Genomic DNA, 144,179 nt, shown 5'->3' with positions numbered 1-144,179 from the left:
CGTCGACAACTCATCAGATCTCCTTCCTACCCAGGGAAAATTTTCCAGGAAGAATAGGCCCTTCAATGCTGTGTCTCTGCTGGAAAAGTCCTAAAATTACAGTTTCACTGTTTAAGTTCCTGAGGGGAAAGTGCTTTATTGTATATTAGAAAGACCATGGACTTTGGATTTAAAAAGACCTGGATTCAAATCCTGGCTTCACCTGCTATTTGTCTCAGATACTTAGCCTGGTTAATTAACTTTTCTGACGCTCGGTAATCTTAGCTATAAAATGAAAAGGATAATACCAACCTTGTGGTGGTGGTGTGGAAAATTAAATGAAACGAAATGACAAAAGTGCATGGTATCTACCTGATACAAAATCAGTACCTTGTGAGTGATAGCTATTGTGGTGTTGTCATTACCTATTGTTATCTAAAATGGTACAATCACACATGTGGTCAGATAGTAAATTATACAGATAATAGTCACCTTCACATGTTGGTGGATACCTGTGTATGGCTTATACTCCAAAATGCTCAGAGTTCCACTTTTACTCTGCTTCTACCACCTCATATCCAAGAAAGAGAAGAGGTACCTACGCCTCAGATACACAGCATCCACACAATACTGCAAGCTCCTTGAAGACATGCATGTCAACTTCCCTCTCTTCTGTATCTTCACTTCTTCCCACCCCATTTCTATGCCATTCCTGGTATGAGGCTCTGCCCACAAGGTGAAACACAACATGAAGCTGAAGAACTGGAGAAGAGTGATCAAAATGATTGAAGGAACTATGGGGTGGGTGATTGGATGAGTTGTTAAGACTTTTGAGCAAGACTGAAAGGAAATATGCTATAAAGTCTACTGAATCATAAGCCTGTCCATCCGATGAACACACTTTTTCATTAGGAAACAGCTGCCTCAGGCGGGAAAGAGGTAAAGCTAGAGGGAATAAATAAATATGTCATTCTCCAGGCTAGATTTTATGATTATGGATTCGTTACTCCCAAGAAATGATGCAAGCTGAAACAATAAATAGCTAGAAAAATAAATGAGAGAGACTCATGGAAGATGGACCTATCTTAGAGTACATTAAAGGAAATTAGACCATTTGAGATGTAGTGGCAACAGTCAACAAGCATTTACTAAAGGCCCTCTGTGCCAGAATTGTGCTAAATGTGGATGGAGAAGGAAAGAAGTAAGCACAAGGGCCTACACCTGAAGGATCTTACAAAACAGGAGAGGTGAGGTGTACCCACAAATGGCTACAGGACAAATTAGAATCTGATCAGCAACAATGAAGTGCTACCAAAAATAAAAGGAGAGAGGGCTGTGGATCCCATTTGGAGGCTTCGAGGAAGAGGTAGCATTTGAGATGCACATTGAGGAAGGGGTGGATTTTGAGGCGTGGAAGTTAGTTAGAGGCAGGGCCAGTGAAAGAGGATGTAGGCCCCAGGGGAAGAGATTGAACTGAGGTTGATAATCAGTCTAATGGGGTCCAGCCTCTTTTCTACTGCTAGGCCCAACAATTCCTCCTCACCCACCCTACTTAGCAGGAGCAAGGGAGGGAAAGTAGTCGAAAAGTTAAGGCAAAGATTAAAAATGGTAAATGACAAGAAGGTTATGTATCTATCAAGTAATAGGGGAAGGGAGATTAAAGAAGATGACGTCTAAAATCTCCACCAGCTCCAAAAGTGCCTTAATTTATTTTTTATCTAACTTTTGCCTGAAAGGAGTTAACACCCTGCCCAACCCACCCCCCACCAACATGCTCACACAGTAAACTCGCATTTCTGAGGGGCTTAGTATGTGGTCCCACAAATAGGAAGAAAATAAGTAACTAGCAAACTAGAGAAGGATAACCAACATTGTCAAGAGTATGGGACAGGATCAGGGGCTAAATGAGGACTGAACATTAAACAGATAAGTAGGCAAGTAAATATATACTTACAATCTATGACACATACTCCACAGAACAAGATGATGGTGCGGTGAGAGAGAGTGACTGACAGGTGACATGAGAAAGGCTGATAAGGGTTTCCAACCCTCTTCATGGGAAAGATCTAAATTTACCTCAAATGCCACATTTAGCTTCTCAAACAATTTCCCAGCACTGTCTCCGAACTCATTTTCTGTCTCTTACCATCTGAACACCACCTTCATATATATCACCTCTTTAAAGAATGTATAGAAGAATATATAGAATAATATATAGAAACACAGAAGAATAGTTTTAAAAACTATTGTTGTAAAACCTGAAACCAAGTTTTAAGCACAGGTGGTCATGCATCATCTAAGTATCCTCCCTTTAAATCCCCGAGGTGAAATCTGCACATGGATCAAAACATTTTCCCCCAAAGTACCCAAGGAGATGAACTTTCCCAAGAACTCTCCCAAGGTGCACCATGTTTTTCATTCCAGGGAGAAGGCTGCTTATGAAAGAGTCCATGTTTGGCCTGTTGGTAAAAGATGAATTTGTTTAGCAGTTATGTATGACACTCTGTCAATTCTTTTGGCATTGAGTAAGAAGGGCATAAAATCTTCTTGTATTTCCTTATGAAGCAACTGAGTTATTACCCATCAAATTCTTTCTCTGAAAATATGGGCAGCAAGTACTGAGTATCAGGATGAAGCAGCAGAGTTCAGGTCTAGTACAAAGAATTACCCATCTGCCGTGAAAGAATCAGCAATTCAAATGTAGAAGGAACTATGGGAAAGCCTGCAGTTAAAACAGGAAAGGTTTGACCACACCTTTCATATAGGTACACACCAAGAAACTGTATTTTATTCCTTGGTGGAAGGAGAAAAGAGGGTCCTTAAAGAGTAATTTCTTCAGATCTGCAATTTTCCTTTGCCCAGGCAGGCTCACCAACACAGTGGGTTGCCTAAGCATAGTATTAACCACTGGTGTCTTTCAGAATTAGAATTTAAACCTGTTCTTATTCTAAGGTAATTTCTGCTAGCATCTCAGGAACACAGAAGAGAATAGTAATCCTTCCTTCTGCTGGACCTCTTGCTATAATACAGGTAGAGTGACTAACTGTCCTGGTCCTGGGACTGAGCCAGTTTTAGCACTTCAAATCCACATCCCACGAAACCCCTCAGTCCCAGACGCGAGGTTGATCACCCTGTCAGAGCACACCAAGTCAAGTCTGAGCCACCACTGAGCAGGGTTACCAGGATGGGGAGTGGTGTGGAATGGTAACTGGAACAACACACTAGACTGACTTCACCTCATTCATCATTTTGTAGGGGCCCAGGTCTTGACTGAAGAAAAGCTTTACCCATTTTTTATTTGGGACTTAAAGAGTATGAAAGTTATAAAATGTGAACAATATCCAAAATTTTCCTTTATCCTGGATTAATTAGGATACTCCTGGCTAGAAAATCTAAAATGAAGGCCTCATTCTTCGTTTTAGTTGTTTCAAATGGAAAACAATTAGCCTATGTCGTAAAATACTGGGGCTATTGAAAATGTCTTAGAGAAATCTTGTCTTTATGTTTCATGAGTAGCAGCAAGTAAAAATGCAATTCTTCAACTCTAAGGTGTACTTTGAATAAATGGAGAAATGTCAAAAGATAATCCAAACTGAATGCAGAAAGAAAAATTACCAATTCCTATTGAACTTCTATCTTACATTCAAGCAGAATGGCCTGAAAACTGGGAAGAATAGAGCAAGTGCCACTAAGAAGAAATTTATTCTCAGAAGGAGAGAAGACAATAAAAGATAACTCACATCACTCATTCCCAAATGTTGCTCCGTAGATTGGTGGGCTACATCAGAATCACTTGGAAAACTCGTTAAAGATACAAATATTTCCAGTCCCAATTAAAATAGACGCTGATTTAGTTCTGGATGGACCAGGCAATCTTACTTTAACAAGCTCTCTAGGTGACTCTGATGAGCAGCTAGTTTTGGAAACATTGACTTAGAAATTAAACTGGTTTAAATTGGCAAGTTCACAGGATTATTCCACAAACCTCTCATCAAGAGACAATAGAACTTGATGGTTAAGAGATAGGGTTCTCCCAAAACCACAGTGAGATACCACTTCATGCCTGTTAGAATGGCCATTATGAAAAAGACAAGAGATAGCAAATGCTGGCAAGGATGTGGAGAAAAGGGAACCCGGTGCACTGTTGGTGGGATTGTAAACTGTACAGCCACCATGGAAAACAGTATGGAGAATCCTCAAAAAATTAAAAGTAGACCTACCATATGATCTAGAAATTACACTTCTGGGAATATATCCTAAAGGAACAAAACACTAACTCGAAAAGATATCTGCACCCCTATGTTCCAAGATACGGAAACAACCTAAGCATCCATCGACAGATGAATGGTTAGAGAAGTTGTGGTATATATACATATATGTGTGTGTGTGTGTGTGTGTGTGTGTGTGTGTGTGTAATATTATTCAGCCATAAACAATGAGGAAATCCTACCATTCACAATATTATGGATGAACCTTGAGGGCATTATGTTAAGGAAAATAAGTCAGACAGAGAAAGACAAATACTATGTGATCTCACTTATATGTGGAATCTTAAAAAAAAAAAAAAAAAAGCACTTATAGAAAAAAGAGATCAGATTTGTGGTTACCAGAGGCAGGGGCTGAGGGGAAGGGGATTTGGAGGAAGGTGATCAAAAGGTGCCAACTTCCAGCAATAAGATAAATAAGAACTAGGGATGGAATGTGCATGATGCCTATAGCTAACGCTGCTGTATGGCATATATGAAAGTTGTTAAGAGAGTAGATCCTTCGTGTTCTCATCACAAGAAAAAAACTATTTTCTTTTTTGCTTTTTTTAAAATTGTATCTATATGAGTTGATAGATGCTAACTAAATTTATTGTGGTAATCATTCCACAATATTTGCAGGTCAAACCATCATGCTGTACACCTTAAACTTAAACAGTGATGGGTGTCAATTATATCTCAATAAAACTCGGGGCAAAGAAGAGATTGGATTCTCTCAAGATATAACAGCTTTTAACATCCAGGATGTAATCCTGCCTCTGTAACTTGTTGGCTACATGAACTTGGAAAAGTAAATAAATTTTTCTGTTCTTCAGTTTCTCCATGTAAAATGGGGTTAATAATAGTAACCTGTTCTGAGGTTTAAATAAATAAATGCATGTCACTGTCTTAGAAAAGTGAATGCTACATAGTAAGTGCTCGGTACACGTGAGTAGTTCTTAATGCTGAAAGAACAGGTAGATGAGAGCCCAGGATTGCCATCAGTGATTTTATATGCACTCACAGTTTAAGAAAGATAGCAGAAGACTAAAGATGACTATACTAACCTTCAAAAAGAGCAAAACAATGCTTTCCAGAAACTTAAATGATTTCTAACAAAGCTCTAGGGCAGATGTGTGCACTAGATTGTTATGAGTACTCAAGGAAAAAAAATCACTAGAAGCCAGCTAGTATGTTCACTCACAACACGTAATGCATAAACTTCAATTCAAACATTTCAGTTGTCATGAACAGCTCTTCTTTTATTTCTATTTCAGGAAGGCTTTTCTAATGTCTGTATGGACATAATGAGTTGGAGCTCAGGAAAGAGGTATCTCAAGACAAACATGTTCAGAAGAGAATTCTTAATTCTCCCCTCTACCATCTAACTTAACTCTACCTCACTTCTCCCTCTCAGAAATGGTACCACCATCTGTGCAGAAACCTGGGAATCATCTTCATCTTTAATCCCCACACAGACACACATGCAGTTTATCAAATAAGTCCCATAAATTCGACCTCCAAAATGTATCTTGAACCTGTCCACCTGTCTTTATGCCCACTGCTACCACCATGGTGCATCTCACCATCCTCTCTCACCTAGCAGCTCACAACAGCCCCTAACTGGCCTGGTCCCAACAAGGCATTCTACATGCAGCCAGAATGGGCTTTTAAAAATGTATTCCATGTCACTCCCCTGCTTAACACTTTTCAGTGCCTTCCCATTGTACTTAGAATACTAAGTCTAAACTCCTTACCACGGTCTACGAGGCCCTGATATTCTGTCCCATCCCACCCTTGTCCCCAGTTATTTCTCTCACAGAGTTTCCTTTCACTCCCCCTTCCTCATACACACTGACCTTCTTTCAGCTCCTCAGCACGTAAAACTCATTCCAGAGCCTTTGGGCTTGCTCTTCCCTCAGTCTTCATGCTCTTCCTCATCTTTTCACCTGGCTGATCTCTTCTCATTCTTTGGGTCTCAGTTTAAGTGTCTCTTCACAGAGAAGCCTTCTCTGACCATCCTGAACACATCTAAAATGTGACCCTCCCATTATTCTACATAACTGCACCCTAGTGATTAGCTGCACATTGCCTATTGCAACTTGTAGTTACCTTTACCTTATTTGCTTGATTATCTTCTCAAGAAGACTGCAGGCAGCATGAGAGCAGAGACCATGTCTGTTTTACTAAGCCATACTTCCCCAGCACTGTATCTGGCTTATAGTAGATACTCAGATATATTTGATGAATAAGTACTTTAATGAAAGAGGTAAATTTATAGCCAAGTAAATAGCCATACCCAAAGACTTGACTAGTGGATATGCTTTTATTTTATAATGATGTAATAAATGTGGCAAGGGTTGCTATATAATAAAAATATTTTATCCTCATAGTACAATTTCAGGAAGCATTAGGGGCAGCAGATAATGAGATGTCCCTGAAATCTTGCCATAGTTGCCTTTTACTTATCCTGAAGCCAACCCTGTGAGTATTACTTAATTTGAATCTTCTTCCCACTCTGACCTTGCACAGTGCTTGGCCAGATCCACAAATGGGGTTAACAAAATTGGCTACTAGTGAAATGGATTGAAGTGAATAAAACAGCCACAGAGCAGAATGCCAATTAATGCAACCAACACTTAACAATCTGTGGCATCAGTGTAGGGAGTGTTGGGAGTGGGTGAGATTGAGGTGGGTCGCTCACCTGAATAAAATCCACGTATGCTAGGGATCCAGTACCTTGCCTCTAAGTTACTCCTCCCAACAAAACCTACAGAAGAGTTGTTGACTAGGAGCCAGATGGGTTGATGGGAGTTCCACACCCACTCACTCCTTCTCAAGCCCAGGTCTCTGGCTGAGGTGCTAATGAGCAGTAAAAAGGCCAGAAGGTGATGAGGAGGAGGGGGAAGAGAGCCTGGATTATCCATGACCTGTATAATCAGTTCCTGAAGATTTGGCTTAACTAGATTTGCAGAATCCCCTCTCCACTCAAGAGCATGTGAGAAATTCAGAGGAGATAGTAAAGTACCAGGAGCTGAGACATTGCCTCATTAAGAGCATGCAAACATTGACACAACTTCCATAAAAACTGCTTTGTAGGAGACCAAAGATGGATATTGACCGTCAATGGGAGCTCTCTAGCCATGGAATTTTTTATAGCTCATTCAGTCACAAAAGTTATTATGACATATTTGGGCAAAGGTTTCTGCAAGCGATTTCCCTTGACCACTTCCATGGCTTACGATTTTATTGTCTTCCTCTTCGGAGAAGTATTTTGGCAAAGTACAACACACAAAGTGGTAAAATCAGGTCTCCAAAGGGGACAAAAGCATTAGTTTGTAGAATTTTGCAGGTTTTCATGGTATATATACAGGATTTCAAACTACCAGTATAATGTCACTGAAGGCAGAGCTGGGAAGAGGTGTGCAGAATCAATTGTCATGAACTGGCACCATCATACCACTGATACACACATGGGATTTAGGAGTCAAACAGAGTAAGCCTGAATGCCAGGTCTGCCCCTTACTAGCTGTGTGACCTTGGACAAGTTACTTAACCTCTCTGAGCCTCATATTCTTAATATTTTAAACAAGGAAAATGCAAATAAAACACTTATTAGTTAAAAATGTAGGTTTAAAGAAAATGGTGTTAAGCATATAATACACACATTAAATGGTAGAAGATGGTAGTATTACTGATGACGATTTGCTTCAGCTTAAAGATCCATATTATTGTAGAGAACCAATGAGTAGCCAAGAGTTCCTGTATTGGAAATACTCACATAAACTCCAACAAACTTAGCTGTTTAGGCACAAGTGTCACTAGACTGCAAGCATCTCTCTTGAGAAGGAATTGAAGAAAGAAGGAAAACTGTAACTCTTTACTGGAGATATAGCTTCAGTTTTTATGGAAAGAGTTTATTCATGTTTTAAATATATAGTTATTTTCATTTTTTAACTAAAGCTATGGAGAGAAAATTTCAAAAGCAGCACTTTCATAGTAATAGAAATAAGAATTGAACTTAAAGATTGCCTGAAAGTTGAAAATTATATACAACTCATTTACTATGATCCTCTAATATGGGCCCAGATAAAATTCCTAGGGAAATCTTACTGGAGACGGTGGACTTGGACAGTGGGATACAGCAAAGATGTACGTTCAATAGAATACCTGGAGTAAATTTTTACTGATGAAGGGCATACATTCTAATGGAAATTATTTTTAAAAAATTAAAATAAAAGAGTAATGATCACAAAACAAAATGAAAACAAAATTCAGATTGAAAACTATGCATGGTAGAAAAAGTGTCAAAGTAGTGTTGAGTGAAATACGTTAACCTTCATAAAATCGCTGTTGACAGATATCCAGGTTTATGCAACAATAACTCACCAAGTTTGGAAAATGACTGTAGTGTTTAGGAATCAGGATGGTGAATTTTGGTGACTGAACAATGTGATTAGAACAGGTTTACATTTCCCTATTTCATTGGTCCAGGGATCTATGACAGACATTTCACAGTGGGGCAATCGGATCACCTACTCTCTTGTTTGTGAATCACTAACCTGGAGCCAGAAGTCGACTTCGTGTGTGATGAGTACCATGTGCACCCTCCATGGTGTCCTGGGATGGATCTGAATGCCACCACCACCTACCCCTTTCATAAAGTCCTGAGTTGCAGCTCCTCCGTTTGGATCAGGGCTGGAGGCAGTACCACCACTATGGCATTGGAACATTTTTTGGCTCACTTGCATTTTGGGAATAGTGACATCATTGTCCAAGACTCAGGTGGCTGTGCAGTCCCCAACACCTTGACCAGAAACTTGGACAGGAGGCTACAGCAGTAGAAACTCTTCGGACTTGGTCTGGTAAAGTACTTCAAAGCAGGGGTTCAATCACAAGGGAGGCTACAGGGAGGGATGGAAACGGACTCAGCCTGATCCAGGGTGCTGAAATGTGTCTACAGGTGTATGCTGGTGGGGCCACTTTAAGAAAAGCAAAGATATGGAAATCTAAATTGATTTAAAAGATAAATTATTATTATCCAATTAATCTTGTCACAAATGGAATCTTTCTCTATAAAACTATTCAGAATAGGATTTTTTATATATCCTATTCTCCATTACTGTTAAAATATGCTTGATTCACAAAGCTGCATCTTTCCACCTTTCATTTAACATACCTTTCGCATAAAATACAGAGTAGCTATATTTAAATGATTTTAAATAAATGAAATATGAGTTTGGTTAACATTCCATTTGGATAATATTTTGATTGAGGGGCTCAACAGTTTTTATAAATATGAAGGTCAGTTCTAGTTCAAATTCATTCATTGAGAGTGTTTTTTTATGTTACATTATTATAGAACATACACATATTTAAATTTTGAATGATAAGATTCACTAATACTTGAGATGTATACTTTAAATCTTCCCTCTCTCTAGTTAGAAGTCCATCAATGGCCACCTTATTCACTATTAAATAAGATGATTTCAAGACAGAGGACCCTGAAATATATCTGAAATGCTCATGATCTTTGGGAGGTGTTTAGGTCTGTGTTACTTTTATATCAAGTGTAAGGCTTGCCTTCAAGAGTTATTGTGTGTTAAAATCTGTTAAAAGACCCTGTGTGAACAGATAGCATAGCATATATGGGGAGAAACGTGATTTTTACTTTATTATAAATCTATTCTTCCTCATTCCATTATTCAAAAAATATTTATTGAGTCATTACTCTGAGCCAGGCACTTGTGTCTCAGGCTTTATTACAAATGTTTTCATATTCATTACCTGAAATGGTCCAGAGAATTATCCTGTGGTGTAGACAAAACAATTATTGTTGTTGTTGTTATATTATTATTATTATTATTATTTCTGTCATAATCCTAAGAACTGAGGGTCAGAGGGTTCAAAATGCCGTTCTCAATCTTGCATAGCTGAGAAGCAGTGCAGGCAACTAGGCAGAGGCTAAAAACACAGTCTGGAGTTCTACTGATTGGGATCAAATACTACCTCTCTGTAACCTTAGGCAAGTGATAATGTCTCTGTGCCTTGGTTTCCTCATTGCTAAATGGAGAAAATAATATTTCCTACTTCAGAAGGTGGTTAGTGAAAATTAAATCAAATATTGCAAATTAGACACTTAGAACAGTTCCTGGCAGCTGGTAAGGGCTTAATGAGCGTTTGCCATTATCATCAAACTCAGCCTTATGATGCCGACACCTCTATCTGCTGCCTCTGTCCTAACTACTGCCTGATTCTACTTGCTCAGGATTTTTACTCTCTCAGATCAGAAGCATTTATATTTCAAACTCTCAGATTCCCCTGGAAATTCTAACTACGCTAATTAAAATCATTATGACAAAAGCCTTAGACTGATGACCATGAACCCATAGAGTCTAACAAGTTTTTCACTTTCCAAAGGAAAAAAAAGTTATATTTCCCAGGTCCATCTATCTTCCCTCATGGAATTTAAACTACCTGGGATTCTGGCAAGAGTGACATTCTTTTCACTGAAGCACTAATTCTTTTCTTTATATAGTAGAGGTAATTTGCCTCCAAGAACTGATGCATGCTTTAATACCCATAAAGACAAGGATCCCTTGAGAACTGAAAAATAATAGTAAAATTTAGTTTAGTTTGGTTGAAGAGAACTTCTGTGATTTCTTTTCACCTGTTAGCCAGCAGTCAGTGAGTCAGTACACATTTCCTGAGCGCTTATCTTATGCTGAGCCCTGCGACAAATACTGGAGATTCAAAGATAAGTAAGATGTGGTTCCTGACATCATGGCCACAGGGAAATTGGAGAGGCAGCTGCCCTTTAAATGGGTATCCACATATTCCTATGAGTTACTTTGTTTGAAGAAATCCGATTTGGAAGGAGCATTTGAAAATTGCATGCTGAGCTCACTTCCTCTGGTGCTTTAAGCAGGTTGAAGGTGCCAAGAAACTGATCAGTCTCATAGGTGCAATGACCTCTGTGGCAAACACAGAAAGTATTGGATCCATTCTGCCTATAAAGTCACAGAACTGGGGGGAAACCCTGCAGCCTTGTGTCCAAAGTGGGGAGATGCTTTAGTCAGGTGGGGAACCCCTTGAGGTTGGCAGAATGTCCTGCAGTAGGGTTCTCAGGCCCAAGATTCATGTGCTCTTGGCAAAATAGCAACTTCCTGCTTCAAAGTAAATAGGCTTAAAAGGCTTATGGATATGGTTCTGAAAGATGCTTGGCTATCCAAAAGTTCTTACAAAATGACATTTCGATAAGTTAAGTGTGAAAGAATCAGAAACAGATGGATTAAGTTTCCCACAGACTGTCCATGGCTTAACAATTAACCACAAAAAAAAAGATGGAAAAAAAGTTTTAAAAAGAGAAGAAGGGAAACCATGTCTGACGATTGTCCAAGTCAGAACACTTGAAGAAAGATTTGGGGTGTTCTGCCAAACACCTAGTTCTGTCAGATCCTTTATTTTCGACCACACCACAACTATGGAGCCTTACATGAAGTTAAGCTTGTATGCTGCTGCTACAGCCTCTCCCAAATATGAACAATGAAAAATGCAGTCAGATGCCCCTGAGTTGTGTAGATTCATTTCCCAGTGTGCTGTTTCCACGAGATTCAAGCCCCCATGCCTTTGCTCATGCTAGCCTCTGTGCCCAGGAGGCCCTTCACTGCTGAATTAAATCCCTCATGTCTCTCAAGGCCCACCTCCAATGCCAACTTCTTGGAGACATTTTCTTTGACCCTCTTTCAACCAAGTCTCCCACATAGCTTGATAACTGCATTTCCTGTTGAGTGACTCCAGACAGCTGACACCAAAGAGAAATCCAAGTCATCCACAAACCAAAGAAAGAGCAAAGGCCAGTGAGCACCTCTGAGAACTAAGTCTGCACTCCAGTACTACCCCACTGCACAACTCCAGGGAGCACTGTTAACATTGTCTTTCATGAAAATGGCACCCGCTATAGCAAAATACAATGGGCATGATGCCTCCTGGGCAAAAAACGTTATCTCCACTATACTCATTCTTGTCCCTACCTCCTCACACTTAGCCATGTGTATTGATGGCCATGTTACTCAGGACACAGCAGGGACAGGAGCACACACTGCAGTTTGAAATAGAGAGAAAAGCAAGGCCTAGTAGTTTCCATGGGAAAAACCAAGATGTAGAATGGTCTCCACATTGGTCCAGTTTTAATGTAGGAGAATATTTCCCAAAATATGTTATGTGAGATGTTTAAGGTGTTATACAAACTAACATTCTCTGGTCAAATTAATTTGAGATTTTCTCGATGTCTTGGAGCATGTAACATGCTGTTTTGCATTGTGAATTTCCAAAATAGGAGGAGAGAGAGAATTGGGTATAGTGTTTCCCAAACTCATTTCATCAAGGAACCCATTTTTGTAAAGCATCATTGTGGTTTTCTGAGAAACACATAAAACAAGAAGATACGATTTCCTGCCTTTTCACAGTATCTCACCTCACTGACTCACTTCATCCCTATAATATTTACTCTGTACCAATTGTCTTTAATGTGAGGCCCATGAATGGATTACAGGAGATTTGTGAATGCACTGAAATTGCACGCAAAATTGTATTCATTTATGCATTCTTAGGAGAGGGATCCTTAGATTTGGGGCAGAGTTTAAGATTCCAAAGTAAGGCAAATTCTCTACCAAGCTCCTCTTCAATACCTTGGAACAATGCAATAGGGGTAGGTGTTCCTTTTACGCCCAGGTAAAGGAGGGTGCAGAAACAAATTCAAGAACATAAATGTGTATCTTAATATTATCATCCCTTGATCTGTAACAAGGTGAGTGATGTTCCTAATTTAGCCCAGAGTCCTTTTCTAGGAAGGATGTGGAGTTTCCACTTTGAAAGGCCTGGTTTGGCATTTAACCTCATGATAAGAATTCTGGTTTCCAAGGCCCTCATCTCACCCTCTTCTATTACACCGACAGGCTGGCTGGCAAGGGCATGGATGGCAAATCCATTGGAGGGGCCCCAGATGCCTTCAGGCATCACAGAAATGGGCCTCATTGTACAGGAAAAAGATCCAAGAAAAAACGAGGGAGTTCAAAAGATCAAGATGCATTTTCATTGATCTTGGACTTGTAAGAGCCACACCATCAATCACAGTCGTTTAAAAATTCCTATTAATGGCTCAGAGTGCTGGGGCTCCCATATGGTTTGTCTTTGTAACATTTGGTTTGGGCATCTCTTTGGAATCAATGTGAGAATCTGTCAGTGTCAGATTCAGACCTGTGCCTGCTGCCTTGCTCCCGGGCAGCAGTGTGAGGGAGGGAAGGAAGAACACGTGCTTAAATACGTGCTTCAGGACGATGGGTATTCGGGGCTCTGGGAAGGAGCCAGAAGATTGAGAATCCCTTGAACCTGGGAGAAAGCAGGAAGCTGAAGCGAGATTCAGCCAGGCCAAGGAGAAGGTCCTAGGACATGTCCTGGAACAATAGTGAGGAAGCAGCATGTCTGGAAAGGAATTCTGCCTTGTCCCATCTATCCCAGATGTGCTAGTAGTATGAGGAGCAGGGCTGGACCTGATGCTCCCTGGTAGAGAAGCAGTGGGTATTTGAGGGGCTTTGTGTTTAGGACAAATCAATAGGAACTGAGAAGGGACCAGAAGGCACAGAGCAAAGGGTGAAGGCCTTCCTTCTTGCTCCCTCCCTGCATTCACTGAAGCAGTACAGTGAACACCAACCTGACCCGGGGAGAGAAAAGCCAAGCACTGTGCTATCCAAAATGGAAGCCACTCATTATGCGTGACAGTTGGACTTGAAATGGCTGGTCTGAATTTGAGATGTGATGAACATGTAAAATAAACATCAAATTCAAAGACTTGATAGGAAACAAGATTGTAAAATATACCATTATGTGATTTTATTATTTTATTCTTATTCTTTATTATTTATATTTAAAATATAACTATATGTTAAATTTTTTCATTTTTTTACCTTATTTTTTAACAGCTTTATTGAGGTATCGTTGATAGAATAAAAATGCACATATTTAATGTATACAATTTGATGAGTTTGGACATATGCATATACTCATGAACCCATCACCATAATCAAGGTAATAAACATTTATGACCTCCAAAAGTTTCTTCATGCCTTGTTGTTTTGCTGTTCGTTTTCTTTGTGGTAAGAACACTTAACATGAGATCTACCCTCTTATCAGAAGTTTTAAGTGCACAATACAGTATTGTTAACTATAAGCACAGTGTTGCACAGCAGATCTCTACAACATAATCTTTTTGCATAACTGAAACTTTAGTTAAATAAAATAGATTATTGAAACTAATTTTTCCTTTTAATTTTTGTATGCAGCTACTAAAATATTCAAAATTACATATATGAGTCACTTTATATTTCTATTGGACAATGCTGTTCCAGAGCGTAACTATATTAGTTTCCTAGGGCTGCTGTTTGTGGTAACAAAGTACCACAAACTTTTTTAAGGTGGCTTAAAACAACAGAAACTTATTTTCTCACAGTGCTGGAGGCCAGAGGTGTAAGGTCAAGGTGTCAGCAAGGGTCGTTCCTTCTGGAGGACTCTGAGGGAGAGTCTGTTCCATGCCTCTCTCCTAGCTTTCAGTGGTTGTCGGTAATCTTGGCATTTCTTGATTTGTAGATGCGTTGCTCCAATCTCTGCCTCCACTGTCAAATGGCTTCTTTCTGGTGTGTCTTTTCTCTTCTTCTTATAAGGACACCAGTCATATTGGATTTAGGACCCACCATAGTCCAGTATAACCTCATCTTAACTAATTACATCGGCAAAGACTATTTCCAAACAAGTTCACATTCTAAGGTTCCAAGAAGGACATGAATTTGGGGGGACACTATTCAATCCAGTATATTGGCAAACTTGTCCTTTTAAGGAAACAGGAGTTCGCGCCTCCCCTCCATGGAGAACACACATTTCCTCATCATCAAGTGGTGAGTTATGCCTGCCATGTCCCCTTGCAAACTGACCACACATACCCTGAACCCTGAAAGAACTGCTGTCTGGTGAGGTGTTTGCTAAGATAAAACACACTCAGGACTGGAAATTAGGAGACTTGGGTGCCAACCATGGCTCTATCATCAACCACCACAGTGGCCATCAGCAGAAGAGCTAAACCACTCTGAGCCTCAGTTTCCCTATTTCTGCAATGGAAATACAAGCCCCTACACTTCCAAATTCACAAGATAGCTGTGAAGATCACATTAGATAGTTGTGAAAGTGCTTTTAAAAGTACTATTCTATATGCTAATGTAAACCTTTGTTACATGCCGCCCACACTGATCTTTCCTCTATAGCTTTGTGAGAAACAGGAGAATCACCCTGAATGCTGGAGGATCTGAGCTCTCTCAGCCTCCATCCAGCACAGTTGGAGATGGACTCCTACAAAATCCTCCCTGCTGAGCTCCCTGCTCCCAGAATTGTCTGTTTTAATCCAGTCTTCCCACTGCAGCCAGAAGGTTATTCATAAAGTTTTTAATCTAATCATGTCACTTACTCCCTGCTTAAAAGCTTTTACAAAAAAAAATATGTATTTAAATAATAAGTTAATGAATGACACAGAGCTTGCCTACTTCCGATCCAGGGAGAAAGGGAGGTTGGGATGGTATTCTGCTAGTCTTCCTCTGTTTGAGGACCTAGGATTGGAGTCAGGCAAAATAAACAGATCTTGGTTAACGAAAGATTTGAAAAATTGTCTGATGTAGGGAGGAAGAAATGGGCACTATGGCTACATGGAATACATGCAGCCATTCGAAGGAAACCCAAGACATCTAAGCCAACTGTCAACCAGGCCCAATCAGCTGGGCAAAGAGCAGCAACTTCGGCAAGAACAGGTTCCAATGACCCATCAGAGAAAGGAGGCCCAGAGGAAGCCTGAATTAGAAACACTTGCCGTTTCTCATTAGACCTAAGAAAGTTATTTATTTTGTTTTTCCCAGACTGTTTTATTTGGCAGATCCTGGGTGAAATGGCATCCTCTTTTCCCTGGGTCCTTGAAGCTGCTTGTTTGTTTTTGCAATTGGCTGTTTTACAAGCAGGGGTCACGGGCACTCACGTGGAGACCTGATGCCACTGGCGAGCACATTAATCCACTGAAATACTGGGCTTGGGTAGGGTCAGCTGAGTGGGAGGAAGGCCTGGCCCAAGGATGGAAATGCATTTCCCACCTACTTTACTGATGGCTACTGTTTGCAGCTCTGCCAAGGAGCCTTCCAAAGTCCTCTTCCCTCACTGTGCACTGGGAATCTCTAAGTCAACTGTGAATTTGTTATTGATGCCTCTTGCCTCCTCAGCAAAAGTCTGTGTCACTACCCCCTCCTCCCTAAAAATCTCAGTGCTGCAAAGCCATCCCATCAGCCTGTTTGGGGAGAAGCTAAGCCTATGCCTTCTATGGAGGGTGACCACATGTCTCCAGTTTACCTGGGACAGTCCTAGTTCATACTCGTGCAGATATAATAGTGCCCCCTTTTCTCTTGAAATTATCCTGGCTTGGATAATAAGGTATAAGGACACTCTATTACCAAACTATGTTTTCTAAAGAGGATTCTTTTGGATGATTGTACCAGAAGATGCTCAGGGCAATAAGTTTCCTCAGGCAATAAGTCTGGAAAACACCACCCATCTTGTTTTAGAGACTCACAGTTTATGTTAGAAATTAAGGGCTCCGGGAAGTCCCTGAGCAAGGATGTCTGTTTAACTTTGTTTAACCCAATGTTCCCAATATTGGTTAAACCACAGCCCTAACTTTTAATAAACACCTATTAATAGTTTATTGGAAAATGTGTCTCTGAAATGTTAGAGACTCAGTGTGCTGCCCTTCTCAGGTACCAAAGAGATATCTCAGATTTCAAACGAGATATCAAAGAGATCCCTCAGGGAGAGGCACATGATCAACTGAAGGATAGATGGTGCCCTTTGCAAATTATCCACGTTGGTCATAACCATATTTTTTGAACTACAAATCAGAAAATGTGGTCTGACATATAGTCTAAAAAATGACACAGGAGACTTGAAATCAAGACAGATCTAAACAAATTTTGAGTCTTCTATACACAGTCCTGCCTCCATGCTCCCTCATGGTCAGCCACGGGACAGATTTTCAGCCCCTCACCAGAAGTGTGTGTGACTGATGCCACCAATAGTGTTCCAGCTTATCTCGGAAATTCTCCCAGGAAAATATTGAGGTACCGTTGCTCCCTCCCATGTCTTACCTGCTATACTGGACAGAAATCAGCCTCGAAAAGGCCAAGTACTCAGCCACAAAGGGAGCTCACACATCCTTGCAGAGGCCTCCCTCCATAGGGTCACAGAAATCTCCTTTCTGGTTCATGGGGTAAAGAAATAAATGATAATGGCTAGATCTCTCCCACCCACCCTCTAATTGTTGCCGTGGAAACAAAACACTGACTGTTGTACTTTTGACAAGTCTGGGTGTCTGAAGGAGCTAAAACTTTATCCCCTTGTGTAGTGCCCAGCACATAGGAGACGTCTGCAAACATTACAGGCTGAAGACACTTACAGCATGGAGAACTGGCCACCCATGTTTTCTTAGTGATAAGTTTAGGACTTTTTTCTTCTTTTTTTCAGTCATATCTTTTATTTCTCCACTCAAACAATTTATGCTAATAAAATGTTTCTATCTTTGAATTTTTTTTCCCATTTGTGAAAGCCTTGGTCACAGTCTTAGAGATTATCTTTAATGTTCCTCTGAAATCTTAAACGATACTTAGGTGATGTGCCAGCATTGGCCTTTTATAAAATGACTTCCCATGACCCTCAGCAGAGAGTTAGATAGACTGGACTCTGAACATTTCCGGGTATAAGTGGTGGAGAATATAAGAACTGTAAACCAAAGGTGGGCCTCTGGCGATCCATAATCTATTATAACCTGTGGAATTATTGATCACGATTCATCTTATCCTGCATTTCAAGACATAGATCCCCTTTGATCTTTTGGGGAGATTTTTCCTCTCACCCAAACTGGACACTAAGTCACATACTACCCAGGAGAACTTTATAGAGCTGGACACTCTTTGCCCTATCTAGCTGTGTGAATGCATCCTGGCTGCCTGAATATCGAAGACTGAACTGGAAAAATGAACCCTGTTATCGGTACAACTCATTCCTATAGCAATTTCTAGAAAGAACATTATATGTAGCTGAATGGTTGAAAAATAAGGCCTGAACGACTTTTTTTAAAGAGACAAAGATGTTTCTCTGTGAAAGGAAAAGGCTAAGGATGATCTACAGTTTATGTGGAAATGATGTCTACATTTCCACTGAAGCCAGAATAAGAGTAAGTGGGACTAGAAAATGATTTGGTTCTGTGGAAGGATACTGAGGGAGACACTCTGGATACTGGATCATTCATTCATTCACTTCTTGTTCATCATGCACTTAATGAAAATTGACTGTGCTTTGGACACTGCAGTCCTCAAGCTTATGGAGACCAGAAAGAACAGTTCATTAGCTATTCACGGACTAGTTGGGACGAAAACACACAAATGAATAATGACAATATGTGAGCTAGTACTAAGAGAGGGGAATGAGAGCCCAGAGGATAGAACAAGCAATTGACATTTCTGAGCAACATCTTAAAAAAATAAGAATTCTTCACATGGACAAAGTAGACAGGGGCATTCCAGAATAATTAAGTGATCTCCACAGAGTAAACATGTGTAAAACAGAATGGCATTAGTTAGCACAAAGAACAAATATGGAAGAGGTGAGAGAGAAGCCTAGTGCTAGATTGCCCAAAGGCACAGGGGTGGATACCTGAGGTCCCCACTGTTCAGTGACTCTAAGATTCATGGCTATTTTCCTCCAGGCTGTCACCAGCTTTTATGCCATGAAATGATAGAGTAGCTCTTATTAACCATGTCAAAAGCTCAAAGTGGAAGGTTAAACCCAAGCAGGAATGAGGACAATGCTGATGGATTTCCCTGCCCAGTTTAAGAGGATCCGTATGCTCACTGGAAACTAACTGCACCACGGGCCAGAATAATGTGCATGTGTGCCTCGTACTGCCTTACAAAGAGACTCATGCAGGTTTTCCCAGACAAATGGATATTTGACCCAACCAAAGATGCCCCCAGTCACAGGAGAAATCATACTGGTGTTTTACCTGCCTTAAAATGTCATAAACATACTATATCCAGGGACCCTTCATGCTTGAATCTAAAGCCTCCACAGAACCATGGTGCCACCCATCTGAAATGTGGGTGTGAGTTTCTACTAGGTCAAAATTAGGATTTGCCCCATACTTGAAGGAAGCAGCACTGCTCTCCAGAGAGCAGGCTTCCCCCAAAACTGAGCCCAGAACTAATTTAGCAGGCATGGCTTTATGAACATAACTCAATGGGGAAGGCAGCAGGGTCTGTGCTTTTCCATGAGTGAAGGCTTGGAGCAGAGGCCCCAGAATGTCTTCAGAAGAAGCCTAGGCATCCAACACCAGAAACACTGGAGATGGTAAGGAATCTCTATAGGCACATCCTACCCTCTGACCCATGCTTTCTCATAAACATTCAATCCCTTTGGTTCAGAAGTCTCTGCTTTTGTTTGAAATGTATGGTGACTACTAAAGATAGCCAGAGATTACTTCTGTGGTATTGAGAGTCCCAAGAAGCTAGGACTTTCTTTTCTACATTACCTCTCTGAACAATTAACTTTTTGATTTATTGTTCTATAAAATTTCCTACAAGCTCAATTTGATTGCCCCTATATTGACAGTTCTGCTGTTACCAGGGCTGGCTTCATGGATCCCACACTCAGATGGGCTCACATTTGGTTCAATGCTCTGCTATGCCATCTTGAAATTCTCAATAGATTTCGAACAAGGAGACACACATTTTCATTTTGCCCTGGGCCCTGCATATTATGTAGTGGTCCTGGCTGCAACCAACAGAAATAATTATCTCTGGCTTTGGAGTAACATCTTTTTACATTTTCAAGGTGCTTTCACATCTGTTTTCTCATTTGAGCCTCACAATTAAGCAGCTAGAAAAGGAAAGAAAGTAGTAGAAAAGATATAACCTTAAAGTCAGAGAGAACTGGGTTCAAAGCTATGCTCTGCAGTAATCTTGGGTTAGTGATTTAATTTCTCTGATCCTCAGCTTTCTCTTCCGTACAATAGCAGTACTACCTGCCACATTAAAGTTGATGTGATAATTATGTAAAGTAATGTGTGTGACAGTGCCTGGCACATGGTAGACATTGAATAAGTCTTTCCCTTTTTCTCTTCTAGCTCTTCTCTCTGTTCTCCAACTCTCCCAATTTGCAAAATATAAAAATTGAAACTGAGAAGTTCAAATGTTCTGCCAAGTATGTTATTCTGGGTCCTCTGAAAAGCAGAAGTCAGGCTGGGATTAAATGTGCAACGATTTTATTAGGGGAAATGCCTGTGTGAGTGAAATGGGAAGGGATCCAGAAAAAAGATGCAAGAGCCGTCAGACCAGGAAGTCCTCAGACCAGGAAGCAAGTCTGACTCTGAATGAAAGGGAGAGCGAGAAAAAGTTGGGTGGAAGTATCCTAGACTCTTGTGCCATCTGAGGAAGATTCAGTAAGGCAATTGTGGCACCCTTCAGGCAACCAGAATCAGCTGCCAGCCACATCCCACATCTTTCAGGAATGATCTGCCTTTGTACCCTAGCCGTGCTCAGTCATTAGCTGGAGCAGCTAACGGGAGGCATGGCCTCAGTGCAAATGAAGCTGTGGATTTCAGGGCACAGCATTTAGGCCCTTGGCCCATTATTCTTTCTGTATTTGGAAGGCTGTGAGGTACATTTTCATGGCGACCACATCAACTTTAAATTGAGTTCATGCCGAAGTCATAGCCACCCTTGATTCTTACCTGCAAGGATTCAGTTAGCCCAGTATCTTCCTGGAATGGGAAGGAAGTTGTTCCTGAGGCACTGTTTTCTCAAACAGCAGGACAGCTTTTTGTTGGAATTGACAGTTCTGCCTGGCCCCGGACACAGAGGGTCTATCTGCTGAAGATGCCTTTGTTCTGTCTCCCTGAGAAAGTGAAACCTCTCTACAGAATGCTTCTCTCACTGCTCAACTCAACTCTGGGTTTTTAGAGCCCAGGAGAGGAAAACCATTCAGTCGTGGAGACATAACTCCTTTCATACATTAAGGATCATTCAGGGAAATTGTTAAAAAGTTAAGTATCTTTTGGCTGTAATGGCCCATGAAATAATTTTTAAAGAACAGAAAGAAAGTAGGAGATGGGAGTGAGGGAGGAGGAAAACAACATCAGGAAAGCAACTTCTTATTTACAGAGAATGTTCACGTGTATTACAAGTTGACCCATTACTCTGAGAAGTGGGTGAACATAGGTTGTATGATTTTATTACTCCCATTTTAAAGATGTGGAAATTGAGGTTCAGCAAGGTTAAAACACTTGCCCAGATTTCCATAGCTCATCAAAGGCAGATGTGGAACCCCAGCCCGTGCCTTCTGCCCTCCTCCAGTAAGACTGGGTCTACACAAAGCCAATAAAGTCCTTCAAATGAATCATAGAAAATGTTAGTCATTTCAGCAAATCATTATTCTGGCAGTTCAATGCCCTTCCCCAGCTCCAGACACTTCCTTTTAAGCTTTCTTAGGGCTCTAGGGTCCAGAATATATAATCACTGCCACTCATTCATGGGAGGGAGAAAGGAAGAGCACAAAAAAAGCACAAACAATTAATTGAGAGTAAGCAGCTGGTGGGCACAGGAGAAGAGGGAGGAAAGAGAGAATAAAAGATCTAGTCCTAGTTAGGCATGAATCCAAGTAAAGGAATGTCTTCAAAGTAAATTCAGTTTTACTTTGTTGTTTTCACCTAAGTGAGGTTTTAGCAGAAATTCTTCAAAGATTTGCCTTAAGGAACAAAAATTATTTATAATATATGTTTCTCATTCACGCAAATGTCCCTAATTCAGAGTTTTTAATGCATAGAACGGGGCCTGAAACTTAGTTTGCATTTCTAGTACATATTAAGAAAGATAGTCTAAACCAATTATTGGGGGAAAAAACAAGAATATGGGGGAATTTGCTATTAACCCATGTGAATGAAAAATAAAACCTATTTGCCCACTTAGAAGTATTGATTTATTTGCCAAAAAAGGAATACACCAATAATGTAGGCTTATTCACTAAAAACAGATATTTAAATGAGGTAAGATTTAATCAGGTTGGAAATAATAGAATAAAACCAAATTTCTTTTTTAAAATATTATTTTATTCATTCTTAATACCTAATTTAGACCAGCTTTCTTATACCCTACTTCCTCTTTACCACCACCCCCACTGTTTCACACATACACACCATGCTCAGTTAGTCTGAATTAAAGAAATTTTACTGTGTTTGCATGGTAAATTTGTAGAAGCCTGTTTCTGTCCGTGATACCAAGTGAGAAAGTGGAAGCCCATGACAAAAATTTAAAATAGGCATAGTGCCTTTTTTCCCCCCACAATATCGTAGAACCAAAGCTTCTCCCTAATGTGGGAGTCCCTTTAACAATGTCTTTCAAAGACACTCCTTCTGCCTCCATAGGAGCTTCCCAGGGACAAGGAGCTCTTAGTGATGCCAGGAATCACGGCTTTGTAGAATGACTCCAACTTCTAGAAAATCATTTCTTTTACTTCAAGTTCAAATCAACTCTTCGAGTATTTGAAGCTGTTTATCCTGGCACCTTGTCTTCTCCTTTCCAAGTCGTGTACATAAACAATTCTGTCAAACTCACATGACGTCTATAAAGAGGTTTGAAACATGTAACTTGTAATTATTCTTCTTTAAGTATAATACACAGGTGTGAGCTGTGCCACCACTGAATCTGTCTTTCCCTTCTTTAAAATGGGGTTAATAGTCATATCTATCTCATAGGTGTGTGTTGACTATTAAAAGAAATAATCCCAACTGTTACTGCTTACCAGAAGCTGTGTTCTGTTCACCCTCTTGGGCACGCAACTGGAGTACATGTTCCAGTCTCCCTTGCAGTTAGGGGAGGCCAGGCAATGGAAGGTGGGCAGAAGTGATACATACCACTTTCACATCTATTCTCTTCCCTCCCCAAATTTTCCTGTGTGTGTCTTCCTTCTCTTTTTCTGTCTGCCTGCTGAATGGAGATAATTCCAAGGACCTAGAGGAGGGCGGAGCCACATGATAGAAAGAGCTTGAGTCTCTGCAGGACTGTATCCCCTCACCCCCATCTCTCTCCTGACCCTCACTGGTGTGTAATGTAGGCAAGAATGAAATTTTATTATATTAAGTCGCTGATATTTTGGAGTTTTTTTCAGCCATTAACCTATACGGCTTTGTATGTTAGGCCAATTCATTCGTGTAAAAACACAGTGTCAGGTATAGAGAAAGGGCTCTATAAACATTAGCTCCCACTCCTACTACTGCAGTCACTCCTACAGCAGACACATACATTGACTGGAGTCAATGTATTACCTACTCAATCTAGTCACTTCAGCCTGAAATTGAACCTACTGTTTTAGGAGTCACAACATACTTTGGCTTATATTGAAATCCCAGTCAACAACTCCGAAAAGAAAAACAGGTCTTTTTCACACGTGCTTCTTTCAACATAGTTCTCTCCCTTTCAAGAACTAAAAATTTTGGAGAAAGACTAAAAAAATTAACAGTAAGAGTAAATATGCACCGCTGATACGTTTGCTGATTTTCATTATTGGCTCATTTTGAAGACTGGCAATGCATTTTTGAATCTTGATTCTCTCATTCAGTGTATTTTCTTCCCTCAGTTTTTCTGTGAGCTACAAATTTTTCTGACTGTAATCTATTTGTATCCAAATATCTCCTGAGGATGTTGATGAGGATAAGGTCAAGTAGAGAACCCTGTGCCATAGTCCTGGGGCCTTCCTCCAGGACTGAGTGTGGTCTACTCATTAACAGCATTTGAGTTCTACAGGCTTGGACTGTGTGGTCATCCAATCCAAGTCTTACCATCTTGTCCTCAAAATATCTTGATAGCTGTCAGATGTCACATTGATAGCGGGATGAGCTGGAGTGTTCTGCTAACCAGTTCATTTAGTAGTTTTGACAAAAAGTTAAAGTGGAATTTGCTTAGAATAACTTTTTTCTTAACAATCCTTGGCTGACTTCCACTAATCATTGCTTTCTTCTCTAAATGTTCTCAAACCATCTGCTTATTAATATATTCCAGAACTTTGCCAAGGTTTGACACCAAGGCTATAGTATTTAAATCTCTTCCTTCCAACTCCTCTCTCAAAATAATGACATCTGCCCGTCTCCAATTTTTCTAGGAACTCTCTCAATATCCTTGACTTCTTAACCATTACCAATGATAGTTTCCGCATCTCATCTATAAATTCTTCTGGTATCCAGGGTGTGATTCATCAGATCTACAGAATGAACTTAACTGACGTCTGAAGCCCCACTCTCTTAGTCACAGAAAGCACTTACAGCTACAAAATACTGTAACCATGACAACAAATAATCCCAGAGACAGGTCAGGAAACTTTATCTTATTTATGGAGCACCTCCAGGCTGGGAAACCTGCGTGTCCACTCGGCTATGTGCTGAGGGTCTGCTACATGCCAGGCATTTAACACACATACCTCATTTAATCCTAGCCACAAAAACTGAGGTTCAAAGAAGAAAGTTGACCAAGGTTACATAACTAGAGCCAGGCTGAGTAGGAGTCAAACCCAAGTCTTTCCAACTCCAAAACCTAGGTTCTGCCCACTGAACCATATCTACCTTGTTACTAGGACTCTCATTTTGTCTTCTCACTTATCGTGGCCTTCGATTCCCTTTTAATTATATCTGTTCTACACTTTACAATATTAAGAGACTTCTCCTTGGTGAAGAAAATGGGAACTTGTCAGAAACTGAGCTGCTTTGCTCCCTCTCATGTCTGTCATACCTTTTAAGCATTCACCAAATGACAGAGCATGTTCTAGCAAAAAGAGCGTTATCAGTTTTTCGCAAGCTTCAACTTATCTTATACGTTTATGTCAAGATACGTGAGTATGTGAGTATATGATATATGAGTAGATATATGAGTATGTGAGCTGAATAGTTTTAGGAAAATAATCTGGAAAGATACATACCAAATAATTAACAATATTATGCCACGAGAAATATCTTATTTTTATTGAATATTCTTTGGCATTTTGTTTTGTGGCAACAAGCAAAAAATGATATTCAACTTCACCCCCAATCTCTCACCTAAAATCCCCTTGATCGTGTTGGTGAGCCTTGGTTCCTCTGGGTCCTCAAGATGTGCATTCTGCTCTTTATCAGAATTCCATATGTCTTGTATCAACACTGTTATTTGAATCCCATCTTCCTAAACATCAGAGCTTTTCTCATGCCTTTCTTTCTGTGCAGTCCTCATTTTCAACTGGAAGATTCTTCTCAGTGCCCTTCCCACCCTCTCAGACCCATTCTGTACCTTTGTGGACTTATAAGCTAAAGACAGCAGTCAACTATCATTTGATATCAGCTCATGAACACTCCAAGTATCCCTTTACCTAGAGGCATTTTCATCTTTGGAAGGGATTGATGAAGTGAGGTATTATGATTCCAGGCACAACTTCTGGAGAGAGACTGCCTGGGTCCAAGTATTGACTTTACCACCTACAACCTCTGTGATCTTGAACAATTTACTTAACCTCTCTGGGCTTCAGTTTATTTACCTGTAGGATGGGGATCATAATTCTGCTAGGATAAATGTTGACTATTGCTTATCATCAAATGAATCTTACTGTTGGCATTTTTGCCCTCTGGGTAAATGAAAGAGGAAATATTTGAGTTGGGAGCCCTGAAGGTTGCCATTTAAGTTCATACTGTGTGAGTGGTTACCTCTTCTGCTTAGCAATAAGCAGCAACAGAATTTCTGAGTTGTAAATGTCATCACGTGCAACTCAGAGGCCAGAAGTTCCAGACTCAAATGCCAGAGAAGCAGACCAGATGAAGAAACTGGAGGGCTTGTGACCCTTCTGAAGAGGCTCATGACCTTACCCAGCACCCACCTGAAAGTGTGGCCTCAATGTGATCAAATCTTCCTTTGCTTTTTCCCCAAGAGATACCAGACTTTTATGTAAAATCATTCAGGTTTTAAATGTTGGCAAATTATTTTTTAAATATTTAGCATTTTACATGTTTACCAACAACATACCAGCAGTTTGCAACCTCTGGCCTAAAGCCTGAAGTTTGAAGCCCCACTCTCCTATTCGCAGAAAGGACTTGAAGCTGCCACATGCTGTAACCATGGCTACAAATAATCCCAGGGATAGGTCAGGAAATGTTATCTTATTTATGGAGCACCTCCAGGATGGGAAACCTGCGTGTCCACTCAGCTATGTGCTAGAGTCACCCTTGTTTTGCCACAGATATTACTTTACCACTAAACTGCTCTTCTTGGATCCCCCAGAATCTCCAGGTCAAATTCCTGGCCCATCCCAAAATTCCAGGCACTCACCGGTGATCTTATTTATGGTCTCAATTACTAATGGTGCTGAGATTAAGAACCTGGTGAAACAGATGCCAAGCAAGCTGTTGCTAAAATTGTCTATGTATGGTTAGTGGCAGGGAGAACCCTGCGCCTGCCCTGCGCATCTGTGGAAGTGAGGGGAGGTTAACGGAGCCAGCAGCCAATGTGTTCACAGTCAGGTCTACTGAAGCCCACAGGATGACCCATTTCGGGAAACTGGGGCTGGCAGCAGCTGTTGAGTAAGCCTTGATCATTTGAGGATTATGAGAGAGCTGAAGGAGCCTTGATAAGTTGCTAAGAGCCAAGTCTATCTTTGGAATACTACATGATTTTCCAGCACACACAACCCTTAAAGGCTAGAGCTAGGGTTAGATAACATTTAATGCCTGCAAGTGGCCAAACTATATATTTTAAAGCTCTATTTTGGCATTGTTTGTATTGGCAAAATAAATATATAAATAAATAAAATAGAAACAACCTAGATGTTTATCTGTAGAGAACTGGATAAAAGTCATAGTGCATCTGTACTAGGAAACAGTTACAACCAACTATGGGATAAATGAAATTAATTTTTAAAGCTATTTATAGAATTATACGTATGGTATTATCACTTTTTGGTTAAAAAAATAAAGAAAAGGAAATAAAGAAGAAAATAAAAACCTATGTGAATGTATATGTAAGTGTGAGCAGATATATATTTGTGAGCTGACTAGTTTTAGGAAAATAATCTGGAAAGATACATACCAAATAATTAACAGTATTATGCCAGGAGAAATATCTTATTTTTATTGAATATTCTTTGGCATTTTGTTTTGTGGCAACAAGCAAAAATAATATTATAAATTTAAAAAGTGAATAAAGAAAATATTTAATCCTTATCATATCAAGACAACTCATAATTAATTAGCACCTAGTGTGGCTTCAATATATACCATCAAGTATACATATACCAATATAGCATCAAGAATATAAAAGAAAAACTTCTTTTATCTTTGAGTATTATAATCAACTAGAGGAACCTATATATATGTATGGTTTATAAATACTACTCAAACTCAAGTAATTGAGTCCTTCCTCTTTCATAAGTGAAAGAGAGCTATCACTATTCCTATTCCACAGATGGTGGAAACTGAGGTTCAGAGTAGGTGAATGCCAGCATGTGAAGGAACTGGGTTCTGTCCTAAATCCGGGATCCTCACTACCGAATGCTTAAAGGTAAGTGTTTTCTTTGGGGTTTCATATTTCTTAAGTGTCATGGCAGTGAAGAAGAAAGGATATTTTAACAAAACCTAATTAAGAAGCACTTAGGAGTGCTTGGGCAGAGATGAGATACCCAAGTTTTCAAGTCTGACTTTTGACACAAGTGAGATTTGTAAGCTTATTGCTGATCTTTCTTTTCATTTATTTCTTTAAATAGAATCTATCATAAAGATTGACCAAAAATCATGGACAAGACCCAGCTATCTTTCATAGAGCTTCAGAGATGGCAGAGACCTTAGAAATCACCCCTTTTGACATCTCTATTTTAAAGACAGGAAGCTGAGGCCCAGAAAGGTCTGAAGACTGTCATATAGCTGACCAGTGGCAGGGCTGGGACTTGAATATGCTACCCTTTCAGCCCATCCATGCCATGATCATCCTCATGAATGACCCAGTGAGACACCAAACTAGCATTCCTAGGTGCTCCCATTTACCAGGCAGGTACTCCTAGCAATTGCAATCTGACCTAGGCCAAATTTTCACTGGTTCGAGGTTCCCCAGATCAGCTTTAATGGAGCAGGCAGTCATGCTATTCTAATCATGTCTTTTTGAAACAGCTTTTGCTAACATGTTCTTTTCTGTCAAGAAGACAGATAGGCAAACACCAGCACAACTAGCATTTATCAAGGGCTTATTATACAGCCCTCACTGAGAGTAGGGCTTTTGATTACACTATCTTTCAACAATCTAGGAGGTAGATTATGATCTCTATTTTACAGCTAATACATGATAAAATCAAAGGCTCAAATCCAGGCCTTTTTAGATATGTCTAGAGCATGTTTCCAGCACACTGCCTTCCATAGTGTAGCAGAAAAAGCACTGGATATGGCCCAAAGACTGTAGCTTCTTAAGAAGCAAAACATGCTAGTAAAATCTCTGCTTCCAGGGGGTAGTCAATGGAAATAAAATGAGTGCATTTCATTCTGTCATCTCTTGACCTATAAAAGTGAGTTGGAAGACTGGACTCCTAGAAAGTTGCTGCCTCCGGGCTCTATGAGAGTCTCTGCTCATTTCTCATTGTTCCAGATTTCCGGATCTTGTCTTCAGGCCAGCTTTCTGTTCTCTAATCACAGCAGCACTCCATTCTGTTCTTGGACAGTCTGTGAAATCTGCGCTCCCTTGGAACAGATGATAGGTGTCAGGCTTAAAAATCCTATAAACCTCACCCTCTGAGTTTCTTGAGATGAGCCTTCAGCAATGCTGAAGCCAAAATTAGATGCTTTTCATTTAAGTTTAAGGGTTGCTGTACCATCCTCCCACCTCCTTCTTAATGTCTAATAGTTCTGATCAGGTCTACAGCTTAATGCAGTGGGAGAAAAAGAATGGTTTTGTGTGCAGCAGCAGGTCCCGTTGGAGCTTGTGTTCCGCAGTACAACTCTTTGCAAAGCAGCATTTTCCCTGAGATAATGAGCTGGAATGAATATATCTCCTACTACTGGTTCTTCTTTAACTATTTTTCTAAACAGAAAGGACTATGTCATTGGAAGTCTAAAATGCACCTAAAAAAATATTCTTCAGTAAAGCCCAATAGAATCAAGGTGTGACATCTCCAAGACCGGCCAAGTCACAAAAGAGCTAGTCAAGCAGGAGGCCAAGTTAAATAACTCATAACTTTGGATCTCTGGGTCTTGCTAGAACTCTTGAGTGTGGGCTTGTGCAATGCCTGAACAGGCAAGACAGCCCGTGTTGAATCTTGCTTGACTTGGCCCTTGTATGGGTAACTCTTCTGTGATTTGGCTTTCCCTACACATCTCACACCTTCCCACAAGTGACCTTTTCACTCTGTGCTTGGCTTTTCTGTGGTGGGTTAACTGTCTGCACACATTTGCGTCATCAGGTTCCCGGTGTGAAGATGATGGGGCTGTACATAGTATTGCTCTCCAGATATGCAAGAGGGGTTAAAGTTCTGCTTGGGTTCCTGAAATCCTTTCTGGGGTGAAAAGGATATAGCAAGATGATGTATGCCCTACATATCTCCATGAAGCTGCTTCTTGTAGCTCCTTGAGCTGGCCAGTACTTTTTTATCAAGCTGAGCTACCTCGTATCTAATGGTGCCTAGTCCCTTGGACTCTAAATCTTATATCAAGTGTTGTTAATTTATAACATTCCAGAGTCATTTCCACTGATAGGAAATTTCCCAGAATTCCACAGCCATACTGTATCGTGTGTCAGTAGGCTTCTTCATTTCCTTGGAGCATTACTATAGACCACCCTGATTCTAATCACTGGTCCTCAGCTTATCCTATGTCTGTGTTAGGCAGTCTTGCTTTGAACCACCCACCATCACCTCCAGGAAGTCTTCTTTGAACTCTGGATTGACCCAACTGCTTCTCTTCTATGTTCCCATGGCATCCACGTTTTTCTCTTTCATAGTACTTCCTCACTACAATAACTGTTTTTGTTTATGGTCTGTCTCTACACTAGATTGTGAGCTCCTAAATTGTATGGACTAGCTCTTATTTACCTATATATTACCAACACTTAGCAAGCACTATGTCCTGCACAAAATAGATTTTCAGTATATGTTGATGAACTATTGTTGAAGGTTTAGTTGTGTGAGTTTGGGTGAATATTATTTCCAGGCCTGTGAATTAATTCTATTCCAGAAACTCTTTTTGTTGCCAGTATTACTTTGCCATGAAATATTCAGTATGGGTTCTGTTGACACTCAAATAGAAGGACACACATCCAGCTGAAGTTGTCACCACAGAAAGACTAATTAATTAACACTCAAAGGGCAACTTTATTTACCAGGTCTTGTGGAGGGCCATGTTGAGGGGGATGACTAACTTCCCCCATGCTTTCACCTTGTAAGAGACTTTAGTAGAGAATTTAGCAGCCACTTTGGATTGGCCTTTAGCTTGGTCTGTGGCTCAATATCCTCTGGTGGTATCTTGCTTAAATCCTCCCAAAAGGCTCTGTGGGACTTCACAGACATCACAAACCAAACTGTCTGATAGGACATATGGACCCTTCTCCCTCTGTGTCAACTTTCCATCTGTACCCCCACCACACAAGCATCCTCCTGCCTTAGATAGAGTGGGGGCCCATAGATATTCCTTGCCAACCTTCAGTTTGCTTGAGCATAGCTCTGTTCAGCTACATAATAGAGGATGTCCCTGAGTGATTAACTCTCGAGGAGTTGCATCCTGGTGGCTGAGTGAAAAAACGAATCTTTCCAATTCTGAGTCCTCTGGCTTTTGCCCTGATTGTTTTACTAGGGCCTCAATCTTCTCTAATTCTGAACAGTTAGGGAAGCCCTTCCCTGGCTGCGTTTCAGGAGAATGAGCCCATATTAGGGTGAGACTTGGAGAGCTTTAATAAGAAGATGTTTGTAAGCCCATATTGCAAAGAACTGAAACAGCATTTAGGAAAAAGGCTCTATTGATGAAGCATGAAACCCTCCTCAGATCATCAGACTCTGGAAATGGAAAATGGAACCTGTGGCAGTTTGCCTACATGTTTCTGGGAACCATTTCTGGATGAAGGGATTGCTAAACTAATTCTCCTCTGAAAAGAGAATTAATTGCTGAAGGGACCCAAGATGGTTGTTGGCTTACTGTACTGAGTGCCTCACTCTGTGAGCTTCCTCCTCTGAGGAACATCACCAGCAACAATCTGAGGTCAAAAGTCCGGCCTCTGTCACAGAATTAGACAAAGCCTAGTTCCAGAAACCCAGTTTGGAAGCCATGTAGAAAGATTTTACTGGGTCTTCGGGGCTTGCACCGAACGTTACATGACAAGGCTTTCCCTGCTTCTACTTCGGGGTAGGAAGTGTCATCCGAAGACATGCAAAAACTACAGGCTGAATAGAATATGATCCTGACTCTAGAGATGGCTTCCATATCCATGTCTCTGTTGTGTGAGTCTCAGCCTATCGATAGAGAGCTATCTGCTAGGAATGGCTGGGGCAGTCACCTGGGTCCCTACTACTTGTGGCAGCCCCTACAGACATCTCCCTTCCCAGAGCCAATGTTGTGGCTGTACTGGACCTTGTGGTTCTCACTATGATTGCAAGATGCACCACAGTGCCAGCCATCAGGGAACTTTGAAAAAACAATGGTTTATCACAAGTCCTAGAGGGTACGTGGCATGCCCAGGGCCACACAACGAGATCATGGGTAGAGAGAGAGCATGGACCTGAAGTTCTGCCTAGGGGTTCACAGATTCAGTCTTTCAGGCAAATTGTAAAAAGTAAGAGCGGGAATTAAAGTGCGAGAAGAGAAAATCAAGTCACTCAAGTCGCAGTTATCTAGGCTACCCAGGCTTTCTAAAGGGGAACTTCCTGCATGGGGTGCCTTTCTCTAGTTGTGTACCTGGCAATGTGTTTATTCTACATGAATGTCTTTGAAATGGATGCTTTGGCAAGCAAATGCTTAATGTCAGGCACTTATAATCACAAAGCTAACTATCAGGCACTTATACTACAGTGTCATACTTGGGATCTTTCTGGCTGAAACACAAGAAGAGGCATTCCTTCTCTGCTATAAGCTTTCTTAGGGCAAGGAACATGACTGACTTACAGCATTCTCAGTGTTTTGTCCACGTAAGTAAATATAAAAACAAGCAAAAGACTGCTCCAATTAGCTGACTTATAATATATTAAATAATAGTGCAAGCTCTGAATGGGACTTCCTGGGTGTGGCCTTGGGCAAGATTCTTAACCACTATGTATTTTTTCTCTTACCTATTATATGGATATAATAATATCTGTCTCATAAGATTGTTGAGAATTATAAGATGACATATGTAAAGCACTCAGCTGGCATGTAATAAGCACTTGATAAATGTTTCTTCTTTTATAGTTATTACCACTTGAGAAAAGCTCATTCTTCATTTTATAAATCCTCAAGTTGTTTTAGAAGAATGAGAAGGAACTCCTACTGAAAGATATCTCACTGATGGACTGAACTCTAATAGGGTAAAGCCAACTCCTCCAGGTTATTTTACAGAACATTTAAGAAGCCGAGACTAGAAGCTAGCCTTATCCTTACCTGCTGGGTTTATAGGAAAAGCAGATCTTAGAAAGTAATAAGTCCAGATCAGCTTAGGGACTTGCAGAGACTCCCTAATGCCTAAGAAATCTGTTTCCTTTTCTTCTTAGGCACTCAACTAGACTATATTTCCCGGCTTCTCCTACAGTTATATGTGGCCATTGGAGTTCCAACCATAAACTGGGAGGAAGTCATGTAACCAATTCTAGGCCTGGCTTATAAATATTTCCCATGTTCGAGTTTCCATTCTTCCTCCATCGACTATCTGAATGGAGAGGTACCAAGCTATGTGTTGAATATAGTGGAGCCTGAAAAGAGCCTGGTTCTCCAAATCACTGCTTGGAGAAGAGCCACCTAACCAGGAAGCCCATGTTGAATTGTGAGATGGGTGAGAAATAAACATTAATAGGTTAATATTTGGGGGTTCATCTGTTACATCATCTAGAGACAGCTTAGGAGGGACTTTACTTGCCCATGGGTGGAGGAAGGATGTGCAGTATGGCAAGATGGAGAGAATTCCGAGAATCCTCTTCATGGAGTCCAGGAACTTCTAGTAAGAGAACAGCTGGAGGGTTGACTTCATGGTCCTTGGGTAGCCCCTTTGTCCACTTTGGCTTCACTGGATGAAAACACTAAAAAGGACTCAAACCTCTTCAGTTTTCTGTGCCTCTGCAGCGCCTGCAATAAAGTCTAATAAAAGCAGAAAGTGTGAGTAGGAAGCATCTGAAGTGGGAAATGCCATTAGGCTGGCCCATAAAGATGAGTGCTATGAGCAATAAAATGAGCTCAGAAGGAAAACATGATGAATGTTTTCTCGGCCTTAAGAAGCAAGGTCCCCTTTCACCATCCCACGTGGCACTGCATGCCTGGCTGGAGAAAGCAAGGAGCTCTGCGCAGAGCTTGACTCAGGGAGTGTGGCAGCTGAGCCTATCCCTAGGGGCCCTGGCCAAGGGTGAGCAGGGAGGTGGGAGTGTTGGGAGGATGTAGCTTGACTCCACCATCACCTCCCAACACTGGCTGGTCCTTTCCAGAGTGAAGGTTCCCACTGAGACACTGGAAGGAATCCTGAATTGCCCGAGTTACAGAGCTAAGACATCTCACATTGAAAAAGGAAATCCAGAGTCATGGTACCAGGAACAGCAGGGAGAACATCTGATTTAAGAGGTTTGAGATTTGACTTGAGTGTGAGCATACTCTTCCTCAACCCCATCGCCATAACTCACTGTCCTATATAGAGAATACTTGTCTTTACTGTGCTGCTTCCAACCCTTACACTGAGACACCCTTCTTCCTCCTCAGTTTATGCAGGTTCCATGAGTTCTTCAAAGGACAATTCAAGCTCAACCTTCTTCATGAGCACTTCTCTCTTTATTATAGTGCCTATAAATCTCATTTTGGAGGAAAAACATGGTAGTGGAAAGGCCTGGGTTGAAGCCCTGTCTTGGTTACTTACAAGCTCTCTAATTTTATGCACATTACTAACCTCTGTGAGTTTCAGTTTTCCTATCTATAAAATAGGGATTGAAATACAAATCCTATAGGGTAGTTGCAAGGATTATAGGATAACCTTGCATAATGTGTAACATGTAATAAACACTCAATAAAAATTTGTTTCCTTCTAAAATTCTGCAGTATATATGGTCTTTACCACCAATTTAATACTTTTATTGTTCACGGTCTCATATGCATATATCTTGACTCCTCGACTAGGCTGAGATCTTCTTGAGGGTAGAAATTTTCTATATCTCCATATTACATAAAATAGTTCTGAGAAAATTTTAGAATACCAAGCCATATTTAGTATTTTTCTTATTAGTTATTGTTCATTATTAATCTGATTGCTAATAATTACTTGGCTGTTGGTCATTAGTTTTAACCTTTTAACAAAGGTGGATAGAAGGGATGGCTCTCATCCTCTTCCAAGGAAGTCATGAAAATAGGACTTTGTTGGGGCCATGTACAGGGTAGATTCAGATTTGAGGAATCCCTAAAAGCCCTCAGTCCCAGAAAGCCAGCAGCAAGGCTTCAGCAAGTAAGTATCAATGGTACAAAGCCCTGAGAAGGACAAAAGTACCTGGCCTTAGCAGATGCAACACTAGCAGAGGGCATCTTCCAGTGAGGATATTGCTGCCCTCAGCATAAGTTGGAGTGAGCAAATTCTAAGACAATACCTGCATTTGTACTAGCTCAAATGTCACCTCCTTAGAGCAGCCATCTTAGAAAACCCTATCTAAATGAGCCTTCATCCTCAGTCCCAAATCACTGTCTATTATTCTATTATTTTTAATTTCCTCAAAATTATTTTTGCCATCTGAAATTACATTGTTCATTTATTTGCTAGTGTATTCCATATGAGTCTCTCAGCAGACCATGAGCTCTTCGAAGGAATGTGTTTAATTGTTCATTTCTGTGTCCTCATGCCAAGGGCAGTGCTTCACACACAGTAGGCATTAAATAAATATTTATTGAATTGAACCAGATGAATGAATGAGGCTGGTCACACGCATGGCCCTCTCTGGAAATCGGATCTCCAATTGACAATCATAAGCAGAAAAGCTTTGTGAAAACTTATCTTTGTGGCTGAGCTTCCTTAGAAGGACAACTGTCCTTTAGCTTATTGAGTTGATACAGCAAATTGATACAACAGAGCTTCTCTGAAATCCTCAGAGTACTAAGCAATGAATCAAGCATGTTTGGCATCAGCCCAACAACTCTGCCCTTCCATCTCAGCCCTCAACACTCTCATTAATGATAAAGTATTTCAGAGAAGAGGATATTTGTGTGGAGGCTGCAAGAAGTTTCTGAAGGTCTCCAGTTTTATTAAATTACTAGGTTTGAAATGAGATACTATCCAGATTTTCCCTCCAAACCTTATTTATTTTATTGACTTTTAAAATGTTGTTTCATTCTTAAGCTGTCATTCTTTACTTCTATAAAAATTCCAAGCATCCTTCAAAGCTCAGGCAAGTTCTATCTCCCCAATGAAAACAATCCCAAACCTCACCTTCTTACACTGAGCATCTTCTCTGAAGTTTCAGAGCCTTTTATATCATTTGCCTCACATGTGCATGACTGTCTCAGAAGTGAACCCTTTCAAGAAAGAAACTATGACATGTATTTTTTAAACTCTCAATTATGTGTAATGGATGCTGGTAAGTTAGTATCTAAATTTACATTTAACTGTCACAGAATACTATATGAAGAAAAATAAATCTTTTTAAATTTGGGTCCCATTAATTTGGAGTGAATAATAATTCAGCCATGCAGCCATTTGCACTATCCTTGAAAGATGGGTTTGGTCAACAAGTTCAACAATACGAAAGATTGTGTATTGAGATTCTATAATAAGTAAGAACTTTCCTAGGCATTGAGGATGCGAATGTCACCCATACATATCCCTGGCACACTGACATGTATTCTTTTTTTTTTTTTTTTGAGGAAGATTAGCCCTAACATCTACTGCCATTCCTCCTCTTTTTGCTGGGGAAGATTGGCCCTGAGCTAACATCTGTGCCCATCTTCCTCTATTTTACATGTGGGATGCCTGCCACAGCATGGCTTGATAAGCAGTGCTTAGGTCCATGCCCGGGATCTGAACCCCAGGCCACTGAAGCAGAGCAAGTGGACTTAACCACTACACCACCAGCCTGGCCCCACGGACATGTATTCTTAATAAAGAAATTTAGCTTTGGGCCACAACCGACATGTTCATTTGAGATGTTTTTCAGCTATCCTTCAAAGAACCCATAACTGTAAACTGCCCTAAACCAGTTCTAGCCCGACCACAGGAGCAGGGCCTGTGCAGAAGGACCTGGAGTCACCCTAGAGTCACCCTTGCCTCGTGAGCATCTTAAGGTCCCTACAGTGGGGTGTGTGTTGGGGGATGTACCTTGTTAGGTACATTTGGTGCCATGCACAAAGGAGTCTGGAAGACTGAACATGCACCAAGTGTTCCTGGAAGTCTCCATCCCTTTCCCCGGAGCCCTGAGGATGCCACTACCCCCTCGCCCTTTAAAAGTTCCCCTTTTCCCAGTCTTTGGGGAGAAGGTGTCTTTAGAGCACGAGCTCTCCATTCTCCATTTCTTGATCAATGAATAAAATTTCTGCTCTGCTGTTCTGAACCCAGTCTCGTTCTATTGGCACAAGCGACTCTGGGCTAAAGGACCCACCTGCAGGTCACCGGTCCCTTAGGGCTCAGTAACACAAAGAGGAACAAGACAGCCTTTCCTCAAGAAACATGAGCAAAGGTGGAGCATCTTTCTAACAGCCCTTTGCGTGTAATCAATGTGCCAATTACAGTGAATTTTCACCATTTCATTAAAGAGAATTGGGTAGAACATATTCTTGACAACTCTTTATCCAGTTCATGTTAAAGTAAATATTATTACTTTCTCAGTTACAGATAGAAACATATGCTATAATTCAGATGTAACTGATTTGGATTGTTCTAATTAACCCAAATTACAGAAATTTTCTGTACTTGGTAGTCAAATGATTGAAATTATTCTTCCTGTTAAATGAAAATATGGATATTTCTATGTCAAGTTTGCTACTACTAATATCATAATTATCTATTACCTAAAACCTCAAACACTGTTAGACCAGTGAACAATATTTTGTATGTGGCTAAATCAGAAAGAAATAACCATAAGCTTCACATGTAGTTATTTTCAATCTACCATTATGAAGCCAAGGGTTGAATGCAAGATTTCCAAATAGGTGTCTTTTTAAAGGCTTGAGCCATGCCACACCCAGAGAGCCCACAATTCATGGAGGTACTCATCAGCTATTGTCCCAGCTATTTTGGCAATGGTTTGATGGTTAATGGAACTAACTGGCATGCCACTATTTGAAGTTATTCATAAAACCAAAGCAATAATTAATTAAGGTTTTGTCTCCCCCATACCACACTCCATTTCCAGTAAGTTTGGTGATCAGCAACCTGAGCCCCCCAAATCCAGCCCTGCTGAAATGGGTCAGTGGGCTCCCAGTGTGCTGGTCCACTGGGAAACAGTCCGGGGTAGGGGTAAGAGCAGGAGATTTCAAGTCTTAGCCCTGCTGCTTTCCAGCCACCTTCAAGTACAGGTAGGTCACAACCTTTCTAATACTAGTCTCCCCTTTACAAAACAATGCTTCCTGCCCTGTCCACCTCTCATGATTATCATGAGGCTCAAATGAGAGAATACATGAAAGTGTTTATAAATAGAATAGCCCTGGAAACTTTATTAGACTCTTAGAAGTCACCGTTTGGTGCATGACAACTGAAAATTACTCCTCCCATGCTGTGGTGGTGCATTCCAGATGGAAGGTATATTATTTACAATTAAACATACCAAGTAAGTCCAGCCTCAGAGGCACTCCAGCCTCAACCCTTTAGGATTTATCTTCTTTCCTGATTGTCCAAGGGCCTCATGGGACTGCTGGGACTCCAGCAGAACAACATAGTGCTAAGTGCACAGACCCTAAGGTCAAATTGCCAGCTCAGTCACTTGCTACCTGAGGGCCTTTGTCAAGTACTTAACCTTTTAAAGTGCGTTTCTAGATCTATGAATTGATGGTAAAAATAATATCTATCTCACTGAATTATGGAAGGACCAGATGAGATGTTCACATAAAATACATGGTCTAGTGTCTGGCAAACGTCAACAGGAGGATTGCTATTAGACTCACACAGGTTTCTGCAGCCGATACGAAAGTGAACATCCCACTAGAGTCAGATCTGGTTGCAAGTCCTAGTTTCCTCTCTGATGGGCTGTATGATCCTGGACAATTCACTTAATCTCTGGAGCTCAGTTACTAATCATAAAATGAGGATGGTAATATTTTCTGCATGGGTTTTATATAAAGATGTGAAGTAGTGTAGATGAGAGTGCTATGCTCATTGTAAAGCATAATGCATATGCGTAGGCTGCTATTTACTTTTTCCATTTGAACAAACACGCAGAAAACAATTGCAAAGATTTTATTTAGCGGCTTTCTGTGCTTGGCACTTAGAAACAGAGTTCCGTGCATAAGGGCAAATTTTTATACACCTTTTCTTCATACATATTTTACATACCCTTTTTATTGCCCCCTTTTTTAATATTCATAATATTGGATTCCCCACTAGGCACATAAATACATTTATCTACAACACCTCAAAACCAAAAATCTTAATAATATCTGTATTATTTTACTTGGTATTATTTGCATTTCCACACCACTTAAAAAGTTTAGCTTGCACCAAACTTCACTTGTTTTCTTATCGTTAAAGGATTTCAAGGGGAAGATGAAGGAAAAAACCCAAAACTTCAAAATGCAATGAACTATTTGATAAAAATGGAGCTCTAAGGGCAGGTGGAAGGCTGTAGAAGGCCCATCTGCAATTCCCTGGGACATGATGGGATTTCCCTGCCACAGGGGCTAGGGGACAGGCAATCCAAATGGGTGTCTGGATCTGGCATGCGGAAGGCCAGGCCTCTATTTGTCACCTCTGCTCTTGCTATCTTCTGTTGGGATTATAAAACTCTTCCTTTCTCACACTCCTTCTATTTCCCTTCCCCTGCCAGGCTGCATGCGTGGGAATTGGCACTTCCTATGTGGTGCACCCCTCTTCTGGATCACAATGGTCAGAGCTGTGGGATCAAGATCCATTCCACGCTCCAGTCACTCTAACCAGTGCCCTGACCATGTGCAGTGTCCCAGAGAGGTTTACTCCTCAATAACGCCATGATTCTTTCTATAACCTGTAGGGTGAAGGAGGAGAAACAAACCAAAAACAAATTTCCGTGGTGAATTAAAACTCTCATCATTGCTCACACTTCCTCTCTCAGTCTTGCTCTCCATCTCTCTCTTGCTCTCTATTCTTTCTGCTTCTCTCTTGTTCAGCTGCTCTTTCTCTTTTCACAGGCACCACTGGGAACATCAATGATAGCACACCGAGTGAAGAGAGCCAAAGTTCAAAAGCGATCTTTTTCAGGAAGCCAAGTCCTGTTGTAGTGCTGATGTCTTTCCACCTTCATTGATGGGAAAGGGTTTCAGGATACACAGTTCATTCCAGAAACAGGGTAAGCTGCAGGGGATGAAGGTTGGCAGCCACTGCTGGCCCAGTCCGTCTAGTGTTGTACATAGACAAATTCTTGGTGAAAGCACCCATTCTGGGCCTCCCTCCACAGAGTTCACCCAGTTCCAAGTCAGTGTGCATGTATGTTTGTGTATGTATGAGTTTGTGTATGAATATATATGTGTGTGTATCATGCATGCACATGTGTATGTATAGGTAGGTCTGTATTTGTGTGTGGGCAAATTTCATGGCTGCTACACACTAGCATCTCCCTTAACTTTATTATAAAATGGTTATTCAGTTTCTTCAAAGTCCACTCTGGAGTAGACAATGCTTTGTAAAACTAAGTTTTGGGAAGGCAGGAGAATGGCCACTGAGTCAGAGACGATCCCACCGCAAGTATCCTTCAGTGTCTTAAATGTCTCTTGTTGATCTTGGGTATGTGCTTTCCTCCTCCAGAAAAGAAAATAAAAATAATACACAGTTCCTGTTTTTCAAAGGTGTTGGGCTCCCAAAAGGAGGATCTGCCCATGGAGATTCTGGGGCCTTGGCTGCTGTCCACTCCGTGGCATCTGGACTGGCCATTAAACCATGTGTACTGACATCTGAGAGGAGGAGCCTGGGACCGCCCCATACTGCCGGCCATCACAAGTGTTAGTCGCCTGCTGATTATTGGGTGAAGGGCTAATCATGTGCATGCTGTGCTCCATCCCCGTAGGCAGGTACTGCCTCTCTCCAAAGGCCCCATTGGAAGGAGAAGAACAGAGTAAAGTGCTTTGAGAGGTGCTCAGTTTTTCTGGGCTTGCAGCTAGCCTAGGGGAAGTGGGGAAATTGTATCCATACAGATTGTAAGGGTTGTGGAGAGAGAAGGCATTGTAGGAGCTCTGTTGCATGTGGCTGCCCCCGAACATGTGTGGTGATGAGGAGCTGGAGGCTGCATTGCCTGCCTGCATGACATACTGAAACTGGGAGGTGGGGAAGGACCCCAGCTGGCCACCGTAGGCTTCCATCTTGCTATTGCTAGGCAATGAGGGAGGAGTTGGGATTCCTGAGATCAGGGATGGAGTCCTCTGAGGCATGAAGGTTTCAGAGGGCTGAGTGGCTGAAGTAGCGCCACTCTGGAGCCTGTTGTAGCCACTGTCACTCAGCCCTGGGTAGCTCTGCAAGGCAGCCATGTTGCTTCGGGCACAGGGTGGATAATCAGAGAGGTTTAGATTACACAGCTGGCTCTCTCGACAGCCCACGTTGAAAGTGTTGGGGGCCAGATGAAATGTTGGAGGAGAACAGGATGGAGATAAAAGATGAGACGAAGCTGAAGGGGATGGTGTCCCAGTGCTGGAGGTGGTTGGGGAAGTGCCTGTGCTGCCCCCTGAAAAATAAAACATGAACACCATTGAGACAGAAGCCTTTTAAGATGAGTCCATCTAGGCCAGATGCAAGCCATGCAGGAGGTACCCTGGAACGTCCAAGATGGGCTGATGTTTACAGAACCATTGCTTTCTCTTAACTCAGCAGACTTACACTAAGTGATTCTATCTGTGCACATGCACAGAGGCGCACACACACACACACACACACACATATACACTCCAAAGGAGAGGACAGAGAGGGTGGCAAAAAAGAACACTAAACTCTTTTGTTTCTCTCTGTAAAAGCCTTAATAAGTCTTTTTAAAAATAAATAAATAAACCTTCTAATATTCACTTTCTCGCCCTCAAATTCACTTTCTAGTAAGACCTCTGGTAATCAGCATTAAAATCCACTTGTGGGGCTGGCCCGGTGGCGCAATGGTTAAGTGTGCACGTTCCACTGTGGTGACCTGGATTTGCCAGTTCGGATCCTGGATGCAGACATGGCACCGCTTGGCAAGCCATGCTGTGGTAGGCATCCGACATATAAAGTAGAGGAAGATGGGCACGGATGTTGGCTCAGGGCCAGTCTTCCTCAGCAAAAAGTGGAGGATTGGCAGCAGATGTTAGCTCAGGGCTAATCTTCCTCAAAAAAAAAAAAAATCCACTTGCTCAATTTTTCTTCTCAGTGGAAATACATTAAAGATGTATTTTAACCTGGACTGTTGCTTACTTCGCCATATTTAGTCTTCCAGCCAAAAATATAGGATAAGAATCTCAGGGCCTTAATCTCAGAGGAAACGGGGTACGGGGGCAGGGTGCCAAGTCAAAGCTGAGGTCTGAGAGGGCTGAGCAGTGGGAACTGGGGTGTGGGACTGAAGTTCTTTTATATGAAAGACATTATAAGCATAATTATAAGAGCTAGTTTAACATAAAACAATGCTAACCCAAACCTAAATCATTGTGATCCAGAGAGAGGTTCTGCTAATCTCCATTTATGAGAACCTGACCAGTCTCAGGCTGGAACAAAGCCTGTAAAGTCGTCTGGATTTTGGATATTTATGAGGACAAGAGGCCAAACAGGTCATAAAGTCAGGAAATCTGCATTCTACTCACAACTCTGCCTCACTAACCCCCCATCTGACCTTGAGCACATCACTTACCCTCTCTGGGTTTCAGTTTCCTTATCTGGAAGATGAGAAATTGAGTTAAATCAGTGGTTCTCAAGCTAGGAGAAGCTGTGAGCTAAAAACTGTTAAAGTTCCAGGATCCCACGTCAGACCAGCTAAATGAGAATTTCTGAGCCTGGTACCTCCGTATCCATACTGTTTCCAAAGCTCCCCAAACGATTCTCAACACAGCCAGGGTTGAGAACCAAGGATACAACCTAAATTCCTTATTTGAAAGTACCCAGCACAGTGATTCTTAAACTTGAGTGTGCATGAGAATCAGCCGGAGGGCTCATTAACACAGTGTGCTGACTCCACTCCCAGTTTCTGATTCTATAAGGTCTGGGACAGGGCCTGGGAATTTGCATTTCCAATAAGTTCTCAGGTGACACTGATACAGCTGGTCCAGGGCCCACACTTTGGGTTAGAGGACCTGCAGGTCCCTTTCATCTCCTAAAGTCCCTGAAGCTGGATTTGAAACAGTTGCTCTTATGACATATGGATATTGCAAGTGGATTGGTGGTTGATGCACCAACAGATGAAGGGCCAGTTCAACCCAACCTACTGCAAATGTATTCTCCGTTTAAGAAGGCCAAAAATGACCTTTCCCAGCCTCCCCTTTGCCAGGGCGAGGAAGCAGCAGTGCAGCATCCGCTTCCTGTCTACACCACTGGAAGGTAAAGACAGTGGTGAGTGCTGGGGCTGCTGAACCTTTCATTTGAATTCCAGAATGAATGGCTAATTTGTTGTCTTCCATAGGGAATCTCCCGTGACAGGATGGAATTCTTCCTTCAGGGCAAGGTGGGACTTTCCCAGAATTGTAAGATATGATCCCCCAAGAGGTATGGTACCCTTTAGGTCATCCACAACTCATGTAGGGACTCTTAGAACCATGAGATGCTATAAAAGGAGAAAGGACTTTCAAGTGGAAAGGAGCAGCGATAAGGTTTTTACCAGTGAGGAAAATGTCAAGAAAGCCAGCAAGATTCCAGAGATACTGGGATACAAAGAAACCAACCACAGTGTGCCAGGGATGAAGGTCCAGCTGTGAGAGTTGAGAGGCAGATGTCTCAAAGAGGAACCCAAAGTTAATTTTTAGCAGGAAAAAAACCCCTCAGCCTGCATCCACAGATACGATATTGGCTGCTAAGTAGAAAAGTTTCCTCTGTTAAGAGTTTTTTCAGAGTTAAATTTTACAAAGCCCAACTAATATCATCTCTTCCTCATTCAAAAAGATTTCATCAGTGAACTTCCAAAGCTGATTTGGATTTAGTTATAAATAGCTTCAGATTTTAGAGTCATTTCAGGAAATTCCCCTTCCTTGTTTTTTGATCATGCCTTGAACTCCTTTAAGAGAGGTAAAAGATTTTTACTCCACAAATTGAGATAAGGCTAATATTGTAAATACCGCTGGGAGAAGTAAGCCAGTAGCTTACCATGGTAGGAAGAGCACCAAGCCCGATTCTAGATCCATTGGCCTCAGCTCAGCACATGACCACAGGCAAGGCAGGCTGCCTATTAATTCTCATCATCTGTGAAGTGAGGGGCTCAAACTGATGGGCTTCAGTTTCTGTCCTTCTCAGAATTATATCTGTGTCTGAGGATTAAATTTATACTAAAATGTGAATGGCCCATAACAAGTACTTTCCTTGAAAATGGAAATGGAAATTTCCTTGGAAAATGATTCCAAGGAATCACTTTAATATAACGAAGGGGAAGCCTGAGAAGGATGAGGAAGAACATCTCATGCTCCTTGCTTTTGTATCTCTGAATGGTCTAGCCTGCAGGGCCTTACAGGAAGCTCAGAAATTATTTTCTGCAAATGTGTGGTTCCTCTTTGAGGCATCCTCCACATTTTCCTCCTCTTCCACCCTAAATGCCACGAACTTCAGTGAAATAAGTGCTGTGACACAAATGGAGAAACTTGACTCCAGCTGTAAAGAGATCTGTGTTTTACAGGATCTGTATCTGGTCTCCTCTTTTGGAAAGTCAGTCCTTGCTCTCCCAGATCTGGTGTTTATGTTGTCTCCAAGGACACCCCTCGTTTAGCACACTGAAGTGTTCTGTTATAAGTACACTCCTTCAGGCACCAGCCCTAGCCCTGCAGCAGGAAGTGCAAGATGGAGCAGATGATGTTTTACAACACTAAATGGTTTTCTCGGATGGCCCAAGATGGAACGAATGGTACTGATTTAAGGCCTCAATTGGTTTCACTGCAAAAAAATAAGAAGGGAACTATTAACAAGTTACAGGGATTTCTGCTGAGCAGATGAGAGGCACATGTCAAAAAGTTTGTAGTCAGCTTGCTTCGGCTTTTAAATGACACTCACTGGCAGTGAGACTTGGTGGCCTGCTGAGTTTCAGGGGTGGGAGCCCTCTATGAACTAGCGTTTGAAGGGAGAAAGCAAGCCTGTCTAAGAGAAGGTCACACAAAAGTATCCACAAAGTCCAGAATGCTCTGAGAGTCTCGATTTAAACTTTATTTAATGGATGAGCAGAGACTATAGAGTCAAACAAACCCGGTTCCAGTCCCAGATGTCTTACTGATTCTGAGACCTTAGCAAGTTAGCCTCTCCATATAAATGGAATTTTTAATATCTACCTTGTAGGGATGTTTTGAAAAGTAGATAAAATACTATATATTACAAAGTACACACAGGCATTACATATTTGTTCTCTTCCTCTTCTATGCATGAAGGAGTGAAGGAAGGAGAAAGGAGTCTTGGGAATTTGGATTCTAATGGGGATGGCTCTCGGGTGTTGGCCTCTGTCCGTGGAGCTGAGCATTTCTGGCCTCTCCACACATGGGTGAGCATTCATATCACAGCTAGATGCCCAGACATAACAGCTAGAGGAGTCTCCATGGCTGTGAAATGGAGCACTGGGCACATGGCAGCTATGGGCCACCAGGCCCACATTCCCAAAGGCTAAACCACCTCTCTTTCCTCTCTGAATTGTCTTTCCCTCTCCCCTCACTCTCTGCCTGGGATGGAAACAAGACACCCCATGTCTCCATCTCTTCAGAATGGAACACAAGTAGGTAGACCACTATCCTCAGAGGTCTTGATTCATTTCTGAGAGGTGACTAAAATACAATGCCCTAAGTAACTGAAAACTGTCTGGCGTTCCAGGACCAATCCCCCATCCACCCCAGCTCCCTGCATCCTACGTTACCCATGGGCCAAAGTAAGGAGGTGCTCATTAAAATTCATATTCAACATTAAGATGCTCCAATATTCAATGCTAACAGCCAAAATAAGCAAAAAGAATACATGTTTAGCAGTGATTTCATACAGGGACAATAATCTAGGGTACAGTTTTGTACCAAGAAGACAAGTTAAATGTGACCATGAAAATCCAGAATACCAAACCTGCTGACTTTTGCATCTTTAAATTGATCACTTCTCAATTGTAAGATAGAGGCTTTCACATACAGTTTCCTTTTGGGTTTATTTTGTTGTGCCGTTTTTGCCCCAAAATTGAAAAACAGTAAAACAAAACCGCATCTGGGCTAATAAAGAATAAATTTCCATGTAATTACTTGGTTCCACGAGCCAGACTCTTCTGTCATATAACTTGATGGCATCTGTCCCTGAAGAGTGCTGATTCACTGTGTGTCCTTGAGTAGCCTTCTTTGAGGCTTTCAAACAGGTAAGAGGTAAAATGTCAGCACCCTAAGGACTGATTTCAGGGAATAAACCCAGAGGCCATAAAGTTAAATGATCACAGCCCTGTTCATCTCAACTAAGGAATTACCCTTAGTTGAAATGAGCATCCTTCTCAGAATGCAAATGTGAAACAGTATAGTGCTAATGGGAATTGTATGGTTTCAATCTTAAAAAGATTCCTAGTGCATCCTTCTCCATGAAGTTTAAAGATATGCATAGATCCAAACCTCTTCCCTTTAAAATAGCTTTTAATATATTCACCCAATTCTCATTTTTCACATTACTCCTCTGTGTTCTGAGATTCGCTGCTTCTTAGATGGCTCTGTTTTATACCCACCATATTCCCTAGGTGGACTGCCCCATTTTTTCACTTTCCATTAACTTGTTTGTTTTCTCTGCTACTTGTTTTACTGCCTCCCTTGCTGCAGTGTACATCTGTTATTATTGTCATTTAGAACTAATCTGCCTCTCTCCTGGCAACAGTACCCAGTTTTCCCACTCAGAAATACCCCCTCTCCCACTCTTACCCCTTCACCCCTATCCAGGGATGGAATGTGACTCATGCCTGGACAATTGAGACATCATATTTCCCACCCCTCCGCCACAGTACTTGCTCCAGAGGTGACCTAATTAGAGTCATTGAGACTCAGTGAGATTTTGCTAGAAACCTTAGGAGAGAGGCACATGACCATTTCCATCAGATTTAAACCTAAAAAGGTATGGGTCCAGTGCTGCTGGCAGCTACATTACCACCCTGGGGAGCCTGAGAATGAAGTCAGGTAGGAGATGATGACAGCTTGGTGTGGGGTATTGGCAAGGGAGATTAGAGATGTGAACGGATTCAAGAACTTGGTAACGGTTTGTTACGGTGGGTGGGGAAGGAGGCAAACATCCAGGATGACACGGGGTCGGTGGTGTCCTTCCCCCAGGAGAGGGCGCCAAGTCTGTGAAGCAAATGATGGACTCGGTATTAAATAGGTTGAGCATAAGGGACTCTGGGGACAAAATAGAATATGTAATCAAAAACTGTTTTAGTGGATTGAATTGAGATGTTTTCCAATCCCTGTCATGAGCTCTTCATGAGCATTATTCCTTATCTCAATGCTAACTGAAATCTGCATAAATTAGCTATCTTGGAAGCATTACAATGATCACACAGTAGTTCAAAGACTGCCGTCCATGGAACTGTTCTTTACCAATCTTTTACTCGTATGAATTTGCTCAGTATCTGATCCCTCTCACTGACCAAACTCTAATTAATACAAACCAAACTGATAGAAATCCCAACACCAACAGAGACCCTCGTAATCCTAATTTTTAACTGCCTGACAAACATTAAAAGTCTCAGTGGTGTTGAAGTCTGTCTAGCGATGTCTGCTACCAGTTGAGAAGGGAGGGCTTCTGTAAATGGCAGGTCTCCTCATTTCCACAGGAGACGTATTGCCAGCTTTGGTGTCACTTGTCCAGGATGGTTCCTTTTAACGCAACAGTTGTCAGATCTCTTGGAGATGCTGTTCACAAAAGCTCTCTCAGTTTTAGCCATCCGAATAGCTCCACTGTGTATATCATCAGAACAACATCATCAGAACAGCAGGACTGAACTTGGCTATAACTGACCTAGGCTCTTATTTATTTCTTCTTCTGTGTCTGTGTCGCCTCAGTCAACTTCCCCAAGCATAACTTACTTGGTTAGTTCATTTTGTCTCTGCCATTTGCAGTATTCAGGGAGATGCCATTCCTGAAATATAATTCCTATCTCCAGACTCTCCAAAGTATCAACTCTCTTGCTCATTCTAAATGAAGATGTCTGAAGATAAGATAATATGCTTGAATGAAATGTGGGCCTATTTAGAGTTAATGCTCAAGTTGTTGACAATAAACCATCAATTGGAGAAATAAACTAAATTTTTTGTGGAAAATTAAAGCTCTAGTAAACAAGAATGCAGAAAGATAATGTGGTCTTGGTAGAAAGGAAACTGCCCTGTCAAGTAGAAGATCCACTTTGGAATTCTCAACTCAGTTCTGCCACCACTTAACTGCAGATATGTTACTAGACTGCTCTATGCCTCAGTTTCTTTTCATGTAAAAGGAAGAGGATAATGAATCCTGTGCATTCTTCTCCATAAGAGAAAACAACCATATAGAACACCTGTTCAATACGTTTTTTAAAACAGAAAGATTTGTGTTTTTGCAAAACTGTGGCTAATTCACCTATGTACTTTCCCTGAAATTTTATCAACAGATGTGTCTTAATGAAAGAGAAATAAAAATGACAACAAGGACAGGATGAAAAAGGCATCCTTAACCTCCTCCAAGCAGAATGGTTGATCCAGCCTCCAGAAGCAGCAGCACAAAACTATCCTAGGGCTGTGTATTTGACATGGCAGATCTTCATGTGTTTGAAGCAATGAGGTACTATGGACAGCTGGTGAGTCAGTCGTTATTTGGACCTTAAGTTTGGTGCCAACACTGCCAATACTCTCTTCACCAAAAGGGAATTACTATAAAATCAGTCTGCCACTGAAGTTTCCACCAGAAGTTCACCATTCTCTACTTCTCCTAAGATACAAGATAGTTCAACACAAATGGCTATGTCTCTTGTCTAAATTTTATGAATGATTCTGTCCAGAGTTACTGGAACTCTTAGTTCTTAGGGGAAGAGGGAATGGGTGTTGTTACTTTTACGTCCTTTGTTAACATCAAGAAACCAAGCTACATATTTTTTAATAATGAGAATCTGGATCAAGTTCAGTGCATATTTCAAAAAAAAAATGTATTCCAATTAAACTATTTAATAGAGTCTTGGCTTTTCTTCTAGTCCCATCCCACTACCATATGTATTCAATAATTTCAAGCTCATTCCCTCCCCCACCAAGAAAAAAGGAAGTCACTGAATAAGCGTGACATTGTGCTTTGAAAGTTTAGTTTCTCTTAAACCATTGTTTTCCAAGTGTCAACAATGTCTCCATATCAATAAATTTTCAAGAGAAGCACCATGAAACCTGCTATGCTGCACACCTAAGCAACTCACTCAGGTTCCTCGTGCCTGCACCTGCCCAGTGGTCCCACATGCTGGTGAAATGCAGGTTGCCTTCCTCAGTCATCACTCCACATCCATATCCATACACATGTTAGGTGGTTGTGCTCCCAGATATAATCTGACTGTGACATTGCCTGCCTGAGCCACAGTGCCACCATGTGACCTCATTCACTGCTCATTAGGCCCTGCGGTAGATCTTGAGGACACAGCAGTGAACACAATATCACCACCAATGCCTGCTCTGAGGACTGGCAATATCCCTGCCAACCTTCTCATACCAACCTCCATGATACAAATTTCTGCTTAGCTAGAACTTGGAAAGTCAACAAATAAAGCAAGGGCAGATAAGTAAGAAGCCATCTCAGAAATAAACAGAATCAAGTAAGCGTCTTTGCATGACATATTTTCATTATAAAGCATGTTTATATAAATGGCCTCACAAAAAGATTATCCCTCTTTGGTAGGTGAGGAAATGGACTCGGAGCGGAAGTAACTTGCCCAAGAGAGTTACTGGCAATCAAAGATAAAGGCCCAGATTTCTCAACTCCCATAAAATCTCTGGCTCTTAGGGACCACAAGGGACTCAAAGCACTAGTAAAACCCTGAATATGTATTGACCCCACTTCTATCACAGCATTATGAGGAGCAAGTCACTTCATATAAAGGGCTTCCATGTCTACTCCACTTATTAAAAAGAGATGGAAATTCTGGATGACCTGCCTCAGCAGATCCCTATAAAGATGAATGGTCTCACCATGTTTTGAATAATTAATCATCAGAAAGGCAGTATGTCTTAAATCTGATGCATCTTCCTCTTAGGTATCCATATACAGGGACATAAGGGGATGAAGATGATAATGACGATGATGGCAATGATAGCTAGTACCGTACTGAGTGCCTACTATGTTTTTAAATGTGTTATCTCATTTAATCCTCACAAGAATTCTATTATATTCTCCCATTTTGCAGATCAGAAAACCAAGTGTCAGAAAGGACAAAGGACTTTACCAAAGTCGCAAAGCCAGCAAGGAACAGTGTGAGAGCCTAAACCAAGTTGTCTGACTCCAGAACCTATGTTTTTAATCACTATCTTCATCTTAAAACTTCAGAGAGTAAGTAATTTAAGTTACAAAACCCAATTTAGTGTTCAAACTGCTAGACATTTCCTGAGAAAGGAATGTAATAGAATGTATTATCAAGTCCTAGAATGGCCTCCCATATCACAGAGCCACAAATTCAAAAATTAGGGCTCTGTTAATGGCAGCCATTTGATAGAACAGAATAAGCTCTCTCTACAATTTGATCAGCAGGAGGAGGTGGGAGAGGCAGACTCATAAAGCATCTGACACTTTGGGAAGCTTTCATCTAGGTATCCAGGTGAATGGGTGCTGCTCCTGAGAGAGCCACTGATTGGACTGAGAAAAGGAGTTGAAATCAGCCCACAAGACCTCTGTACACATGGCCACAGCTAGAAGAGAAGAGAGATTAGAAACTGGATGAAAGGCACAAAGCAGTGGGAGGAAAGAGTCCACGTAAACCATCAACGTGAGAGGGCTGTTGTTCCACAGACGCAAAAAAGGAGAGAGCAAGAGTAGGAATCAGATGGGCTTGCAGCAGCCCCCTCCTCACTGTCAGACCTGAGCAATTTATTCCCACTGTCCAGAGCTAAGTTTTTACTCATCTACAAAACTAGAATAAGAAAACTGATAAGGCTGGTATGAGGAATAAATGAAGTTATGAAGATCTCTTCAAATACCAAAGACTATATGAATGCTTAGTGATAGAAATAATAATTTCACCACCATCATAATCATGAACATAACCTTGATTTTAGGAAGGGAGACAGGATTTTGGGTGCCAGGTGAAATGCTGCCTCTGGAACCAGCTTGTTTACACAAGTGGTGATGCTTTGGTTACTTACAGAGCTACCTAGTATGTACTTTTCATAACCCATGGCTTGGCTTGGGGCCATATGTGCTATGTTCAGTTGAGCTCTCGCTCCTCCCTCAGTGCTATCACGAAGCAGAGACCTTGCCCAGGGCTTTACCTTGCTGCTTTTGCATGGTGGTAAAATCCTCAAAGGTGAGTGTGCGCACAGGGGGTCTCCAAAACGCATAAGTCTCCATGATGGCTTCCAGTCCAGTTCTGCAGAAAGAAAAGCCAGCAAAGGAAGCTGTAAATAATCCCAAGATATGCACTGACTTTTTAAAGGTACTGCGGTGGTTTGTCTGACAAGTGGTATATATATAGGCACCAAGAGATATCACCACCGAGGTAAATTAGTCTGGAAGAGCACAAGGTATAGATGACACTGGATTGCAGGAAGAAGAAATTAATCCAATTCAGATTATTTGCAAGCAAGTCATAACCATGATGGAATTTCACTCTGAGTTTTCTTCAGAGGAGATTTGGTCTGCATAAAAAAAAATGTCAAAGGTCTAGGTCACTAATATGAATAGAGTTGAGACGAGAGTAGCATTTACTGTTTCTCTAGCACAGGAAGACATCATCATCATTACCAGAGTGCATTGACACAGCCTGTCCCAGAGTTAACTCCACCACTGGGTATGTGGAGTCAGTGAAACTGTCAAGTTGCTATGGCTTTAAAGGCTTCTTAAATCAACAGAGACAAGCAGGGCAACAGAAATAAAAGTAGAGGTAAGCAATCAAATACACTTGAGTTTCTGTTGCAACAAGAAATACTTACCTGAAGTCAAAGAAAGGGTTTGATTCCAGAAATTATACGTTGAGCAAAAAGACCAATACATTTCTGCAAATATTTACCTGTATTTTGTAATCTAATAATCAAGCTACTCTTAGAGGGTCATTTACTTGGGACTGTCAGACTTCAGGAAACATGCAATATTTTACAAATATATTACTTTAAGCCTTCTGTTTCACTGGTATTAAAAATTCCATTAATTGAACTATGTGCACACTGTCTACTTTACCCTTCAATAAATTCTCTATCATATATATGAGGTGCCAATGGACATTGTTTTAACATAATTTTCCAGGTTATCTCAGACAGATTCTTGCTGATATTCCATATCCTCAAAACAGAGTATTGGTTGGGGCTTCATTTAAAGCTTGAACACAGCTTCTGATTATTGACTTTTCTTTAAAACTAACAGCTTCACTTCTACCTAAGTGGAAGGAGGCAAAGTTCAGGGACTATGGGGCAGGTAGGGGAAGGAGCATAGAGAAGAGTAGTGGCATAAGTTGTTTCATTGCAAAGTCACTGGAAAGTAACATGGTGCCCCTTCCTGGAGAAGACAAGCTTTCCCTCTTGAGATGAAACTTACGCTGCCTGTCCTTCTCCCTAGGTAATACATTTCCAGAGTTCTCTTCAGAAGAGTCTTACAGACCAAGAATAAAGTGAGAAGTTTTATTTTGAGTGAGAACAAATATCCTTCCCTTACAAATTACTCTAAGATCCCCTGAGGTTCTTCTCAGATGAGCTGCTGATACGCTGATTGGCTTTTTGTGTTGGAAGAGTTCCTCTCTGAACAGGCCTTACTTGCACAGTTAACTTTCCAAAGTCTTCCCTGGAATCTTGGAGGCTTTAAATACACCAACGTTGGCAAATCAAACTCTGTATTTTTAGAAGAGGTTGAGAAGAGAGGGTGTTGCATGGTGTTTATTAGCTGTTAATCTGTTAAAAGTAGGAATAGAAGACATCTCCACATAGTCACCCTACATTAATGCTGAATACAGTACATGAAACTATTTGTGGAGAGAGAGCCCAGGCAATTAGGGAGTTCAGAATAATAAGGGGATAGGCAGATAAAGCCATGCTGAGCCTTGATGAATATAAGAAATAGACAGGCCAGGCTTAGACCTTACTGCCTTGTTTTGGAATGTTGGCAGCCCACCAGAACATCTCAGGATTCCCTTCAATGGCACGGGAGGCTCACTGCAAATGGCAAGGTCTTTATTGTTCCACCTCCTATTCCATTCTTCCCAGGAACATGTACCAATGATGGGGACGAAATATTAACTCAAGGACAAAGAGCAGTCCCTTCTCATTTCATAATAAAGTGATAGAAGACTAAGAAGTAGCAATAGCACACTGATAACCTGAAAATATTATATTTATTAAAAAAATAGAAAATGAAAGCCCAGAGTCAGTAGAAGGAGGGAAATAATAAAAATAAGAGCAGAAATAAACGATATTGAAACAAAAAAGACAATAGAAAGGATCAATGAAACAAAGAGTTGGTTCTTCGAAAAAATTAACAAAATCGACAAACCTTTAGCCAGACTCACCAAGAAAAGAAGAGAGAAATCGCAAATAAATAAAATTAGGAATGAGAGAGGAGAAATCACAACAGATACCAATGAAATACAAGAGATCATAAGAGAATACTATGAAAAACTATATGCCAACAAATTGAACAACCTGGAAGAAATGGACAACTTCCTAGACTCCTACAATCTCCCCAAACTGAATCAGGAAGAAATGGAGAATCTGAATAGGCCAATCACAAGTAAGGAAATAGAAACGGTAATCAAAAACCTCCCCAAAAATAAGAGTCCAGGACCAGACGGCTTCTCTGGAGAATTCTACCAAACATTCAAAGAAGACTTAATACCTATTCTTCTCAAACTGTTCCAGAAAATTGAGAAAGATGGAGTACTCCCTAACACATTCTATGAAGCCAACATCACTCTGATCCCCAAACCTGACAAGGACAACACAAAGAAGGAGAACTACAGGCCGATATCACTGATGAACATAGATGCAAAATCCTCAACAAAATTTTGGCAAACCGAATACAGCAATACATCAAAAAGATTATACACCATGATCAAGTGGGATTTATACCAGGGACACAGGGATGGTTCAACATCCGCAAGTCAATCAACGTGGTACACTACATCAACAAAATGAAAAACAAAAACCACATGATCATCTCAATAGATGCAGAGAAAGCATTCGACAAGATCCAACACCCATTTATGATAAAAACCTTCAAAAAAATGGGTATAGAAGGAAAGTACCTCAACATAATAAAGGCCATATATGACAGACCCACAGCCAACATCATACTCAATGGACAAAAACTGAAAGCCATCCCTCTGAGGACAGGAACAAGACAAGGGTGCCCACTTTCACCACTCCTATTCAACATAGTACTGGAGGAGTTGGCCAGAGCAATTCAGCAGGAAAAAGAAATAAAAGGAATCCAAATAGGTAACAAAGAAGTAAAACTCTCGCTGTTTGCAGACGACATGATCTTATATATAGAAAACCCCAAAGAATCCATAGAAAAACTATTAGAAATAATCAACAACTACAGCAAAGTAGCAGGGTATAAAATTAATGTACATAAATCAGTAGCATTTCTATACACTAACAATGAACTAACAGAAAAAGAGCTCAAGAACTCAATCCCCTTCACAATCGCAACGAAAAGAATAAAATACCTTGGGATAAACTTAACCAAGGAAGTGAAGGATCTATACAATGAAAACTACAAGACTTTCTTGAAAGAAATTGACGACGACATAAAGAGATGGAAAGACATTCCATGCACATGGATTGGAAGAATAAACATAGTTAAAATGTCCATACTACCTAAAGCAATCTACAGATTCAATGCTATCCCAATCAGAATCCCAAGAACATTCTTCACAGAAATTGAACAAACAATCCTAAAATTCATATGGGGCAACAAAAGACCGCGAATTGCTAAAGCAATCCTGAGCAAGAAAAACAAAGCCGGCGGAATCACAATCCCCGATTTCAAAACATACTACAAAGCTACAGTGATCAAAACAGCATGGTACTGGTCCCAAAACAGGTCCACAGATCAATGGAACAGAATTGAAAGCCCAGAGATAAAACCACACATCTATGCACAGCTAATCTTCGACAAAGGAGCAGAGGGCCTACAATGGAGAAAAGAAAGTCTCTTCAACAAATGGTGCTGGGAAAACTGGACAGCCACATGCAAAAGATTGAAAATTGACCATTCTTTTTCACCACACACCAAAATAAATTCAAAATGGATCAAAGACCTAAAGATTAGGCCTGAAACAATAAGTCTTCTGGAAGAGAATATAGGCAGTACACTCTTTGACATCAGTTTCAAAAGAATCTTTTCGGACACTATAACTCCTCAGTTGAGGGAAACAATAGAAAGAATAAACAAATGGGACTTCATCAGACTAAAGAGCTTCTTCAAGGCAAGGGAAAACAGGATTGAAACAAAAAAACAGCTCACTAATTGGGAAAAAATATTTACAAGCCACTTATCCGACAAAGGGTTAATCTCCATAATATACAAAGAACTCACACTGCTTAACAACAAAAAAACAAACAACCTGATCAAAAAATGGGCAGAGGACATGAACAGACATTTCTCAAAAGAAGATATGAATATGGCCAATAGACACATGAAAAGATGTTCATCATCGCTAATCATCAGGGAAATGCAAATCAAAACTACACTAAGATATCACCTTACACCCGTTAGATTGGCAAAAACATCCAAAACCAAGAGCGACAAATGTTGGAGAGGTTGTGGAGAAAAAGGAACCCTCATACACTGTTGGTGGGAATGCAAACTGGTACAGCCACTATGGAAAACAGTATGGAGATTTCTCAAAAAGTTAAAAATAGAAATACCCTATGACCCAGCCATCCCGTTACTGGGTATCTATCCTAAGAACCTGAAATCAGAAATCCCAAGACTCCCTTGCACCCCTATGTTCATCGCAGCATTATTTACAATAGCCAAGACGTGGAACCAACCTACATGCCCAGAAACTGATGATTGGATAAAGAAGATGTGGTATATATACACAATGGAATACTACTCAGCCATAAAAAAAGACAAAATTGGCCCATTCACAGCAACGTGGATGGACCTCGAGGGTATTATGTTAAGCGAAATAAGCCAGTCAGAGAAAGACGAACTCTATATGACTCCACTCATAGGTGGAAGTTAGTATATTGATAAGGAGATCTGATCAGTGGTTACCAGGGAAAAGAGGGGGTGGGGGGAGGGCACAAAGGGGGAAGTGGTGTACCCACAACATGACTAACAAAAATGTACAACTGAAATCTCACAAGGTTGTAATCTATCATAACATTAATAAAAAAAAAATAGAAAATGAACTTTGATTTCATTTCCATAACAGCAAATTCATTTCATAATGGCAAATGTATTAATAATTTTATTTAAATAGTCAGCTCTTTATAGGATAGTGACCATTTATCCAAACATAAAATCCAACTGAAAGAGTGAGTTATAGAAGCAGATTGAAAAACTGGGAAGGGTCTTGGGTGTCATCTACTTCTTCTTCCTATGATGTCATCTTGGATGGTTATCCAGCCTCTGTTGGAGTACTTCACAACGAAAATATTTAGTTTTTTGGCAGATCTGTTAGTAAGTTCTTTCGGACCTTGAGCTGAAATCTCTGATGTAACTTTTACCCTCTGGTTCCATTACCAATGGGTAAATGGTGAGAGCGGCAGACATTTTCCACATCCTCGTTAGGAAGACCTTCCTTGGCTGTTTAGAATGTAATGTATGACATGCCATATATGGGCACACCCACGGTCCATCCAGTCCAGGATTCTGTCACAACAAGGGTCCTTTTGGTAGTGGAGTTGTGGGGGAGGGGTTACGACTACCAAAAAGTAATAGCTAAGCCCACACATTCCCAATCATGCTTTATTAATCCACTGTGGCTCCATCTCTTATAGATTTACCCTAGACCCTTACTGAATATGTTTATATATTCAGAGTTTATCTCTTTTTAGAAAAATTAATCCTATTTGTTTACTATATGCCACATCTTATTCGTCCTCAAACTCCATTAAGTTTCATTGGATAGATCTAATTCTTAGAAAGTACTAGTTCTATAGATCAGGATTTGGTGAAGTGTCATGGCAAGATAAGTATTAGATAATTCACCTCTCCCCACCGCTGGAATGTCTACTTTGAATCCCATGTTTTTCTTTGTCCCATCGCTTAGCGCAATGCCTGTTACATGGCAAGATCCCAATTTATATGCTTTGAATTAGAAAGTAAAGAAATGAATTTTCACCCTGTGTTTTATTACTGAGTCATTATTTTATGAACTCTAACCAGAACTCATTTTTCTAATCCTAAAACTTCGGAAAAAAACTTGATGTAAAATCAAGTCTCTGAAGACAAGAGGAATCCTCAAGTATAGACATGGGAATTATTTCCGTAGCTGTTTGTGCCTTCTTGACTCAGATCTCAGAGAGGTTTCAGTTTTCCTTTGGTTTTTTCCATTCTGGTGATAGAATTTCTGACCTTCAACAGAATCTGAGTCCCCAGCAGAGGCCAGTCATTTCTGCCCTCATTTCTCTTACAAGAGTCCTTGCCAACTCCCCATTGACATTTTCAGCCACTTGGATGTCTATTCAAAATGTATCCTGAGCAACACATTGTTTACTTATTCATCATCATTCTAGTTTAGTTTTGTAAAATTTTATCTCAAGGTTCTTAAAAGTGAATTCATCATCTAACATATTTAAAAAGCGCTCTTAGGTAACCACATGTCATTAACATCTTCCACATGGTGGGCCTCTAGGGTCTGTTGCACACCAGAGACCTGATGTCATCTTTGAGGTTTCCAGTTAGAGACGATCAAATTGGCAAGTGTCCCTCTCTTGCTTACTTTTCTCTGTTTGCTCCAGTGACAACAGAGGCCATATCCAAACCCCCTTTGTTCAATCCTTTGGCTGTAATCACTTCCCTGATTTCCAGGCCTCTTCTCTTTAGACTTTCCAGTCTGCTCACTGGCCAAACTAACAGAATGTGCTGAAGAGGAGGGAGAAAAGGAAGGAGAGAAAGCAAGCCAAAGAGCGCATTTGCAAATTGAAGATGCCTTGAGATCAACTGATTTGGAAAAGTAGCCAGACTGTAAAGAAAGTCTTCTCATTCAAAAAAAAAAAAAAATGATGGGACCACCCTTTTGAGGTTCAGCAAATATTTGAAAATTATAACAACAATTACAACTATATTTGGGAACCTATTAGGCAGCACACCAATGCATAGTTTCTGCTTTTTATTTGTCTAGAGATAGAGAATTGCTTTTTTTATCTTTCTTCCATTTATTTTTTTCTGTAGTTCTGACTTTTGACTCTTCCTCATACTATTTGTTGGTGATCAAGGTAACAAAGGGAGCATATGTCAGGGATCGATAAGGCCATTGGTCATGTCTCAATAGAAGATAGTCAAGGGCTAAAGGAAGTCTACTGAAATGGGGAGCTTGAAGTCATAAAGGAGTTACTCAACCAGGAAAACAATTATGTGCTAGGTTCAGGAGACAGAAAGGCAAAAAACCCCACACAGTCTTTACCCTTTAGGAGTATCCTGTTTAACAAAAAGAGAACATGTAAATGAGTAATTTCTGATCTGTGTGATAAATGCTACACTGGAGATATGTTGAAGATGCCATGGAGCACTGAGAAAGAAGTATTTAATGCACCTGGAAAACTCAAGGAAGATTCCATAAGGCCAATTATTTAAGTTCAATATTAAAGGGTACCCAGCAGTTTTCCACACAAACCAAGAGGCAGGAAGAGCTTTCCTAGCAGAGTTAACAGTATATGCAAGACTTGGAGGTGTGGAAGAGAAGGCATGTTTTGGGAACTGAAAGCAGTTCAGGATGACTGGAGCTCTGGGTGCAAAATGAGGACACCATGGACAGCATGGATATTTATCTCACGTTAGGTTCTTGGATTTTATCCCATGGGTAGTACTGTGCCTCTGATCTCCTTTCTTTTCTCTTCCTTCCAGTATTTGAGAAAACACAAAAGCAGAATATACTGTTCTTTCAGATCTAACTTCCATATCTCAACTTTCTAATTCTTTTTCTTAGACTGTCCTTGGTCCACTAAGGTGAGATCACACCTTCCACACATCCTTCTCCTTCACTGGCTCTGAAATTAGCCGCTCCACCTAGATTCCTCAGCGTATTTGTTGTCTGTGGATATTCTAAAAGACCTCCCAACAGAGGTCTGCAAATTGGCAAAAAAAAAAGCCATCACTCAAAACTGGGTTTAGATGGTACAATAAGTATATCTAGATGATGAATTGGCTGTCATTGAGGTTTGGAAGAACTGGTGTCTATTGGACAGAAGCTGGGAGTTGAGTTGCAATTGTTCCTTACCCAGTGATTCCCAACTTGGGAACTCTGTCCCCACTTGGAGTCTGAACAGGTAGCAATAGCAGCCCATAAGGAATTTTCACTGCCGCAAAAAGTACAATAAAAGTCAAAAATAACACAAAGCAGGCTAACTAAAATATTATGTTTCTTTGCATCTGACTAAAATGGTCCAACTTTAATTTGGTAATACTAAATCACCTCATGGGCAGGTCAGCACAGTCGTTAAAAGCACAAAGTCTGGAGTCAGACTGCCTGGGTTCACATGGAACCCTGCTGCTCATGAGCGCACCTTGGCCAAGTTAGATACCTCTTCATGCCTAAGTCTCTCTATCTGTAAAATGGAGATAATGACACTAATCCATCCTGAGTGTTACTTAATAAATGCAGACTGATTAAAGACAAAATATATCAAAATGAGAGAAAATACAGTGAAAACTTGAGGACCACTGGTCTAACTCAAGCAAAAGAAATCCTGTCGTCTGCTCAGGTTGTGACCTGTAACAGGAGAAAACATTCTTGCTTCACTGGAATTCAAAGCTTTATCAGCCCTCTGGCTCTGGATTGAATGTGGAGGGACCTGTATGTTACCTAATTCCATTTCTCTTCCTCTCCTCGAAGAAGCAAAAACATATCCCGCAAACCTCTGTAGGCCTCATTATCTTGCAGATATTTCTGACTCCAATATGTTAGCCATTAAAAAGACGTCACTCTGTTAGATGACACCATCCCTGGGCAAGGGCCATAGATAATAAAACAACTGCCAACTCTCCCTGGCAAACCCACATGGACAAAAGGACAATGGTGGAAAAGGTTCATGACAGAGGATGGAGAACAAATAACAAGGCAGAGAAAAATGTTAAATACTGGCTGAAAGACCATAAACCAATGGACACGATAAACAGCTATGGCCTGGATGAATAGGAGGAGGCTGGCAGGATGCTGCTGCCAGAGTCCGGTAGAGGGCCAGCTACCGTGAACTATAGATGCAGCAGCGCCTGAGAGGGAGTGCAGCACTGATTACTTCCATAGGTCTGCTCAATGGCACCCATGCTAGGGATAAAAGAGTATGCAAAATCTACAGGGGCTAGTAAGATTGCCAGGAAAGAGCAAGATGAGATTGGCTGGAAAAATACAGCCAGCAGCTCTAGGGAGAACAAATGAAAATATAGAAAATGAAAGTAAGGGAGACACTTGGAAAGTCATGCTGGTTGAAAGAAGGCAAGTAAGTGGTCAGCTCATTAGTTCTAAGCTTCCTATGGGAGCCGTCAAGCGTGACAGGGAACTGGAGGTGGAGGAGGGCAAGATTGTCTGCTGACTGGCAAGCTGCGCCTAACAGAGGAGAGCGACATCATTCTCTGGATGCTGTCACTCGCTGGATTTGCAAATTCTGAATGCTAGTACCTCACTGTACTCAGTTTTACCATCAGTGAAATGGGAAACATGGCACCAATACCAATCAACTCAGAGGTAAAATATACCACTTGGACCACAGATACTATATGAAATGATTATTACTATCATTTACAGACTTACAATTTGAATGCCTAGAAACAAATATATAAAGTTGAACTGTATGAAATTGCTATTTTACCATCGTGACTTACAAATATAGTAATTTCATCTTTTTAGCTTAATAGATAGATAAGAGTGTAGAGAAGATTTGAGACACTTGGTTATAATAGAGAACTCTGACTTTCGCTGAGATCCACTTGCACCCTCCCTCCCCCGACTCCCAAATAAAAGTTGTTTCTTTCAGATCTAAGCAAAGAGGATCTGTCCTGGAGCTAAGTTCTGGCTGAGACTTTTCCTTTTCCCTCTGTTAACTTCAACTTCTCTAATTCCTTATGTCACAGTCCTCTTTCTGGCTGCACACTCATCCTTATTGGGAGGATGAGGCTGGGCCCTGACAGGGGTTCCTGTCTATGCCCAAGGAGATGGTTCTTCACTCTGTGAACATGACCTTGGGACAATAGCTGCTGAAGAGGTGTTTACAGGAAAATTCTTTACTTCCAAATATTTCCCCCGACACCAGTAGAGATGCCTTCCTTTGGGTTAAGTATTAGCATCATTAAGCATCCTCTTCCAGCAAGCAAATACATCCATTCCCATAATGCAGCTAATGGCTCCATTTTTAGATCACCATACCCTGAAATATTATGTAAAGGGACTCTAGGCACCAAGGACAGCCACCAGCCACATTCCCAGCAAGAGCAGTGTGAGCTGAAAACACTCTGAAAATTAGCTCAGACGCAGATTGCCTCCTATCCTTCATCCTGCAGGCCCTATTGTTTTTTCAACGAGGGGAAACCTATTAAAACTACTTACCCATGTGAGGCAACCTCCCCATGATACAGAGCCTGCCACGGGCTCCTTTCCCACAGTTCCTAAGTCATGGAATTTGAGTGTCCTGGTTCAAGCCACCAAGGGTAGACTCCAATAGAGAAAAAGATGCCCTCCTAAAAAGCTGCACCAACTCCCTGGACTACAGAAGGGCCACTCCACCTGGGGCCTTCATGAGACCAACAGCAGTGGTTTCTGGGATGCCCTGTCAGTTAGGAGTATCTGGAACAAACCATGTCACATAGGACAGTGCCCGTTGCAGTTGTCTTAGATGCACTAGAGGGTGGGAGGAAGGGTAAAGCCCAAGGTCAGACATAAGATGAAGGCTGCTGACATAGGAGAACCCAGAGTCATACACTCCATGGCACTTTTAAAAGAAGTTCATAGGATCTCTCACTCCCAAGACAGATCATAATTTTAACCCTCTCCTTTTTATGTACATGTTTGCTTTGGAAGAAGTCCCTGGGAATTATATAAAATTTCCCAAGCTGACGGGCTTTCTGTAAAATCTTGGCAGCCACTCTTAACAGGGACAAGGCTTTCACATTAGATGTGGGTTGAGAGACCCACAGAGTCCTCTTTCCTTCTGCTCCTCTGACTATCCCCTTTAAAGTGCAAGGTCTTTGCGGTGGTAATTCTCCCTCTAGCTGAGCACAGTGGGCTCTCCAGGCTTGTGGACAGATGTAACTCCCAAGGCTGTTTCCTGACCAGGAGACTTAGTGCAAAGACTCTTGCTTCTCTTCAACTTCATGACCATGTCTTCTCTTTGGAACTGGCTGCGCGCTGGGGTGGCCACAACCAAAGATATAATTTTGCTTCTCAGTTCGCTACTGAGCGATCTTTGTCAACCGAACCTCACTTCGCTTGGCCTCAGCCTCTGGGATGCCTTCTTTCCTGAGGCCCACAAACTCTGCAACTTGCTGGATGTCCTCCTTCTCCAGGGAGCCAGGCAGCACAGACATGCCCCACTGTCCAGAGCCAGCTCAGATGACCTGAAGGGTGTGTGTGTCTAATCTTTAACTAGGCTAAATCAGTGTCTTACAGTAGCAGGTCATCTCAGATTTGAATCAAAATTGCCCTCAGTCTCTCAGACTAAGCCTATTTATAAGATTCACTCTTTCTTCCCTTCTTAGTTGGTATCCAAAACTAGGTCCCCACTGTTGCTCTGCCTGACTCACTCTTGGATGGGGTAAGACTTCTTACTCCAGATTTCCTGGTTTTTAATTTCTTTACCACTTATCAACTCTATTTATGGTTTTGTAACTAAACAAACAATTATTATTTTACTCAGTATGGCACTAGAGGAAAAAAATCTAAGAATAGAAACCTGGAATAGGTCCAGCCGCAGTCTTCAAGGAGCTTACATTCTAGCAGGGGCAGAGCCCAGGAACACAGAGCGCAATACAAAAGGGCCTCTCAGCTGAGGGAAGCTATTTTCCCCCAGGACCAGGAAGGTGTTTCCTTTTTCCTCCTAGAAGGAGAAATCTTCCAGAAGTAACACTGCATATTGTGCCCTGGGGCTAGGCCTGATTAAAGGTAAACATATAGTGACCACCCCCACCTCCACCGACAAAGCCAGATTTCGGCCACATAATTTCTGAGAAATCTAGAAGGAGGAAAAATTTAGAAGTAAACATAATTTCCCTCCCTCAGGCATTGCAGAGAAAATGCCTGAAAGCAAAACTGTCAGTGTCTCCCCTCTGATAGGACCAGCTGTCTACTGCTCTTCCCTACAACACTCACACACACACTCTCACACCAACACAACACACACACACAACACACACACACACACACACACACACACCTATACTTCAGTGTGGACTTCTAATCAGGGACAGAATACATGGGAATGAAAATTAGCAGCTCCATAAGCAAAGTCTGCAGGGTGGTGAGTGTGGAATGCCGCTTCCTAAAGAAGCAGGGAGAACTATGATGGGCTCTGATGATGGCGACACCACAGGGCTGACGCTGTGGGCTCACTGGGGCTCCTGTTGCGGTTTTGGAAGGCCCAGTGAATATCATCTCTTGTCCTCATTTGAACTCAGAATAAATTCTGAGAAAGACCCAGGAGCCTGATGCAACAGAGACCAAAATACCAGTTTTATTATTGCTAAAGCTGTCTGGAGACTACGTCATAGGTGTGAAGGCTGAATGAGTGGACCAGAACACCCCTGAAAAAGCTGAATCCCCAGAACTGCAGGCTTCCTCTGCTGGGCTTATCACACAATGGAAAGAACCCAGAACGCACACCCCCTGGAGGCAAGGAGGTCCTGAAGAGCTCCTTCACCCAGACCTAACGATCAGATCAGTCACTCTGGTTCCCACTGAGGGGAAGGAGACAGTGATGGGGCTGGAAGCCAGGAGGACTTCTCCATGGATATCTCCTTACATTAAAATATGAAGACTGGGAAATAAGTATCCTCACTATAGCTCCCTCAAGTTCTTCTCTACACTCAGAGGATACTGCTGTCAGCACAGGCTGCACTCCCATGCACTGCAATGAGAGGCCTACAGGTGAGAGAGATGCACGAGAGGCATTTAAAGAGAGTGTAGTGGGTGGCTGTGTCCTCCTCATCGTTCCTCTCATACTCCTCCCTTCCTGAGCCTCTGGATCACACTGGGATGGATTGAGATCGACAAACCTGAACGTGTTTTGGTTTGAGGTTGGGCAAATTCTGCAACTCCAAAGTATCCCACAAATGTTTTGTGTTCTGCAAAGCCAAAAGACACTGGTCAAGCACTTTCCCCCTTAATTTTTAAGCCCATGTGTTTTTAAAGGAAATGTAATCCGTATGTTTTGGGTACATTTATATGCAACTCATCAAACCATGCTCATCATCAGTATGAGTCATCTGATGTCTAAAATGCATAGGGAAGATCATAGATTTATAAGAACTCAGCACAAGAAGGGAAATATGTGAAGCACTGGCTGGAAGGTGATGAACTGGATTCTGGTATTAGCTCAGAACCACCGGTTCCCAGAAGCTTTATAAATAGTCCTTTATATCCTCATCCATCAATCCTTCCCATCTGCAAAGTGGCATTAATAATTCTTGCCCTCATCAGATCCTGCAGGCAGCTACTAAGAATTAGTGTGATTATCAGGTAATTTTGAACTTTTTAAAGAGAAAATATAAGGGCCTCTGTAGTTGCCCCAACAAGTTTGTGTTAATTTAGCTTCCCAGAGCACTGGAGGATGAAAATGGCTTCTACCTTTAGTAATTCATCCTTGCCCCACTGTGAGGCAGGTGACTTCAGTGTCATTATATCACAATTTCACCTCTAGGGAAGTTCATCCCGACTTCCTGTACTCTTCTAGGGTACCCCTTGTTTACAGGGGTATATAAAGTAGATGAAAAGGTCATGGGGAAGAGTCTACAAAGACAGGCAGAGAATAAACAGGTTGTTTTATTTGAAAAAAGAAGGTTCTGGGTACATGAGTAGTATCTTTAAGTAGATGAAGGATTTTTAGAGGAAGACTTTTATTCTCCATATCCACTGAAGATAAAATCAGTCAAGTTTAAACTGTTAGTATGATAGAGCGCAACGTGCACAGGCTTTGAAGTCAGGCTGACTTGGGTTTTAACCCCTGCTCCAGCTCTACTGTGTGACACTAGGAAAGCTGTGTAAGTTCTCTGAACCTCAGTTTCCTCATTTGTAAAATACAGGTTGTTTTGAAGCTTAAAAAGAATGTACGTAAAAGGTCTGGAACACAGATAACATCTTTAATTATTAATATTTACTTAAAATAGCTGCAGGTTTTAATGGGACATAATGAAGAATTTCCATGCTATCAGAAAAATAAATAAATAAAGAACTGAAATGGGCTAATGAGGATTCGCAGTTCTTCCTTCCTGCAGTCCTTACAAAGAAGAGCAGCCTACCAAGCAGGACAGACAAATAACTGTCTGTCCTGAGCAGTAAGACATTCATCAGCCTTAAAGCAGGCACATGCCAGGGCCAAAGGAGGTGTCAAGGTTTCATCACAACTTCCTAACCAGAGGCAAATGCTTCAAGATACATGGTCTTATTCTTAAGATTATAGTGTGGCTCCAATTCCCAGAGCATAGCTCTTGTGCTGGTCAACACAGCCTAGCTATCCCAATTTTCTGTTCTAGGTCATGCCTCTGAAAAACAAGGACGCCAATGGGAGAAAAAGGCAAAGAAAAAAAGAAAACAGTCTTTGGAGTGCCAAGAAGAAAATAAACATTACTAAATGACACTAGAGATAGAGAAAGAAAGAAAAAGAAAGTAATTGAATAATTAAATTTAGTAGGGTTGGCCCCTGGAGACAGATAGTTGGGTCTAGAGCAGAAATTCTTAACTTTTGGTACAGATCTTTTTGAAAATCTGAAGAAAGCTATTGACCTCTCCCCAGAAAAATGCACACCTGCTCACCCACACACGATTTTCCTTACAATATTTAGAAACTCACAGAACCCCTGAAATCCATCCATGGACTCCAAGCTAAAGATCTTAAGTACCCTAGAGGCTTCTTTATGAAAGGTCATCTTCTATTTTGAGCTCCTTATCACTAACCAGGTCTTCAGTAAGCCCAGAATGCAGAGCCCTGAAAAGGAGGCAACAGGAAACAGGTCACAGGCACTTTCTGTGACCCGGACACGGAATATAAACCGATTGGGAAGAAGAGGACAGTCTGTCTGAAATGGCAGGAATAGGTATTCATTCTTCACTGGCCAAATTTTGAACACTAAGGCCTTTGTCTTATATTGAACTAAGAATCATTGAACAGGAAAGCATTTGGCCTGGAATACCTATGCCTGCCTTTTAGTTGCTTGACTTCCATCATATTACTCAATTTCATCATCTTCAAACTAGAAGTTGCAGTGAATTTTACTTACTTTTAGATGTAACCTTAAAAATTCTAAGATAAAGCTTTATAGAAATCTAAATGTATTTTAAATATATAAGAGTTTCATAAAGAAGTGCTTTCATAAAATGTTTTGTAAAGTAAATAATCACTACAACTGATTTGTATCTTAAATTTGGGTTCCAGTATAATGTGCCACATAGTTCATGAAGTGATTCTAAATACAACACTAGATAGTTTATCAAAAAATTCTTACAGAGAAAATAGCAAAGATAACTCCTGACAATCTGTGTTATTCAGATTTAGAGAAATGCCCCCAAGTTAGGAAAATATCTGAATGCTAAAATAAATAGTTATTGCAAAGCCTACACACTTTATAAGGCACACATGTCACATTTACTGTTTCAGTATGGTTTATATAAAATGAAATTTTCTGATTGAATAACCTTAGCTATATCTGCTTTCCCCGGCAATTTCAGCTCTCTCCTAACTCTCCATAGATATTAATTTTATATAGGAAAGGTGAACTAGGAAGGATTAGGGAGAAGCAGAGAAAGTCCACAGTCTCTAAGGCTGTTTACAACAAGAGCAAATAGTCTTACACACTTCAGCGATTCCTAACAGTTTCACCATATAACAACCTAATCATTATGATGAAGTTGGGTCATCAAGAAACGTGTACACTCTCTTTACTAAAGCAGGAAACATCTAATATATTTTGGAAATATTTCCTAGGAGAAAAATGGTTAATTTTTTAACAAAGTTTTAGCTCCTAAAGGTAATAATTTCCTGAAAAACTTTATTTTTCCACAATTGCTTGTTTCTTGATAATGAAAAATATAGAGCTATCACTGCAGGTCCTGTAGCCAGCTACAGATACTTACCAGAAACAGTAGCAATCTTTTGATAATAATAAATTACCATAAATTTTGTTTTAAGTGACTGAATTACCAAGTGTGATGTAGAGAAAAAATACCATGAGGGATTTGATCTGGTGATTTACAGTGTGCTAACAAAAAATCTAGATAATTCAACCTTTTGGGGGTAGCTTTTTGATTCTTGGATCAGCTATCCATTTCTCCTTGCCTGTCAGCACAATGGCATAAAATGCCAATGTTCTCAAAAAGCAGGAGCCAAAGGCACCAATGAGGCATGGGGGGAATAATGTCACATAGAAAAGAAATGTCAGTGAGTCTCTTCCCCAATTATTCTCACCTGTTTCTTCCAGAATCTCTAAATCCTTTAGCAAAAGGGTTTCGGTCAATTTTTAATCTGGTGATCTGTAAAAAAAAAAAAAACAAAAAAGCATGAATTGTATTTACAATAACTGACTTCTTTTTTGGTTGCTCCTAGAAAATTAACAAAAATTGCTCTGTTAGTAACAGCTGTTGTTTTTATTTAGTTTCCTTTTAATCTGAGATTTAAATTGAAGTTGATATAAGACTTGGCCTGGCACACAGATGTCTGACCCACTTGACCCACTTCTCCCTAAAAACCAAGGTTTTCCCAGTATGTGACTCTGTAAACTCTCTTCTGCTCACCTTTCTTGCCCCCAAATGGTGATAAATCACTTGCGTAGACAAAGGCATTGAAATGGAAAACTGGGCAATGGTCAGATCCATGGTACCTGACATACATCAGGCACTTGAAAAGTGCTTGTTGAATGAATGAGTAAATAAATGAGTGAGCAAGTGAGTGAGTGAATAATGAATGAATGGATTCAGTCAATCCAATCAGGTGGAATCAGACCACCAGACAGCCTGAAAGAACCAAATAGCTGACTGCGTTTCCCATTTCACTTAAGTTGTGCTTTTCCTGCCACTGGAGATTGTTCATTTAATGACCTAAGGTAGTCTTATAAAAGACAAAAAAAGTAGCTAGACTTTTGTCACGGTTGCACACAAAGGAAAATCTACAAACATGGGACTGGATGGGGCAGGATACAGTGCATCTCATCCAGTCTCCAAGACTTACAAGCAAATCAGGAGAAACAAAGAGGCAGCTTCAGCTTCAGAAGGCTAAGGAAATCCAGCACAAACAATTGTGGGACCCATGCTGGATGGGTCCTGAGGAGCCATAGCATTCAACCTCTATTCAGTGCACATGTGTCTCTCTAGTGCATCCTATCGTAGTGGCCTCAAACTCTGCAATGGCTGTATATATTACCCTCATGCCTCCAGACTAGAACAAGCCTGACGAACAAATTCCATATGTGCTCTTGTGTTTCTGCTTTCAGCCTTGGTCATGGGAGGCATTTTGATACCTTCGTGACTGAACCAGATGTTAATAACTCACTACGTTCAGCAATAGAGACTTCGGAGTGGTGGCTAGGGAGCTCAGGAAAGGAGGGAAACCACTTTCAATGGAAGGTAATTCTAGAAATAAGGGAATCTCATTATTTAAGACCATCTTCTCATTTCTGAACATTGCAGAACTTATCACTAGGACAGCTAAAGTTGTATCCTATGTTGCAAATCTTTGGGTCTCGCTTCGTCAGAATGGAATTTCCCAAAGCCACCGTCTTTCAAGGTCTTTAAAATGCAACATGAGACTCAGACAAACAGACCCTGACTTGAAAGTACCAAAGTCATATTTTTTCCCTAAGTATTGCTTGCCTCTAGAATGACACACTAATAACGTAGCCCTAATAATGTAGCAAAGGCAATTTAACATCTATTTTATAGACCAGAGCAGGAATCTGAAGCTTTGGCTTTCTAAAGTCTAGTGTCTGCCCTGTGAATATTGTATTGAGTTTAAAGACTGTCACTGCTTTTCTGTTTTTGACTTAAAATCAGTTCTTTCTTCCTCCATAATCCATAGCAATAAACCACACACCATATTTTCTTTTCAAGTTGGGGTTATAATATTTTATTTTCTCTTTCAAGTTGGCTTATCCTATCTGACTCATTTATGATAGGGGTTTCTGATACATGATTGTGCTGCCATATTTGGGGGCCTCCACAGACCCCTGTAACTATAACGACATTCTGTTTCAGGAGCCTGTGAGAAAATGGTTGAAAACCTGTTTCCCACAGCTCACTGGAGCTCAGGCCACGGGGTCTGCATGGAGATTTAATAGACAAATGCCACCAAATGTTAGGAAAAACAACACCTCTATACTTGTTTCAAAGCTTTTAATGTGAGATTTGGAAAGCTTTATGAAGAGTGTGGTTGTGCTACTTATTAGTTATTTATTATCAAGTGCCTTTTGTATGCAAAGCAATGTGACAGGTAGCACAGGTGATGGAGTGGTGTACAGTGAGTGTATGGCTGTTATTGTCCATCTCCCACCCCCAAGAAGCTGATAATCTAGAATAAAAAAGCATACATATACACGAATAATTACAATATAAAACACAGAGTGATACAGTTTGCAAAAAGGCAAAGCGCCATGAGAGCTTAGAGGAAGTAGCGATTATTCCAAGTTGAAGGGCTCCAAGGTTTTGCCTTTGAGGTAGCATGTGAGCCACGCCTTGAAGGATGTGAAGGATTTTAATGAAAGAATGCAAGAAAGGAACAAGGGAAGCATTTCACAAGAAAGGTCCTTTGTAAGCCAGAGCATCAAAGTGGGAAAGAATGGAGCATATGCAAGAAACACGGAGGAGTCCAATTTGACCAGAGCACAGGGTATGAAGAAGAGAAGCAGTGAGTGAGCAGGCTAGAGCGAATGGCTTGAAAGTCTTTATGACCCTGCTTAGGCATTTAGATACCATATAGGTGGAAGAGAGCAATTTTAGCCTTATAAACAAAATTATGACCCCAGTTAGTGCTTGTGCAGACAACTTTGGCTATGTCTACAAATACCAAGGGTAACAAGGATGATATTTTGGTGGAGTAAACCAATATCTTCTCAACTTCAATAATCCTTAGTTTCTAATAGTTCCATGGTACCAAAGCCAGCCTGGTAGATTCAGATCCTATGAGAATCACCCAGAGCAACCATGATGAGGGCTCATAAACCCTACCACTTCCACCCCTGCACACACACCAGACATCTAGGGGCTATCAGGAGTAACAGGGGAGGGAAAGGAAATCTGGGGGCAAAACCCAAAAACTAAGCATTTACCCAAAATAAATAAATCAAATTACATGAAGGGATATTTAACCCAAAACAGAATTGGAAAGTTTACATTTCCCCCTAACCTGCCCCAATAGAGAGGTCAAAGCTGTTTAGGAAAATAAGCTACAGAAAATTATACACATAATATATATGTTATCTATAATATGTATATATATGTTATATATAATGCTATATATATAATATATATTAGGCATATATGACACGCATATATATGAGATATATAAATATATATCTCTCACACTTGAGTAGTTAATTTTCAATTCTACTCCACAATTATGTTTATCAATTAGACCAAAATATGGCTGTCCATCTCCACCCTCCCACCGTAGACCAGGTCACCAGCATCTTTTGACTAAACTACTCTAAATTACCTTCAGGCTGACCTCCATTCTTCCACTCTTGTCCCTGTCCAATCTCCTCCACACAGTAACCAAAGTGAAGTTTGTTAACACATACTGGATCATGTTGTTCTCTTCAGTGGCTAACCACTGTATTAAAAATTCAATTCTAGCTCCTTGCCTGGTCTTGCAAGGCCAGTGTGCCCTGGCTGCTGCCTACCTCTCCATCCTCCTGCACTCCTCTGCCCCTGGTCCACAGGCTCCAGCCACACTGAGCTGCTCTCAGTGCTGGAATATGCCAAGCTGCACCCTGCTCAGGCCCCTCTCACTCACTCTACCCACAAACAAAAATATTCTTTTCTCTACTCTTCCCATAGCTGATTCCTCGAGACCTAAGTCTCAGTCTAAATGTTATCTCCTGAGAGATTTTCTTTGATCATCCCTCCAAAATAGGATACTCTGCTACTCTCCTAAATTGCACCCTCTTTAATTCCATCTTTGCTCTTAACCCAGTTTGTAATTATACATTTATTTTGTTGTTTATATATTTACTATCTGTCTCTCCCCTTGGAATACAGGTAGGAACCATGTCTATTTTATATACCATTTTATTAAGTAGAACCTAATACACTATGCACGTTAAAGGAATATTTGTTCAATGAATGAATAAGTGAATGAATGAATAAATGAATGATCATGTGAGAAACAGGGATCACCAATCCCAAAGCCATAACAAGCCTCAGAGAATACAGACCAAACAAATCCCTCAATCCTATTTGCTTTCACTGCAGACATTACAGACAAAAGTCTTAAATGTCCTTCCGGTCAGAACAAGGTCTGTTAGTAACCCTTCCCGTGTAGCCAAAACTATTCCACAGCAGTCATGTTCAAACTTGGTTCAATGATAATGAGGAGAAATGGAAAATTCAGAGGTTGTGGGAGCATTTTTCTTCACTGATTTTATTTCCATAACCTTTTACTGGTTTGTGTAGTCTGAGGTATTGAAGACTGTGGCACATGAAGGGGTGCTTGTTGGCTTGCCACCGCTCACTTTAATCATTTTCACTGACTCTTTTGCTTAGTAATATAGAGGCAGTTAATAAATGAGGTATACCTCACAATGCACAGTGCAGACATAAATAGCACAACTTACAAAGAAAATGAAATTTGAATGTCATGAGTATGATTTTACATTACCAAGGCTGAACGGGCCTTCCCTTATTAACACTCTCTTAGTTATTCTTATTTTTTTACCATATTGCTTGAAAGGTGTTCCATTGGGATTTAAAAAAAAACCTAGCCCCTATGAAAAAGCAAATTCTGCACTGATTTGATTGGAAAGTTAGAGCAAAACTGGCTCAATACTTTAGGATATAATGAGCGGCTCAGAAAGCCTATTGGATTTGCTTACACAAATCTGGCTGTGGTTTCAGACTTCCTATCTGGTGCATGTAGCCAAATCTCATCAAGAAATAAGACTGTGTTACCTGAGGAGAACAGGGCTGTGTCTTTTGAAATTTAGTTTCCTGTTCAGAAAAAAATTTAGGTTCAGCAGTCTTTTTCCCTTAGAGAAGACAAAGACTCTGCAATGGAAATTTCCTGCTAATTCCATGAGGACACGTTGGCCTCAGCCTCTTCCAAGAAAAAGCATAAAGTGTAGAGTCACCTTTATTCCCACCTCTACCACCTTATTCTTGAGATGAGATTCTGGGCATAGTGTACCTTCCTCTCTGCCACAGGCCTGCCAAGTTGGCACTCTGAGAGCAAATAATAGTAATAATAACTTCAGTATGCTAGCAGCCCTGGGAGTCTATGGGTCAGTCAGCAACGGTGGGAGGAAGGAATGGGAAAAGGGAAAGAAAAGCATAGACTATTTCTTGAAAATAGAAACTCTTTCTTCACACTTGTCTACTACTTATATCCAAAGAAGCAGAACCACAGACATATAGGGAAACAGAAAGTAGAGATGTGTTGGCTAATCATGCAGTCAATTTCCCAGCATATATTCAGTGCTGCACCCTATGGGACAGACACAAACATCTTAGAATTGTGGAGGTGGAAGAGTCCTTCTTCTTAATTAGTGGTCTCTGGGCTTTAAAATTTCATTTTGTTGTTAGTCCCATCCAGCACATTCTGAATCCTGGTACCTAGTGTACAGTGTGCAGCAGGACTAGGTACGGTCTACTAGGACCTAGTCCTAGAGTACAGCAGAGCAGAACTCTGCCTGGTCTTTTTGCGCCATCCTCTCACCTTCCAGCACTATATCAGATAATGCTCTGCTACCATTCGTAAGGTTTTTATGGACAATTTTTCGGCAGTGAGTGGCCAGGTCCTTCTTCCTCGTCTGTCTTAGTCTGGAAGCTCCACTGAAACCTATCCACCATGGGTGACCCAAATACTGGTAGCATAGCTTTCAGTATCACAGCAATATGTAGCCACCACAGTACGACAACCAACAGATGGGTGGTGTGGTTCCCTGACCAGGAAATGAACCCAGGCCGTTGCGGAACTAAATCTTAACCACTAGCTCGCAAGGGCTGGCTTCGAAATTTCATAGGCCAATTCTAATTCCCCCCTTCCAACATTTGAGGGATCAATGTTGATATTCTGATTTCTTATTCTACCAAATGAAGAGAGTTAACATCTATCTACTATCTCATGCCATCATTTCATAAAATAAATCACATTTTATTATCAAAAAAGTAAAAGGATCAAAATAAAAATGTACACTAATAAAATGAATGTTTACATGTATAAAAAGTCCCTATACTGTCTTTATTTTTCTCATCTTTCAGTGGACCATAAAAACCTTCTCTGTAGACTGTTGACTGAGAAGCACCAATTCAGATCAAACTATCAATTTGCAAATGAGAATACTGAGGTGGAGTGATTTGTCAAAGGCGGTACAGTCTGTCAGCTGCAGATCTGGGTCTCAAACTCAAGTCTCTTAACTCTCAACCTGGTGTTTTCTACCATATCGCGCTGGTTTTTGTAGAGGTGCAACTTTTGTTCTCAAAAAGCTCAAAATATTGAGAGAAAGATTGGATACATACACAGGTTAGAATGTGATAAGGGTCAGAGAGAGGCACAATGCACTAACAGGTCAATGAGGGGAGGCTCATTTGCAGCTGAAAAATGTAAGGAAAGCTGCTGGGGGATGGTATTTGCACTGCCCTTGAAGAATAGAAGGAATCTAGATGATGAAGATGAAGGGAAAAGGCATTCATGGAAAGACAACAGCATGGACAAAAGCAAGGCAGATACAAGGCACCAACAACAGTGAAACTCTAATTAGATTGCTGAACTCCTGTGGGTGCATGAGGATTCACTGGGAATGAGCCTAGAAATGCAGTTGATAATCAGCCACAGAAGACCTTAACTGAAAGACCTGGGATCCTGGACTTTACTCCCTAGGCACTGAGGAGTCATTGACAACTTTTGACAAGAAATGATGCAGAGCCATGCTTAAGAAAGATCCTTCTAGAAATGAATATATGTGATGGCTCATGAGACATTAAGCTTGCAGTCCAGGTGATTCAGCTGGTAGCTATCACAACAGCCCAAGGCGGGGGTAAGGCAGGTCCAGGATAAGGGCAAAAGCAATGAGATTATAAAGAAGAAAATATTCCATCAGTAGAAACAACAGAGTTTAGTGGCAGATTGGATGTGGGACGAGTCAGGTGTCCAGCCTGGGTGATAAGATAGAAGTCAAAGGAAACATAGGCTTTAACAGCGGAGAGAAGTGGGAGGAGTCACAAATGAATAGTATAGTTTGGAATCTTTTGTTTACCAGCAACAAAATGTCATGTTCCCATCTCTCAAGGGTGAACTTGCCAAAACTGTATTAATCTACAATATTGTAAGGGTTAAAAATAAGTTTACAGACACACTCTAATAATTTTCAATACTTGAAAATCATTGCCTCTGTTTGACAACAACAAATTGTCCCCAACCCTCATTAAAAAGCATACAGAGAAAAAGGAAGGAGAAATTATAAAGTCAGAGCTAAAAGAGACCTTCGAAAGCATAGGCCAACTGCTCATTTTCTTGAAGAAGAAATTGAAGCCCAGAAAGACAAAATAACTTTCTTAGAGTGACATAGGTAGCTAGCAGAAAATTTAGGACTAAAACCCAAGGCTATAAGTGTCTAGCACATTGCTATCTGTGGAACAGGACACTGCCTTTCCTTATGAAGACTGGGCAACATTTCATTTCAATTCCATTGCCTCTATTGTCCTTCCTTCATTGTGTTCCTCTAAACAAGTTCCTAAGAACAATGAGGACCTACCACTGACTTTTTTTCTCTTTGCTCTCTCATAGGCCTCCCAACCACTCCCTTAAAAAGAAATATAAGAAGTAAACAATTTTGCCATAAAACATTAATTTTTTTCATTCTGGAATGTTGAGGGAAATAAAAACATGGCAATAGGTGAAATATCTCACAAAAGAGAACAGTTTGTGCTACCTGGCATTGTCATGAGAAGTCTGAAAATTATTGTTAGGTAACAGCTCTGACTTACAGGATGCAGACTTCAGGATTCCTGGGGGAAAGACCTGAGATTTGTTTGCTTTATTAGACGGCACTGTATTATATTAAATCATATCTATACAGCCAAAGGGAATGTTAGTAATCATGCTTGCTGATTTAGCCAGGGACTGGAGATCTGTTAAATAGGCGAAAGCTGTTATCCCGATTTCAAAATGGGCAGAATTGAGTATGACTCATCTATTTTGAATGTCAGCACATCATGAATTCACTCACATGATAGGAGGGCAGAGAGATCAAAATAGTTACCTATTGATTATAATCCCTTTGAGAGCTAATACAGCTCCTCCAATTTCCAACAATCCACTTTCTCCTTAATGAGCAATTTATTCTTGAAAATTGCCTCTACACCCCCTCTCCTTCATGCCTGTGCAGACCCAGCCATTTAGCCATGTAGGCTGACTACTATTAATTGGACGCAAGTTTGTGTCAGTGACTCTATGCGTGTTCCCTCATCTAGTCCTCATAACTCTATGAGGCCGGGACATCTTCAGACCAGAAAACACAAGTTGAAAAGAGTTAAGAAACTTGTTCAAAGTCACACAGTTCATTAGTGGAAGGCCCAGAAACCAAACCAGGTATGTCTGCTGCCAAACGCCATGATCTTAATCATGGTATTCCACCTCCACCAAACCACCACTGCCACCACCCTAGTCCAGATGTAGACAAAATATTGATTCGAGTAGAATGTACTCAGACACAGGAACACTGCCTATGAGAGAAGGTAGAGGAAGTGAAAGAGATTTCGGGTACCCCTGTTTGGTCTTCTGTTGTCACAGGGCTAGTTGTAGCTTTCTAGTTTCAACTTGGGTTACAATATCAGCATTCCTGGCCTCTAGAACTGATCTCAGTAGAATGTTCATTCTTCAGTGTTTGCTCTACAAACCAAATTCTAAAGTTGGAATATTTGTTGCCACACCTCTGCCTTCATGAGAAACTGGTGACTAAACAGTAGCTGGGGTAGTCTTGGAAAAGCCCAATGGATTGTCCAAAGAACTTCAACTTCTTATTCCCCCTCTTCAGAACCAAAGTTAATCCCAAGGTTCCAGTTGCTCAAAAAGCCATGTCTATATTGCTGCTACATCTTGTATCAGAGCTTGAAAATCTTGATTATTCAAGTTTTCTGTAGGGATCTTCCATGGCCTCTGCAATTTTACTATCTAAGGAGTTTGAGAAGATTTAATAATTTTTAAATAATGCCCCAAAGCAAACTAAAGCTCTCTTTCTACTTTAGATCAAATGTGGCATCCACAAGGAATATCTGAAGTTGAAAACACTTTCCAGCTGCTGAGAAAGCCCAGCAACCATAGTACTTAACATTTACAAGACTAAGGGGTTGTTATATGTCAAATTCCTCTGAAAGTAAAGAACATCTAAGGAATCTTCTCCAGATACACTATGAAAGATAGAAATACCCTTTATATATGAACCAAAGGTTAGACAACTCAGCTTCTCCTCCCTGGCCCATAGTAAGCACTCAATAAATATTTAGTAAATGAATATTTTTCCTCTCTTGCTTTCATCGTCAGAGCACTAAGCATGGTATCCAATACAAAAGAAAATGAGTATTATAACACAAGTTCATTTTGCTCCAAGCAGGCCCCAAACTTTTGCAGACTTTCTAGCAAAATAAACAAACAAAAATCCTTTGTTTAAGAAAAGGACTGGTTTTCTGAAACACCTTGTCCACATCTGTGATTAAGTTATTCCATTGTATTATCAATATGTATTTACGTATATTTTACTCAACTAAAACTCTCCTTTGCTTGAGAGAGAAATAAGTCTTAATCAGGTCTGTTTTTCTACTAATCTTGGAACACTAAGTTTTCAATAAATATTCACAGGATGGATGAATATATTACAGATGTAAAAACATACAGATCTTAGGGTGTGGCTGGTGATCTCAGGGAGGTAAATTTAGTCTGAAAGTGTAAATGGAAGCGGTGGATCTTAAACACAGTTTGAGAGGCTTGATGACTTTCATGTAGCCTGGCGGAGGGATACACGGAAAATCGCAGATAAGAGGGAAGGAATAAATCAAACCTCAGCACTAGCAAAGGAATTGCAAATGATGAGGAACATTCTCCAGGATGTAGCAGAGATCATGCACATGGGTACAAGTACAGACAAACATGAAAATGACTTAGGAGGTTTAGCCCTCTTGGTCAAAGATCTTGTCTGATCTAAATCTAGACTATGCCAGCTGCTACTAGACATTACTGTGTTGTCATGATCAATGCTTTGTGTGCACTGCAAACCGGACGTCTCTCATTTCGGCTTTTCAGTGCCAGGTGGAGGGACTAAGCATTTCTTTCCAAAAACAAGACTCAACTCCTTTACAAGCAGATGCAGCAGGAGACTCTCAAGGGCAGCCCCTTACCTGCTGGTTCTGATAGGCTGTGACCGTGGTAAACACGGTCTCTGGAAAGTTGAATGTTTTCACTCCATCCCCAACAGGGACAGGCTTGGTGGGTGAAAGGTCGCTGCTGAAATCCTTGCGAATCACGTGAACTCGAGGCTGGTATTTGTGCATAGAGTGCAGAATGATCTGAAAAGAAAAGGGGAAACATTATGCCAGAGTTGCCTCTAAGGTCCCTACATCTTTTCGAGCTCTCATTCAAAATAAATCATAGGATAGACGCATTGTAGGAAGAGCACAAATTGAGGGTGGGAAGTACAGGAAACTGGAAATCAGTGTACTTGCCCACACTGTAAATGATTGGATAGCATTACATGGAACAATAATGCAGGGTATCCTAATAACGGGTGGCAGATGTAATATGCTTATGTTAATTGGATAAATACTGAATGACTGTTTTAGTACCAGTGGACAACACTCCACTAAAAGGTCTCAGAACCTCTGCCATGTGACAATTGTTACTTCCTGCTTCAGATTTGCAGCATGGGCTCATACTGACTTTAAATTCTATATGCTATTGTTTGTACTTTGTTTTTGAATTTATGGACATTCTCACATGTCATGTTTGAGTGAATGGTCTATGTATGTTTTCCCTTCCTCAGAAAATTGTCATTTCCTTAAAGATAGGCAACATGGTTTTAGCTTCTTCCATCTTCCCATAACACCCACTACGGATCCTGGCATTCAGAGAAAATGCAGTATATGTTTTGCTGCCAAAGATAAATTAATAACATCAAGGCTCCAATTATACCCAGAAAGCCTTAAGACCTATTCTTTTCTTATAAGTTCATAAATTTCTTGAGAGATCAGCCAGAACTGTCGCTTCAGCTGTTTCCCTGAGTTTATTGCCCGTGAGTTATTCTAGTGAATGTTGTGATTTCTCTCACGATTGTTTAATTTGTCCTTTGTTTCCATCTTGCCCCATGACTAGACCATGAGTCCCTAGGGCACAAGAACTCTGTCTGATAAACACAACCTGATGCATAGCAGACATTTGCTAAATGTTAGCTTTGTAAAAAATGAAATTTCACAGGAGGGAAAAAAACTTTTATGCTTACTTACTTAAAATGACTTTGAGTGGCCTAGAGATTCTTATTTTACATGTTCAAAAAAAGGCTGGGGCTAGTCAGTTCTAGAGCAAAAAGAGGAAGAGGGAGGGAGAGAGAGATGGGGTTCTTTGACTCACATGTCCTTGATCATCCAATTCATTGTTGGTCAGCTTGAGTTTGTCGAAACTGACCACCTGTCTCATCCAAGTGTCTCCAGAAGCTAGAGAATCAGGGTGTATATAAACTCTTGGGGGTACAGGGGAATCAGCATTGCCAGCCACCATCCACTTGGAGCTATGATACACATATCTGAGATAAAGAGGGAGAGAGGAGAATTCAGAGACAGATGCAAAGAGGCAATAGAGGCCCAGGAAACAAGTGGGGACAGGAGAGAGGAGAGACAAGAGATGACAAGAATGGAGAAGTAGTAGGGATTAAACAGAGAATACAAAAAAGAATAAGAGAGGGTAGATAACCAGGGAAAATGAAATGGAAATGGAGAAGGAGATGGGGTGGGGGAGGGCAGAGAAGTGTTGTGGTTAATGATCAAAGCTGCAGCTCTCACAAGGAAAACATTCTTCCAGTCCTTTCCTTTCTTCTCCTTCTCCTTGCCTTGCACCCCTGTGTGCACACAGGCATCCTGAACCCACATGTCTAGCTATGGAAAAGGTATTTTACTGCAACCTTTCACCTTTCAAATGCAAACCATATAATCTGTTGGCCACTTGTTCAGGATTTGGTTCCTTATTAGAAACATCTTCCATATTGTCCTATAAAACACAGCCATGTGCAGAGACCCTCCAAGCCTCTCACTTGTTAACCATTTCCTTGCTAACAATCTGAATTTTAAGGCATTTCTATGACAATGGAGGGCCTTTGCCTTTGGGCAACCCTTCCCAGAAACACCACCAAGTCTTCCCAGTTAGTGTTTTCTTTGATGAACCCAGTTTTGAACGTCATCATCCTCCACATTATTTTCCCACAAAGCCACTGGAAATGAGATGTTGTTGGCAGCAAAGGAGGTCAATTTTCCAGACTTTGCCAGTTGCCCTGTAGTTCTGAAGAGTGTTCTCCATGGATCTGACACTTCCCTGCTTCTCACTTCTAAAGGACCATGTGAAAGCTGGACCCTTAGAGACACTTAGTCCAAATCACAACTCTCAAGATCCTCTAAAATAGATTTGAAGCATCTCTCCTTCTAAATCCTGCATCAGGACTGCTTCTCTCTTAGCTAGCTCTTTTCCCCATCATACTAGTCCTGGTCTTCCCCATTCATCTCTCACCTCCAAATTCATGGGCTTAAGGCCAAGTTTTCAGATATTTCAAAAGTGAGCCATGATTCACTGATATGATTAAGCCACAACTTGTTTCAGAGAAGAATTACATTTAAACCATCCAAGGGACATAGAGACTGTGCTGTCTTTTAATGACTTTGAAGAAAAGTGATTTAACAAACTCACTCAAAACCCATAGTAATGAACAAGAATTCTCTGTAACTAGATGTTCTTCTTGGGATCTTATCCAGTTCTCCTATTCTTCCCCTCCATCATCTGCAGGGTAATACATCAGATATATAATTGAATGCACTGGTCCACTTCTTCCCCTCTCCAAAATAAATTATCTCAACTCACTTAGCATTTCATAAATCAAATCATTCAATATGTTAATCACCTTCAATGTCAACTGAATTAATTTTAGACTTTAGATCCATTTGATTTTTGTTATCCTGGCAGACACTATACAATCCCACTCTCTTCAGAGATATAGGGAGTATTCCTGACCAAACCATTACTGAGTCCTGATTTCCTATCTCTAGTGACTACTTCCTGCTTGGTGCTCTGTCACAAGCCATTGGCATATCCTTCATCCTTGTTCCCTGAATGGTGCATTGTACAGTGCACTGTTAATATACTTCAGCTAATGAGTTTAAAAAACTGTCCTGGAACGTTAGTGATGCCCACAATTCCACATCCCAGAGTCATCATTACCTGTATCTTTTATTGTCCACAGGCACAATGTCCATTGCTATGTAATACTGCTGGTGTGGATCCAGGCCAGTGATTTTCACTCTCATGGCAGGAAACATCCTCCTGTAGAGGGGAATAAGGTAGTAAGCTCAGAAATCAGAGGGGAAGAAGTAGCAGGAGTAAAAACTTGGAGAATCTCTTCTGATTAGGAACTCTAAGCACACCAAAGTCCAATGTCCTCTAATTCTCAAAGTTGGTTGATTTTTTTTTCACTTTGGAAATTATCACTATAAAATATGCTGAGGACTTATATTTCTGAAATAACTTAATATTGCTCTTCTTAGCTTAAATTGACCTATTTAATAATTCATACACTCAAAGGGCTTGTACCATACCCTGGTTTATATTGTTAATCTTTAATGTGATAGATAGATAGTGTGTGTAAATATCTACACATACATTTCCTATTAGGTCATAACATTCTTGAATATACTTATACTCTGGTACTTAACATACTTGAACAATTTATACTATTCTTCTTACCCAATTAGCTTATCACAGTTGATTGTAGGTGATTATGAAATATTTTTCGATTGATTGAGTCTATTTGAAAATGAACATTCTAAAACTAATCTCTCAAGAAAAGAAGAAAGGAAGGTGCCACCGCTTCCCAAACAAAGGGCCATCAAAGTTTGTTTGCTTTTTTTCCTAACACATAAAACTGTAGAAAAATTTCTGCAAGTTCTCAGGCTGTCAACGTGTGTGTCAGAGGAAGGACCCTGCGGAATAGGGAGCAAATACCAAATGAATTCTAGTGGCCTCTGGGCAATACCTTGTTTCTACCACAATGGCTTGTTAAACTTGCCAAAGCAAGTGAGGTCAGGATATGGCACTTTACAACTATTCTCGTAATTGAAGAGGAGGAGAGGGAGCAGCCCAAAAGAGGTATTGCGTTTCAAGGACTAAAATAAAATTCACCATTCTTCTTTAACCATAAGAAAGAAGAAAAATATCAAGCTTTTTTGTATGTCATTTATTTAGGAGCCAGACATAAAAAGTGCTCAGTTTAAAAATTTGGATTGCCCTGAATATGCTCTAGGGTACTTGTACACAAAATGCTGCATTAAACTTAACCATCTGGGGCCAGTTAGTCGAGCTGGGCAGAGCACGGTGCTAATGAGGTCAAGGTCACAGGCTTGAGCCACATACGGCCTAATTGGCTTTGCTCCATTTCACGGCCATAGACCATACCCTGACCCCAGACAGCCATCTTGCAAATGTACCCTGAATTTTTACATGAGGAGCTTTCTGTGATATTCACACACTCCTCTACTCACCAAAAGCAACTCAATAGGTAAATGTCTTCTGGTAGTAGGTCAGTGATATAATAATCATATTTGGGGGAAAGCACAAGAGGGACTATAGCCCTTTAATAGGGATGATGGCTAATTCTTAAATGTTTGCAAAGAATAATATATAACCATTCCTTCTTTCCCACTTTATAACTTTTCATAAGCTTCTATTGGTATATCATTTTAGATTGTCTCTCTCTACCCTCATAAGTTTAATTAAAAAGCCTTATATTTTAGTCTTATGGTGGGCTAATGAGATGTGATGGTGGGCTACTCATAATGACTAAATCTAAGATTCACCATAAGTAAGGCACTTTGATCCACATTACTTCTTTCCAAAAATTGGGAAAACTTGGTCTATACATTTAAATATATATCAGTAATTCCCTTCTTAATAACAATGACTTATGATTGCCCTGTATATATAAATGGAGTGCATCTTGCTAGGGATGGAGAGAAGGTCCTCTCACTTGCTACCTGGGATGGGAAAATATGGTTCCCCTCAGCCATCTACAGAGACTCTGGTACTTTGAAAGAGACAGATTTCTTTTCCTGATGACTTCAAGAAAAGGGATTAGATGTTTTTAAATTCATTATCTGTTTTGTCTGGTACACATATTTGACCTTGAGTGGAGAAGCTACCAGTCTCTTATCAGTACCCAAGTTCTAAAATGAGTGAGCTGCGTGACTTTAGTTAAGCCATTTAACCCCATTACCAATAAAACAAAGGAAAAGCACTAGATAATCTCCAAGGTGCCCTCATGTTTTAAAATTCTATGACTATATTTGAATTCTCTTCTTAAAAACTTACCAAAAGTTACTTTTTTTGGTCAACATATTAGCACAGAATATCAAGTGAATTCATAAAACCCTAGAGAAAAATTAATCTTTCATATTCACAAAATGAGATGTGTTTGGTTTTAATTTTATAGCTAAATTTAGGCTGATTCTTGCGTCTTCTAAATCTATTAATTCCTACAAGTACCTCTGTCCATGGTGCTGATTGTACAAATTATGTTGGTATATTCAGAAGTTGAGGAGTGCAGTAGTTCTGAATCAATAGGATTACAGTTTAGGGTGTGAGAAGAAGTAGATGCTGACTAAGATCTTCTGAGGGGGGAAAAAGAAGAGAGAGTCAAACATAACTAATGTGACTAAGAAAATGGAAATTGGAATTAAAATTGTAAACGACATACATAGGAAGAAAAATGAAGTGAAATGGAAGAAATAGACTGGGGGAATGGGGAGGGGTGGAGAAAATTCACAGAAGAGAAAAGCTTCTTTGTTTGTTTCTGAGTTGTTCCAGAATTACTTGAGCAGAGCGTCTTGTAGCAACAGCAACAGCTGAAGCAATCCAGTACAGAAGCAATGAATATAGTTTCTAAACCTGAACAAAAGGATTTCTTTAGTCATAACTAAAGAACAAACTGTATGTCTGTGCTGGAAATATCTGGGGTTATTCAGGTATCAAGTGAATTTATGAAGACAGATGTGGAAAAGAAAACACTGCAGAAGAAATCATGAAATGAGATCACAGGAGAGTTGTCAAGTTGGTGCTCAGGTGAACTGAATTCACTGAAGTGCAGGGAATGACGGAGTGGTATCAGGGACAAAAATGACTGGAATACACAGCCCCAATAGTAGTAAGTGAAACCCCAAGAGTAGTAGTAAGTGAAAACTCAAAATAAAAACTGGAAAATCTTAGAGACAAAAAAAGTGGTATTTTCCCTTCTCTCCAAACCAACTCCCTTGCCAAAAACTAAGAAAAAGAATAAAAAGTTTTTCCTTGAATTGCTCTGTTCCCTTCCAAGCCATAACATCTCAAAACGTAGAACAGGAGTAGACTGAAGCCCAAGCAACAAAAAAGACATGGTATTGAAAGTAATTCCCTTTCAAAGTTGCTCTTTCTAAGAAGCCTTTTAATGGTTTTATTTACTACTAAAACATAGAGAAGGAAGAGTGTTCCAGAAGAGAAAGAAAATGAACAAGATTTCAGATTCATTTTAAACCCATATTTTTGTTATGCCTTATTTTATTGGGAGGTTTCTCTATATGCACTCAAGTGAACTGAACCCAATCAAAATATTCTTCTATTTTAACTGTCCATGTTCATGGAGACAGCTTATGATCAGTGAGGTGGGTCTTTTTGGTCTCCATGACATGAGACTATGTAGATTGGCTTTGAAAATATGAAAGCAGCATACTTGTTTTAATTTTAATTAACTATTCCTATACACTCAAAAGCTTAGTGCAAATTTATTTTTATTTGAATAATATTTTTCCCTTGAGGAAGATTAGCCCTGAGCTAAAATCTGTTGCCAATCTTCCTCTTTTTTTGCTTGAGGAAGATTAGACCTGAGCTAACATCCATGCCAGTCATCCTCCACTTTATATGTGGGTCACTGCCTCTGCATGGCTGACCAGTGCCATAGGTCCATGCCCAGGATCTGAACCTGTGAAGCTGGGCTGCTGAAGTGGAGTGTGCGGAATTCAACCACCACGCCATGTGGTCAGCCCCTAAATAATTTTCATTTTGAATCCAAAGGGCGAAAACTACAACCACTTCTTTACAGTGCAGAGTTATAAATAGTTAGGACTGTTGTTTTAGAGCCAGACAGATTTGTGTAGAATTCTGGAGCTGTCCTTTACTACCCATGTGACCTTAGTCAGGTTAATTAACCTCTTTCAGCCTTTGTGTCTTGATCCATATATGGGAGTATCATATGCTACCTCACAGGATTCCTATGAACTTTAAATGATGTTATATATATGTTGAGTATCCAGCATATGGGAAATTTACCAATAAAGGAATAGCTTAATTAAAAGTGTTTATTTCAAGAAAACTGTGTTTTTAAAACTTTTATCATCATATGTAAACAATTTTGCAGGAGTTTCCACCAGGTCACCATTAAAATTTTGTGATAATTTCAAGCCAACAATAAAACACAATGGATCAATAAGAAGGGCTCAGAAGATGCACCAAGCCCAATTCTTACCAAAAATAAAATTCTTACAAAAAGTGTGGCTGCTTTAAATGCCTTAGAAGATGCAAGCTGTTGTTTAGGGAGCAATTTTTTTCTCCTGAAAACATTGCATGGTGAAGTAACACTTGCTTTGCAAATCTACCATTTGGCTGTTAAGTACCATGGATCTCCAGTATTAGCTGAAATACATTCGTAGGCGGAAAATGTTTGTGAGGGTAGAGGTGATTTAGGTTTGAGTAGCCCTTGGAGGAAAATAGCAAAGTCACAGTAAACACAACAAGATCATTTTACCGAGACGTACAGATATAGAAAAGTGAGTGCAAGTTGCTTCAGCTTCATCAATGCTACCTACCACAAGTAGCTGAAAAGAAAAAATGTAGCAGCTCCTACTTTTGTTTTCCATTCTTTGAATCTGGCCATTCAAAGGAACTTGTCCTTACCTGCCTGCTTTGGTGATGATCATCTCGGTTCCAATGTCATGGAACCTCTTCCAGAGGTCAGCACACTGCAGCTCCACCTGAATCTCCTCCATGGAAGACAGGGCAGCAGGCACAGGGCCTGCAGCACCAGGGCCCAGGTCAGTGTGAGTGTCAAAGGAGCAGGAAGTCCGCTCAGTGAGCACCTCGGAGTCTGAACCAGTGCTCTGCTCAGAATCTGCAGAATAAACCATCAAGCCTTAGGTGAAAAACTGCTGGGCTCCCCCACACCCCTGGCCCTAAAAGATGGAAGGCGGAGTGTGGGACATGGTGAAGTGGGGAAAGGGGTGAACAAAAGGAGACTTAAAGCTGGGAAGCTCGAGAGCACAGCACTCAGGGTATTTTTTCTGTGTGTTTTATGGTTTGTTTTTGTGATTTATGACCTTCTTTCAGGTTTCGTGTTTCCAACATGACATCTGGCATTTTAGTAAGTTTACCAACAGCTGAAGAAAATTGGTCCACAATAGGCAATATAAAGAGTACTAATGTCACCATGTTGACAGGAATAAAGCCAAACTGGGGTGACAAAATAAATAAATGCCAAATGTAAAAAATAATAATGATAATTACAGGTTATAGCTCCTAATCAAGATGAGCCTATTTCACTTGTGGTGGGGGGATTCAATGCTAACAACAACATGTTCTTTTATTCCATGCCACTCAGCATCACTGCCCATCAGTTATTTTTAAACACAGCAATTTTTCCTCCATTTCTATATCCTGGTCATCAAAAGTAATGAAAGTTGTTTGGGATCTTTAGAAGCATTTTGTCATATATTCGAGTAAATGGCTTCTCCTAAGAGTCCAATCAGGCCATTTTAGACGAAAAAAAAAAACTTTTGTGAGGTAAGGATGTAAGCATATGGAAAAAGTTACCGAAGAAGGCGGTTGAAACAAAGGGAATAAACGAGTTCAGGAGACACCTTGATTGGTTTCTGAAGTATGGGCAAAGGGGAGGGGTGATCCAGACAGGAAGGTAGGATTGAGAGCAACCAAATAAAAAGCTGGCATGCTGAGCCAGATGGTCCTTTCCTCCTGTGTCTTCTGCACTCACAAAAGGGGAGGCGGAGCATGTACACTGATGGAGAAGGCTAGAGTCAGATTTACCAGAGAATTTTCTGTAATTTAAATTTTTTTTTACTTTTAGGGGCCTGATGCCAAGAATTGTATCTCCTAAGATTATCCAAATTCAGATTTGCTAGTACAATCTTCTTAACTCAAATGATCCCACAAGCCAAGCCTAAGAACCTATTTCTCTAACCCACTCTAGCATCTAGGATTCTGATTGCTTCCTCTGTAAATAAATACATACATAAATAAAGGATGGAAACAGCAGTGTCCTACTGTGACAACTGACTTTTCAATGCTGTCAAAAGTCAGGGCCCCTTGGGCATCAGTCCTTGACAATAGCAGGACAGAAGAAAGATGGGACAGAATGCCAGATCACCCTGCTGCCATCCTCACTTACCACAGAGCAGGTATCTAGGCCTGTAAACAACCCAGCCCATGATACCTTAAATTTTTTTCCTTCTAGCCCTGACACATTCCTCTCAAACCCAGGCAGCATTTCTGACAAGCATCTCCCACAACTTTGCCAAAGCCCACAGAGAGCAAAGTGCCACTTCTCTCCATCCTCCCCATTCCTCACCCTTCACTTCTGAAGACATTCAGGGTACTGCAGAACTGAACCAAACTTAGGTAGAAGTCTCTGCCCAAAATCTTTAGGTTATCTACAATCACTAGTCCAGTTACCATCTTCACTAACAAAAAGGGGAAGGAGGGGAGGTGAATATAACTAGGCTTTACATGTCTAAGCATATGATTTTATACCCTGGACTAAACAGGAACTAAGTTTGGTCTCCTTCAAGCACAGAAAAACAGAGCTACTTCTCTAAGATGAGAGCTGCTGTTGAGTGACAAATCTCCCTCCCAGCCTGATTCTATATGCCTTTCAGTAGCAGAGCCATTACATCATCACACACTCAGCCAAACACAGTAATTCTGATCCCCTGAGACATGGATTCCCAAATCCCATTTTGTTTCTGTGATATGCCAAGAGCTCCTCACTTATCACAAAAATTTTTCAAAAACTTCTCAAAGCAAGATTTTTAAAAAATAGTCTTGCCCTACCTCTGGGAGCAAAGTGTTATGAAATCTCCTTACCATAGAGTGCTACAATTATGAAAAAGTTGGAAATGGGCATGCTAAGCAGGGCCCTGCAGAAATTTCGGACATATCTGATTTCTCCAATGTGTGTTTAGGAAGGGGGAGGGGAAGGAAGGATATCACTTCACAGAGTGATAAATCTTTAATGGTAGCCAAATTGAGGTTGGTATTGGATGGGGACCATGGCTGGAGAATTAGAAAATAAGAGACTCTACTTTTAACTCACTGTGTCATCAGGAATAAAATAGGTACTCAAAATGTAACATTAAATGGATTAATGAATAACCTTGGACAAGCCACGTAACAAGGACTTATTTCCTCATTGTGCAATTAGAAGGACTGAACTGAAAACCTTTATAATCTCTTCCACCTCTAATGACTTGAAGAATGTAAGAATCCTTTCTAATGCAACTTTCCATGATAACCCAGGCAACCTCAATTAGAAGCATCAAATCTAAAACTGTTTTGGCAAAACAAGTTAAATGAGGACTGGGGGCTCAGATTCACATTATCATAGGAGTTAAAGACTTGAGTGTGTGTTCTGTTTATAGTTTCAATCAAATCAATCAATAAGCACCTATCAGCATGTGGCCCTATATGAGGTACCATGTGGATAATTTGAAACAGAATCCCAGACCTCAAGAAGTTTCCCAGTTGGTGTTGATTAATTATGTGTTTATTGAGTGCTTACTATGTGCCCAGTACTGTGCTAGATTCTGAGAAATACCAAAGTACACAATGGGGCTCCTCTTAAAGCTATTAACAGTACAAGCGGAAACTGAAGCATTCACAAATAATCAGAGACCGAGACAAATACTACCATGCAGTTTCCCACACGTTACATATTGTCCTGTATGTCTCACAGGAATCCAGAAAAGAAAGGGATCTGGCAGGGCTGGAACAGTCCTGGGGACCCGAGGGTTACTAGAAAAGAAATAGACAGGACATGGAGGCAGAGGTAGGATTTGCCCATGAAGAGGATTTTCAGAAACAGTTATTTGTTTCCCTGGAAATACTCTGTTCTCCTAGATTCTCACTCCCTCACAAAATAAAGCCCAAGTGATTTATACATAGAGAACACAGGTACCAGACCACATTTTCAATAACATGAATGCGCCACGTAATTTTCCATTTGCAGTTGTTTCTTAGATGGCATAAGTTGGAAATAATATATATTTTATATAGTTTGTTTAAAAAATTCCTAGAGTAGTTAGAGCTGCCTGTGATGCAAGCTATCTTACAATATTCTTAAAATAGTCATCTCAGAGTCAAGATCAACAGCCAAGGTGAAAATAAAGTTTAATCCTTTGTAAAATACATTTCTAAATCATAGTTATATAAAATATTTAGGCTAACCAGATCAATTATCTCAGCTATTAATCAGAATGTATAATTAAGTTACCTAAGTCATGAATGTAAGAAATGCATAGCAGCATATTTCAATCAAATCTGGTCATCCATTCAGAAATATAACCAGAGCTGAGAAGATCAGAAAACACCTCTATGTTTTCAAGTTCTTTTATTCTTGGCAATTTGTGACTTCCTGCCTTCAAAAGTTAACCATTAGGAACTCATTTGAATGACCTGGAAAAATTTCTTGGCTATTAGATATCTCTTGTGAACAGTATTTTAACAAGGGAAGTTTTAGTAAATCAGGAACATAAATGATAATGTTACACATAACTAAGGAACTTAAAGGAGAAAACTTTAGGAAACTGTACTGAGCCAGCTACGAGTCCCTGCAGAACAGCATGGGACTCAGGGTCAAACCAACATAGCTATTACCATCCTTAAAAAAATCCCTAAAGGGGCTGGCCCCATGGCCGAGTGGTTAAGTTCGCGCGCTCCGCTGCAGGCGGCCCAGTGTTTCGTCGGTTCGAATCCTGGGCGCGGACATGGCACTGCTCGTCAGACCACGCTGAGGCAGCGTCCCACATGCCACAACTAGAGGAACCCACAACGAAGAATACACAACTATGTACCGGGGGGCTTTGGGGAGAAAAAGGAAAAAATAAAATCTTTAAAAAAAAAAATCCCTAGAAAAGAGATTCTAAGCATCAGTTCATAGTGTCACTCATTCTCTATCTCTGACCTATTTCATATGACGAAATGGATACTATACCACTAAGTTCCCACAGAAAGTTGAGTTTAGCTTACAGTGAGTTCAATTCTCAATTCATGCAAAATAGTAGCAATGATAAAATAGTTTCTTAATTTATGTTTTACACATTATCTAATATATCCTTCCATTTGATGAGGTAGACATGGCATATATTTTTATGTCCATTTTGTGGATGAGGACATTGAGAATAAGAAAAATTGAAAGAAGCAAGGCCTAGAATGTAGGTCTTCTCTATTTTGATCCAATGATCAGATCTCCCTAAGATCATACTAGGTTCATACGAGCAGCCAGCAATTCTGTAACAACCCTCAACTATTTTGACCATCCTTACAGCTGAAAGGGCTTAACATGTTTGATCTTGGCCAAGCCGCATAACTGTTCTGGTCCCTATTTTCCTTAATCTTTATAGCACAGCACATGCACATTTAATTAGGGGTGCTATAAAGTCCCTCTTAAGTCTAACGTTTAATGGATGGATTAGTAGTGCAGCTTAAAGACCACCAAGTCTAACAACAGCCCAACCGCAATAAGTTTATATGGTTGATATGTATAGAAAATGCCTGAATTATGTGTTCTTTCACTTAATATCAAAATTAGACATTATTCAAACATATTTCAGTCTTTCAAGTGATTTTCATCTCCACTTAACTAATAAGTTTGAGGAATCATTCATTACTACAATGAACAAAGCACGTTTTTCCTGGGGCTCTGCTCCTCACCAGGAGTGGGGTCTGGAAAAGTCACTTAATTTCACAGAGGCTCTGTTTCATTACATTTACTATTAGGGGCTGGGGGAAGATATCCTCCTGATGAAAAAATTATATTTATATCTTTATGATAAAAAGAGAATCTAATGATTCTGTTGTTAACAATGTTATTGACTTTGGACAGTGAGATGAATATGAGCTTACAAGAACCATCCCAAACAAAAAGTTAATGGTCAACAGCCATTGAGTGCTTATGAGGCATCTGGCACTCTGCTAAGACTTTACATGCATAACACCATTTAACAGAACAAATCTCAGAGTTATTACTATTTCCATTTTATACATTATTGACACCAAAATCCAGGCATTTGAGGCATCAAATACAGGCATTCAAAACTATATTTAATTCCATTTTTATTTCATCAAACATTTTTGCTTTGTATAGACCAGGTTATATATTAATGGACCAACACAGATAAAACAGGCTTTTGCTCTGAAGGAGCTCACAATCTGGTAGGAAGGACACACACACTGTTAAAGAAGACTGACTGTGATAGGTGCTCCCACAGATGAAGGATCAAAGTGTTAAGGAGCTTTGAAGAGCAAGCAAGTCAATGACGAGAGATCAAAATGATTTTACAAGGTGACATTTGAGAATGGACTTGAAATAAAAGTTCAATATGAGCAAGCAAAGAAATTACGGGGACAGAATTTAAGGTAATAGGAATAGCATGAGTAAGGACTTGTCATTTTTAGAGAATTACATACTGATATGGCAGAGTTTAAAACACACAAGGGAAGAGGGGAGGGAGGATAAGAGGCAGAGGTGGAGAGTCAAGTTCAACTCAACTAAACGACTGTTCAACATTGACGATGTGCCAGTCACTCTTCCAGATTCTCGGGGCATCATCAGGGAAAAAAGAAAACACCCTGGCCAAATGAAGTTTATATTCTGGGAGGAACTTGGGTGTCATAATATGGAGTGTAGATTTTATTTTATTTATACCAAAGTTTTCTTTTAAATGCAGGTGATAGTTTTGTCTTCCCTTCCAGAATATGAATTCCATAAGCTGAGTTTAATGCCTTGCCACATATCCTAAACGAATGATGTACAATAGCCTGGTTTGAATGCAGAGTCAGATAAGAGATGTGGAATTTCCTGAGATTAGATGCACAGTACTACTTCCATAAAACTTGACCTTAGCTGTCATATTTTACTCCCCAAAATAAAATAGCTTGAAACAATTAAAGGAGAAAGACCCAACCCAGATGATAATCAAACAATAGTTTTTTTTCCTCCCAATAACTGGGACAGGACTATAGTGAGTGGTACTTCCTATCTAATATTGGTAGGGCAGCCACTGCTTGGTCTAAGTCCCAAAATCTCTGAAACCAAGACTCTCACAGCCATCACAGGGCTCCCATTCACCCCAAGGCACACATCAGAAACCTATAACCCAGGGCAGCACTCTCTGTACCAGGCTCAAGTAAACTCCTATTCCCAGAGGACCTCTGCAGTGGAAATTGGTTCTGGGATGTCAGATTTTATCAGGTAGCTTCGCGAAACCTGGTGATGAAACTTCTCATTGAGTAATTCTAAATATGGCAGAAGCAGAGCATTTGGCACTGACCTGAGTACAGACTGGGCCCAAATTTGATACCCAGCCCAGAGCTTCAAGGGAGTGTACTATAACCCAGGCTGGATTAAACTAAAATTATGATAGCAAACACTCAGATGAGCCTGTTAGATGACTTTAGTAATGGAATGAAGTCTCTGAGTTCTCCATGCCCTCTGAGTTCTATTTGGGAAAAGGGGAGGTAACCTGAAGCCTGCAATTTCCATGCCAATAATCCAATTAAGGAGACTAAGAGCACATATCTCTCAGCTGCTTAAAGCACTCTCCACCTGACAACCAGCGCCTCTCTCAGTTATACACAGAGGCAAGGACCCAAAGTCATCGCTGAGATCTAAGCCTTTTAAACAGGCTTTGCAAAGAAGTGACAGCAATATTTTTTATGTCTATTTCTTGTTGATCAGACAAAGGCTCAATGTCATTAAATGTTCAGCCTCCTGTGCGCCAACATGCTTTGAAGGTGGAAGCAAAAACGGGAAGAGAAGTAACAGGCACTACACCAGATAGCTTATATACATTATCTCGTGCCGTTCTCACAGAAAACCCTCTGAAGTAGGCATTATCGTTACCATTGTACAAATGAGCAAACTGAGGCTTGGCAAGATTAAGAGGCTTTTCTCACATTATGTAACTAGGAGGTTTCAGAGCGGGATCTGAGTTAGTCTGACACTAAAGTTGATGCTCTTTCCGCTACATGCTGTTGCCCAGTTTTCAGATCTAGACCTGCAGAGCTGTGTGCTTCTACTCTGAACTTGGAAATGCAGAGCTAATGTTCAGGCTGTTCAGCTCCATGGAACTAAAAGATCAGCAGTTCTTTTGGGAGAGGAGAAAATTCAAACCAAGGTCAGAAGAGAATTTTTCTTCCTCGGTGGCAGGGCAGTTATATTAGGAATATTTTAGGTCTCTTCACGAACTTAACATTATTCAACAAGTACAAATGTAAAAGCCCCTCTTTTGTCGTATTTCACTTCCTGTCCCCAGTCCCCCCTGGGTAAAACATCCAAATGTGACAGATAGGTCACTGAAGATCACTGTCAATGTCAAATCACTCTTTGCTTTAGCCTAGACCATAAGCAAAACAACCTTAGAAGGTACTTGGAAGATGTTTGGACTTTGAGAAATGTATGACAGCTTTGAAAGACAAGAAAAGGCAGCTGAAGTCATTCCTACTTGTGCAGAATTTCATTTATTTAGGCTTAACCTGGGTCATAGTTCAGAGCACAGAAGTTTTTGATAGTCCTAAATGGATATCTATGCTAGAGGAGAATTCATCTGTTAATAATGTATGTGAAAACACTTTATAAACATTGAAGTATCAAATTAACATAGAAGATTGTATGCCAATGATTAAGTTAATCAGGGAGACCAGGAAAAAATAAGGACAAATACGGGTCCTAGATTTTCTAGAACAGTCCTAATTTCAAATATTTTATTTCATTTTCCCCATAAAATTAAAATTCTGGAGACCAAGTTTTGGTTCAGAAAATATTCCTTATGAAAGCACAGAAAATGCATAAATGGAATAATCAAAAGTTGGTCACCAGCCACATGGTTATATTCGATCTAAATACCTCTTGCACCAGAGCGCCTCCAAAAATTGATCATGATTGACTGGGTGGTCTTCAAGATTTACCAGTCAATTTTAGGCTAGCAGCTGTCAACAAGGCCTCTCCCTGAGGCTCTTGGCATTTTTTTCTGGGTGAAGTGACACAGTGCTCATCTCCAAGCCATTGCTCATTTGCTCTTTGCAACCACAACTACTTGCAACCTCCCAACACCCTCCCCCACTACCACAGGCATAGGACCACCAGACATCTGCCATGGTGGTCTTTTAATTTCCATGACATGAAAAGGAGGGCTTCTCTCAAAGGCCCTAGAAGAGCTGGTCCTATACTTTGTTGGAATATTCTCACTGAGCACCAATAAACAAACAAATTCATGTGAATGCACTAAAGAGGAAGAACTATGTAGCCAATTTCCAAGCAACAAGTGTAATTTAACTACGACTTCTGGAGACAGTGCCCTTGGAGGTAGCAATTTCAAACACGAAGGAGGTTAGACTTTTGAGGACAGCCAGGAACACACAACGTAATGCCCTTCAAATTGTACTCAGGACACCACCAGCTACACTAAGTTTAAAATCCACTAAACCTATCAAGCCAAACATAGAGAATTATCTTGTTTAATGAATATAAGAGCAACTATATAACAACCCCTCTAGTAATCTTCTGAATTCAGCCATTCAATCAATCATTTATTTATTCAGCAAATACTTATTGATTACCTAGCCTGTGCCTGGCGATGTGCTGGGTACTGTGAGGGCCACAAAATTGAATAAGATATGATCCATGTCCTCAGGATCTTACAAAATCACTTAGGAGACAGGAGAGGTCAATAAATAATTTAATAAAAGTAGCATAGTCAAAATCCAGTGTGGCACATAGCCTGCTGAGGATTGGAATTCAAAAGACCAAGTTTTAAAGTTCACTTCCTTTTTTTCCAACTGTCTATTCTTGAACAAGTCACTTAACCTCTTTAAGGTTTAGTTTTATCATTTGTAAAATGAGGAAATCATTAGCACCAACTTTGTGAAATTTTTATGAATCACTAACAAAGTATGTGTCTGTATACCTATGTAAATACTTTGTCCATAGTGAAACGAATATATGAATGCTAATTTTCATGTATTATTATCTAAGAAGAGTATCAACAAAATGCTATGAGTTTAGGTGTGAGAAGAACCTCTTCCAGCCCAGGGGTCTTTTCTGGACCTAATGAAGAGATGTTTGCGAGATAAAAAGGCAGGGATGGGGAAAATAGGAGAAAGATCTTCAGGAAAAGGGAATTTTATAGCAAGCCATGGCAGTAAAGTCTATGGAACAGCAAGTAACTCAGACCACATCTGTATTCTTCCTCTTGTATCCTCAGCACCTGGAACAGTGTCTGGCACCTATTATACACTCAATAAAATGTTGTTTTTCTTGAATGAATGAATGAATGAATGAAATGCTGAATGTTTAGCAAAGCAAGAGAAGAGATGTGGCTGGAGAAGACCTAGGAAGGTAAGCTGGAGCCAGATAAAGAATCTTAAATACTATTCTTCTGATCTTCTTCAGAAGACCAATATATCCCTAGCAATGAGGCGTGTTAATTGAATGCATGTTCTGAACGAAATCCAAAGAGGGTTACCTCCACCCAAAGTCTTAACCATTGGAACCCCACTAGCTTTTCCTTCCACGACTGTGAGTTGTGTTAAAACTGTTTGGCAAGGTCTGACCTGAAATCTTTCAGAGGTATCAAATGAGTTCAGTGAATTCAGTCACTTCTGTGAGTAGCAGTCATGATCATCTAGAAAATTCTCAAATACTAACTGTTCTCCACATGAACCCAAGAAGAGAAGATACATGCAGTCATGAAGATAAAATGGGGAAAGGAACAAGCCCTTCTACAAGTGCTGGGGCTGATGATGCTAGGAGGGTGGAGGGGAGGACAGCAGAGATGCCCTCTCCTTCAGGAACAGGATGACTCCACAGACAGCTCCTGCACCCTTCAGACTCCCACACAGCTAGTGTCCCTGCCTCTCCACAGTGAAGTAAGGTTTCCAGAAAAGCTGCCAGGAAGGGGAAAGAGCACAGTCCTCCTTGAGAATCACACAGACCCAGCTGTATGACTGTGGGCAAACAATTCAACCTGTCTGAGCCGGTTTCCTCATCTAAAACAACAGACATACTGATGGCTCTCAGTAAAGTTCCTGGCACACAGTGTTAAATGTTAGTTCCTTCCATCATTTGGAAGGGGAGCTGACCAGAAGGGTGAGATCTTTTCCCAATCACTTCCCCATCCATATCTGAGAGGGAGAAAGAAACTTTGTGTTCTTTCAAATGGAGAAAAGCAAACCCTAATAAAGAAAATTTAAAATGTAGAATAGGAAATGGTCACATGGTGAAGAAAATAATTCAGGGCCTAGAGCAAAAACTATCAAAATTTAATGGTGTTAGAAGGAGAAATGATGGAAAGGCAGAAGGAGGGAAAGCAAAGAAATAGCAAAAGTGGCAGCTAGTAAAGTCTGTTTGTGGGTGGGTTTACTTAAGTGATGCTCTCCTGGTCCATGATGGCTGCCACACTATTTGAGAAGGAAAATGACTAAAATCTGAAAGAAGAGAAAACAGGGCAGACCATTGGGAAAAGTTGTATGTTGGATCTTCAGTCAAGAAGTGGGGCCAGGGAAGCAAACTCTAGCCTTGAACAGAGAAGCAGAGAGCTCAGCCTTGACTGAAGAAGCAGCCCAAGGGCACTACTCCACAAGAGGTGGAGAAGACAGGAAAGCTCTGGGAAACTGCAGGGTCCCCTGACTCCGTATTGACAGCATTTTCAAGAGCATTCACCCTCTGACTCAGGATGAGGCAAAGACACACTGAGGAGGCAGAAAAGATCTAGAGCCTAAGGGAGCATCCCAGGAAGGAGGAGTGTAAGGTCTGAGAGTTGGGCATTAGAACCCTACTTGATGAGTGAGATCCTTGAGATTCAGCCAAGGTGCCCAGTGCCACCCTCCCAGAAGCTTCAGAGAAAAGAAAAGGACCCGGATCTCTCTTACTCCAAAGCTTGAACTCATCCACCATCCTACACCTTCAGAAACCCTAAAATCAATGCTTTGACAACAGAAAGGAACCCACTTTTGGGGTACAGAGCAAGCGCTGAGAGTTAAATGAATACCCTGGATTAATTTATAGCAGTGTCTTTACATTTACAACTCACCAACCTCAGCTTGAGATGCTTGCAAAACTTAGAATCCTACCCTCACAGCTCAAGTCCCCAGACCCCTCTAGGAAAAGCCCAGCTCCCGAATCTCTTTTGTCTTCTTTTTTTCTTCTAAAGCCCTCTCCATAAGAGAATGAGTTCCAAAGGACGCTAACCCCAGGATGGATTTTTGGTGATGGCCAAGAAGAAGAAGGTGGGGAAAAGTAAGGAATTGCCTAACACTGTCTTCTGTGTAAAGGCTGATTTGGGAATCCAAGAGTCAACATGTTATTCTGAACTCCATTCCTGACTCCTTGAGTCATCTTGCCCAGGTCACTTAATTCCATTCATTCCTTGGCTAACACCTTGGCTAAGGCATGCCTCTGTTTTTCCCCAGGCCTACCTACCTTGAAGGGTCAGAATGACCCTTGAAGAGACAGTGTCCTCCAAGTGTGTCAGCATTTCAGAAACTGACAGCTTCTAAAATAGCTGTGTGTTGTTGGGTGTCTGTTGCCTTCTGAAGGAGAGGTGGTGTCACCGAGGCAGCAGGATTTCCTTGCCAAAGTTGCTCCCACCCTCCTCCCTATAAGGCTCTGCACTGCCTTTCCCTGTCCTGGCCCAGGAAGACTCGAGCCCAGGAGCCGTGGCATTTAAGCACTGTCAGAGTTCCCACTTCAATCCTGGTAGTGGTGCCAGTTCAGCATCTGTCATGGTGACCCAGCCTGAACTGTATTTAGAAGCTTCGGACATGGCACTGTGTCCCAGCCCATCTCAGAGTGACAGGAGATTTCCTGAGCACCTGGGCTTGTGATTCAAGTGCTCCTCCTCCCAGGGAACGGGGGTCAAAATGACTTTCCTAATGATCTGTTTCCTTCTCAGGAGGGTACCCATCTGTTGGAGGCCTCTCTCAGAGACTGAGTCTCCATCAGCGCTATTATATAATGCTATTTTAAAAATCCATACGTCTTATAAAGCTTGCAAGACATGGCAGAGGAAAGAGAGAATAGCAGGGAATTTAACCAGAAAATACGGTTTAGTGTTCAGTTCACAGATTATTCTTAAAAGTTAAATTTTCCTGGAATTACATCCTGGGAGTGCTCAGAATCTACCAGATATTGCCAGTGAATAGAGAGAGCCTGCCTATGACTCTTGACTTCTAGAGGGACAGTGCATAATTCACTTCATCTTCTAGGCAGCCTCTATGCCAATCTTAAAAGTAGCCTACTAGACTCTAAAAAAAATTATAAGTTATTCCTGGTTAGTGGTAACAAAATAAAACCTCATTTATTTACACTTTAATATAATCTCCCCTGGAGAGGTAGACTGATAATCGTGTAACACTAATCAGGTGGGCTGTCAGTTTTGAGGGTTACTGCACAGAGACGGGGTCTAGGACATCAACTCTGCTAGACCACAGGAGAAAGAAAGGCTTTTTCCCAACTGACCCTCAACTTTCTGCCCCAGTGTCCCTGACCAGAGGCCTATGGAGACACCCTGTCATTTAAAAGGCATCAGTGTTTGGCCTCTCCCCATTTCTGGGCAGGGACCCAACACTCAGAGAATGTGGTTTTAGGATCATGGCATCTAATCCATTCAAGGATTATTTTCCCCCCTACTGCTCAGATGGGTGTGTTAATCATCACCTCCCTTTGTTCTGTAATAAATTCAGCCCCAGCTAATTCCAAGCCTCTATGCATCACTGGAGTTTAAAGATGGCGTTTTGACAGGTCAGATATTTAGAATCAATAGACCACCAACCAGTCAAAAATCTTAAGTAGTTTTAGGAACATGTGGAAGTAATTTTTTACAAGAATTCACAAGTCTGGAGGATGAGATCTTATCGATGGCGTGTGGGCTGTTGTATATATTAAAGTATTACTTTATACACCATATTCTTTATATACGATGTAATCAAAATGGATTTAACAGTAAAGGTAGATTTTCCTTATTATTACCAAATATTGCACATGCTATCACATACAAATTACAATGCAGTATACACCATATAGCACCTTTAAAAGAACCAATAAAAGACTAAGATAAAACTACGAGTGAATGTGCAATGACCACATATTTAAAATACAAATGTTATAGGCTAGGGAATTTCATAGAAATCATAATATTTTGTACTGGCTCTATAACTACATTTTAATTACAATCATGTCAACTGCATGCAGTGAATCTTTTTATAAAGGAAAAATTATTCCACAAAACATTAATTTCTAATGTTTTAAATGAAGAGGTTATTGATCTAAAGTCAATGGATGGGCTTTGGGGGTTTATAAGTAACCTAAAACTATAAGTCAAATTTGTAAGAACTTGCATTTTTCTGGGAAGAGAATGTGTGGTATTTATGGGGAAACTGTGACTTTAAAAGGACAAGGACTACTGGTTTGATATGTTTGCTTCAAGTGGGAAAAACACCGATTTTCCAAGTTCCGTTCTGCTGTAATGTAAAGTATTTCCCCTTAGCCAGATATTTCCAATGAGAGAAATATTCAAACGGATAAGACACAGAATACTAGTGGTGCACCTTAATAAAAATGCATTCTTTGTCTCCCTTACGAAGACAAAGTGGTTGTGTTTCTCTGTGAATGTTAAACGGTCACATGGGAACACCCAACTTTCTCTGTATGGTTCCTTATGTCCTATTTATCTTCATTTTAACCCCATATACATGTATGTATAAACGGTTGGGTTTTTAAAAACTATAATCCATATCAAATCATTTTTGGAAGTGGGGGATTATAAATTATCTTTAAGTGAATGAAAATGGGGCTTTTCTTTTGGCCTTGCTACTTTTGCTCTTTCTTACTGTCTTGCTCTCCCTCACGCTGGCTCTCAGAAAAACCTCAGTGGCACAAGATCCCCAGGCTTACCAGGCTGTTCCTCCTTATGTGTGTCAAAAACACAGCAAGTTTGCTATTGCAGGACACACAGTCCAGTCCCCTCACCAGAGATGTGCTGTCGGTCGGTGGTCCCCATACCTCAGAAGAAATCCTCCTGCCACCCCCACACCCTCCCCCGCCCCATGTCCTCTAGGGCAGTGCCTGTTATCTGGGAAAGCTGGACACAGCGAGTAGGTGATGCTGCCCGCGGCAGGGCTGCCAAGGCTTTCCTAAAGGCCACGGCACCTGAGCCGGCCTGCGAGAACATTTTGGTGAGCTCAGTTTGTTTGCTCCCGAGAACCTCCCTGCCCTCACAGTCTATTTTTACCACACCATGACGCTGAAGACTCTGCTGTCACTAAAGTGGGTGATAAATAGAGTAAACTCTCCATTATCTATCATTCTATGGTGAAAGGAACCCTGGATTCAGAATCAGAAGGCAGGAGTTTGAGCCCTGGTTCTGACTTTGACATGACCTTGAGGAAGCCCTTTAACCCTGCTGAGTTTCAGTTGAGGCATCTGGGGAAAGTGGACAAAGAATCCGACTACTCGCACAACTCAGAGTCCTCAGCAGGGTACAATAATGCAGATGAAAGCACTTTGCAGACTACAAAGTGCCTTGGAAATTAACTTATCAGCACTCCCTTTAACCATTTAACCCACAGAGATTTCTCCCTGTGCTCTAAACACTGTGGTAAATCCATACTGATTTTACAGCGCCGATAAAGAGAGGAAACTGAGACTCCGAAACCAAGTGGCAAAGTAAGAAACCTGCTTGCTGGGAGCCTGAGTCATCTCCTCACTCATCCACACCTCCCCCATCGTGCACGCTTAATTTACTCTTGCTGGGCAACCACCGCCTCATCTTTAAAATGGAGATGATAATCCCTGGCTCCTGTGAGGAAAAAAGATCTAGAAAAAATGACCTCCTCAGCAGCTTGTTCCATGACCTATGATTCCGCTAGATGTGACCAAGGTCACAGAGCACCTAATGGTGGAGTGGGGACTCACACTCAGGTTGGCTGACCAATGAACCCCATCATATCATTGCTGCCATCGCCTATGAACCACAGCACCTGCCCATCTCTCCAGTAACGACCCTGTGATACGACAAGATCCTGAATTATTCTTGAGAAATCACAGTACGATTAGTCCTTCCCAAGCTAAGTGCAGTTTACCATATTCTGGTTCTCTGGTGATCAAAGTATACAGCATCTTTTCACCGACCAAGCAAAATGGCTCATCCCCCTAATGAGGCAGGCAGATTCCCTCTTAAATGATCAGACTTCAGTCCACTCCAGAAGATCTGTTCTATCACATACTCCTCTACATGGAGATCACAAGGCTGTAGGATAGTAATGCTAGGCAAACTGCTTTGATCTTACCAGTGACAGGAGACTTTGGTCAATCCAATGGCAAAATGTTTTGTGCATAAGCCCATGGGATTCCCAGACCTGCAGAAGAGCTGGCCTTCTGCTCCCTTAGTGTGAAATGAAGGCCACTCCCAGTGAAATCTCAGGTTTTCCATAAAGTTACTCAGCTTCTCCAGCGTCAAACATTCCTGTCTCTTTTCTCCCTGGGCCTCAGTGTAGCTCTTCTCTCAAAGTCTACCTCACTCCTTTGGCCCCCAGAGTGGCTGTTGTGGCAGGACTCAACAGTGTTTACAACTTTCTTTAAAAGCTACAAGGAACGCCTAATGAAGGATGCTGCCATTGCTTCTCATTTCTTAAAAGGAACTTCTGGAGCACGCTGCTTGTTACCTCAGAGGAAGTGACTTCCCTTCCCTCCAGAAAGACCCTACCATGGTTTAGGTTGCAATTACACATCTGGATTCAGCTCTCACAAAACTATTTATCCCTGGAGATGAATGTTCTGCTAACTCAGTCCTTAGAAGAAAGAATGTGACATGTTTCTGATCATGCTCCTAACCTAAACTACCTGTGACAGATTTCCTTCTTTTTATTATTTACAATTTAATAGTGAGCCAATATCGTCCATGATAAAATACATCCTCTTAGGCAAGGGGGGGCAAATGAGTTTAAACATATGTCAACACTGGTCATTAGACTATGGCAGTTGAGAGGACAAAATTGGGGAGTATGAGGCCCAATCTAGGCTTAGAGGGAAGAGTACCAGATCAATTAGTGATGTCTGCCATGGGCAAAGGAGTAGGGGATAGCAGCCTGCATCTTACCTGTTAGCTATCATTTTCTTTACAAGGTATCTACTGAAATGCCACCATGCATGAATCACCATGTTGTCCCTCTTACCTGCTTTAAGGGAATAAAAGATATCATGTCATTGTTCATATTTTATGTCATTCTTTCCAAGTAGACCAGGTTTTCTGGAGGCCGTAGCTAGGCCACTAATCTCTCTTCTCTAGCAATAAGGTCATCATGTTAGCAAACTTCCTCTGCTCTGACACAGTTGTGGTTTTAATAGAGAATTAATGTCTTCATCAGTATCTGTGCTATTTCACACTTCATTTCCTTCCCCAACTCTTGGACGAAAACCATCTGGTCCTGGTGATTTACTTTGTGGGAGTTTCTTTCAAGTTAGTTCTCTTCTCTAGGGATGCCACGCAAGCATTTTCAGGGTTCCAGCTGGGGAGCACCCAGCCTTGAAACATCAGTGGGTGATCAAGTTATTCAAGAAAGCCAAAGGCCTTGGCAGGGACCTGACAGTGAAGCCCTAAGCCGAGGCCTTTGAGTCTGAGGGTAACAGGAGCAGCTGCTACGTTTTCTGCCTCTCAGTCAGCACTGGTTCAGTGGCTCAAGGTGGTCTCCATCACCAGGACCCTGAGAACTGGCAACAGATGAGAGGAAAGCACAGACGCTTTGAAACCATGATCCACAATTCAGGCTGGCTCCAGATCTCTCAGTAAGTTTCACAAAGTCTCCAAAGAACCTCAAGGCAGCAATGGTCTTAAACTTCTATGTGTCCTATAGTTGTAGCAACACCCAACCCAGATTCTCTAAGACTGTCCTAATTTCAAATAGTCCATTCTGTGGTCCTTGAAATACATTTGCATTTAAAATATATAAATAGGAGATAATAGCCTAATTTCTGGCTTGAAAAACCATCCCTTATCATAAGCACACACTAAAATACTTCACTTTTTAATTTGGCACATTCTAGCCACATGGCACAACCGGAAGGAATGAATAGGGAGGGTGAAGGAAGAAGTGTCATGACTTCAAAAGAATTTTAAAGGACTGCTCTTAGAGGACAGAAACAGAAAGTACCCCTCCACAGTCACTGTCACACAGCCTGGGGGTCTGGGCACCTGTGGCTTGTGAAGGAGAGATTCTTTTACTGATTTGAGGCCTGTGGCCTGATCAAGACAGGCCCATGTCTGACTTGTTCTCCACTGGAAGGGGATAAAGAAAGGATTGAGGATGAAGGACTCAAGATGAAGTTGGTTAATGCAGAGCAAAGACCTACCGGCATAAAGTGGACCTCTCTCTTCATGCATCCTTCGAGCAGAAGCCCATACGATGTGGTCTCATTTTTTACCGTAAACATAGTTTAAATGAGGACCGGAGTCATGTTGAACCATTGAAGTATCTGCCAATGGCAGCAGAAGAAAATATATAAGCACTTTCCCTCAGAGCAAATTCCAAACAGAGAGAGCCACACTGAGGCCTTCCAGAGAAGCTTGTTCAAGTGGCACTGGCCTGAGCTGCAGGACCTCTGATGTGGTTTTGCTGTTACTGTTTTGTTTTTTTAAAATGAATATCTGATACTCATACCTTGCTAACCATAGGCCTGCCCCTCACCATTTTCCAACAGGTAAGCTTTAATCAGAATACTGGACAGAGTTCAAATACCATTACTAAGAAAAATAAGAAAAAGAACACCTTTAATTTCTCAAAGCTTGCTGGTATGAAAGCACAACGTGCTTCATACTTCTCATTGGAGGAGCAGGTGGATCAGTCTCAACATCAGCATGTGACTTTGGTTCTTTGCCAAATGAGGCAGTAAAAACAGGAAAGCCCAGCATGTCAGCGTAGTACTCTGAATAGGCGCTGATCTTTATGGCCCCAAAAAGCAACACACATGAGCAATTTTCATACTGCAACAAATTTAAACTGTTAGGAACAGATAGGATCATTGTACTATTCAGATGCTGTCTAGCTATATAGAATAAGAACAGACTACTCCAGAAAACAAATGACTAGGGAAAAAGCTACATCAGTAATGTCACAAAACACCTAGTTGGGAATAAATTTCCTTGATAGCAGATAAAAGATTCTCCTTAATGAAAGCCTAGAAATGTCCAAAGTCCAGCTGTCAGAAGAATAACAAAAGAATGGGGAAGAGGTTTATCGTCCCCAACTGGCTTGGTATCCTAAATTCTTACTAGAGTCCTCCGCTGAGTTCTGTGGAGTTCTACACACAGGCAACTGGTAACACGCAGTTCCCTAGAATAAGAAGCAGGCATGTCATCTCTGGTAAGGAATAGGAGTAACCTGTGTCACTCTTACTTCTCCCAGCTGGAGAAAGGCCACTGGAGGGGTTTTGAGTAACAATAATAACAGTCGTTGGCTCTGAGCCCAGGGCAGGAGATCTGTGGAATCCCAGGCCCTGGTCCTCCCCCTCTGGCTGGCAGGGTCTCCAAATGGCTCTCAAGCTCTCCTTGGCAGTCGTTAAAGTTCACCTGCTGCAACCACAGGTGCCATTTTCTGCTCAGCCTCATGGCCTTGGTTGCAACACCCCATTGTTCCAAATCCTGGGTGGTAAAACCTAAAGGTCACCATCGAGCTGGGCCAAAATTGCTTCCTGCTCCCATCCCTGCCAATTTGCACCACATACTCCGAAGGTCACCAACTTGATGTCAGTGCCCCCTGTCTCTACATGGGCCTCACTGCTCCTCCAGACCTACAGCCCCTACAACATTCTCTCTCTTCCCTGTGCCATCTCTGCTGCAAGTATGAGAGGACCCTGTCCCCAGCAGTGGTGGAAATCTGAATGTGACTCTAGCAATGCTTTCAGCTCACAGGAATATAAGACCAGAGTAGAAGATGACACAAGTATACAAAAAGGAGTGCAATTTTTCTAAAAAATGGTTTTCTGGGGGCCGGCCCCGTGGCCGAGTGTTTATGTTCACATGCTCCCCTTTGGCGGCCTGGGATTTCACTGGTTTGGATCCTGGGGGCAGACATGGCCCTGCTCATAAGGCCATCCTGATAACGCATCCCACACAGCACAACCAGAAGGATCTACAACTAGAACATACGAATATGTATTGGGGATCTTTGGGGAGAAGAAGAAGAAAAAAAAAGTGGTTTTCTGTGCTTAAGACCAACCACGTCTTCAGATTGAAACCAAGATTCTCAATTTTCAATTATTATAAGTGTGAGTTCTCTTCTCACCTAGGGCCCTCACTGAGAGGCAACAATCTTAGGCCCACTCTTTTTATAAGACTTTTTACAATCCTGGAGCCAACCATCAGTTCCAGGTGTTTAATCCCTCTGTCTCCTGGGCAGCCTACCTTAACATAGCCTTAAACACCCACGTGGGGCTGGCCTGGTGGCCCAGCGGTTAAGTTCGCATGTTCTGCTTCTCGGCGGCCCGGGGTTCGCCAGTTCGGATCTCGGGTGTGGACATGGTACTGCTTGGCACACCATGCTGTGGTAGGCCTCCCACGTATAAAGTAGAGAAAGATGGGAACGGATGTTAGCTCAGGGCCAGGCTTCCTCAACAAAAAGAGGAGGATAGGCAGCAGTTAGCTCAGGGCTAATCTTCCTACAAAAACAAAACAAAACAAAGCAAAAAAACACCCACAAATGCCTAGACTGGGCCCCCAAGTGAAGCAGGGCTGAACATCCTAAGGGGGCTAGCCATAGGAGGCTCGTCAAATAGAATCATAGCTGCTCAGGCTCCAGAAAGGCTGACAAGGACTTTTTCTTTGGCCAAGAACCCGCACTAGAGCCCCCAAAAGACAGAAATCAAGTACTCCTTTTATTTGAAATTCAGCTGTCTCAGAAAACAAAGTGTAGCAAACCAAAAGGAAAAGGTCTTTAGCACTTGAAGGATTGGTGGGTCCCATATTTAGACCTACCCTCAGCTCAGGCCTCTTAAGGCAGTATAGAAATCGAGAAAGCAGCCACAAAAGGAGGCTGGAGAAAAGGGAGGCTTTTCATGTTTTAAAAAATATATCAACCCAATCCTGACATTTTTCCACATTGTAAGGACTAGTTTCTGGCCTGTGGCCAGCTGAGAGTATTCTCTTTAAGACTTGATTTTGTGACAAAATTCATTAAGGCCGTTATTCTAATTATAAAACACATTTTAAAATCCAGTTTCATTATTTCACAGTTCACACAATAAGATTTCAGATGGGAATGGAAGACACGCAAGAAAGGCCGTGTGCCTAAAATATGCATAATGTTACACAAATGGGAATTATCTGAAACCCATGTCTTTGTAACCCAGCACTAATATTTTACACACAGGGTTGTTTCGAGTTTCTTTCTTTCTTTTTTTTTGTTTATTAACCTCCATGCTCAAGAAAGTCAACAATTCTCCTCTTCACTACATGAAATTTATTTTTAATGTTTTTTTTTTTTAAGGAAGATTAGCCCTGAGCTAACTACTGCCAGTCCTCCTCTTTTTCGCTGAGGAAGCCTGGCCCTGAGCTAACATCGTGCCCATCTTCCTCTACTTTATATGTGGGACACCTACCACAGCATGGTGTGCCAAGCAGTACCATGTCCACACCCGGGATCCGAACTGGCGAACCCCAGACCCCTGAGAAGTGGAACGTGCAAACTTAAACGCTGTGCCACTGGGCCGGCCCTACATGAAATTTTTAATGAATATTAGCGATTGTTTTCTCACCCCTTACAAAAGTAGACATCATTTCAGCTGATCTGGGTTTCTTCTAAATAAACATTCTAAAATTAACAGGGCCAAGGAATTGTCTTTATTTGGAGTGACAGTAGACTGAACCTGAATATCATAAGCTGTCTACAGTGACCATTGCCCACCTTCTAAGTTCTATAACCAGGAAGACCAAATAAAGCCCAATGTTCTATACCTCAAGAATTGTCACATTACAGCCAGGTAGTGACTGGGAAGAACACTAATCTTCATGTAGACACTTGGGAGACCATCAGTCTGATCAGCTACTTTTCAGTAGACTGTCAAAGCCTTCTTTTTCTCCAATTTGCAATCAAATCAAACTGTAACTTGAACACTAAATGTCACAAATCAACAAAGTCAGATGAATCTTTGGGGACCAAAGCAAGCTAAGGAGTTCCCCTACTTGGCTTGCCAAAGTAAGGATCAAAGAAAGTTTGGAATGGGTGCAGTATCACAACCCTGGAACAGAGGTCAGGTATTTGGCCTTTTCCGGGCTTCCAATGATATTGAATACAACAGATAAATTAAGATCAAGGCACATGGCAGTTCTAAAAGCACCAGCCAGTCCCCAGGAGATCCCAGGGGAGAGCCATCATCCACCACGGGCCAGATCTTGTCCTCACTTGGAGGAATGCCTGTTAACATGGGGGTGGATTACATACAACAATGTCTAATCAAAAGCTCTACAACATGACCAAAAAAGGGGGCAAACTCATCAAGAGTGTTCACTTGATCGAGGAAGAGTTCCTAACGTAGCCCAGAACAAAGTTGACAAAACTCACTATGCTCCAGCTTCTGATTAAGCATATGTGTGTAAGAAGGTGATTACCCAAAATAGCAAGAGAGCTCAAGTGCTTAGGGGAAAACCTGACCCTTTAACTCAAGGCAAGCCTGGCCTACCAGCAAATCTCAAAGACAGGAAATATTTTTGGGCTTAATAACTCAAGCTGATATTCATTTCAGGTTGAGGGGTTCCCTTAATCCAACTATTGGTCTCCACAATTGATGTACACAGGCATCCCAGCTGGAAGTACTGCATCATTTGATAGGTCTTTATTCACTATAGCCTTCAAGTTCTACCAGAACCCACTCCTACCATTAAGAGAGCAAAATCTCAAGCACCTCCTTGGCTGGAAGAATTACAAGACACCAAGCTTCAGGCTTCATCAGGCCCTAGATTAAGGCCAAAGAAGGGAGTATGAAGAATGCAAGCCATCTTCCAAGAAGCTATCTTCATGGACAGTATAGAAGTCACTTCCATGGTGTCATTTTAGGGTTTCCAGGAAGGCCTCCCTTGCCCTAAGTTTGCCTACAACTCAACATTGGAGATCATCTAGGTCATGGTTTTATTTTTACTTAAAAGAGACTTTTCAAAGGCCATCTGCTTTTTAAATAAGGAATAATGTAGTTTAGAAAAAAAAATGATGTTTAGGAAAAGTAAGGTCTGGAACTGCTATAGTGATCTTGCGTCTACCAGGAAAAATCTAGAGCCACTCAAGGGCCATGAGGTTAAGCTAACACAGCAAAATCTGTATATTTACCTGAGACAACAAATCTCATCACTATATCTCCCATCTCACACATCCCAAAGCAATCAGAGTTGTTTCAGAAAAATAATCAATCGATGAATAATTACTAAGCACATACAATGAGGGATGCCAACAAGTATAATGCAGAGCCCTGCCCCAAGGCATTTATAACATATAGAGTGTAGACAGTTGGAAATATAAAATGTTAGATCAGAAAAAAACCTGGCATGGTGTCTGCTAGGTGATACTCTTTCTGTGAGAGTCTGGAAACACAGCTCACAAGCAACTTTACAGAGTATGAGCTCTCTGCTCTAGGACAATCAGGGAATGAAAAAAGGCAGAGAACCACACAAGGTCATGCTCTCCTGCTTCAACTCCATGACCCTATTCTAGGCTCCAAGAAATGCTTGTGTATGGAAACATTGAGATTTACAGCCCAGGTGTAAAAGGTCATCGATAAAACAGTTCATCTTTCCAGGCGAGGTAAATGCACATAGAGTTCATTCTAGGTCTGCAAAGATCTCCTGTCCTGATGGTTTTGAGCTATGGGGTCTTTCCTGCCTTCTCCAACCTCATCCATAACCTCCTCCTCACAACTAGTACAGACTTACTGTTGACACTCATATAATGCTGTGGTGACAATTTACATTCTTTCATGTCTATTTGTCATGGCTTCTTGAATGCTCTTCTTTTCTTCCCTACTTGATTATAAACTTCTTGGGAGCAGCGACCATATTTTATGCTTTAAAGAATCAATAAGGGCTAAGCACAGAACCAACCATCACTAGACAGAATAATATCAAGTTAACCGAGGGGTTTATTGCAGTTCTTAACAAACATACCCAGATAAATCAATTACCTAAATCAAAATGATACATCAGTGCATCTTTGTGAATCACATGCTGGATTTAAATGCCAAACCAAAGGAGAACAATGGATTCAGATAAGACTAACTGATGACACCTTTTCACAGGAAATGCTAATGACTTTACACAGACAATATGCTGCATAGTATGTGAAAACAACAAATAACATCCAGACAGTTGACTTTCCACAAGGAATCCAAACTCTACCCTCAGGGAGAATAACCTCCTCCCAAAATAAAATAGCTAATGAATTAAAATTTAATCATATTGTTCTAAGGCTGGGGCAGGAAAAGTACAAGACAAGCCTGGAACATCTTATTATATCAGAAAGTAAGAAAGTACTCAGAGAATAAAAGGAACATGTCAAAGCACAGAGGAGCTAATTTGAAAAGACTTTCACTGTACAAACCAGGAGTGATTTGAGTATCAAAATAAATAATGATAAGAACAGATTAGTAGCCATTAAATAAAATAGGAACCCATGAGTCCATGAGTCCATTTGAATAAATATTTTTAAATTAATTAATAAAAAAGCAAAGCTCTTCCATACAATAGAAGGTCAACTAATAAATACAGAAGAAATGATGGAGATAAAAATACCATCATCAACGGACTTCCAGTTTCTGGTCCAGCATGTAAGGAGCTTAGAAGTTGTCACTCCATTGTAAGAAGTAAAAACCTAAACAAACTGAAAAACCAGCAACTCTTCTTAGATATGTCAGAGAAATGAGGTCACAAGACAAACCACTCCCCACAAAATTGGAGAGACAGGTAGATATTGAGAATCACAGCTTACCCAAGCAGAAACCCATGGGCACAAACCTCTGCAGGAATGAGTGCCAGGGTAGGAAAACCTAAACTGTAACTGACAAATTACTAGAGGCTTAGTGGACAAGTCTGAAAGAGAAAAACTCCAGGAAAACCAAGTCAGAGGGGGGCCCCCCATGCTTTTGTGAGCTTTACCTCCAGGAGCTCTTCATGGCGAATATTAGAGAAAAGTCCCCTCATGCTTCCAGTAGGGGGAGGGGATAAAAGAACAATTTTGAAATGTTCCAGAACATTCTCTTCTCAACAAGGCCTGCCCTCAGAAGAAACTATTTACTAGAGCCTAACCTACCTTGGGAAGGGACATACCCAACTTCAGCACCCTCTAGCCACCTAAATGGGAGGGAAGAGAAAACTGAAGAGCACTGGTACAGTTTACAGTCCAGAAGCACCAGCTCACCTGTGCCCTAATCATAAGACTATAGAACACTTCCTCTCCCTCCATACCTTACCATCACATCACCAGAAGCCTATTTACTACAGTTCCTTTCCTTAGAACACCATGTTCAGATTTTAACAGAAAATTACAAGGCATATTAAAGGCAAAAAAAAAACAGTTTGAAGAGACTGAACAAGCATCAGAACCAGAATCAGATATGACAAGAATATTAGAATTATCAGACCAGAAATTTAAAACAACTATGATTAATACACTAAGGGCTCTAATGGAAAAAGTGGACAACATGAAAGAAAAGATGGATAATGTATGCAGAGAGATAAGCACTCTAATAAAGAATCAAAAAGAAATGCTAGAGGTCAAACATCCTGTAACAAAAATAGGGAATGCTTTTGATGGGCTCATTAGTAGACTGGACAAGGCTCAGGAAAGAATCTCAGAACTTGAGGATGTGACAACAGGAACTTCTAAAACAAACTCAAAGAGAGAAAAGACTGAAAAAAAACAGAACAGAATATCCAAGAAAAGCAGGACAACTACAAAAGATGTAACACACACCATAATAGGAATACAAGAAGGAGAAAAGAGGAATATAAGCAATGTTTGAAGCCATACTGACTGAGAATTTCCCCCAAATTAAGGTCAGACACCAAACTATGGATCCAGGAAACAGAGAACACTAAGGAGGATAAATGGCAAAACAAACAAACAAACAAACAAATCTATTCTTGGACACATCATACTCAAACTTCTGAAAATCAAAGATAAAGAAAAAATCTTGAAAGAAGCCAGAAGAAAAAAAATCTTACCTATAGAGGAGCAAAACTAATAATTACTTCTGATTTTTCTTCAGAAACCATGCAAGCAAGAAGAGAACGAGTGAAATATTTAAACTGTTGAGAGGAAAAGACAACCAACCTAGAATTTTGTACCCTACAAAATTATCCCTCAAAAGTGAAGGAAAAATAGTTTATCTGATAAAAAAAAAATTGAGGGAATTTGTTGCCAGTACACCTGCTTTGTAAAAAAAGTTCTTCAGAGGGAAAGAAAATGATATAGGTCAGAAACTCAGATCTGCATAAAAAAAGGAAAAGCACTGGAAGTGAACATAAAATAAAAAGTTTTATTTTTCTTATTAATTCATCTAACAGATAATAGTTTATTGAAGATAATAGCAACAATGTATTTGATTATGTATGCTTATATATTTATGTATGCTTATATGTGTATATATGCAGATTCATAAATATATATATAAGCATACACACAAGCATATATATATATGTTATACCAATTAAAAGATAGAGATTGTCAGAGTGAATGAAAAAAATAGACCCAACTATATGTTGTCTATAAGAAACCCACTTAACATAAAGACACATATAGATTAAAAGTAAATAGATGGGAAAAAATATACCATTCTAACAACAGTCAAAAGAAAGCAGGAGTAGCTATGTTAATTTCAAACTTGGCAGATTTCAGAACAAGGAAAGTTATCAGGGATTAAGAGGGTAATTACATAATGACAAAGGGGTCAATACTTCAAGAAGATATAACAGTCCTTAATGTGTATGTGCTTAACAGCAGAGCGTCAAAATACGTAAGGCAAAATTTGATAGAACTACAAGGAGAAATAGATGAATCCACTATCATAGTTGGTGAGTTCAGCACCCCTCTATCAGAAAGGGACAGATCCAGCAGGCAAAAAATCAGTAAGGACATAATTAAACTCAACAACACCATTGATCAACTGGATATATTAATATCTATAGACTACTTCATCCAACAACAGCAGAAAACACATTCTTCTCAAGTTCACATGGAACATTCACCAAGATAGAACACATTCTGGGTCATAAAACACATCTTAACAAGTTTAAGAGAACAAAAGTCATACAATGTCTGCTCTCAGACCACAGTGGAATTAAACTGGAAAGCAACAGAAAGATAACTGGAAAATCCCAAAATACTTTGAAAGTAAACAACACACTTCAAATAACATATAGATCAAAGAAGAAATCTCAAGAGAAATTTTAAAATATTTCAAACTACATAAAAATGAAAAGAAAATCATCAGTGGATGCTAAAACAAGTGAGTGAAAGTTTGATTAGCAACAACAGACATTCTCCAAATATCTCTCCATCAATTATTGATTAACTTCAAAGTAGAACAAATTAACTTTACATTGGAGAGAATTGGTTGACACTACCATAACCAAGTGATCAAAGTTAACATCACCAAGGTAGATGCATTAACTACCTTATCATGGTAATCATTTCACAATATATACATACATCGAATCATCATGTTGTATACCTTAAACTTACATGATGTTAAATGTCAATTGTATCTCAACAAAACTGAGAACAAAAAGACAGGGGAGCAAAGCGCAGCTGGGTGATATCTACTCAAAAAGAAAGTTCGCATCACCAAAATTCCAATAAACCATTACCATGTGCTTTTGCTATGGTGCACTGAAGAAGGACACATCACTTCTGTGGTATTCCTAACAAAAATTAATAACCTGAATCTAAACATAAGGGAACATTTGACAAACTCAAATTTAGAGACAGTCTACAAAATAACTGGCTGTGCACATCAAAAAATAACAAGGTCAAGAAAGACAAAGAAAGGCTGAGAAACTGTTCCAGATTAGAGGAGATTAAAGGAGCTTGACAACCAAATGGAATACATGATCTTGGATTAGATTTTGGATCAGGAAGAAAGAATATCTGTAACAAACCTTAGGACAGTTGGTGAAATTTCAATATGGACTGTGGATTATATAACAGATTGTATCAATGCATGTGGTCTCCAATTCACTAACAAATCGTACAGAAAAACAACTATATATGTACCCATATATGTATATCTATGTGTATACATATGTGTGTACACAAATGAAAAGCAAATGAAGCAAAATATAAACAATTAGTGAAGCTGAGTAAAGGGTATACAGACAGAAGTTTCTTATACTGTTCCTGTAACTTTTCTGTAAATTTGATATTATATAAAAAACAAAGTTAAGGGCTGGCCTGTGGCGCAGCAGTTAAGTGCGCAGGTTCTGCTTTGGCGGCCCGGGGTTCACCAGTTCAGATGCCGGGTGCGGACATGGCACCGCTTGGCAAGCCATGCTGTGGTAGGCATTCCACATATAAAATAGAGGAAGATGGGCAAGGATGTTAGCTCAGGGCCAGGCTTCCTCAGGAAAAAAAGGAGGATTGGCAGCAGATGTTAGCTCAGGGCTAATCTTCCTCAAAAATAAATAAATAAATAAAGTCTATTCTAAAAAAAAAAACAAAGTTAAAAAGTGTTTAATTTGGGGAAAACATCAAAAATATTTTGAAAAAAATCACCACTTTATCAGAAAGCTGAAGAGACATTCAGTCTTTAAAATTAGATTAAATCTGCTCATATGCCAAAATTGCAAAAGTCACAACACATGTTCACCTAACAAAGCCAAAGATTCAGAATGAGTTCTCTGGTTTCTGCTCACATCCATTCATATGAGAAATTTAGGAAATTAGATGTGATTATTGGATGAAATGCAAAGTACTGTGGAACAATGAAAATAATTAAGAATTGAAAATGCAAACATACACTTGACAATAATCAAGGGGAAAAAGGAAATGAAGAAGTTGGTCAGCATTGGACCAATCCAGTGAGTGGTCAGACCTTGACCTTTGAACTTAGGGTGATGCCTTGGCCCAATGCCCCCACCCCAGATCCAGGAGTTGAGGCTTCCCTAGGCCTGGGCCAGGACTAGGATGAGGTGAGTAAGGCACCGACCTGCAGTGCAAAATTTAAGGAGGCACCAAAGAATTCAGTAATCAAAATAAATAATATTTTAATGCTATGTTTTTAAAAATCAAAATTAATACAAAAATCAGGGATGACCAAAATATCAAAATATTAAATAAAGGCAGTATTATGGACTGAATGTTTGTGTCCCCCCCCAAAATTTGTATGTTAAACCTCTACCCCCCAATGTGAGGGTATTTGGGAGGTAATTAGGGTTAGATGAGGTCATGAGGATGGGGCCCTCATGATGGGATCAGTGCCCTTATAAGAAGAGACACCAGAGAGGGCGCTCTTGCTCTCTCTTCTCTCTCTCTTCCTCCCCCCCCCCCCAATACCCCTGCAACCACGTGAGAACACAGGGAGAAGGCAACCGTCTACAAGTTTGGAAGAGAGCTCTCACCAGAAACCTACTCTGCTGGACCTTGATCTTGGACTTCCCAGCCTCCAGAACTGGGAGAAATAAATTTCTGTTGTTTAAGCCCCCCAGTCCATGGTATTTTGTTATGGCAGCCCAAGCAGACAAGATCAGTAATACAGATAAGATCAGTATTACTAACTTTTCGTTTTGCCTCAGGCTCCAATACCACTCCAATATTTTGATATTTAGTTCACCATGGATTTTTTTCACATTAACTTTGATTTTTTTAAAAATATTGCACTAAAATATTATTTATCTTGAATAGTGAGGTAAGTTTTGTCTCACTCTAGTCCTAGCCCTGCCCTAACAAATAGTCTAGGGCTTAACTCTGCTCCCACCACAATATCCTCTCATATGGACACCAGCCGACCCTCCCACAGCAAAGTAGCCAAATCTCTATAGCTTCTGGCCTGCGTTTAACCAATGTCTTGCCTTGTGAGGCAATGCTGAGGTGCTCACCAACTCCCTACCAACTCCTTGTCGCCAGCCCTGCCTCTTCTGCTTTCCAATGGCGTGGTTCCAAAGAAGGAAAATATTAAACAGATGCCTCATTGTAGGAGAGGCAAAAATAGAGGTTGGAATAGTAAGTGAAACAGCAAATTGATAAAGGATGGGTAGAAGACCATGATTAGTGTTCCAGTATACAAATACTACTTAACAGAGAGTAGACTCCGGAGAGCAGATGCCTTACCAATCATCAGAGTATAACATTTTCCAGTGTATATATATAGAGAGATATTTATATATAATGGGAAATTAAACCACATTCTGCTAACTTTCCTTGAGAGAGAAGGTAGGAATAAGGAAGAAAAGGGGGTGGACTAGAAGAAGGAAGGTCGACAATTAAGTGCCTGCTCTGCACCAGGATCTGTGCTAGGTGCTTCCCACATTACCTCACTGAATCCTCCCCACTCCAAATGCTGGGCTGTGGAGGCTGCACTCTGCCCCTATGCCAGAAAGCCTTCAGGCAAATAAAAGTATGTATTTATAGACATCTGTGAGAAAGACCCTCAGCTCTCCCTGTTGGAAGGCAGAAAACTGTGGTCTGCCAGGTGTGCAAGTCCTCTGCATCCAAACATGAAACGCACGTGACATCTTGGGCTGAAGCCTAGGAGATGATGGTCCCTGATATTTCCAGTACCTGACCTCTGTCAGCAGTGCAGGGGCTCCAGTCTCTGTAGGTGGAGAAAACACACCATCCCTGTCAAGCTGAGCTGAGCCCTCCCTGGAGTTAGCGTGGCTACAGCACCTGTTTCATTACAGTTAAGTTTTACCTGTCTCCTAAAATCGCCTTTACACTCTGAGCACTAGCAAAACATAGAGCTTTGTCCTCCAGAACAGTGTCAGTCCTACTCCAGACTCCTAATTCATCATTATTAAATAGAGAATGAACTCAGGTCAGTGTGCAGTGAGGGCTACTTATAGACCGAATGAGAAAGAGATAAAAGCTGACTTCAAAACCAGAATAAGAACAAATATCTGCAATAAATTCAACAGATTCAAAGACACTCTGATTAAAACTTGAGTTAGGAGCCAATTTCTCCTCCTTGAATAGATGCCTGGAACACATGGCCTTAGGGTGGAGCAGAGAGGCATGCTTCCCATGGCTTCCCAGAGCAGAGAAGCCCTTGGGGCGACCAGCTTCTCTGCATCTCTCCTGAGCTCCAAGAAAAGGCCAAGCAACTCAGGGGTTGGAAGACAACTGCAGCCCTGTAGACTAGCTGAAGAGTCCCCAGAGCAAAACAAAGCTTGGAGAGAGAAAGAAAAACAAAGAAGAGAAAGAGGGAAGGCAGAGCAACAGAGAGGAATGTCTGGCAGGAGCTGGTGGGTTTGAGTGAGGCCGGATGGGGGACCCCTCCGCTATTTTTGCCTCTGCTTTTGGCAGCCTCTCCATCTTGCTGTGTTTATGGGCCTGACGTGACTTTCCACCCAAGTACACTCACTAGGTTTGCCCTGGAAAACCTGCCACCTTCCACACAGTTCAGGTTTCATCTGATTCACACCAGGAAGCTCCGGTTTCAAGAGCTCAATGCATTTTTGCAACTGGATGGAAACAACCATGCAAATGGACCTAAGGGAAGACCTGCAGCTCTCCACTGCACTGCTACCTTCATCCTCGCCACCAGCTCCCCAATCTAAGCTTTGAGGTGACCAGATTCAATGACTGAGCTTCTCCAGGCTTTGGTGTCCACAGCTGCCGGCTTCCCAAGATCCCAGAAGAGGGAGCCAGTCCCCAAAAGTACCAAAGTTTGCCCAACAAGGTAGGGTGACCAGGAGGCCAAATTGGAGGATGAAGGGAAGGGCTGCAAGAGTGTGCGTCAGGGCAGGAGGCACAGGGCTGTAATTTATAGGGCATGACACAGCCTCCCGAGCAGGCTAATCTGTGAGCCAGCAGTTCCCCTCAGGATCAGGCCTTCATGTTCTGTAGCTGAGCGGGTAGGAAAAAATAGGGACAAGTGGCCACTCTGACTCAATCATACCACATATTTGCTACTCATTGCGTTGAAGGGAGGAGGGAGGGGAGGAACAGAGGTCTGGTCAACTAGCAGTGGCTCAAAGTGCAATTTAATCATCCCCAGTTGGCTCAACCCATCCTCTTGGTGTGAGGGAGGAACGATTTGTTACTGCTGCTGTCAACAATTTGTTATTATTGCTGTGGACACTGGGCAGCCATAACCAGAGACCTGCAAGCAGTGGTAGCAGGAAAGGCTGGGAGCAGAAAAAGGGCATTGGCAATGGTACTGGGCTGTGGGGGCAGCAGGAGAGGCAGGGCCCCACAGGGACTGGGAATTCATGCAAGGCCTACCCGGCTTCCGAGAAACCTAGTGGAAATCAGGAGACTAAAAATGACTTCCTGGCTCCTTCCCAAGCCAAGCTGGGTCAGGTGTCCGTGCTCTGTGTCCCGCAGACTCTGTACATTCTCCGTCAGAGCACTCATCATCCTGTATTACATTTATCTGATTACATATCTGTCCTCGTGAGAGCAGGGACTGTGTTTATTCATCTTTCTGCCTCCCAGCACCTAGTAGCCTGTCTGACTAGATTAATGCTTGTTGAATGAGTAAATGAACTACTGCTGTGATAAAAGTGTGATTTATTCCCTCCACTGAAGCTGAGAGGGTGCTGCTATGTGGTAGAGCAATCTCTAGGTTTGCACAGCACTGCTTGGGACAGGCAGCCATCTCTACTAGGACAAAGGAGCATTACTCAGGGTATGTTCGTCACTGCCGTGTGGCCTAACCTGTCCTGACTAAACTCTGCTTTCCTCATTCGCATCTTTCCCTATGCCACACTGGAACATCCTATTTACTACTGTCACGTGAATCTTCCTGAGACACGGCCCTGATTACAAAACACCTACTAACATTAATTGATCACTAACTGTGGATGACTTTATGTAATTCTTCTGAGACATCTTTATAGATAAGGAAACTGAAGTCGAGAGAAATTAAGCAAACTGCCCAAGTTTTCAGAGTCATTAAGGGGCAAACTCACAATTCAAGGCCAGTCTAAGCTCATAACCACTATTCTCCCCAAAATCTGGCAGGAGTTGCAAACACTGACTCATTGATCCTTTGTGCCCAGATCTTAAAGTCCTTAGGACAGGGATTATTCCTTACTTATCTCCATTCTGTAAGCGTTCAAGAAATAGTTGGTGAATTTTACTGAATGGACTATTTGTCTTAGGCCTGTTGTAAAAACAACCTGAAGAACTTGTGCGTGGGTCAAAGAAGGCAGAAGCACCAAGATCGAGTAAGCAACATGACTCATAACTGCTTGCAGCCATTCTTTGGGAAAGGTGGGAACAGTCATGTAGGAATCATACTCTGGGTCCTTCTCTGGGCTTTTCCAGTGCTTCAAATTCTTTCCTACTACAGGAAGGGATAAACACCCTTCCTATATTTCCTATCACCCCCAAATGCAAGGAAAACAGTAACACTAATTAGTTGTAACAGGGTGTCCATTTCACACAGTTCTCAGCAGGCTACCCTGCTGTTCTTTAAAATGGTCTGGAAATGGCCTTGGTTTTAAACATCTGAAGATAATTGAACCAAAGTTGCACCCAGAAACCCTGAGTGACATGCTTTTTATTCTCTCCCTCACTAACAAGAAATGTTTGCTGCCATTTCTTATTTACTCAACACATTGAAAGCCTCCAGCACTGATGACTTCACCCCAGAATCCTAAAAGGATAAGTTAAAGTAATGATTGGTAATAAATGGAGGAGCAGAGAAGTCTAGAGATTAAACAAAACCCTCTGCCCATTTAAAGGGAAGAAGGAATTGCCCACAGACCTGTAAACTTAAGTTCTGTTCCTGGAAAAAACAGGGAAGTGGGGAGGAGAGCTGAAAAGAACTAATGACAAGATCAATTGGCAAACATTTTTCAAAGACAACGATATTACTTAGCAAAGATGGAAACATTGTCTAATATATATTGTTGGCAAGTGGGTGGGAAAACAGGTTGTCGTAACCTCTTGGTGGAAGTGTAAGTTGAACAACCATATTTGGGGTTTTTTTGTTTTTGGGGTTTTTGGTGAGGAAGATTGGCCCTAAGCGAACGTCTGTTACCAATCTTCCTCATTTTGCTGAGGAAGAGTGCTGCCGAGCTGGCATCTGTGCCAGTCTTCCTCTATTTCGTATGTGGGATGCTGTCACAGCATGGCTGATGAGCGGTGTCTAAGGCCACGCCTGGGATCCAAACCTGTGAACCCTGGGCTGCTGAAGCAGAATGTGCAAACTTGACCACTACACCACTGGGCCAGCCCTGAACAACCCTTCTTGTAGGGGAATTTGGAACACCCATCAAAATTTTAAATGACATAACTTCAACTATACAACTCTACTCCTGGAATTTATGCTATAGATGTTATCACAAGAGTGTGCAAAAGTAATCATGGAGCTTTATTTATAGAAGCAAATGATTGAAAACAACCTAAAGGTCTATTGAAATAAGTTTGATAAAAATTATGATAGATCCACACAATGGAATACTTTGTGCTTTTAAAACACAGGCAAGGAGGGAACCTGTAAATATGTCTCTTCAACAATGTCCAGTATTAACAGTTTGGAACTAAAGTCATGAAGTCCAAAATACTGTGTGTATTATGCCCCAATTTGTGTTTTAGCTTTAAAGTTTATATATAAACATATGTTTGTAAGTGTACATAATGATTCATATACTTCATTCATATAATGACTCACATACATCATACAAATATCTTGAATGATACGAAAGAAACTGGTAATAGTGGTTGTTCCTGGAATGATAAACTAGGAGACCAGGGACGGGAGATTCCTTTTCACTTTATGCTTTTCAGTGATTATTTTTTGTGCTGTTTGAATTGTTTAATATGTATACAAATTATCTGCATCTTACAAAAATTTGTAAGTAAAAAAGGAAAATACATAATAATTGTCACAGCCTATTAGAGAATGGAATCTTGCAGGTCAAGGTGATTGTCCAAGACACAGAGGTGGGCCCACTACTTTAAGAGGAAACAAAGAATAGCACCTATCTTGCGATGCTGAGGCTTTTATTCAGTCTTAGAGGGGAAACCTATGGACAGAAGCAGACAGCGATTTAAGAGGTGTAGAGGCAATCAGAGGCCCATCTCCAGAAGGAGGTACCTAATGATCACTGTCACTCAGCAGGAATTTAACAAACAGTGAAGAACAGGTGCTCCCGGGCCTGCTGGGAAGCAGCTGAGGAAACAGACAGGTAGATATTCTGGGCCCAGAAACACTGGCTCCTCAAAAAGAGGGAAGGGAACCTTCCACATCACTACCATCTGCCTATAGGCCCAGCCCTCAGCCAGACCTCTGTAGAACTAGAGTAAAACCCAGGGCACATTCAGAGGGCCTCAGATTGTGCAAAACAGTGTTCTGCCTGCTTCCAGCACATCCTCTAACCTCCCAGCCCATTGGTCAGAGCAAGGGAGGTAGGGTGTACTGAGGTGAGGGGCGGGGGGCTGTTAATGAGAAATCAGCAGGTCTGTCCCAGAGCTCAGCTCACAACTGGCTGTGATCTTGGACAATTTGTCTTCATTTGTTTTCCCACTTCTAAAATAAGATGACTAGTGGCTCCATTTTGTGGTTTTGAGAAAATCAAATGAGATTATCCACATGATTTCCCATCCCAGGACAGACAATACTCTGAGAAAATAAACTGCTATACAAATGTAAAATATTAATAGTATTACACAAGTGATCTTTTCAGTGAAAAGCCAGCATTTTGACTAAATCATCTAGTCAGCAGTTCAGTCAAAACGGTCAATGTGATAGCCCAGCACAAACATAACCCAAAGCTATAAGTAATTCGTAAATTGCCACACACATTGATTGAGCACTTATTGCAAATCAGGGGTGGTGTGAGGACCAGAGAGGCAGAGATAGAGAAGATAGACTCCTGGGGCAGGCCCCATGTCCAAGAGGTTGGGTTCGTGTACGCCACTTCAGCGACCCAGGGTTTCACCTGTTCGGATCCTGGGATCAGACCTAGCAGCACTCATCAAGCCATGCTGAGGCAGCATCCCACATAGCAGAACTAGAAGAACCTACAACTAGAATATACAACTATGTACTGGGGGCCTTTGGGGAGAAGAAGAAGAAGAAAAAAGAAGATTGGCAACAGATGTTAGCTCAGGTGCCAATCTTTAGAAAAAAAAAAGAAGACAGACCCCTGACCTATAGGAAATGCCAGGTCCAGTCAAGGGAACACATGAACAAATAATTGTACCCCAGTATCATCATGACAGTATTCTATGAGAGATACAAGTAAAGTACCACAGGAGAAAAACAAAATGGCTGGCCCTGTGATACCTACTGTATCAATCTGCAAATACAGACTCACCAAATACCAAAGCATGCACACGCATAACAATTGCTCACTAAACTGCACATTTATTTGTTAAGGAATCTGCAAGTGATTAGTAGTAATTTTTTGTAACAAGATATTAATCAACATATTTGTTTAGTATTGTTTTGAGTTAGTCAAGCCTCTCATTGATAACTTCAAAACTAAAGGACCAAAAATGACCCCATAATTGGTGGTCATTTCAGATTTCACAGTGGTACGAACATTGGTAAAAATTATAGAAATGACTTGTAAGTAGCAACATTATTAGGCAATATTTCAATCAAGGTGACTTAAAATAATATGTTCACCATCATCAAGCTCAGGTCTTATGTTCTCCATGTATCTGACAAACACAGCTATATTTCCTCAAAACAGCAGCTCATCTGCCAATTCAGTGGATCACATCCAGCAATTAAGTGAAGGAGAGGGACAAGTAGAAGGTGAAGTAGTGCAGTTGTCTAGAGCCAGGGAGACGAAAGGAAAGGTTAACCAAATGTTTCATTTTTAAACTTGTGTTTTATTCAACTTGATGTTTCATTCAGGTCTACATATCATTCTAAGAGTTGCAAATGTTGGGCAGAGCTCCCTGAGTTAACCTGCATAAAATTAAATTTAATTCTAATTTAATTCACTTCCAGAATGGTATTCTGTTGCCAATGGTAAAACCCTGAAGGGGTTTCGTTTTCCATGACCTCTGTAAAATAGCAAGTTGTATTTGCCACAACCAGAAAAACATCCTGAGCCTCATTTGCCTAGGGAGCCTGGAATCAGATATTACTTACTGCCCCGCGTTATTTCAATAGTCACATGTCATTCCTATTAAAACAAAAAGTAATTTTCTGACTTTGCTACAATAATGAATGTTCTCAGTTATGACATGTATCTGGGTACTGGTAGAACTGTTACAATAGTTTTAAAAATACAGGTTCCAGAACACTCATCATGTTCCAAACATGCACTAACCAGGCCCTTGTCTCTTAGGCAGCCCTGAGGAAAAGACAGTGCTATAGAACAGTGTTTTTCAAACCTGGTTGGCCATCAAAATCATCTAAGGATTTTCTAAAACACAGACTTCACTCCCTCCTCCCTGTCCAGACCTCTTGAAAAGAGTCTCTGGATTGGGGCCCCAGAATCTATCCTGGTAATGTGCCCTTCAGGTACATTGGCCAGTCAGTCTAGTATAGAACCTTGTTTGGTGTGTGTTAAAAGAACCAGGTAGGCAAATCAGATGAGAAAAGTTGGTGGCAAGGAGGCCTTAACGTTTCTGAACAAATCAAGGAAATTTGAGTATAGGTTCACTACGATGATATCAAGGAATTAATATTAATGATGTTATGGGTGATGATGGCATTGTATTTAGGTCAGAAAATGACCCTTTTTTGAGGTCTACTTAAGTGCTCAAGTACTTAGAGGTGAAATGACATAAAGCCTGAGGTTCGCTTTAAAATGCTCCAGCAATAAAGAGAAAAGAGAGATGGGGGACAAGTGCAGCAAAAATATTGATGGCACCAAAGGTGGATGGTGGGTTCACGAGGCTTCATGATAACTGTCATGTTGAGAAATTCATAACACGATTTTTTTAATTGTCTGAAAAAGAACAATAATAATAACCAAAGCCCATCTCTGTCATACAAGGCTATTTTCCACTACCTCTGAAAGACAGCTGCCTGGCAGGCTGCCTTCTACCCCATTCACACGAAGTAAGGATGCAGAGAGGGTAAATGATTTACCTCTATTGCCAGTCATCTGCTACTAGTAGGTACATGACATTTTTCCCTTGTAGGAAACTTTCTGTTCAATATTACACTCTGAAAGTGGAATTAGGGTCCTTTCCCTAGCCACAACTTAAGCAACGTTTTAGAAGTTGACCTTTGTAAAGTATTTTGAATTTTTCTTTAAGACATTTTCTGAAACCAGACACTTTTATTTTCAATTAAAAATACACTTGAATCTGTGAGCTTGGCAACACAGGAGGTGAAATCCAAGTCAACAAGTACACAAAATGGTCCATTTTCAAGCTCCAACAACAATACAGAATCTGTTACAGAAAGATATGACTTACTTTTTGCAAATTTGGTATACGAAAATCTGGCATTACCAAGGGAATAGGAATTTGCCTTCATTTTACCAATGGTTTTCTTTTTTGTCCTGCATAGCATTTCACTCTAGAACACCAAAAGACAATGAATACCCTTGGTACATTGAAAAGTTGGTTTATCATCCACAAATTCTATGTACACAATTAGTGAGAATTCATATACTTCAAAAAGTGAGGTGTAGCAGCACCTAACTATAAGTCCCACTGGTTAAAACTAAGTATAAATTTATTTACAGAGACTATTCAGATATTATAAGAGTTGGTACTGATAATATTTTTCACTTGTAGGTAAACAGGCTGTTTTGTTGATGCTACCAGATGAAAAAGGAAAGACTCAGAAGCTCTTAGCATGGAAACTAGTTTGAGGGGCTGATGGTTTTGGGTTGGGTTTCTGAAAAAGGGTGTTGGTGCCACACTCCCCATCTAAAGAGAAACATGTGACATGCATGTTGGATTAAAATCTGCAGTGAACACAGCCCCTGAGCCAGCTTCCCTGTTTGCCCAGACCCACTTCTAGATAAAGACATCAGGCCTCAAACTCAATTTTGAATACCAGATCCCTCAAGGTTTTTTGAAAAATATAAAATGTGAGTGGGATCAGAATGTCAGTTTTGGGTATCCCTAAGACAGAATGGCCCAAATGTCATAATCACTACATCACCTAGCAGGAGCTGTTAACAAGATCTGGGTTCAAGAGAAGTTATCTTGCGAGTCACGAAAAGCAACTGGCACAGTAGTTGGAACATGTCTTTCCCCAGAGTATCTGCACCAAGTTCCTTAGCATCAGGGACAAATTTACTTACTCCCTGTACCAGTACAGCTCAAAGGAGAGGGCTCTCCCAGTATCCTGTAGCTCAAGATCCTTCCGTCTTCTCCTTCACCCAATAGGGCCCACATCTTTGTGAAACCGAAAAGAAGGGAGCTCAATCTGTGTGATTATTATAGGGGTCACAAGGCAATGACCTTCTGGGGTTACTGTCTGCAGTCATTGATCCTGACTTTCTGGACCATGAGAGATCTTAAGGGAAGCCTATCATTTAGTTAAGGATCAGGATGCCGATAAATGAATAAGGCATTTTGAAACCTCATAAGGGCAATACGTACTCTTCAGGATGCACTTCAGCATCTGAAGAATATAGTTGTCCTCAGAGGAGTGCAAATAAGATACTTCATGACCTACAACCAGATCTTGGTGAGCTGTCATGTGCCCCCTCCCAGGTTTGAGTTCCCGGGTCACATTCCCTTTCTAAAGAGGATTCAGAATAAGCACTGTGTTGGAATAGTGGACTCCCAAAAGACACCAGGACAGTGAACAATTCCTAGAGTATGTTGGCTATTAAAATTTAGGGGCCCATGAACTCATCTTGAAGAAGTATCCTCATGATTCAGGATAAAGATATTCAACCAGAGAAAGACAGACTCAGAGACATCCTGCTTGTTATATATAAAGTGCAGAGAATCTTTCTTTTCCCACAACCTGGAGCTCAAGGCATCAACTCGTCCCAGGTCTGTCAGCTCTGTGTAAGTTTGTCTCCATTCTGCTGTATTTAGAATTTAATGGTGGCTAGGAAGCCACCAGCCCTGCAGAACCCATAATGACACTGGGTCGGTCCCAGCAATCAGCCTCCACTGTGGTGCTGGTAGCTGAAAACCCAAACCAAGACAATTTTGGAGAATCTTTTCCTCTAATGCAAGTCATAAGACCTAAGACAAAAGGAAACAGCAAAGTGAAGCTGTTTTTCTCCTTGATGATCTGTGTCAGACCCAGGACAGTACTAAATATTTTATATGTAATTTGACAGGTACCAAAGTCCCTGGCACTTTTTGTATCTCCGTCTCTGACTCTTTATGACTATGCTGGTTCTGAAATGCATGCTCACATCCCTCAGCCCTCCATCTTGCTCAAAGATTGCCTTGTGGTTCAGAGGGTTTTCCCCTTTTTCTCCAGACAACTTGCCTTCACCCCCATGATGGGGCTGAGCCCTGAGCTGGGACCTCCTGTCAGTTCACTTACATATTCCCACTGCTCATGAGAAGGAACAGCCAGAAGAATTTCATCATTCTGCTTCAGCTTAACCCAACTCCACTCTACTTTCTCAAGCAAACTCATGCAATCTGTCTTTCATTTAGATATTTTTGCACTTCTTTTCAACACTGGGGATTTTCAGATTGCCTTTTATTCTCTTTCTTTTTCTCCCTTGCTGAGCATAAAACAGAGGCTGCCATGGACATAAGGCTCAAAACAAATAGGGTAAGATGGGGTAGAATTACTCCCACAAACTAATGGTGCTTCTGGATGCTAATGCCTCATCAGGAGACAGCTCTGAAATAGACTCCATGCAGAGAGCATTCAGCAATTTCTAGTTAGAAAAATGCCTTGTTAGTAGTACAGTTAGATATCCTTTCCTTCTAACTGAAATCCAATTGTCTTATCTCCAGTAGAGACAGAGACTCTGCAGCATAGAGATATCAATTGACACATCCAAGATCACACCTAGAGGCAACTGACAAACACCTCACACTGGGCCTCCAGGACCATCTTGAAGCCAAACCATCTGTAAAGTGGCTCTAGTGGTTACGAAACCCATCACTAAAGTTTGACAACTACCAAGTCAGTTTAACAAATGTTCACGGAGAGCTAACACGGGTTCAAAGATGAGTAAGACACAGTGCTCTCTAGGGTTTTCCAGTCTAGTTGGCTTATAAAAAATATGCCCTCCAAAAACTTATTATTCAAGGCAAAATGCGTTGTGTTATAAGAAAGGTACAAAGTACTAATTTTTACAGGCTTCTGCCTTATCCTTTCTTCTGTGACCAATTTTAAAACGTAGAAAAGATCAATCAAAAGCACTGTGTGAGTTTGTGTATGTGTGTACACATGCACAAAGATGGCCATGGAACAAAGAGAGACAGTCAAAGTCATGTCTCCTTGCCTACAGGCATCCATTTGCCCAAGAGTCTAAAGGTTAATGCCAACCTAATGGGACAAAAAGAAGATAACTGGTGTATATCCTACCAAGGAAAGAAAGGACTAACGTCAAATTACTGGCCTACTGGTAATGCAAAGCCTGCAGGGAGTCTATGAAGCCAAAGGCAGGACAGGAGCCTTGCTCAGAAATGCTCTAATCAGATTACTTGGGGAAGACCTCCTCTCAAGATGAGCTTTCTGAGGATGGTGGCCACTGGAGGACCCCTGTATTTTTACCATCTTGGCTACACCTTTGAGAGTTGCAGATTATCTAGCTGAGTCTCCCCGTGACTACAAAAATCACAGAAACCCACTGGTACCATTTTGAGAGGGAACCATAGAGAGATCCCTAAAAGAGATGCTCCTTCTAGCACACTCCAAGTGAAGATAAAGTTGGAGGCATCCAAGAACCTTCTCCAATATGGCAATACCCAAGCTGTGTGTGAGCTCTTCATGGACATATGCAGTTTTCTTTTGAAGTCATCACAGGTTTGAATCTGTACCTCATGTCAATTAACATTTCTATCAAATTGCCCTTTTTCATCCTGGAATAATTCTGTCATATTAAGTGCTTAAGATGGGTCTTGAAAGTAGGATAAACTTTCTTCAGAAAGAATTTTAGGGAAGAGAAGGAGGAAAGTGGTCCAGACAGAAGGCTGAGCAGGAGAAGCTGCATGGAGAACGATTTTACAAGTCTGCTTGCATGCAAGGAAATGAAAACAGGATCTCGAAAAGATATCTGTACTCCCATGTTCATTGCAGCATTATTCACAATAGCCAAGATATGAAAACAACCTAAGCATCTGTCAACAGATGGATGGGTAAAGAAGGAATATTATTCAGGCATGAAGGAAGGAAGGAAAGAAATCCTACCATTTGCCACAACATGCATGGATCTTGAGGGCATCATACTAATAAAATAAGTCAGACAGAGAAAGACAAATACTGTTATGATCTCACTTACATGTGGAATATAAAAAAGCCAAACTCACAGAAATAGGGGAGAACGGCAGTTACCAGGGGCTGGTGAGTAGAGGAACTGGGGAGATAGTGGTCAAAGGGTACAAATTCGCAGTGAGAAGATGAATAAGTCCTGGAGATCTAATGCACAACATTGTGCTTATAGTCAACAATACTGTATTATACACTTTGAAGTTGCTAAGAGATTAGATCTTAAATGTTCTCATCACAAAAGGTGGTGATCATATTACAATACATAAATGTATCAAATCAACACATTATACACCTTAAATTTACACAGTTTATATGTCAAGTAAAAAAAAAATCAGCCTGTGTGAAGGGATGTGCTGTGAATAGGGCAGCAGTGGAGATAAGCTAAGAAGGGTAGTTTGGGACGATCCTGTGTCTGATACTCACCAAAAGGTTTCTCATAAGAACACTGAAGAGTTTCGAAATTTTCTCATTTTTCCAAAAGTATAATTATGAGCAAGTTAGGCAGATGACAGTATTGAGCACTTTCTACATGTCTGGCATGTGCCAAGCACTTTGCATTTGTTATTTCACTTAATTCTTACAACAGCCCTGCACCAAGTATTATTACCCTCATTTTAAATGTACGCGACTGATGCACAGAGCTAAGTCACTTGCCCAAGGTCACACAGCCAGAACCATGTGCTTGGGTCAGGTCTTCCTGACCCAGACTCCACACTCTTCTCCGTTGTACAATGCTGCCTCCTTGGCCTCCAAATGTTGTCTTCATTTCCCCCACCAGCCAGCTTCTTCTGCTTCAAAGGGTATGAAAGACTCTCTGCTTTCTACATTTCATACTCATTCCCCAACAGAGACCATCCAATGCAATACAGGGTTGGTACTCAGCTGACAAGATGACAGACAATAAATCCCTCAAAACTCAGGAAAGGTACTGGGTGAAAACCTTTCAAAAGTCTACCTGTATACATGCCCAAAAATTGCCCTTGCAACAAAGCCAGATCTGTCCTTCTCAACACTCACCAGCAGTGAACCACACAGCTGTAGAGGCCTAACAATTTAGGCAGGAAAACAGACAGGCAAAGAAAAAGAAGAATGTAGTCAAGCCCCAAGGAAAAAATGTTAACATCCGGAACCAATTCACCCACGCAGGAACCGTTACACCCAGCTCTCCGCAACACTGCTCAGCACCCCCTAGCCCTCCCCTCCACACACACACACACACACACACATGCTTCGTTTACTATTTGCTCACCCCTACAGCAGTCAAACTGTCCTGTGTCTGTAGGAAGCACCTTCCGCAGTACCTACCACCCAGTCAGAATATCACAGAGATGCCTTAAATCTCTGTGCTGTCACAGTCTAATCTGGGTAATGCACAGTTGCACCAGATGCGATCTAACATTCCCAGGATTAATGCTGGTCATGCAACTAGTGCTCTGATCGCTGGAGGAAAAATGAAATGGCCAAGGTCTGGCTGGTTTCATATCTTGCAGAATCTACATTTCTAATTGGACAGATCTCATGGGTAAGATCCAGTAAATCACCCAAGATTGCAGCATTCATCTCATCCTCTGCCACACTCTATATTTCAAGAGTTTGGCTCCACATGGGTTCCTTGGGAAAGGAAATGGGCCCAGAGAATCATATGCTTCTGTTGCTCCAAGAGCATATCAAATCCCAGCAGTCGCTGCCTGCACAGAGTAGGGTTGGCAATAAGAGAAAGCAAAGCTTTAAAACAGAGATGGACTTTACATCTTTCTCTTTTTAGCTTCTAAAAGCCACTTTTCTACCACTGGGCACAGCAGACAGGAATATGATAGACCTTACGGTTAAACAGCCAAGAAACACATTAATGCTGAAGTCCACAGGCTAAAATCGGGGGGTATAGTTTTCTCCAAATCCCTGTTGGAGACATCAGACTTCCTAACAGGGGAAGGTTACTCGAAGTGGGAGGAAAAGTGATGGCAAGACAGTGAACAGGTGGACCCCAAAACCCTGAAACCCGTTGCTAAGTTCCCTGAAACGCACTGCTGGGATTGCATCCACTTAAAGCGTGTTAGAAGAGTTAAGGAGCACAGGATCTAAGTGTTTATTGGGATGAGAGATTTCTGCAAATAACTTATCCCATACCAAACAAGGCTGCTCTAAATAGAGCTGTTACAAAGCAAATGAATCCTAGCAGTCACTCAGAGGTTAAAGTTAAAGCCGGGACTCTGAGAGCGGGTGTACTTGCTGTGGGTCCTCAAGGCAGTTTCCTAATCCTGGGGCATTAAAAAGAAGCCACTGTGGAAATCAGAATCTCTTCCTTTGTAAATTCAATCCATGGCAAAGGGATTTCAGCTGTGATTGCTGAGTTTGAAAAAATCAACAGTACTTAGAAATGCACGAATTGCTCGTCACTGCAACTGATACGTTTCTAAGCTGTTCCATTTTGAATCAATTACCAATAAGATTCCATCCATCCCATTGTGAATGGAGAAGGGAATGGGTAAAACAGAGCAGTTAAAGTTTCCCCTGAATTTCACTGCATGAGGGGATTTAGGATGAGGAGGTTTTAGATCAAATTCAATATGTAGCCACCACATTTCAGACACTGAGATTTCTGTGCATTAAAGTCAAAGAAAAGCAAGCCATGTTGGGAAGGCTCCACTGTGCCATTCCAAAGACCATGGCTTGGAAACTCAACCCCGTATCACCCTTGCACAGAGGCTTCTACCAGCAGGTATGGAGAACGCACTTCAGGACTAGAGGGACTAACAACAAGAAGGGAAGACAGACAGCCAGAAACTATAAACGAACTCTCTCGCGTTTATGATTTAATAATTTCTATTTTGAGGGGCTTGTTGCCATCTACAAAAGCTCAAAGTTCTCCCCAGAGCAGTATAAGAGTCACCTACAGGGGGAGACAATACGATCTAGTGGTTAAGGACATTGACTGTGGAGCCACACAGGAGGTCACTTAAAGTGGACTGGAGCTGTGTGACCGTGGACCAGTTATTTAATCTGAGCCTCAATTTCCTCATCTGTAAAATGGGGAAACAATTACCTCCCTTCAAGGGCTGTTGGGTGGATGCAATGAGAGAATGCGAATAAAATCATCAGCAAGGTGCCTGGTACAAGGTGCACCCTCAGTCCATGAAAGCTCTCATTGGTCAGTGTTGTGTGCACTCTGAGATATGACGATGTTTGTAAGATTGGGGAAGTATAGAAACATCTGTCTTGGAGATAAAATATGGGGCAGAGAGTCTACTTGGAACACTGAGGCCTGAATTCGAGCCAGAGCACAGCAGCTCCCTCCTCCTCTGGATGGTCAGGCAGGGCCTGAGTGCTGCTGATGAAGGGCGCTGGGTTCCTGGGTTCCGTGAAGGAGGCCTTGGGAGGCACCCTTTCTTCTTCTCTTCCCCTGGGAATGCACCTTCTCCCTCTGCTGCCAGGAATCAATATAAACAACGTCTGGAATATAACTAGTTTTCTTTAAAAAAAAAAATTAGTAAATGATCAAATCCAGGCTCCTGTTTCCTGAAAGGAAGAAAACTATACAAAATCCTGCAGCCAGATGTGAGTTCTAACACAATGGCTGGAGCTTCTGCTGTCTCCCTAAAAAAGACTTCCCAGTTTTTTCTTCCCTAACAGTCAGCTTACTTATAGGTTTTCCTTTAATTTAGTCCCTTTAGTCTTTTTTTTTTAACTCAACCAAGCAACACCTACAAATTCTTTACTGCAGGCTTAACTAATTGATGCATCTGGCCCATTTTGCCCAAAAAACTTTGGGAGCCATCAGAATACAGGCTTTACAAAGACCATATGAAAATGAATCTTCCTTATTTCCTATATGATAAAAACTGACCTTTTGGGGATTTCTGGGCTCCAGGTAGAAATATCAGAAACTAACCAAAGAGAAACATGCTTATGTTAGTCCATTTCCCTGCATCCAGAAAAGCCCTGTCCTCTGCCAGAGCTGAGTTCCTGGGAAGTTGGTAGAGCTGAGGCTCCCCAGCCCCACCCTCTGCGCACTCCTCTTACTAGTGCATGCCAGCCCGCTGATCCTCACCGGGAAGACCTCTCCCCCTCCCTCAGATGCTCACCCAGGTGCTAGCTTTTTGCCTCAGTGGAACCCTGAATAGCAACAGCTATCAAAGCTCTATTTGACTTGATTAGCTTACTCAGATTATGGCCTGTGTCTCTAACCATGGACTATACTGCAAGTGTGGCTATCACTCCAAGTCCCAAACAACACATGTAAAAAACAAAAGACTGGGGGCGGGGGGGGCTGCTATAGATTACAATTTGCAGCAACTTTTCATCCAAGCTGGTCATGGAGGTAAGTAATCCTTATCAGTTCAATTGATCAGAATAATAGGCACTGTGCCAAATCCTTTGTTCCTCCATGTGCACTATCTCATTTAATCCTCAGGACCACCTTTTGATGACCACATTATTATTACAAGTTCAAAGATCCAGAAACTGGGGTTGCAAGAGATGAAGTAACTTGCCCAAAGTCATACAACTAGCAAGTGTTAGAACCAGGGCTCAGAAACAAGCAGTCTAACCCCAAGAACCTTAGCTTTTAACCACTATGCTATAACATTCATTCAGTCATTGCACCAAATAGAAATAACAATAAGAGCAACTATCTCATAACAGTGTTTTGGAATATACATACATGTATAAAATTGTTATATATTATTTTCTGGGATACACACACACACACACACAGTTAGCAAAGGGGCTGGCATATAGTGTATAATAAAGGTTATTTGCTATCACTGTTCTTCCTGTGTTATCATTATCATTATATTTTTTATTATTTATTAAGTGCTCTGTGCCAGCCACTTGTGCTAGGCTCTGGAGATACCAAAGCAAATGAAGACAAGTTCCCCGCCCTACAACAGTTTATAGGGTAGCAATGAGAGAGGATGACCAGTAAATCGCCAAGCTCCTTGATGACAGAAGTCTGCACAGGGCCTGGGGCTGCAGAGAATGTGGACATCAAACGAGATTGGGGAGCTGTCACTGAGTTTGAAGCCCAGCTGTAGAAATCTGTAAGGAAATAAAGTCCCACAAGATAGAAACATGAGAAACCCTCCTAGGTGTGTGCTGGGCCCAGTTTTTTATCTGACCCTGCCCTCAAGTTCAGCAGCTATGAATAGAGGTCTTGAACGCTAAGCTGTCTTCTGATCTATCTTGTTGACAAGGGTTTTGCCTGTTACTAAGTCATCCTTTTAGCATTCTCACATCTCTGCCAGATCAAGATCTCGGCTTAGCAGACTAGACATGGAAAATAGTTACTAGTGCTTTCCATTAGGCTCAAATAGTAATGAGGGGCAACTGATGGGGGGGGGGGGCGGGCATCCACCAATTCAATTTACTGGTGAAGAAGTTGCTTTGCTCAGTGTTCATTTTTCAAATCCATATAGCTTTTCCAGCTATTTCTGGGAATGACAGAAAAAATGTTCAAAGCATAAACAACTTACATTTCCTTTAAATTCACTAATGCCATAGAATTCTTTTGGCAAGAGGGTCCTGGGCGTTCACACAAGCAACAACAGGTTACATCAAATACAAAGGACGAGAAATCACTGATCCAGGATTTCTGAACATGTGATATTAATCTAAAAACTTTTCAAGAGCCTTATGGAAGCTCTTAATACTAGCGGTAAAAATCTTTTTTTTGGGGGGGGGGGCTTGTGTTGCTATTACCGTTACTTTCTAAAACTCAAGTAAAATTCCCCTCGTTCCAACAGAGAAAAGGATGATCAAGTGACAGCCAGGGTGCATTAGGAGAAAATGTTAATATTAAAAAAAAGTTAAGAGGATCACAGAATCTTATAGCGAAAGGGACCTCAGGTATCATTTGAGCCTCTCTCCCTCATTTCACAAACCAGGAACTGAGGCCTCATCAGTGGAAATGAAACAACTTTAAAACATTTATTTCAACAGTTATATGTCTGCCTTTACAACTAGTATCTCTGGTTCTAGCATTGATGACAAAGGTAGTGCAAGAACCTAGGTCCAATTTAAGCTGGTCTAGCCCTCTTGCTACCGTGGTACATGGGTACAATCTCCACTGTGAGGGCCTGTGGTGAGAGCTTCGCAGTACAGGGAAGACACACATATCTCCACAAGCAATGGAGGTTTCTGAAATGTTTTACCATTCAGGATTCCTCTGCAAGCTTCTTATATGATTAATTTTCTAACTAAACCCTTTTTTCCTAAATAGTGCATAGGTATATAGCCTTCCCCAGATAAAAAAAATAAAGAAATCAAATTAGGCTTCGGAATTGAGGAAGCTGTGTCAAACCCAGGGAAAGCAGTGCCATATTCACAATCATTTATTGGCACAAATGGTTGCCCCTCCCCGCTATGTAAGTCAGTTATTTATTTTTCAGGAGCAAGAATACAAGCCCTGAACCACCCAAGTCACCTAACCCCTAGGTTATAATTCTGGGCCCTGGGCCTGGTGTGACTGACGCTTTGGAAAGACAGGATTTTCCTCTCAGCTGACGCTGAGCTCTCGAAGGGAAGCTATTCCCGCCGCTTCTTACAGAACATAGTCTCTCCTTAATGACTAATACTGTAGTAATTTCCCAATCTACTATGTAAACTTGGGCGGTTTCTTTTTCCATTTTATTTTTAAGAAAAGAATTACTGCATTGTTTTTAATCTCCAAGAACAGTGTGGAGGACAATTGTCGTTTGCTGTTCCTTTGTCTCCATGGGTGATGCCCGGCTGGGGTGAGGGGCATCTCTGCCAGGCCACAGAGGCACCCGGGGATCTTCTGCGTCTCGAACCCACAGAATGACTTTCCTTTTCCCAGGCTGGCTATGATATTTACTGACCCTAGAATTACCCATTTGGAAATGGTTAGGGATTAAAAGTTCTTCAGGCCGAAGGATTCTTGGTTTCTAATTGCTAATGTTTGAAGTCAGTTTGATTCCTCTGAAATCTGTTCAGCCTGATGAAAGCAAAAGCTCTAACTCCCCTTGGGGCGCGAGGTGTAAGATGCTTGGGTTCCGTTTGTTTGGGTTTGTTTGGGGTTTTTTCCTGATTTCTTTTTGGGGAGGAGGGGGTCTTTGCCAAGGCCTTCCCGATTACCCCCGAGTCCCCGCGCGGCTCCAGGATGAAACTGTTGCCGAGAAGGGCCCGACCACCCCTCAGGACTCCGGCCTCCCTGGCTTCAAAGGCCTCGCGGCAGCCGGGACACACGCGGCCGCGCGGCCCGCCGACCCGGCCCGAGCCCCGGGCGCGAAAGCGGGAGCCCAGGCCCGCGCACCGAGGCCGCGCCGCGTCTGCCCGGCCGCCGCTCCCGCCGCGCGGCGCCGCCGAGGCCGGGTCGGGCCGAAAGCCGGCAGACGCGGCCGGCCCGCACCGCCGACTTGAGAAGGTGCCCCGAGGGGCCCTGTGTACCCCGGGCTGGTTCCACCGATGAGATGCAATCCCCATTCCTTCCTCGGGGGAAACGTCATCAGAGATTTTTTGGGGAAGGGAAAAAATGGGCGTTTTCAACGTGTGTGTAGGGGATTGGGGGAGGGGAACAGGATGTCGGGGGGAGGGGGAGCGAGGGGCGGGGGCGAGGGAGGGGGGTTGACTGCTTTCCGAGCCCCTGTCTGGGGCTTTGACAATGCACTGTGGGCTGAGGGACAGTAAAGAGAAGACAACGGGCGTTGGGAGGGAGAATTTCGGTTCACTCTGTTGAGAAGCAGGCGCTAGAATTCCAAGGCTCCCGCCTAGGAATCTAATAATGACCTCCAATGATCCCTCTCGAGGGAACTCGACTGTTATCTGTAGTAGTTTGGTTTTTAAAGTAAGGCTATATTAGGATATTATTTGTGCAATTCATACTTAGGCGTTCTTTTTATTTCTTTAAAGTAGATGGCAATCTGGAAACAGCTCATTTGAGCCTGGGCAACTATGTTGCAGAAAATATAAGTATAAATAGGGAGAAGATTTTTGCATATATTTCCTATGTTCTCAAGTAATTTTCCCAAAATCTCAATGTTTCTCTTGTTATTTCTATTAACCATTATTTTTATCCAGATTTTTCTCGGTGATTTCGTTAGCTCCCCATGGAAGAACATGAAATGACCCTTCAGAATATAAAGCAGCATTCTGCCCATCCAAAATGAAGATGGTGTTATCCACCAAATTAAACGCCAAATTTAGTTAGAAAAATTTCCACTCTCCCTGTTCTCTTAAATTACATCTGTACAGTCTCACTTTCTGGTGTTTGTTCATGTTAGACTTTGGTCAAAATTTCAATTAATTTGTGACGTAAATGAGAATGCCAATACCCAGAAGTTTCAAATCTGGAGTTCTCCTGAATTGTCAAATGATCCCTAGAGATAACAAAATTCTGGCCCCCCCAATTTTAGGGGTTCCCGATTTGTTAAACTGGCTCCACAAAAAAAAAAGAGCAGTTTATTTTCTCTGTCCCATTTAGAACTGTAGTGTTCACACATAAATTTGTGTATAAACACATACATGTGTGTATATACTTTTTAATACAATTATGCATAAAGGGCAAAGCCAAACACTGACTGATAGAGTACAGAATGGAAAGTATCGATTGCAAGGCCTATTTTCATTTCTGCTATCAAAATCTCACCATCAGTTTGTAGTCAACAAGATGTCCTGCCTCAAAGTCAAGCCATTAATGACACTGAATAAATGCTGATTTGTCGTCACCAGTAACGGGTTCCCCACCTCTTCCCATTACACCTCTGGTCCTCCCTACTGAGTCTCATTTTCCAACCTGACACTTAGAGCAAGGGCCTCACTTAAATTAACTAATGATTATCCTTGCCCAAAGTAGTGTAAACAGACCCTAATTTATAAATTTGCTAATTGCTGTTGCCAATGCCAGCCCCTGAGTTCTCAGATATGGGCATATAAAATACAAAGCTCACTGGAAAGCAGAAAAAGCAAAGCAAAAATAAACCACACAGATGAGAGAAAGAAGGGGGAAAGATTCCACATTCCATCAGTTTCCTACTTTTAAAGTACCCCAAAAGGTGAAAACTAGAAAACCACTTAAATATTCTCTCCTGCTGAAATACTTTATCTTTTGGGAGTCAGAAAGCAATAACCAGCTAAATCTCCAGAATAATCCTTGGATGGACTTCTGCATTTCCAGAAAGGAAAGTGAAATGCCAATCTGCTCTTTCTCCCTGTGGAATTTGTACAGTTCAGCCTCCTCCACCCCTTTTTTTAAAAATCCGTAGTCACCTAGAGAAGGAACTTACAGGTTTAAGAAGTAATCATTTTTCTCCTAGGTATGAGAAATAAATTTCTACCAGAGCCCATAATCAGGATCTCAAAAAAATGCCTCATCTTATTAATATTATATTTTTGGCAACAGAGAGAATGATTGTGACCGACCTGAAATATTTCATTCTTTAATACTAGCAATGCCCTTGGAGAAGCTTGGATGAACAAAATACTTCGGTATTCTAGGTCAAAATGTATTTGTCTCTCTCTCTCCTTGTGGCCCAGTATGAAGGATCAGTAAGGGACTTGCTTCAATTAAACTCATGTCCACGCACGCAAAGGAAATGATACAAATAAATAGGGGAACGCAAACCACCGATACCCAATCATTTTAGTTTTGGCTCCCAGATTAAGCATTTCGTATCATTCTTCACTCGCTCCTCACCTGCCAGGTGTATTAATTACAGATTTTAAACTAGTTTTCTTTAATAATTAGAAGATGTTCATGATAGCGTTTGAAGTAATTGGTATGGGAGTGGGGTGGGGCGGAGAGATACAGGAAAATGGCGGCGGGTATGTGTCAATATAATTTCGGTCCGAACTCCAGTGTTAAAAGTGTAATTCCCCCTTCTCCCTGCATTAACGTCCTCCCGTGAATTCTTCCTTCTGGGGGTTTTACCCATACAATCAAGAAACCCAAAGTGGCCAGCTCTGAGCCCAAATAAAGTGTTCAGTAAGAAATAGAGTTGGGTGGGTCGTGGAAGATGCGAATTCAGAGTCGCTGCGCCCCTAGGCTGTGAGCGAATCCGTCTAGGCAAGCCTTCGCCGCCCGTTAGGCTTGTGCTCCTGGGACTGGTCTCCGAGGGGCAGAGACGGGCGGCGGAGCCGGGCGCGGGGCTGCCTGCACCGTACACTCCCGAAGCGAAAGGCGGCTCCCCGCACGCTTGTCACCGCCGTGCCTTCCACACGCCTCACACTGGCTACTGAAGCGCGCGGGCGGGGTCTGGGGGGACCTGCGGAGGGTGAACCACAGCACACTCCACCTTCCTTCCATTACAGTCTAAACTCTGGGCCTTAGAGTTTTCCCCATTCCCTGTCCTCCCCACTGCCCTCCAGCAGTTTGCTCCATCTACGTGATGAAATGGGTTAGAATTATTTCCTTCTCCCTAGTGGCTTCTATTGGCCCACTGCGCCAGGGCCGGAGTTTCAGACAGAACGGCTCCCCAACCCTCACCACCGCCCCGGAGCCAGTGCTGTGCGCTCCCAGCCCCGCGCATCCAGAAGGCGTCTGATTTAGCCACCGTCCGACCAGCGCGAGGAAAGGGCATTTGGCAGCCATCCCCGAGCGAACAACTATCCTCACCAGCCCAGAGCGAATTCAGATCTTGCCTACCCCCTCACTCGCCTTCACACACAGTCACTCACCAAAGGGGCAGCCACCGCGGAAGGCCATTTTGACCCGGCAGGCGAGAGCCTTGCGCACATCCAGCAGTCCCCACACTTGGCTTGTCCGCGGGGCCAGGCTCCGCACCCTGGAGGCCTGCGCTGGGGTCGGGGCGCACGCACCGCCGAGGAACCTGAGCTCCTTGCCCGGGGCTCTACTCCAGGCAGACACTTTGGCGTCTCGCCCAGCGCGCCGCACATTTGCTCTGCGGCCCAAGACCCGGCCTGCGCCCTGGCTGGTGCTTGCCCCACACAAGTACATTCTCCCCACTGGCTTCAAACTCATCACTTTTTCTACGTTGCTTAAACGTCAATGAAGAGTCACTTCCTCCATTTTGACCCTGTGTTTCCCTATTGGGGATTAGGGGTGGGTAGAGGGGTGATGTGAGGATTAAAATCTTAAAGTTTTACTCTGAGCAAACAAGGCATAAATTGGCAGATTAATTCGCGTGACCAGTTCATCTCAAAAATTCGAAAGAAGAAACTGCCCAGGCGCACTGCGCAGGCTTTTCCTCTCTCAGGGCTTGCGCAGAAGGCTGCACCCTGCACCGGAGATGCGAGGGCCTGAGTGTGTGCACGTGTGCGCGCAGTGCCGAGCTGCCCGCGTGTTTTGGAGTGTGCCTGCTTTGTGTGCCCACCCGCGTGCGCCGCCACCTCCTTAGGCCCCCGAAGCGCCAAGGCTGCACCGCTCAGGCCCGCGGGCTGTGGAGGGGGAAATCCCTCCTCAGAAGGTTTGAATTATTTCGCTCTGCGGGAGACCCGGCCTCGGCAGCGCTCGCCTGCGGATTTGGGCGGGAAAGGCCCAAACCGGAGTAGGAGAAGCCGGGAGGAGCCGGGGCCAGGGTACGAACGCAGATGGCGCCGCCGCGTGCCTGAAATATACTTCCAGGGCCGCAGCCCCTGCAGCTGTTCTGGGCGATCCTGGCTCGAAAGTTTCCTGTGTTGCTGCTTGGTGAGAGGCGGAGGGAGCAGGCCCGAGAGCCAGGCTTCTCGCAGACGGATTTGGAGCCCCTCCCCAGGCCGCGGCGGCTGAGTTCTGGCGGCTTCTCTGAAAGACGCGGAGTGCCGGCCGGGTGTAATAACAAGGGCACCTCACAGGGTCTTCTCCAAGGCCTTTCGAGCTCAGGTTTTTCGGGACCACCAGGCTCGGTGGAAAATGGTGAAATACATACTGTGTGTCTTCAGATGTGTGAGGGCCTACAGCGCGCAGGCCAGGCGGGTCCCCCGCTGCCGCATGTCGGCGCCCCAGGTTGCGGGCGCTCGGCGCCAACTAAAGTCAGCTCTATCCGGACGCGGAAAGAAAAACGGGCTGTGAAAGAGCAAAAGGCCACGTCTTTTAATAAAAGTTAAACATTAAAATCTGACCCCGGGGTTGTCTGAGGATCCCGGGATTTTGAGGCTCGGACAGGGAGGGTTGAAAAGGGTGGTATCGATCAGAGAGAGGGGATGATGAGAGTGATAAACACAGTCGCTCCAGGCGGGTGTCCTGTGTGTGCGCGCGTTTGTGTTTAATCCTGTCCCAGCCCCGTGGCAGTTTTGTTTTTGTTGTTTTTTTCCTGTACCTGACTTCTTATCGGCCTAGGGCGGGCGAGCCACGCAGCGGACCCAGCGCCCTCTCGGTCTGAAGCCGGAGAAAAGAGTTTGAGCAGAACTGTGAGGCCCAGCAGGGCAGAAACATTGCCCTGGACACAATGGCGTCACCTGCGCCCCTTTTGCCACCTCCACCACCATACACACACCTTTAAATGTGGCCCTGTGCGTGTTTGTTAGGGCTCTGTAAAATACGAAAAATGAAAGGAAAGCCTGCAGGGGACCCCAAGGCCTGGCCGTGCCTTCTGCTACCATCCGGTCCCGGAGCCCGCAGCTCCGCCCTCTCTGTCCCCGGGACTGCAAGACGGCCGGCTGAGTCTCCAGGCCACCGTGCCCTTTTCCTGAAAAATATTTTCTCATTCTACGTCTGGTTCATAAGAAAGCCTTGGCCACTGCGGGGGCTCCAACTTGGAGATGCCCTCGGCCCACGACATGGCCAGGCCCCGGCTGGTAGCCCCGCTCCACAGAATGCCTGCTAGCGCTCTCGGCTTCCGGCTTCTTCCTCCTCCCGGACCTTTGCCCCACAAACATATTTCGTTTTCTCTAACCCAGACGCCCATCCTTTTCTTTAAAAAAAAAAAAAAGTGATAGAGGTAATGGGAATGGGTCAACTGAACTCTCTGTTCCGTCAAGCTCTATGTTAGGTCCTCAATAGCCCCATCGCCGGGGGAGGGGGGGGCGAGGAACAGCATTCTGGACACTAGGTCCTCGTGTGTGTCCCTAGACTGGTAGCTCCTTGTCCCAACCCTTCTCTTTTCTCTCCTCGCTTATCGCTGAGAAAAACGGCGGACAGAGAAAACTGCAAGCTGAGTCTCTGATTATGACCCCGCGTGTTGGTCCTTTTGAACATGCGACCCTAGACCGGCTCCGGGCGACCGGGCCCTCCTCCCTAGAGAAAAGTACCCGCGGACAGGGCGTCTGCCACACGCAGTTAAATAACTTCTGCCTTTTCCATCGTCGGGAAAATAAAATAAACTATACTCCCAAATCGTGAGTTGTCACAGGCTTGAAAGAACTTCCACTACGCTGTGTGAAGGCCCAAGCGAGATTCTGACAACAAATATATGCGGTGAGGGAACAGGGTCTGGCCAGAGATGGGAAACACACATTAGCCATGCGTTCTTTTTTGGATTGCCCACACAGGGGTCCGCGTGGACAGGCACCCGCAACCAAACACAGGGAAAGACTTGAGCGGATGAAATAAATCTCCTTTTAATTTTCTTTTCATCGACTAATAAAAATAATTCCCCAGCACTAACCCCAAATACCGTAACGGGCCACAAGAACACGGAGAATTCATAAAACTCTGTCTCTGCAGGTCACCCGCTAATCGCGTTATTATTAGCCTCAAGAGCATGGAAATTGAACTGTCACTGCCTAAAGAGAAAATGTAAGCGACAGCTGTCCCTCCTTGGGTCGGCCAGCTTTCCAGCCACCAAGCTCCTGGGCCCCAAGCACGGTCCCTAAGCGCCTGCGCCCGCGGCCGCCCCCATCCCTTTGAGGGCGGCGCGTTGACCCGGGTCTACTCCCCAACCCTAGCTCGTCAGCAGGAACACCTCCAGAATGGTTTTACAAGTCCTGGCTGGAAAGTTTCTGAAGCCGCTAAACCAAGCTGAGAGTAGTGTGTGTCCGTGAATGTGTGTGCGCGCGCGCGCCTGTGTGTGTGTGTGTGTATGTGTGTGTGCGCGCGGGCGCGCAAGATTCTTCTGACAACAGCTGTTCCGCGGGGCTGTTTTGCACAGTTGAAATCTTGGCACTTAATGCAAAACATTAAGTTGTTCCCCCAACCTCCTAGAGTTCTGTTAAAATACACACATCGACATCCGCCCTGTGTTTTACGTGTTGTGTCGGTATAATACGCATAGACTCGTCTCCAGACAAATTAATCGCACCTCTCGCTCCAAATACACAGAAATATGGGCCCTCGAAAGTAACCTAGGGCGCAGGGTAAGAGGTCTAACATACACTCCTCTTTCCATAAACACCAATGAAGTAGAAATATAATTATGCTCCCTCGCCTCTGGGAATAGGGAAAACACAACAACTTGAATGCCAGAAATGTTGGTGGGAGAAGGTCGAGGACCAGAGTTGAAAGCTAAAAGGGACAAACGGGGCATTACCCGAGACCGGGGTGTCATGTCTGAGAACTCCCTGCCGGTCCTCCGGAGCTCTCAGAAGCCAGTTGCAGCCCCTCTCCGCTCCGGCCATTGCCTTCGATCCGCGCCCCTCCTAACCCCAGGGGCCTGCAGCGGCTCAGCTGCCGGCACCACGGAAACTACGCTCTGTTCCCAGAAGAGAAGGGGATGCGAGCAAGGAAGGATCCCCGCCTAAGGTTGGCGACGAAAATGCAAGCTCAGGCCAGTTCCCCCAAATTGGTTGCGGCGAATTTCGGGAAAGCTCAAGGCATTTGCAGGAAGAAAAAGAAACCCTCGTTGGAGCAAGGCAGAGCGTCAGCGGCCAGGGCCTCCCTCCGCAACACTCTGCCCGCCTGCTGGCCGCCCGGCCTCCCCTCTGCTCCCGCCTCCCTCGGTCTGGCCCTACGCACTCACCGGGGTGAGGCTCCAGGCCGTGTGCGGCCGCGTCCTCGGTGTCTCCGAGTGGGCCCGCGGGGCTCAGCGCCTCCATGGACAGGTCCAGCCCCTTCTCCTCCCAGTCTCGCAGTTTCCGCTTTTTATTTGAGCCGATCAAGGCTTCAACGGAGAAAGCATGTGCTCGAGAGCTCAGGGCGACTGCAGATCTTCTCCTCTCACTCATCTTAGCCGCCCGCACCCTAGCCCCGGCTCGCGCCCGCTACTGAGGGAGCAGCCCGCGCCCTCACGCTCAGAGCGCCCGCCGGGCCGAGCCCGGGAGAGGCGGCGGCGCGGTGGCCGAGACTAAGGCGGCGGCTCCGCGGGTCCTCGGCACCCTCCCCCTGCGCCCTCCCCCGCCCTCTGCCGCAGCTCCGACCGGCGCCCCTAGCTGCCCCAGCCGCTAGGAACGAGCGCCCGGAGCGCCGCCCGCTCGCTGCATGAGCGCCGGAGTCCTGCTTCCCACCCACCGGGGCAGGCGCTCACAGACTGTGCAGACTGGACTTCATCTTTTTTTTATTCTCTCTCTCCTCCCTCTCCCTTTCTCTCCTCCCTCTCCCTCTTCCTCTCTTGGTCGTCCTGTCCTTCCTCTGATCCAAACTTCTGGGAAACTTTTTTTCTAAATTCCTCCCTTTCCAAGGAGCTGGGGGCAGGCGGTGCGCTCCTGTCCGAGGGGCGAGGGAGAGGGAGGGGGGAGGAAGAGAAAGACTGAGGGGAAAAAAAAGCCAGCCCCTGACCAATGGCGAGGAGGGAACAGGAGAAACCCTGAGAGCGCGAGCCAATGAGAGGAGGGGAGAGACTGAGGCTCGGGCCAAAGTTCCGCGCCGTTTGTCCCCGAGATGCTCCTGGGCCAACTTTAACCCCTGACTTCCCGGCCCCCCTGGGCTCCTCATGGGAGGAGAGAGGGGAGCTGAAAGTCAAGGTCTGATCTGTGCCATTACAAACTCCTGCAAGTCCCAAATCCATACCTTTTCCTCCCAAATCTGCTAGAACTCATAGACGCTGCAAGTCCGGAGTCATTTTAATTACAGATCTGGAATTTGGGGGCTCTGATAAAATGCCAATCTGTCCAAAATGGCAGAAAACGACTCTGATAATCTCGCGCCTGCACCCAGATGCTTTTAGATCTGCTGGTTCCGCCTGGATTTCGCCACGCAGGTTATTTTTCTGTTGAACGATTTCTAAGCAACTTGGGTTGCAGGCAAAACGAAAGAAACAAACAGAAAAGCCCCGTTACTATCCAGGGTCTTGTAATTGAAAACCCAAAGATAACTTCCTCCTTCCAGGTCTACCTGGTAGAGAAGGAGACCTAGGCGCCCTCAAAGCCGGAGGCCCGCGGTGGGGCGCCGGCCGCAGGGCGCGCTGCGCAGGCGGATCCCAACTGGGCCGGGACGCAGGAAATGCTCGCCTTCTCTCAGGCGATGGATGCTGAGCCGAGCTTCGCCTGCTTGGGGCGCTTGTTTTGGAGAACCCATAGAGAGGGGTTGGACGAGGGCAGCCAGAAAACTTTGACAGCGGAGAAGGATCTTTTGCAAAATTCCTTTCAAATCCGATCGCCTCGGGAGCCCGGCTTTCCCCGCCCCGCTGATCTTGCCTCCACTCAAAAAAAAATCTTTCAGGACAGTGCAGTCGTCCTGGGTTTCCAAGGAACCTAAAATCCAACACTTCTGGCCATTCTGATTTCCCACACCCCTTCCCAGGTTATGCTGCTGGTCGCGGGTAGTAGGAGACTCCAAATGCAGCGCAGAGCGAGTTTAGAGAGGCTGAGAAGT

General features: G+C 41.8%; 1 protein-coding gene across 6 annotated transcripts; it reads right to left on the bottom strand.

Moving 5' to 3' along the window:
• Positions 1-38,905: 38,905 nt before the first annotated feature.
• Positions 38,906-143,102, bottom strand: TBX15 (T-box transcription factor 15). 6 transcript variants are annotated; one of them, XM_070607737.1, is made up of 9 exons: positions 142,390-142,931; positions 85,732-85,945; positions 80,977-81,078; positions 79,126-79,297; positions 77,901-78,068; positions 67,771-67,835; positions 51,274-51,371; positions 42,513-42,537; positions 38,906-41,369 (listed from the first exon to the last, which is right to left on the bottom strand). In XM_070607737.1, the coding sequence occupies exons 1-9, from the start codon at positions 142,592-142,594 to the stop codon at positions 41,216-41,218; spliced, it is 1,203 nt and encodes a 400-aa protein (XP_070463838.1). In that variant the 5' UTR covers positions 142,595-142,931; the 3' UTR covers positions 38,906-41,215. The 6 variants fall into 6 exon arrangements, with proteins under 6 accessions (XP_070463838.1, XP_070463837.1, XP_008514360.1 ...); XM_070607736.1 differs by lacking the exons at positions 42,513-42,537; positions 142,390-142,931 and adding exons at positions 88,754-88,857; positions 97,541-97,763; XM_008516138.2 differs by lacking the exon at positions 42,513-42,537 and having other exon boundaries at positions 142,390-143,102.
• Positions 143,103-144,179: the final 1,077 nt, after the last annotated feature.

This window comes from Equus przewalskii, unplaced genomic scaffold, assembly GCF_037783145.1.
Source record: "Equus przewalskii isolate Varuska unplaced genomic scaffold, EquPr2 ChrUn-13, whole genome shotgun sequence".
NCBI classification, from domain to species: Eukaryota; Metazoa; Chordata; class Mammalia; order Perissodactyla; family Equidae; genus Equus; species Equus przewalskii.
The sequence above is the reverse complement of the archived record's forward strand: the minus strand, read 5'-3'. Positions and strand labels throughout refer to the sequence as shown.

Coding starts and splice junctions, on each gene's coding strand:
- TBX15 (XM_070607735.1), bottom strand. CDS start 138,512: ATGTACTTGTGTGGGGCAAGCACCAGCCAGGGCGCAGGCCGGGTCTTG. Junction 85,946..138,232: donor CCGCGGTGGCTGCCCCTTTG/GTGAGTGACTGT, acceptor TTTATTCTGCAG/ATTCTGAGCAGAGCACTGGT. Junction 41,370..51,273: donor CACCATGCAAAAGCAGCAAG/GTAAAGCCCTGG, acceptor TTTATTTTTCAG/GGGGCAGCACAGGCACTTCC.